Source organism: Lasioglossum baleicum, chromosome 8 (genome assembly GCF_051020765.1).
Source record: "Lasioglossum baleicum chromosome 8, iyLasBale1, whole genome shotgun sequence".
NCBI lineage: Eukaryota > Metazoa > Arthropoda > Insecta > Hymenoptera > Halictidae > Lasioglossum > Lasioglossum baleicum.
The window spans coordinates 3,103,248-3,204,402 of record NC_134936.1 but is presented as its reverse complement, the minus strand read 5'-3'; the positions used below and the strand labels follow the sequence as shown (position 1 = coordinate 3,204,402).

At 38.7% G+C, this 101,155-nt stretch overlaps 2 protein-coding genes across 3 annotated transcripts in view; one reads left to right on the top strand and one right to left on the bottom strand.

Moving 5' to 3' along the window:
- Window positions 1–1,179, bottom strand: part of LOC143211676 (uncharacterized) — a 16,845-nt gene extending 15,666 nt beyond the window's left edge. The window contains exon 1 of the mRNA XM_076429539.1: window positions 966–1,179. The gene's annotated coding sequence lies outside the window, so the exon portion shown is untranslated. The remainder of the gene's footprint in view (window positions 1–965) is intronic.
- A 23,615-nt stretch (window positions 1,180–24,794) lies between these two features.
- LOC143211679 (cytochrome P450 6A1-like) lies at window positions 24,795–100,425 on the top strand. Of its 2 annotated transcripts, XM_076429545.1 has the most exons (6): window positions 24,826–24,983; window positions 80,209–80,595; window positions 81,659–82,184; window positions 82,474–82,695; window positions 95,273–95,524; window positions 99,646–100,425. In XM_076429545.1, exons 2-6 carry the CDS (start codon window positions 80,263–80,265, stop codon window positions 99,813–99,815), a joined length of 1,503 nt encoding a protein of 500 aa, XP_076285660.1. In that variant the 5' UTR covers window positions 24,826–24,983; window positions 80,209–80,262; the 3' UTR covers window positions 99,816–100,425. The 2 variants fall into 2 exon arrangements, with proteins under 2 accessions (XP_076285661.1, XP_076285660.1); XM_076429546.1 differs by lacking the exon at window positions 95,273–95,524 and having other exon boundaries at window positions 24,795–24,983.
- The last annotated feature ends 730 nt before the right edge of the window (window positions 100,426–101,155 follow it).

Sequence of the window (101,155 nt, the reverse complement as noted above, 5' to 3'; positions counted from 1 at the left end):
ATCAACTTTTAACAAAATTATTTCTGATAAATAGCATAATTACTCCTACATTCCAATATTGTTCTTGATTTGATACTATTCTCAGAATAATCCGCTGACATTATGTATAATGTATATATGTAGCCTTATCAGTAGACTGCGGATGTTTATGCAAATGCATATTTATATAGAAAAATGATAAAGCAATGCGACTTGAACAGAAACATGTTTTGCGAATTATGTAATGCAAATGTTTTTCAAAGAGAAATATGCACAAAACATATTATTTTAATTAATTAAATATTCGGGCGCCGGAATATCAATTCATAACGCGATACTGCGGGCCCACGATGACCGGGATTTGCTCTGAATAGCGTACGAACGGATGCAGGGTTCTATATGGGAAAAACACGAGGCGTTCCCCGCGGCGCGGCGCGGCGGGAAGGTTTCTCGCGAGAAAAGCGTACTCAAGATATCGGCATTAACAATCGTTTGTTGAACGGACGGTGTGCGCCAGCAGCGTTAAAAAATTAAGCCGGCGCGTTACAAATTATTTTGCGACGGATGTTAGCTGCACGTGCTCTGTCTCAAGGACGTCTCTAACTACGCGTCGAATTTGACAAGAACAAGGTGTTCGCGTTTCCGTAGGCCAGCACGGCAAAACTACGCCCAAATTCCGATGGAATACGCGATCTCTAAATGGCTGCTGTCGTCTGAACTAGTCACGGAACGGAACGAGGCTGATGTGAAATAAACGACGGCACACGGGTCTTTCGCTAAATACAATCGCTAAATAATATTCTTCCACGTGTGCTCGCTGACCAACGGATTCGTACCCCTCGCGACTCTACGTTCTCGCGAGTGCCGGTACTCTCGAAGCCACGGTGATAATTTCCGCAACACCAACGCGGACCCGCTAAAGAGCTATCCGAGCCAACGTGAAACAATGCACTGCAATATTAAAGGGAGATCTGACTAGGGCTTACCAAAGGCAACAGGTGGTCGGCAGCGGATATCTTCTCGCTAGTAGGCCCTCTCGTCCGCCTACGTTCACAAAAGTGCTTGGGCCTTAAGCAAGTCAAAACGTCTAATCGCGACACAAGTCAACGAAGCAGTGGTCCAGTGATGCCAGAATAGAGGACTAGGGGCAGTGATGCTAGATGAGGGGAATCGTGGTTAGATTATATACCCTCTCTCTGATGACCAGTCTGCCACGGTTAAAGAGTCACGGATTTTTCTGAAACTTGCATAAAATTTTTCTTAATTTAGCGCGCACTTCTCAAGATTTTCCGAGAAAATTGTGTGCGTCTCGGAAAAAGTACCAGTGAGCGGTAGGTTGCTCATTTCGCATGCCGCTTTCAATATTTTTTTTTTCTTGAAATTGATAAATACCTGTATTATATCTTGTACGCTTTTTCTGTCCGTTACCTTGAATGACCTTGAGTAATTATAGTCACTGAATTCGTAATGAAAGGCACTATCATCATAGATGTTTCAAAAAGGATGGTTCCATTTCAAAAAATGAAGGTGACCTTCATATCTCTAAAAGAAATTGCATAACAACAAAAATTGTTTTGGTATCGTATGAACCCTATTTTACTATTCAACTTTGTCCTGAAGACGTTTAACGAAAGTTATCTTTTATTTGTACTTATTTTTCTGAAATACACATATTCGACATAGTTTATCTGTAGGATACTCTCCAGAAATTTCATTCGTCATCTGTAGGTTTATCGAAGCTCGAAGCACCGACGAGATATACAGAATAGACCTATAACACTGTCCAACAGCCAAAAAGTATTTCGATTCCCACTATGCGATTCTTGTAGAGTTTTCTGCGCTGATTCCGAATCTGGTTTCAATTTTTTTCCTATACGTCCAGTTTTTGAGAAAATTGAGTTTAAAAAAAAGACATATTTTTCAACTTTAAACAAATATTGCGATGTTATTATAAAAGATATTGAATTGTTCTTTACAGCAAAAGATTCCTTAGACTTTCCCGAATACAGTGATATGCAATATTAATACATTATGATTGTTTAAACATGTTTAAACAATGATTAAAGACGGAGATGCACCACTTTTGCACCAATTTTTGCGGATATTTTCGAATTTATCTCAAAAAATAAGGGTCCAGCGAAAAATTGAACTATACCACGCGAAAGAGCAGACTTTTATCTTGAGAAACCCCCCTGTGAAGTTTGCATGGTCGACGTTTTTTTCGAACCAGAAAGCAAAATATCTTCGCCCGACATGAGTTGCCGTCAGTGGTGCTCTTCCACTAGCGCGGTCGTTCGACGGGATACGGCGATGCATTCGCTTTAAGCGCGCAATTATGTCAGCTTATTTAAATGTTATATTTATTATTGTTATTTATTATTTTTTACTCTATTCCCATTCTATTAATATATTTATTCTTTATATATTATTTTATAGTAAAAATAGGAATGTACAAGACAGAAAACATACCTAAAATTTCGTTCTTTTTGACTGACGTTTGTGAGATGTTTCCGCTTCTTGCATTAAATTCCAACAATAGTCTGCAAGCATGGTTGTACTATCTTTTCCCAAGTATCTTGTTTCCATAACCAAAATGTCTTGATGGAACCTTTCACCGTGTTCATCACTCACATCACCAAGGTTGCACGGAAAAAAGTCTAAATGCGAATGTAAAAAGTGCATTTTGAGAGACATATTACATCCCAACTTATAGAAGGAATCTATTCGTTTTTTCACTATTTGAACGTAGTTTGGTGAGCGATTCTTTCCCAGAAAATTTTTGCAAACATTTTCAAAAGCTGTCCAGGCTCTTTTTTCAGACTCACTCATTGTGTTGAAGAATTCTTCATTGTCTAAGAGTGTTCTTATTTGTGGTCCTACGAAGATTCCTTCTTTTATTTTTGCTTCGGATATTTGTGGAAATTTTGTTTGTAAATATTTAAATGCCGGTGTATCATTATTTATGGATTTGACGAATGCTTTTATTAGACCTAATTTTATATGTAATGGAGGTAAGTATATTTTATTCGGATGGACTAAACGTTCGTACTTAATATTTTTCTGCCCTGGAATATGGGTCTTTCTTACTGGCCAAGTTTTGACTTTATAATGCTTCGTTCTAGCCCGGCTATCCCATTCACACAAGAAACAGCAATGTTTGGTATATCCAGCTTGCAGTCCCGTAACAATTGCAATCACTTTCAAATCTGCGCATACATACCAATTGTATTTATTATAATTAATTTTTTCAAATAACATTTTAAAAATATCATAGGTTTCTTTTAATTTGGCGCCGTATGCAATGGGAATTGATGGAGAAATATTTCCAATATGAAGCAATACTGCTTTTAAACTTCTTTTAGATGAGTCGATGAATAGCCTCCATTCTTCCGGTCGATGTATAAATTTTAATTCTCTGAATAATGCATCTGTATCTGGACAATAACACAGATTGTCATGTACTGAAAAATGTTTCTTTAATCCTTCACTTCGTTTCCGGAAATGTGAAATAGTCGTGCCATGTTCAAGGAGATTCCACTGTTGAAGTCTGGAACCTAAAACTTCTGCCTTCTCCTTGGTCAAATTCAAGTCTCGCACTAAATCATTCAATTCTGTTTGACTGATCAAATGAATTTCTGTGTTCACATTGTCATCTAAAACTGCGTCGTCCGATGATTTACTGCTATCAAATGTGTTTGAAGTTGTAGCAGGCACAGGCGATACATGCATTTCGTCTTCCCGAACAGGTCTTAAAGCTGATAAAACATTAGGATATGTCGTTTTCTTCCTATCTTTTCTTCTACGTCCAAAGATTTTCGTTAAGCAAAAGTAACAATCCGTTGAGTGATTGGTTGGCTCTCTCCATATCATCGGGACAGTGAAAGGTATCTTCTTTTTCCCACTGTTTACATATATCAGTAACGATGTCGCACAACTTGTGCAGCACACATGGGGGGCCCAATCCTTATCTTGATCACCAAGTTTGCATCCAAAATATTGTTCGTAAGCTATTTTTATTTTTTCCATTATATTTCGTCGCGTTTTCTCAGCAGTTATTTCACCACACACGTAACAAAACGAATTTGGATTGTTCAGGCAATTACGCGACATTGTAAGATATAGAAATTAAATTAACTGTACAATCCTAAAAATACTTTTAACTATATAATAATAAAACTATAAAACACGATTGAAGCGTCCGAAATGCGGGGTCGTAAATGCCGTTTCGTTTGCTCGCGACGATACTCGGGACTTTGACGAGCTTACAAGGTTCGACTGATTTTCCAGATCTGATATTCGGTGTCGCGTCTTTTCTTATTGGCTATCTTTAAAATACATGGGTTAACTAAATGATTTCTATTGGTGAGTGGGTGGTGCATTTTGGTCGTCGAAGTAGGGGCGTTGGGTAAAACTGTTGGGTAAGACTATGCAATCAATTGGGTGAGAAAGACATGGGAAAACGATAGGGAAACTAAAATATTTGCTTGTATAAGATCGCCCTGACAATGGGTTCGCACACGAGGAGGTCTCGAAGTGGTGTCCGATGACACCCAAATCATTCTGGGACCGTCGCGTCGTGTCGAGTGCCTCAACCTATTGCAGCCGACTGTGTCTAATATATATGTATATCTAAATCTCACGTTCGGTCTGCTTGAGGCTGAACAACGATTAAAATATTTACACTAAAGTACACACAAATTGACACGTTGCTGTTTCTTGTGTGAATGGGATAGCCGAGCTAGAACGAAGCATTATAAAGTCAAAACTTGGCCAGTAAGAAAGACCCATATTCCAGGGCAGAAAAATATTAAGTACGAACGTTTAGTCCATCCGAATAAAATATACTTACCTCCATTACATATAAAATTAGGTCTAATAAAAGCATTCGTCAAATCCATAAATAATGATACACCGGCATTTAAATATTTACAAACAAAATTTCCACAAATATCCGAAGCAAAAATAAAAGAAGGAATCTTCGTAGGACCACAAATAAGAACACTCTTAGACAATGAAGAATTCTTCAACACAATGAGTGAGTCTGAAAAAAGAGCCTGGACAGCTTTTGAAAATGTTTGCAAAAATTTTCTGGGAAAGAATCGCTCACCAAACTACGTTCAAATAGTGAAAAAACGAATAGATTCCTTCTATAAGTTGGGATGTAATATGTCTCTCAAAATGCACTTTTTACATTCGCATTTAGACTTTTTTCCGTGCAACCTTGGTGATGTGAGTGATGAACACGGTGAAAGGTTCCATCAAGACATTTTGGTTATGGAAACAAGATACTTGGGAAAAGATAGTACAACCATGCTTGCAGACTATTGTTGGAATTTAATGCAAGAAGCGGAAACATCTCACAAACGTCAGTCAAAAAGAACGAAATTTTAGGTATGTTTTCTATCTTGTACATTCCTATTTTTACTATAAAATAATATATAAAGAATAAATATATTAATAGAATGGGAATAGAGTAAAAAATAATAAATAACAATAATAAATATAACATTTAAATAAGCTGACATAATTGCGCGCTTAAAGCGAATGCATCGCCGTATCCCGTCGAACGACCGCGCTAGTGGAAGAGCACCACTGACGGCAACTCATGTCGGGCGAAGATATTTTGCTTTCTGGTTCGAAAAAAACGTCGACCATGCAAACTTCACAGGGGGGTTTCTCAAGATAAAAGTCTGCTCTTTCGCGTGGTATAGTTCAATTTTTCGCTGGACCCTTATTTTTTGAGATAAATTCGAAAATATCCGCAAAAATTGGTGCAAAAGTGGTGCATCTCCGTCTTTAATCATTGTTTAAACATGTTTAAACAATCATAATGTATTAATATTGCATATCACTGTATTCGGGAAAGTCTAAGGAATCTTTTGCTGTAAAGAACAATTCAATATCTTTTATAATAACATCGCAATATTTGTTTAAAGTTGAAAAATATGTCTTTTTTTAAACTCTATTTTCTCAAAAACTGGACGTATAGGAAAAAAATTAAAACCAGCTTCGGAATCAGCGCAGAAAACTCTACAAGAATCGCATAGTGGGAATCGAAATACTTTGAAAAAGTTGAAATTTGTTGGACAGTGTAATCTTATGGGACAGCATCTTATTGTGAAAAAGGACTCTTCAGCACAATTAGTGAACTTTGAGCGCGGATATCTCGGAAACTATGCGAGATATCGAAAAACTGAATGGAATCAATCTTATGGCACATTTTGTCATCTTTAATTTCGTATAGAATGGTCTTATCGCTAGGACACATAGTTTCCGAGATATAAGCGGAAAATCGAAAAAGGGGACCTTCTACGTGCCCCCCTGCACCCCGCTCATCTCCTAGGAGTAGGGACTTTTAGTATGTTTACCTCCTAACTAGTCCAAACAAAGACCCATAGTTAAAAATTGTGTTCCTTCCATTTCTCTCTACACCCTTCTTATGAGCATTCATTGACTAGACTACATGTTTAGAGTCACGTAGCGATCACGCGTAACCGTTGCGCGAGACCACGGTGTGTTTGTCAGCGCCCGTCACCGGTAAATCCCCACGATTCGAATCTCGAACAGTCGTCTCCCTGGATCATGCGATCGACCCGGAACCAATCGCGTACGACCCCGCCTGCCGTTCCCAAGAATATTTAAAGGCCCTCCCTCGGTGGAGCGGCTCTCTTCCGTACTCAGCTTTTCGACCACGATCAATCATTCTCACGTTCTACTTTTCTACATTGTTCTTTGTTCGCGACGATAATTTACGCTTTATTCGGTCAAGCTTATTCGACGTTCGTTTCGAGTCGCCGTCGATTTCTTATCCTTTCGCGTCGCGATCCGTGCGTCTCACAGTGGTCGGAAACAGGGACAAACGCTAAATTATGAAAGTCGTTATTTCAACCAATGCATCTTGCTATGAAAATGGATCTATGTTTTTCTCTTGCCTAACGGAGAGAAATTAGATCTAAAGTAGACCTCTCAGATTCTAGTTGGATTTGTACAGATTACTAACCACACGTTCGACGTTATTCTTTCATTTTTGGGGACATTTATACATATATGTATGCTATACAGGGTGAGGAGCCAGAAACAGGCCACCTAAATAACTCGGCTGCTATTGGTGTTAGGAAGGAATGCATCGGATGGAACTTGCTTGGTTTCGAGGGGTCATTAATCTGATGTTAGTAGCTTTTTGTAGGTGGACGCGTAAGGGACCTATGAAGCTCACCTTCATTTTTTAAAATGGAATAGTATGTTTTTTTATGTACTATCGTGTAGAGCCTTTTATGACGCGTACAATGACCTATAGGTCAAGGTCATTCGTGGTCTGGGTTAAGCCAATTGTGATGGAAAATAATTTATTTTGAGGGAATGATCGAACACTTCCTTGCCGCCTCTGGTTGTTGATATTACTTCATCTCTGTCTCGTAATCTCTTGTTATGGGTCGTTGAATGAAAATAAACATTCAATCACGCTGTATCCCAGATAGCACAGTCCGTCTTTAAGTCGTAGTTCTCTCGTCTTTTTTACGTCTTTACGTCTTACGTCCCATAAAAACGTTTTTTACGCGTCTAAAAAGATGTCTTTTTGCAGCCGTCGTTTTTACAGTCGAAGGAAGACGGCTATTTTGCGTCTCATTTATGCCGTGAAAAAGACGGCTTCAAAGTGGCCTCTTTTACAAATCTGTAAAGTCGTCTTTTCTATAGCTAATGGAAGTGTATATGGTTGTTTGAAGAGAAGGTGTTACTAACTTATGCGATAAGAAAATAAGGTATATATATGTAAATAAGGTATGTATATATTTATTTCAACACGAAAACGAAAATATACAAAAGGAAAAATTATAAAATGATAAAATGAACGCAATGGTGAAATGAACACATAAAAAGTGGATGGAAAAAATAATTCATATCTTAACGCACGCTTTTCATTTATATATTATTTATTATAAAAATAAGGACAAGAACAACAAGAACAAGATGATCTATGAATCAACTCGCACAATATATGGTTTATTAAAATCGCAAAAAACCTTTATAAAAAGGAAAATAAAAAGTGAGAAAATAACAATAAAAACTAAAAATTTCTAGTTTTTATATATTTTTTATATAATATATTATATATAATTTGTATATAATAATTATATAATTATTAGAAGAGATGAACTTCTGTTAAAATATTTTTTATGTAATAATATACAGGGTGTCCCAAGACCCCTTCGACTCCGGGAAATGGGAGGTTCCTTAGGTCATTTGAAGCAACATTTTCCTTTGCACCAATGTCAGCCGGGGCTTTGTTTAGGAGTTATTAACGAAAAACACGGACCAATCAGAGCGCGACCTAGACGCGCGATGGCACGTTCAGCCCGGCGCGCCGGGAGACGAGCGCGGTGTAACGCCGCGATGCCGCAACGAACAAGAGTTTCTTGAGATTATGTGAATCTTCCCCGATTTGGATGAGCTTTGGATATGTTGTCAAGACCATGATTCTGAACAACATTTCCCTTTACAGTTTTTGTCGGCCGGGTTTAGTTTACGCGATAAGTAACTTGTAATTGTAAATCGATCGATGTACTATCTGAACTATCTCCTCTCCGATTTCGATGAGCTTTGGATATGTTGTCAAGACCATGATTCTGAACAACATTACCCTTTACAGTTTTTGTCGGTCGGAAGAACTTTACTTGTCAATTCATATGGGTGGATCTCTTTACCCGACTTACGGCAACTTTACCCGAACGAGGGAAAAAGCAGAAACTGATTGTATTAAAACCTCACTTATTCAGCCGTAAATCCATTTGCTGCTTCGAAATGTGTGTCACTGGGTCACTCGGTGACGAACTGCACAGATGTCTTCAGGTATACGACAGTACCGAAAGCTAAGGGACGTACGGCCAGGTCGACGAACTGCACAGCCGGTGGTAAAAGGCCTAAGGGATGCGCGGTCAAGTCGACGATCCAGAATTTCACTTTCACTTTCGAATCGATAAATAATTCGTATGTTTATTTCACACAGATGCCTTGAAATTTTTCCACACTCACAATCACTGTTCACATTTGTCAACACATAGTTATGCACTAATAATAATTGCTTAAACTAATTAAACGATTATTTAATCTAATCACTAGACTGCGGATCTTTATGTAAAATGAAAGTTGGCTGCCGCTATTACAAGGGACAGGAGCCAGACAGATATTTGATTCTTACTGTGATCATTTTAAGAAGTTGAAAATAATACATTGGTGTTCTGACATTACTTTAATCTCTCTAGTGTCTTAAAATGCACCTACTCATGTTTGCTACAAATGCATGAAATCCGCAGTCTAGTGATTGCATTACCTGATTGTTGTGATTTGTGCAGCAGGACAAGGGATATGGCAATTATTATTAGTGCATAACTATGTGTTGACAAATGTGAACAGTGATTGTGAGTGTGGAAAAATTTCAAGGCATCTGTGTGAAATAAACATACGAATTATTTATCGATTCGAAAGTGAAAGTGAAATTCTGGATCGTCGACTTGACCGCGCATCCCTTAGGCCTTTTACCACCGGCTGTGCAGTTCGTCGACCTGGCCGTACGTCCCTTAGCTTTCGGTACTGTCGTATACCTGAAGACATCTGTGCAGTTCGTCACCGAGTGACCCAGTGACACACATTTCGAAGCAGCAAATGGATTTACGGCTGAATAAGTGAGGTTTTAATACAATCAGTTTCTGCTTTTTCCCTCGTTCGGGTAAAGTTGCCGTAAGTCGGGTAAAGAGATCCACCCATATGAATTGACAAGTAAAGTTCTTCCGACCGACAAAAACTGTAAAGGGTAATGTTGTTCAGAATCATGGTCTTGACAACATATCCAAAGCTCATCGAAATCGGAGAGGAGATAGTTCAGATAGTACATCGATCGATTTACAATTACAAGTTACTTATCGCGTAAACTAAAGCCGGCCGACAAAAACTGTAAAGGGAAATGTTGTTCAGAATCATGGTCTTGACAACATATCCAAAGCTCATCGAAATCGGAGAGGAGATAGTTCAGATAGTACATCGATCGATTTACAATTACAAGTTACTTATCGCGTAAACTAAAGCCGGCCGACAAAAACTGTAAAGGGAAATGTTGTTCAGAATCATGGTCTTGACAACATATCCAAAGCTCATCCAAATCGGGGAAGATTCACATAATCTCGAGAAACTCTTGTTCGTTGCGGCATCGCGGCGTTACACCGCGCTCGTCTCCCGGCGCGCCGGGCTGAACGTGCCATCGCGCGTCTAGGTCGCGCTCTGATTGGTCCGTGTTTTTCGTTAATAACTCCTAAACAAAGCCCCGGCTGACATTGGTGCAAAGGAAAATGTTGCTTCAAATGACCTAAGGAACCTCCCATTTCCCGGAGTCGAAGGGGTCTTGGGACACCCTGTATATGATTTGATATGGTTTCATTCCCCCAAGTGTGTGTTCTTAAACATCTACCTTATAGAATTGTAACACACCTCACAATCCTATTCAATAACGCGATAAACAATAGCTACTTCCCCAATCTTTGGAAAATAGCCAAAGTTCTCCCAATCGCTAAAAAAGGTAAAAATCTCTCAGACCCATCTAGTTACAGACCAATTAGCCTTACCCCCAGTCTGAGCAAAGTCTTTGAAGCCATCATAAACGAAAAAATAACACTCTTCTGTGCCAACCACAAAATTATCCCTGACTGCCAGTTTGGATTCAAGCATCGTCACTCCACAACCCACGCCATCCATAAATTTATATCAGACATCAATTCCAAAATCAGCAACAACCAACTAGTAGGCGCAGCCCTGCTAGACTTCGAAAAAGCTTTTGATTCAGTCTGGCTCAACGGCCTCCTATATAAACTTCACAAAAAAGAATTCCCAAAGTGGCTTCTTTTCATAATCTGGGATATGATTACGAACAAAAGCTTCGTCACCTGGAACGGCAAAACCTCCTCAACAATAGAATTTCATATAACCGAAGGACTCCAACACGGAACCGTGAACTCCCCCATCCTCTTCAATATTTACACCAGTGACGTTTGCATATGACACTGTTGCCTATATCTCAAGCAATAGAGTCAACATTATTCAATCAGAGCTCGAAACAACAGTTGAAAAAATTAACAATTATTACTGCACCTGGAACCTTAGATTAAATCCATCTAAATGCGAAACTATCCTTTTTCGAAAACCTGTTCGCTTCCTCTCCTCCAATATTAAAGCTGGTTACAACAAATTCCAAATTCAGACCACAGTCCCAGGCACCTCAATCAAGAAAGCTATACCACAAAAAAACTGTTAAATATCTTGGTGTACACATTGATTACCTCCTCCGAGGTAACTTCCATATTGTAGGATTTAAGTCGTCAATAGAATAGAAATATTTTAATACGTAATTTGAAATATAATGAATACAATTAATTAAATTATCCCGTCTGAATCTCCATCCGAGATCAAACACGTCTTTTCGTTTTTCGTACGTCGAACCAGAATGACAAAGAAATCGCATATTACAAATATGAATAACGAAATCGATAAACATAATAACAAATATCGAATCGTCGCGTCGCACAGTGTGTCGTCCAATGGAAAAAAGTCCGAAAATCAAAGTGTAAGATCGGCAAATTTATGTATCCTAAAATGTTCGTAACATTTTCTATGTTCTAAAACTGTCTTAAATTTTAACTGAATAAATCAATTTGTTATTAAAATTGAGGCTGAAACTTTACTGTCAAATTCCGTGCATTTTTTTAAACATGCGTCCCTCGCAAGCTATTTGGTTTTTTAATTTGGTTTTTACAGGGTGTGTTTAACATTATAAGACCTTCAATCTCCCAAAAATTTTTTTTTAAATAATCGCAATTTGTCCTAATTTTTTATGTTTAACATTTATCATCTTTGATTAGAGTTTTAAAAAAAGTACATCAAAGTACACCCGTGAATTTTTTTACAGTAATTGGTGGCATATTAAACTTTAATTTCGCGTTGGTTTAAATCTGCTCACATTTGCTCAAGCGAAGAAAATAATAAAAAACCATATTAAGACGCTCGCGCTCGGCGGCTTTCTGCGTAGTCTTTCGAAGAAATTTGTTGCAATTATTTTTAAACGCATGCCATTTGATAAGTACTTACATATGTGTGTGTTCAATTTTATTCTTATAAATTATATATTTAGTTTTAAAATTGTTTAAATATTTACAATCTTTCAATTGAGTATTAAAGAAAGTACCAATACGTTCCTTTGAGATTTTGTATTATATTAAGTTAAAGCACATTCGACTTGATATGACGGTCGACCTTAAGTGCATAAATATACACAAATGTTAAAAATAGTAGAAAATGTTGACGTTGAGACGCGTGCGTTCGCCGTCCACGCCTTTAACGTAGTCTATCGAGTTCCTACTGCTCCTACTGTTCCTACTTGAGTCCGCGCGAAACGATAAGACAATATGTTTACTCATTATGTTATTCTAAATATACAGTCCATTATTTTCAATTGTTTATACGATAGCCGTCGTGGTCAAAAGTATCGGACGTGAAACTGAAGCCGAACATAGTCAATCGCAAACGCGTCCAAGTTATTAATAATCTGTAAATTCATTTCTACAGTATTTATTTTTATTCTACATATTATATTTATAATATTCTGTAATAGTATTTTTGTTATTGTGTGTTGTATTGTATGTATATCATTTAGTTTATGCGTATTATTTATATAATATGTTCCGTCGTGGAACAATGACGACTTCAACAAGTCCATCGAAAATAACTCAATAAAAAAAACATAAAAAACAAACTTGTCGCATTTGAAAAAAAAAAATTTTTTTTTAAATAATTAGAAAAAATTTTTTTTATATACCAATCGATTCGTCTTTGCATGTTATTTCAAAAAGTATTAAGGTACCTTACTCGAAAATTGCATAGTTTAAGAGTTATGACTTTTTTCCCGAATTCCCATATACTCGACACACTGTGCGTCGTTACAGTTACTAACGTCGTGACATTCGACGGAATTCTCGCCGCTCAGAGATGGCATCACGCTACAATATTAATAGTCAATTAACCAAAGCAGGAGCAGCCTTCAAAGCCAATAGTCGTCTCTTTCATAACAAATATCTTTCAAATAAAGCAAGAACAATCCTCTACATGTTATTAATCAGACCCATAATCACGTATGCAGTCCCCATCTGGTGGAACATCAACCACACCACAATGGAGAGAATTAGAATATTTGAACGGAAATATTTAAGAGCCTGCAATAGTTTATACAGATCTTTTACAATACTCTAGAATAGACCTTTTCACTATACGCTTAACCAGAGAATACTTCAGAAAACTACCACACATTGACAATCAAATAACCAGTAACCTAGTTCTACTCGACGAAGCGACTACATACGGAAAACTGACGAACGGCTACATCCCACCACAAGCCTTCACATTATGTGATAAAATAGGCCTTATACAAGACCACAACAACGTGCCTGTAATCTACCATTGGCGCAGGAACAAAGCGGATAAAAGAATAGCATATTTAAGCAGAGAACACTTAACTCACAGAGGTAGATTCAAATTCTCAACCACCATCCCGCACCGAGATTGGACCAATTTTGAACGCCTTAACTTCAAGAAATATTGGTGACTCTCTATCAACAGCACCCATATGATAGAACTCCATAACCGCAGAGCCTCTAGCAGAATATCATAACCATGTTCATCATACACATAATCTCATTAGAATTAAAACGTCTCCCAAGTTAGCCAATAAGATCGCACGGCCTAGACCCATTGTATATAGCCTTAAGTTTTAAGTATCATTTAAATTTGAGTCTAATTTATCCTAGTTTATAAGTTTATAAGACCGATTTTTGGGGTTTTACCATGTGTAGCACACTGTTTTTTCCCAAAATAAACTAAGTGTTCCTTAAACCAAAGTACTTACCAAAAATTTTTTTCACTACTATTACATTAAAACAGTATTGTAATGAGTATTGTAAACGTGCAATCAATTATGTATTAATCCCTACGATTCGTTGGTTATTTTTTGTTATGTTTACCCGTTGGTACCACTAATTTTAAGAGAATGTTATTATGTAAACCAATAAACATATTTTCAAAAAAAAGGAAGCCATCACGAAGTTGAACGGTAGTCTCGAGTTCGAATCCCGCCCAATTGCATAAAAATTTCTAAATTATAATAAGGTTTTTTCGAAGACAAAGTGGAATATTCTCTCAAGCAGTGCATGAAGGTAGTAATATAAAATAAAAAAAGGTAGTAAAATTTTTTTTTATTTTTTAAAGTTGTCTGAAAGACCCCTAAAAAGACGTATAAAAGATGCCGAAAAGAGGTCTTAAAGCTACATCTTTCAGACGACATTTTTAACAAACAAAAAGGCGTAAGTCGTAAAAAACAAAATCTGTAAGTCGCGTGAAAGTCGTATAAAAGCGGTATGTAAGACGTAACATTTGTAACAAAGACGTGTCAAAGACCAATTAAAGACGAGTGAAAGACGAGAAAACGTCTTTACATACGTCTTTAAGACAGACTTACAGCTTGCGGCAGGCGTATAAAAGACGTATGTCAGCCAGCTTTGTGCTATCTGGGACGCTTCACCTGTACATATGATTAGATGTACATATGAAAATCTCTGCCGAGCGAAGTACATCTTAAGTTTCCGAAATGCGTTATTCAATAACGAAGAAAGTAGATATGGTTTTTGTTTATGGGGAATGTCGCCAAATTGTAAGAAAAGCAGTCAGTTTGTATGCTGAACGGTTTCCCGAGCGTAGCAGACCCTCACGATCTGCCTTCACGAATGTTATTAAAAGTTTTCAAGAAACTGGAAGTGTAGGTAACAAAATACAAAGAAGATCCAAGACAGTAATTAATGATCGAAATACAGTGAACATTTTAGCAGCTATAACACACAATGCCCATGTTAGTACAAGGCAGCTAGCACGTGGAAGTGGCATCAGTCAACGAAGTGTTTTACGAATATTACATTTAAATAAATTGCATCCTTTTCATGTTTCACTTCACCAAGAATTACATGGGAGTGATTTTCAAAACCGTGTAAATTTTTGTGAATGGGGTCTGCGGAAATTACAGATTGATCAGGCGTTTTTGACTAGAGTTTTGTTTTCAGACGAAGCCACATTTACAAACTGTGGCCAAGTCAATCGTCATAATATGCATTATTGGTCAATAGAAAATCCGCGGTGGCTGCGAGAAGTGGATAAACAAAGACCTTGGTCTGTAAACGTTTGGTGCGGACTTCTTAATACTGAAATAATTGGCCCTTATTTTATCGATGGCACATTAAACACTTCGAGATATAAACACATTTTAACGGAAATTTTACCACAGCTGCTAGAAAATATTCCGCTTCGCATACGGCAAACTATGTGGTTCCAACAGGACGGATGCCCTGCTCATACTACACGGATAATTACTCAATTCCTCAACGTGAAATTCGGAGATCGTTGGATTGGTCGTGCAGGAAATCATAAATGGCCTGCGCGTTCTCCAGATATAACACCTCTGGACTTCTATTTCTGGGGAAAATTAAAACAGCAAGTGTATAATGAGATACCAACAACTAGGAAGACATGAAAGAGCGTATAAGAAGAGCTTGTGCCGCGATAAACCCAACTGAAATTCAACAGGCTGTATTATCCGTTAAGCAACGCTTAAGAGCATGCATCAATGTTCAAGGTCGCCAGTTTGAACACTTGTATTAGTCGTGTATTACTGTTAGATACTTAAATCAACGATGCTCGATCATTTCCTCAAAGCAAATTATTTTCCATTACAGTTGGCTTAACCCAGACCACGAATGACCTTGACCCATAGGTCATTGTACGCGTCATAAAAGGCTCTACCCGATAGTACATGAAAAAACATATCATTCCATTTAAAAAAATGAAGGTAAACTTCGTATGTCCTTTACGCGTCCACCTACAAAAAAGCTACCAACATCAGATTAATGACTCCTCGAAACCAAGCAAGTTCCATCTGATGCATTTCTTTCTCACACCAATAGCAGCCGAGTTAGGGTCGATTCATAGCTCACCGGTTTCTGCAGCCGGGCTGATATTCTTACCCAGGTTTAAGTGGCACAGTTCATATCTGTGCGATTCCGGCGAATCGGCTACGATTCTTTTCTTCGAGCCGATGAGGCCATATCTCTCGAGCGGGTTGACAGCTCCACAGCAGGGAGCAGGGCTCTTAGCTGTGCGTGGCACAAAAAAAAGGTTTTTATGGGCTCCACAACTCCTTAGGTAAACTATCGGTAGTTCTCCTTTACAACATCATGGGAATAGGAAACGTTTCTGCCACTTGGTGAATTCTTATTAATAAATAATGATTTAAAATAATTATTAGGAACAATATTAGACATATCTTTGTTCTGCAAACGTTTCCACCGGTTCAAGTGTGAAAAAATGTTTAAAAATATAGTTGTATTCTAAGATTCTTTCTCTTCGAAATTCCGTTTTTCACATTATTTGTAACAACTTGTTGCCATCTTTCAGGTAACCTGTCAGGTAATTCCCGTATCCCAATGACTAATTAGCATTGAAATGCGACAGAACTTTTCTTCGAACCTAATATACGATATCAAAAATTATTTCAGATACACCGGAAAATAATAAAATATTCATTTTAGGGAAACCAATAGTGTCATTTCGCCTACTATGTACGTACTCTGCAACTCTGTACACAGCACCTAAAAATTTCATACGGCACACATGAGACGTGAAACACTCCAGTAACTACAAACAGCTGTTAGGTTTGAATTGTTTGTGACTTCGAGCCCATAAACTTGCTGAATATTCTTTAGATATTCTGAAATAAGGGTCGACAGCGTTTGTCTTAAAATTACACCTTTCACGTAGTGAGAAAACATTTTCCATTTGTTTATGTCCAACGCGAGTAGTCGAATACATTGCCCCGTACGAGCGATAGGGGAACAGCGTTACCGCTCTCTACTACGCGATTGTAGGGGGTGGCAAGACGCCATCACGTATGGGTCCGAACTGGTGACATTGTATTGATGCGAGCCTGAGAAGAAGCCTGCCCAGGCAGGAGTACGGTGGCGTGTCTAGGTTCGAATGCGCGGCCGATTGGGTCAGAGTGGAGGAGGCAGGTCTCGTTCCATAAATATTGGCTACAGCGGCCACACATACTATGTAGCGTACAACGTCCAAGTCAAAACATTGGGACTACGAGCGCGGTTGTGGTGGGGATAGGGCGACTTTATGATAGGCGCGATCTGTTTAGGTGTCGTTCCCGGGGCTGTTCTCGATGGAGGAGATGTTTACGACAGGTCATTACTATTGAGCTGGAAGTCGACAGTTTCTCGGACAACACTTGTTGACTGTCAAGTAATTTGTAGGCACCCGACTTTTCCGGCGAAAGATAAATATAAAAATGCTACATATCTATATCCGAGAAATCTCAAAAACGTTCAGACCTCCGCTGTGTTTACCTGAGATGTTTGACGAATTGTTTCACTGTACAGTTTGTCAGATGATATTCTTTTTTTCGTTAGCATAGAAATAAATTGTTATTACGTTTAAATTCCTTAACAACGTATTCTCCACCTAATTAGCACGACATACTCTGAAAAGCTCTAGGTAATAGCTTTTTAAATAAATGTTATATTCTGCCTTCGTGCCGTCCGGTTTCTAGCACAGTATTCTTGAGAAGGAAGTCTTCCGGTTTGCCGGTGGGCATTGGCATAGGCATCTCCTGAGGTGTGGAGGGGAGTAAAGGGTACCAGGAACCCCTGGGGTTAGGGTAGCAAGTGACACGATTTTCGGCACTTGGCCTTCTCGGGTTACCGTAAAACCGGAACGGTAAGCTATGAACACGCAAAACCCGTCCGGTCGCCGGGCCGGTGAGCTATGAATCGACCCTTATTCAGGTGACCTGTTTTTAGCGCCTCACCCTGTATATGGGAATCACAGTGAGCGAAGAGAATAGAAAAAATGGGGATGGCAAGAGGAGGTATGTTAATGGGGGTGAAGAAAGAGATAGAGATAGAAAGAGGAGAAAGTGGAGTGAGAGAGGGATTGATGACGGTAAAGGTGAAGATAGAAGAAGAATGGTGGAAGGTGATAGGAGTATACGTGAATGGATCTATCTCAGGGAAAGAAGTCAGAGCAGTTAAGTGAATGGATGGAGGGATTAATTAATTAATTAATGTTTTTATTATGTGCAACAAAGTTATTGCACTAAAAATAATCGAGCTCTTACATCTTACGCAAAAATATCGGGAGAACTATTAATTTTGTTTGCTATGGTACCCTAATAATTTTTTACGGAGAATGAACAGAGGAATCCGTTATTGTAACAAAGAATATGAATTTCTATTTAAGGAAATGATGCAATTGTTAATTGCACACATGCATAGTTGCACCTTAAAAATCATTGATGACCTTCAAAAGACCTTAAAAACGACTACAATCGGAAAATTTTTTTATATCACCATATTTGCCACCTTTAACAATACAACTTTTCTCTCTAACATTTTCTTCTATCTCTAATCCTAACGTAGCTATTTAGGTGGCCTGTTTGTAGTGAACCACCCGGTATATGTATACATATGTATATACAGGGTGTCCCAAAACCCCTTCGACTCCGGGAAATGGGAGGTTCCTTAGGTCATTTGAAGCAACATTTTCCTTTGCACCAATGTCAGCCGGGGCTTTGTTTAGGAGTTATTAACGAAAAACACGGACCAATCAGAGCACGACCTAGACGCGCGATGGCACGTTCAGCCAGGCGCTCCGGGAGACGAGCGTGGTGTAACGCCGCGATGCCGCAACGAACAAGAGTTTCTCGAGATTATGTGAATCTTCCTCGATTTGGATGAGCTTTGGATATGTTGTCAAGACCATGATTCTGAACAACATTTCCCTTTACAGTTTTTGTCAGCCGGCTTTAGTTTACACGATAAATGTAAAAACTTGTAATTGTAAATCGATCGATTGTACTATCTTCTACCCGATTTGGATGAGCTTTGGATATGTTGTCAAGACCATGATTCTGAACAACATTTCCCTTTACAGTTTTTGTCGGCCGGCTTTAGTTTACGCGATAAATGCAAAAACTTGTAATTGTAAATCGATCGATTGTACTATCTTCTACCCGATTTGGATGAGCTTTGGATATGTTGTCAAGACCATGATTCTGAACAACATTTCCTTTAGACTTTTTGACGGTCGCGGAAGAACTTTACTTGTCAATTCATATGGGTGGATCTTTTTACCCGACTTACGGCAACGTTACCCGAACGAGAGAAGAAGCAGAAACTGATTGTATTGAAAACTCACTTATTCAGCCGTAAATCCATTTGCTGCTTCGAAATGTGTGTCACTGGGTCACTCGGTGACGAACTGTACAGATGTCTTCAGGTATACGACAGTACCGAAAGCTAAGGGACGTACGGCCAGGTCGACGAACTGCACAGCCGGTGGTAGAAGGCCTAAGGGATGCGCGGTCAAGTCGACGATCCAGAATTTCACTTTCACTTTCGATTCGATAAATAATTCGTATGTTTATTTCACACAGATGCCTTGAAATTTTTCCACACTCACAATCACTGTTCACATTTGTCAACACATAGTTATGCACTAATAATAATTGCCATATCCCTTGTCCTGCTGCACAAATTACAACAATCAGGTAATGCAATCACTAGACTGCGGATTTCATGCATTTGTAGCAAACATGAGTAGGTGCATTTTAAGACACTAGAGAGATTAAAATAATTTCAAAACACCAATGTATTATTTTCAACTTCTTAAAATGATCACAGTAAGAATCAAATATCTGTCTGGCTCCTGTCCCTTGTAATAGCGGCAGCCAACTTTCATTTTACATAAAGATCCGCAGTCTAGTGATTAGATTAAATAATCGTTTAATTAGTTTAAGCAATTATTATTAGTGCATAACTATGTGTTGACAAATGTGAACAGTGATTGTGAGTGTGGAAAAATTTCAAGGCATCTGTGTGAAATAAACATACGAATTATTTATCGATTCGAAAATGAAAGTGAAATTCTGGATCGTCGACTTGACCGCGCATCCTTTAGGCCTTCTACCACCGGCTGTGCACTTCGTCGACCCGGCCGTACGTCCCTTAGTTTTCGGTACTGTCGTATACCTGAAGACATCTGTGCAGTTCGTCACCGAGTGACCCAGCCACACACATTTCGAAGCAGCAAATGGATTTACGGCTGCATAAGTGAGTTTTTAATACAATCAGTTTCTGCTTCTTCCCTCGTTCGGGTAACGTTGCCGTAAGTCGGGTAAAGAGATCCACCCATATGAATTGACAAGTAGTTCTTCCGACCGACAAAAACTGTAAAGGGTAATGTTGTTCAGAATCATGGTCTTGACAACATATCCAAAGCTCATCCAAATCGGGTTAAAGATAGTACGTCGATCGATTTACAATTACAAGTTTTTACAATTATTTATGTCGTAAACTAAAGCTGGCCGACAAAAACTGTAAAGGGAAATGTTGTTCAGAATCATGGTCTTGACAACATATCCAAAGCTCATCCAAATCGGAGAGGAGATAGTTCAGATAGTACATCGATCGATTTACAATTACAAGTTACTTATCGCGTAAACTAAAGCCGGCCGACAAAAACTGTAAAGGGAAATGTTGTTCAGAATCATGGTCTTGACAACATATCCAAAGCTCATCCAAATCGGGGAGGATTCACATAATCTCGAGAAACTCTTGTTCGTTACGGCATCGCGGCGTTACACCACGCTCGTCTCCCGGCGCGCCGGGCTGAACGTGCCATCGCGCGTCTAGATCGCGCTCTGATTGGTCCGTGTTTTTCGTTAATAACTCCTAAACAAAGCCCCGGCTGACATTGGTGCAAAGGAAAATGTTGCTTCAAATGACCTAAGAAACCTCCCATTTCCCGGAGTCGAAGGGGTTTTGGGACACCCTGTATATATCATAGCAAAAAAATTAATAGTTCTCCCGATATTTTTGCGTAAGACGTAAGAGTTCGATTATTTTTAGTGCAATAACTTTGTTGCACATAATAAGAACATTAAGTAATTAATATATATATATATATATATATTAATTAATTAATGTAATATATATGTATACATATATTATAAGTACACATACATACCATACTTAAATCTATTGTAAAGTTTTATAATTGCTGCAATATAAGGGTAGGGAATTATTTCATATTATTGGGTGGGAGATAATCTCTTCGGACGAGGCTATTCATACATATAATTACGATCGAACTTCACGTACACGTAAGTTCGTTTGATCGTTTAATATTATATTATTACTTTGTTTAAATAATATATTAATAATCATTGATTTATTACATATTTTTTTTATATGTTCGTGAAAATTGCCTAACACAGACTACTATAGAAAACACCTATAATGTTTTATTAGAAACAAAAACCAAGTTTTCAATAAAACTGGAATCGTCAATAACAGTATCGGCGTGCTATTTCCGTTGATTTTTCGTTTATTGCTCGTTTAATCTCTAGACCTTAAATATCGTGATTAGCAGCAGCGTACATAGTGTAGATTTATATTGTTTTATGCTGGTTCTCGGCATGAGAAGGCACATCTTTATCATAACTCGTTACCATGTATTATTATCGTTTTATCAGAGTGACATTAATGTACGAAAGAGCTGACGAAAGAAGAGGGGAGCGGGACTTCAATTCGCTTACTCGTGACTTCTGTAACTATCAACATACATACATATGTACAGTAATGCTCACATCAAGCGCTATAGATATAGTATCGCAGTATACCCACAATTTCGTCTATTTCATGAATGATGGTGATCCTCCTTGCTACAGGAAATCCCAAAAATGTTGTACAGTAAAGTCGCCCTCTAGCTCCCTGAGGATCTCCACGACAACTGTCCCTATGCCTACCCCTTCCACTGTGGAGCATCCCCGCGAGGTGTTTACATGCTGTCCCTTTCTACGTTCGGTATCCTTTGTACTTTCGGCACGGTTGGGCCGGTCGCAGTGCCGGATTAAGCCAGCGCGGGGCCCGTAGCAAATGTTATCGCGAGGCCCTAGGTCCCCAGGCTTTGTATCAGGGCCGCTTGCGTGCAAATGTAGCGCATCTTTTTAAAGGTGACGGTCCGAATTTGACCTCGGTCGAGCAAGAGTGTGGTGGCGCCATTACACACCGCTAGATACATATCCCGTAAATTTCAAATCACGTTTCGGTAATGCACATTTGGGGCCCCTACGTAGTCACAATCGCTAGATAAAAGATCCACCAAGTGCGTTTGGTATCTAAGATGGCCTACTTTTGCGTTTCCGAGGCGTAATTTTCATTATTCGGCAGCATGTAGCATTGGGCGGCGCAACATTGCTGCCACTGTCAAGACACATACATTTTCTTAAATATCGAGAGATTTAGGGTTCTTATACATTGAAAAAGCATACACCAAGCACACTTGCAGGGACACATACAATGTCAATGCAACCTTTATTATGTTAAACTATACGTGTTTAAACACACAGTTACTAAGATGTTCTCTATAAATGATTTTTAATGATTGAAGTGTATTTATGACAACGTACAATGTCCTTCGTAATCCTTCTGTGTAGGATACAAACTTGTTTCACGTACCCATGACTGTGCAATCTTAATTTCTTGATAGGATGACTTGCACAATCAGAACCAATTACTGTAGTTATGGATAATGGAAGTATTATTTTAATGCAGTTTATCAAGAACACTGACAGACTGCTTTTAGAATTATATTTTCTTTGAAAACAAAAATTTTCTTTACAGTCAAAAATCGACTGATATATTTTTAAGCTTATCGATGGGTGGAAACAACGACAAATTTAAAGTTTGATATATTGCTTAAGTGTTAGGATGTTATCACTCCTACTCCCCCAGATAGCACAAAGATATCTCAGACATCTGAAAGACGTCTGCCGCAAGACGTCTCATAGACGTTTGTTACGTCTTTAACACGTCGTTTTCACGTCTTTAGCATGTCTTTAACACGTCCTTGTTACAAAACTGTGTGTCTTCAAGCCGCTCTCACATATCTTTTCGACGTCTTGAAGATGCCTTGTAAAGACGTCTAAAAAATTGCCTGAAAGACGAATCTTTAAGACGTCTTTTTGGCATCTTTTGGGCATCTTTTAGGCTTCTTTTTGAGGGCCTTTTAGGCTTCTTTTATGCATCTTTTACACGTCTTTTTACGCGTCTTTTGGGGCATCTTTGAAGCGTCTTTCCACGCATCTTTCCGGCATCTTTTAGACGTCTTTTTCAGACGCATAAAATTTTCAAATATAAGAAAAAGTTATACAAAAAATTAGAATCTATATGTATATATACAATATATGTATATATATCTACTTTCTAATATTCCAGTTTGTCTTCGAAAAGACCTTATTACAATTCAGAAATTTTCATGCAGTTGGCGGTATTCGAACTTGGGGACTACCGTTTAACTTCATGATGTGCTTCCTCGCTGAGTCATGCGAACCTATATTGTTACATTCTTTACTTTTCATTTTTAAAAGCTCAAATCATATAATTATTAGAAGAGATAAACTTCTGTTAAAATATTTTTAGGTAAAAATCAAACTACTTTTTTTTTAATGAGGCATGGTATTAGTATATTAACGACTAAGAGATATACATATTTTCGTAAGTACTTAAATCGTACGTAAGCATAAAAACACATACAATGTATTTGCAAAATAAACAAAAACATTTTATTGTGAAAAACATGTATTGTTATAATATACAGGGTGTTTCATGCAATTGTTTCAAGCCATAACTCCGTTATTAATCATTTACAAAAAGCATCATAAAAGAGAGATAAATGGTCCGGAGAGCGTTATATATATAAAACAAAATGATCGTATACTAATTGGAATTTGCATTTTTTTATCATAATTATAGTTATTACATGTTAGTGCTAACAATTTTTCTCGTTCCATAATTCTCGTGTATAACATTCGGTATTCAAAAGCTGGGCACACCGAGATTAGTGATCCTATTAACCTTGCAAACTCTCTAATCGAACAGTTTTTTATTTTAAGAAACTTTTTAGAAAAAAAAAACTTTGAGCGCGGATATCTCGGAAACTATGCGAGATAGCGAAAAACTGAATGGAATCAATCTTATGGCACATTTTGTCAGCTTGAATTTTGTATAGAATGGTCTTATCGCTAGGAATGATAGTTTCCGGAGTATAAGGGGATAACCAAAAAGGGGACCTTCTACGTGCCCCCCTGCACCCCGCTCACCTCCTAGGAGTAGGGACTTTTAGTATGTTTACCTCCTAACTAGTCCAAACAAAGACCCAAAGTTAAAAATTGTGTTCCTTCCATTTCCCTCTATACCCTCCTTATGAGCATTCGTTGACTGGACCACAGGGGTATTAGAGAGTGATGTGAAGCGTATCCTAATCGAATTGTTCTATTTTTTTATTCAATTGCATGGGTTCTATTGCATTATGTAATTGACCGATCGTTTGGCAGTCAGAGGAATGTGTTAGTCACTCTCGCATTATTAATTGTGTTGGAGTGACGTAAGAGTCACACATACTTCATGCGTTTGTGTGCCTGTGATCTGATGCGTGCGCAGCATAAGCGGATCTCTCCCCTGCGAGTTTCGATAATGTTCTATATTATGTGATCCTGTTATGTTTTACTTTCTTCTGATGGACCACTCGCCTTTTATCCGTGCAGTGTGCAACATCACGACTTTTATATTAAACTACACAATTTACGTGTGTCCTTTTTATTTTGAAGTAACCCACAGTCCTCAACAAGTTGTGGTCGAGCAGATTCAAGCAGCACGAGTGTTAAACGTCACTCACTCTCTTCTGCCGTGGTTATGAGTGGGGAGAACCAGTAAGGTACCTTCAGTGCGTTCCAGAGCGTTTCTATGCCAGTCTTGTGTTGTCTACGAGCGTAGCTTGCAGTTGTACCAGGTACAGTGTACCAGGTAAGTCAGCACATTAATATTGCTGTTTCTATTTTCCATTTAGAGCTGCTCATTTACAATATTTTTGATACAATTAGACTGCGGATGTTTATGCAATGTACCAAAATAAATAAGAACTTATTTATTACTCCAACATTGTTTGAAAATTTTTATAAGCCATAAATGCATAAAGATCCGCAGTCTAGATATAATTTAATCCGGGTACACACGCTTTAAGCATTCAGAATATCTGGTGAATTATTATAAATTCCGGTATGGTGACACACGAATAGGTAGTCGAATAATACTTAGGTAAACAAATCATGCGTTACTACGTCGAGAACCAGTGTGGTTTACACGATCCTGTTTTGTTTTAGTTATATCAAGTCTGGTTCTTCTTATTTCTTATTTAAACTTATCCAAGGTACTAACAATAAATGACAGTTGTACAGGCGTAAATACACTCCACGACAAAACGATAAGACACCTCTAGATTTCTAATGTTTCTCAATACCAATGATGTGTACAAAGATTTTATATATAGATCTGTATAGGGTATCCTCTGGTTATAGTAACATACGAAGTAACTGCTATTATTTATGTTGTGTCTTACAATTAGGAGTTATATCAGTTTACATGAAAAGCCTGCGCGCCAAAACGGTAAGACATGCTGAAGAAGAATAGTGATTTAATTACACTGTCCAACACCAAATTTGTTCCACAATTACTGTTCAGTGGTTCTTGTAGAGTTTTTTGCGCTGATTCCGAATCTGCCCTTAATTTTTCTGTTTAACATGTTTAAACAAGCATTAAAGACGGAGAGACACGATTTTGCACCAATTTTTGAGGATATTTTTCAATTTATCTCAAAAAATAATGGTCTAGCGGAAAATCGAACTATATGACGCGATAGAGCAGACTTTTATGTTGAGAAATCACCCTTTGAAGTTTGTAACTATGATGTTTTTTTCGAACCACAAAACAAAATATCTTCGCCCGGCATGAGTTGTCAATTTATGTTGAGACCGCGCTAGCGGCATGTGCGAAGATATTTTGCAATAGATAATTGATGCATGAACAGTTCATCTAAATCCGTAACAATTTTATTGCACTGCAAATGATATGAGCTGTTGTGCGAGTTTTCTCAGCGGCAGCTATTCTCTACACTCCTTACTATGTATTATCTTGCGCCCCACATTTTTCGTTTTAAATCTTACAACTATCTTCATAGCTATTAAAAATTCACAATCACAAATTTTCAGGGCTATCTGTATGGGGTTAGGAATCTGTATGTAGGGCTAGGAAAAATTATTTTTTACTTTCCAGTCCGTTTTAAAAAATTTATTTTTATTTAAATAATTATTTTTTGCATTTTAACACGCGACGACAATCAATAGTTGCAATTGTCTACGCACGTGAACTTATCCTGCTTTTGTTATATACACGGCAGTTTGCAGTGACAGCTCTTTAGAAACAATTACCGCAAGTATAGGTAATTATTGCAAACAGGTCTGCGTCCTCCGCTTTTGATGAAATTTTAATATGTTATATGGCAACACACATTTTGAACAACTTTTTCCTTTTCCAATATGGGGGGGGGGGGGTCGCTTTTAATTTTCGAGATATTTGCAAAAAACTATTGCTAATACTGTATTGAATTTTTCGTATTCTTGCACGCTCCGCGGCAACGTAAGCCTGTCCCGGCGCGGCGCACACTGGGCTAAACCAACGAAATCTGTGTCAAAATCAAAGAACTTTCGATAGAAATGAGATAGAGCGATGAAATTTTTTTTAAATGAAAGCTGAAACTTTGCAGAATATGGAATAATTATGGAGATTGTGGTACGAACGTTTTTTAAAGTTGAGAAAATTCGTTAAACTTTCACAATTTCAAGAAAATTGTGGTTTTTTCAATACCACGCGCGGAAATTTTTTTTTTATCACGCGACACATCATTTCTCGTAGATTTTTTCACGCTGATCTCCAATCTGGTTTCAAAATTTGTCTACGACCTCAGGATTTTGCAAGAAATCAATTTTTGTAAACACAACTTCTGAAATCATTTTTTCGTTGAAATGAATTGGTAATGCACTAGTTTGAAGGAATATTGTATTCTCATATATAAAACACATTAAAAATAATCATAATGAAGTATTTGAACGTTTACTTAACGTATATCACTTGACGAACGATCACTTGACGTATCGCTGCGATTGTCGCTGGCACTCCATATAGGCTATGCGTGAATGTAATGCATTACAGTCACGCTGTATGATTATTTTATGATTATTTTTAATGTGTTTTATATATGAGAATACAATACTCCTTCAAACTAGTGGGTTACCAATTCATTTCAACGAAAAAATGATTTCATAATGTAAGGAATAAGCCGTATTTATTTGTAAAACATGACACACGGATAACCATTCGTTGACAGACGTGTTTCTCGCGAAAGCTCGTTTTGATCTGATCTTCTTTTTACAATTCGTTAGCAATTACAATTTTAGAATTCTTCTGTTCTGATTCTCTATTTTATAAATTTAACTATACATAGGGTTATTTGTTAATACACACATGTACATACATATAATACACATACATCATTCGTACTTTAACCCTATAATAAGTTGTGTTCACAAAAATCGATTTCTTGCAAAATCCTGAGGTCGTAGACAAATTTTGAAACCAGATTCGAGATCAGCGTGAAAAAATCTACGGGAGATGATATGTCGAATGTTAAACAAAAATTTTTCCGCGCGTGGTATTGAAAAAACCACCATTTTCTTGACATTGTGCAAGTTTAATGAATTTTCTCAACGTTAAAAAACGTTCGTACCACAATCTCCATAATTATTCCATATTCTGCAAAGTTTCAGCTTTCATTTTAAAAAAATTTCATCGCTCTATCTCATTTCTATCGAAAGTTCTTTGATTTTGACACAGATTTCGTCGGTTTAGCCCAGTGTGCGGCGTTTGTTTACATTTTGCTTGTAAACACGCTGCAGAGATGAGAGAAAAAACAGGGTATCACTCTGACCATACGTACAGTGGCTCACGAAAGTATTCGAACGCCCTTTAAAACAGAATAACTTTTTTATAATTGTAACAAACGACCTGATTTTTTATAATCAATTAGAAGCACTGGTTTATGAAATGATATGCAAACAAGATTTTCCAAAAAATTATAATTTACAAAGTTACATGCAAAAATAAAAGTCATTTTTTTAACTTTTTTATTAGGGCCCTTAAATAAAAATTAAAATATATGTTTTGTAGATCTATGTTAGTTATACACATGCTGAAAATTTCGTCAAAATCGATTAACATACACACGAGCTACAAGCGATTAAAAATGTTGAAAATCGTAGTTTTACACGATTTTTGATCAGTTTCTGCTTAAAATCCACAAAATCGTACATCTTTCGTTGCGTGTCGTTTTTTCTTGCGTCAACCGATTTCGATTTTCATTTTTTGGATAATCTTTTTTGCATATCATTTCATAAACCAGTGCTTCTAATTGATTATAAAAAATCATGTCGTTTGTTACGATTATAAAAAAGTTATTCTGTTTTAAAGGGCGTTCGAATACTTCCGTGAGCCACTCTATGTATGTAGGGTGAGCTTTCAGTTTTGAAAGTCTACTCCTACATTTTCGTATGCGTGGTCCACCCCCCACCACCTAACCCTAACTAATTCTGATCGCATAATCTTTTCATCCTATATAGCCGTCATACAGAAGTTGAACTAGTAATGGAAAAATCATGAGATCAGAATTAGTTAGGGTTAGGCGGCGGGGGACGGAGAGGGCCGGCCGTCAGGCCTGCCCAAGCACGCATACGAAAATCCAGAAGTATTCTTGCAAAATTGGAAGCTCACCCTATATATGTATGACCAGAGTGAGACCCTGTTTTCTCTCTCACATCCACAGCGTCAAAATGTAAACAAACGCCGCACCGGGTCAGGCTTACGTTGCCACGGAGCGTGCAAGAATACGAAAAATGCAATACAGTATTAGCGACAGTTTTTTGCAAATATCTCGAAAACTAAAAGCGACCCCCCTATATTGGAAAAGGAAGAAGTTGTTCAAAATGTCGAAATCTATAACATATTTTTTCATCAAAATCGGAGGACGCAGACCTGTTCGCAATAATTACCAAAGTATACATTCTGTCAAAAAAGTACCGGGAATTGGTCAATGAAACAAAATTTGTATTATTCATCCAAATTTATTGTATCGCCTTCAAAGTAGGCCCCTTTCGAAATAATACACTTATGCCGACGAATAACCCAATCATCAAAACATTCTTTTAACGCATTTTTTGGAATCAACTTCAGTACTCGCCGCGAATTCTCTGTTATGTCATCTATCGACTGAAAACAGGTGCCTCGAAGTGGTAATTTGAGTTTTGGAAAAAGAAAAAAGTCGACCGGAGCCATATGAGGGGAATACGGTGACTGCTCGATAAGATTTGTTGAGTTTTTGGCCAGAAATTCGTTCACAATGATAGCCTTGTGAGATGGTGCGTAATCGTGGTGCAAAATCCATGAGTTTTCTTTCCACAAATCTGGTCTTTTTCGACGAATTTGCTCTCTCAAACGCCGCATAACGCTCAGATAATATTCTTTATTTACTGTCTCACCTTGTGGCAAGAATTCCGAGTGCACTACACACTAAACGAAAAAAACTATCAACATCACTTTTGATCACTTTTGATCGACTTTAACGTGCTTTTTTCGTTTTCGGCTCAATTGGAAGACGCCATTCCGAAGCTTGTTGACTGGTTTGCATGTGAAACTCGTAAACCCATGTCTCATCACCAGTTACAATGCGTTTTATGAATGTGGGGTCGGCATTGACTCGTTCTAATATGTCTTCAGCGACCTTAACGCGATTGAGCTTTTGCAGAAAATTCGCAAAAATCGCAAAACACACTTGAAATGAACTTACAAAATAGCGCACTGTAAACAAACTAAATGACAAGTGACGCTTAAACTCCGCGTGAGTATAGAGGACAGTTGTTCCAACTTAGCGACAAAAAGAATTTCAACAATCCCTTTAAGTGGGATTTTTAAATGATCGATTCCCGGTACTTTCTTGACAGAATGTATATGTATAGAGACAAAGTTGCTTCCTTTGCAAAGTTCACTGACTTTGGTTCAAGCTATTCGCATTAACACAAAGTGTACACGATCGGTCAAGTGTCCGGTTTCATGGTTTTATTCCAGGCCTGGCCAACACGCGGCCCGCCACGTTAAGTTGTGCGGCCTGGTCGGCGAATTTATATTTTTGTTGAAATTTTTGTTTCTCGTTGTATGTATACAAAAAATATTAAATAAATGAAGTGTCATTGTTCTAATGCGCAAGTGCGACTACGAACTCCATTTCTACATATATTTAATATCTTTGATATAATTGAGTTACAATGCAACAAAGAAATGAAACAAATTTTTGCGACCACATCAAAAATTAATTTTTACTATACTTATTATTACACACGGGAGACATTCCAACTTAAGATATTTTACACAACGAGTTGTAACTGCTTTTGGATCCACATATGTTTGTGAAACAGTTTTTCGAGATGAAATTTACGAAGAGTTCATCACGTGCTTCATTAACTGATGCCAATTTAGAGAACCAGCTAATAAAAGATGTGCAACGTCGAACATAAATATTGATTTACAAAAATTAAGTGGAAGAAAGGATAAACAAATATCTCATTAATTAAGACTCGATAGTTAATTACATTGAACTATAGTATAACAATAAAGTTTTATTCATTTGGTATTTGAATTACATTTTTTAAAATCATGTTTATCTAAAGTGCGACCCGCTGTAACGTTACCTGTCATCAAAGTGACCCGCCAAACCATTTCGGTTGGCCAGGCATGTTTTATTCCATAGTTATTGCAGTTATAAAATAAATTTTTTCATTCGAGCACATATTGTTAAAAATAGTGAAAAACTTAAATGAATTCAGTCTTGTATTTTTTATAAAACAATGTATACCGTTCCTCCAACAAACATAAACTGTTCGTTGCCGGACGAATGCAATGTGAACACTTTGATTATTTACATAAATTATGCAGTCGTGGACATTCATTTGTTTTGAGAAGGCCAATATTATGAAGAAAGTCGTGGACAAAAATACAAAATATAATATAAAATAATATGAAATAATCAAGACGAAGTGCATTAGACCCATTAATTCGTTATCTTTGTAGTTTAAGAATATGATCAAGAATATTTTTGTATTTTAAAGGAAGATAATATTTTCATAATATTTTCTACGGCCGCAAATTCTTCATTCAATACTAATGTCTAGACTATGGATCTCTGTGCAAAATAAAAATTGTTTGCATTGATTGCAAGACCCAGGAGCCAAATAAACAATTTCTATTCAGCTTAATTTTCTTATCAAGCAAAATAAATAAGTCCACAATTGTTTCTCTGATTTTGGACACTTTATTTTCTTTCGGTTACCTAAAGGCCCCAATAGTAAACAGATAGAGCGGAGAGACACTTGAAACCACCATACATAACACTAGGATTACGGAGAGAGAGAGAGAGAGCTCTAGAAATAACTATTTCACATTATTCTATAAACATAACAAGAATGTCTCTGTTTAAATTTCTGACCATTTTCCCAATAATATATAGTCGTAAGAAACAAATTTGGTAAATAATTCGTCAGGGAAGCATCTTCACAATCTTATAATTATTATTATCTTTTTATCCACAGTAATTGTTGTTGAATATTATCTGTATTATTAATTAACTTCCCGATTTTATAGGGAAGTTATTGTAATGACCCCGAAAATCGAAAATCGATTTTTTAGCAGATCTTCACGTTTCATGGTCATTGCAGTCATTCTAGACTATTTTAAGCAAAATGTTCGTGTGTGTGTGTGTGTGTGTGTGTGTGTGTGTGCGCGCGTGTGTGTGTGTGCGTATGCTGTTTCTATGGTATCAAATTTTTCGTTAACGTTTTCTGAAAAAGTAACAACGCGATCAGAATGATGAATGATGCAATCGATGTGCCCCGTCGTAACTTAGAGCTGATTAGATTTTGGTCCATATTGGTCAAGTAGTTTTTTAGATTTTTAGTTTTTTTCGAAAGGAGTTGATTCTACAATGCAATTTATACGAGAGAACGGGAAGTTTCCACCGAAAAAACAAACGTAATTATACCAAAAAATTTTTTTTTCATTTTTCTTAAATCTAAAAAAATTTTTTTAATTTAAAAAAAATATTTTTTTTGTACCTTACGCTAATGTTTCCGCTTACAATAATCGAAAATTATCCCAATGCAAGAGTGAGTTAATCATCTCTACTCCCGAGAATACATTTTCAAAGAATATCGATGAAAGTACAAAAAAAAATTTATATTACAATCTTTAAAAAAACAATCAGTTCAAAACGAATTATTAACTGAGATTAAATTGAAAATTAATATAAACAATATGATAATTATTAATAACATTAATGTTGAAAACGGATTGGTTAATGGAGCACACACACATGCGGAATATTAAAATTTATTACTTTTCAAGAAAATACTAAAATTCCGTCTATATTGTAGTTAGATTTTCAATTGGCCAGAGTAGGAGTGAAAGTAAGAACTCGTTATCGTGATTATATGAAAAATGCAAATATTCATCAAAATTTGACACCAATAATAAAAATATCGAATCTAGTAAATATGTCGAGTGAGGAAAAATATCAAATCACACGTAGTCAATTTCCAGTGGTTCCTGCTGAAGCGATTACGATTCATAAAAGTCAAGGACAAACATACGAGAAAAGTATGTTTGAATTTTAAAACATCAGAAAAACGAACTTTACACATGTTGTATGTAGCACTGAGCAGAGTTTCAAAATTGAGCAGTTTATATATTTTGGGACAATTTAAATTAACAGGATCGAAGAAATCCAAGATCAATACTGCAAACCCGAATAATGAGAAGTTGTATCGTTTGCGAAAAACTAATTAAGACAATTTATTTTGCAACATCAGTACGCTATAACAAGGAACCACGCGAGCAACGAGCCTACGATGTTCGTTTAATGCGACGCCATATAGCAAACATCTTGATAAGTAGAAAACTATTGAATTTCCCTGAAAACGTATAATCTTCTTAAAACGTACTAAAAAATAATGATAATAATATACTGCAACTAACGAATCGGGAAGTTCTTTGTGTGGCTCGTGGAGAGTCACGCACCAAATCAAAAAAACATTAATAGCTATAGGTACTACTAGCCATGCGTACCACTAACCCTTTCGCAAGAGCAGTCCTATCCGCGAGCTCGCGAAGCGAGCGAGCAAAAACAACCCTACTCGCGAGCGAGCGAAGCGAGCGAGCAACAACAACCGTCTAGTTATTACATTTATATGAGTGTATAAAAGAAATATTGTAGCAAGAGTTACATTAGGATGCCTTATTTTAAATATGTTAGGTGTGCAAATAAGTTGCAAATTTTACGTACATAAAATGTAATAAAATCTTGCCTGGTGTGTGTGTGACTCCCAATCTTTCTGCCAATTCTTCTTGCGTCTAGGTCGGATTTTTGTTGAGCAATTCCTCTAACTCACCGTCATCAAATTTTCTCGGTGCACCTGGACGATTGTCGTCTTCCAAATTAAAATTTCCGGCTTTAAATCTTTGGTATCACATTTTGCATGTTCTGTAAGATACAGCGTTCTCTCCCAGTGCCGCACAAACCAGTTCGGTAGCTTCAGCAGCTGATTTCCTAAGCTGGAATGCAAAGAGTAAGCAGTGACGCAAATGATGCTTCTCGCACGCCATATTGCTCGTAATATTGTTGCATAGGACTGTAAACTCTTAGAGCGCTCTCTCTCTCTCTCTCTCTCTCTCTCTCTCATCACGACTCTTCATAAAACTAAAGGAAGGCTCTTTCAGATGGCACCAAAATCGAGAAGTAATTCGAATACGGTCAGAAGTTATGATCGTAGTAAAAAAGGGAAAGGAACTTATTTGCACACCTAATATTTTGTATATTTTCGATAAACTGAAGGTGGTCAAATACTTATGGACGGTGGTGTATACAGTAGCGGACAAAAGTTTAAGGCTGCTCTATAGAAGACAATAACTTTTTTAATATTGTACTATACGATTTGAACTTTTTTGGGAAGCTAGAGCAATTAGTTTACTAAAGGATGTGAAAAGAAATTTTTTCAAAAATTGCAATTGATCGGAATTGTTGAAAAAATACTAAAAGTTGAATTTTTAACTTTTTTATGTGGGCCTATATTGAAAATTTAAAAAATACGTTTTGTAGATCTGTGTCAATTAAACATATTCTGAAAATTTCGTCAAAATTGGTCTACGTTGCAATGAGCTACAAACGTTTAAAGATGGTAAAAATTGCAACGTCGACCGATTTCGATGAAACTTTCACAGTGCATCTAATTGACAAAGATCCACAAAACGTATTTTATAAATTTTCAATATAGGCCCACATAAAAAAGTTAAAAATTCAACTTTTAGTATTTTTTCAACAATTCCGATCAATTGCAATTTTTGAATAAATTTCTTTTCGCATCCTTTAGTAAACTAATTGCTCTAGCTTCTCAAAAAAGTTCAAATCGTATAGTACAATATTAAAAAAGTTATCGTCTTCTTTAGAGCAGTCTTAAACTTTTGTCCGCTACTGTACATATTATAGAGCACCCTGTACATTACTGCGCAATTGATAGTGTTGGCCGATCTCGGCGAGTTGGTAAAAGGAGAATACAGATTGTTGTTGCAAAATGAACTTTCTTATATTGGGTCACACATTTTATTATTGATATTGTGGCTAACTTTAAGACATTATCTCTTCGTTAGTAACCAAAACCGTATGAGAGAAATAATAGTTCTGTCCAGTTTCATTAATATCTACAGTGACACAAATGAATATTTGTACAGGGTGTCAAGAAATAATATGTCGCGATTCTACTAACTGTAAGTTGACCTTGCCTTTGATAGCCAAGGTCAGAAAACAAAATATTTTTTGTTTAGATTGCAATTGGTAGGAGTAATAGAAAATTTTTAAAGTATGATGTTCCTTCAACTTTTTTATCTGAGCCTGTAACGATAATTTAAAAAGTGCGTGTTCTGTAGATTTCGGTAACTTATACGCGCACTGAAAGTTTTATCAAAATTGGTCAATATTTCGATGAGCTACACACATACGTTTAAAGATAGGAGCTCGAAATCGCAAGTTTTCCTTAAACGTTCATTGCAATGATCATTGCAACATTCACCGATTACGATGAGATTTTCAGTATGCATACGAGTTCCCGAAATCTATGGAAGGCATTTTCTAAATTATCGGTACAGGCTCGGATAAAAAAGTTGAAGAAAGATCATTTTTTAAACTTTATACGATTCCTACTAATTGCGATCTAAATAAATTTTTGTTTACTCATTCTCTAGCACACTAGCCGCTCTAACATCTTTAAAAACTTCAAGTCCTTTGGACCAATTTTTAAAAAATTATGCGATTTTTAGAGTGTTCACTTAATATTGTCTCCGACTGTATTAACAGTTTGCTGAGTTCCATGTTCATACTGATGACTCGACAAGTCTCATAAATTAAGAAGATATTTAGAAGATGTTCTTTAAGTATGCTATCAGCGCCTAATCGTTGCACCGTCATTGTTGACATTTCTTCTCGAGTTGTTTTCCTCGTGATAACTGACGGCTGTCCTCGCATATATACATTTGAAAAATGATTAATTCTTCAAGTAGGTGAGTCAACGGAAATCAACTGATATTATTGTATAATGTATATAAAGTTATCAATATAAATAAAAATCAAATGCTGTTCGTTGGTAAGCGCATCACTTGAGAACGGCTGGACCGATTTGGCTAATTTTTTTTTAAATGTTCGTAATAGTCCGAATAAGGTTTTAGGGAAAGACAAATTGGAAAAGTAGCCCGGAAAATGGAAAATTCGGGAAAAACTAATAGTGCTTTTTGAATTATATTTCGATACAACAAGAAAACACACGTCGCAACTTGTAATCAATATTTCAATAGGAATTTACATTATCGACGTGACTGTTCGCATTATCGACATTATCAACATCCGCCAGTTAGTTTATTTCTATTCCAATTTATGAATTTACATTATTGACGAATTAAACTATGTGTGTATAATTTTTTATCATATTGTCAAAAGTCGTGGCGTTATTAGTGCGCCCATTGTGCGCCTCCCGCCAGGGCATCTCGCCCGGAGGGCCTGGCTGCAAGGGTGTGCCGAAGGCACGCCACAAGCAGTTAGTAGATAATATAAAACAACGAATTACAGGGTGACAAGAAATAACGGAGTTAATCATTTCGTATTATAATTCTGTCAAATTGACGAATTTTGAAAAACCAAATAATAACAACCATAACATGGACCTTTAGTATTCATATATATAAGAAGTTTCGAAATGGCCACCCTTTGTGCCGATACAGAGGCTCAAACGTGTCTTGAAATTTTCGGCAATGGGCCGCAGCTCTTCTGATGTCATTCGGTCCCACTCCTGGTACAGAGATTTTTTCAATGACTCCAAATTTTTATGGGGCCGAGCACAGGCCCTGGCCTCCAAAATCGACCACACGCTGTAGTCCATCGGGTTGAGATTCGGTGAGTACGGCGGCCATTCCACAGATGTGATGAAACCTGGAAAATGGGCTTTGCACCACTCCTGAGACGTTTTCGCCCTGTGGGCCGCCGCGGAATCCTGCTGTAACGTCCATTCCGGATCGTCGAGGTGCTGTTGGGCCTACAGAAGTACGGCGGCTTCGAGAATGTCCCGTCGATACACTTTTTGGTTGATTTTGACCCCTTGATCCACGAAAACCGTAGCAAATCCCATTTTCCAGGTTTCATCACATCTACGGAATGGCCGCCGTACTCACCGGATCTCAGCTCTATGAACTCCAGCGTTTAGTCGATTTTGAAGGCCAGGGCCTGTGCTCAGCCCCATAAAAGTTTCGAGTCGCTGAAAAAATCTTTGCACTGGGTGTGGGACCGAATGACGCCAGAAGAGCTGCGGCCCATAGCCGAAAAATTAAAAACACATTTGAGCCTCTGAATCGGCTCAAAGGGTGGCCACTTCGAAAATTCTTAAATATATGAATACTAAAGGTCTATGTTATGGTTGTTATCATTTGGTTTTTTAAAATTCGTCGATTTGACAGAATTATAATAAGAAATGTTTAACTCCGTTATTTCATGTCACCCTGTATCACGATAAAGTAGTATCAACTCGTCAAGCACATAACTGTCTATACTGTGTTTCTCAGAAGAAAAATAAATAATCATGCGAATAATTGAACACCAGTTATTAGCATCCATTAAAAGAGTGAGAAATATTTTCTCTAATTTTTACTTGTCATGGTATGCAAAAGTTTCGAGAAGGTAAATCAAGTTACATGTTATTCATGTTAATTTTGTATGGTGTATTATATTAAATATTATATATTCGTTCTGGTTTATTTAAAAGTAGTTTAGCAGTAAATTATATTTTTTTAGTTTTACACTTTACTGCAGATATAAATACGATTATGTCCCTCACGTAAATAAAATTGTAATCTCAATATACAGGGTGTCTCAAAAATTTCGGAAAACCTTGGAAGAGATGGTTTCTGAACTCACTTGAAGTAACTTTTTCCTTGGCGACAACTTTTCCAAGCTATAATATTTTACAGCTTTATCGCAGTATCATAAATTGCACTGCAGCAGTAAATAGCTTCTCTCGACATTGTATGTATACACCGATAGCAAGTCATTCTTCCTGACAGAGATTTGTATGGTTCTGCCTAGTGCAGAGGTCTCCAAACTTTTTCGTCTCGTCGACCACGTGCCAATTTTTCTGTTTTGGGTAGACCCCCGCCTTTCTAATATTGAATTGTGACAAATTCATCAACTTCAAATGTGTTTTTGACAGCTGACACAGTGCTACTCACTTTGATAGGTTTAACTGTAGAGTGAAAAAGTAAAAAAAAACACATGTTAAGTTTTATACATTCATTAATTAAAACGACACAAAATGCAAATCTATTGTAGTAAAATTATAACATACAATAACTGCACAGAATAAAAAAATATATATAAAATCTTTTTAAAAACCACGCTTATATTAAAGTACACTAAAAAGGAGAAAATAATTTTTTTAGACATCAGCGACAATAAATAAAAGCGTGGAACGCTAAACTATATCGACGCAATCTTCGTGGGCGCTCCACGCTTTTATTTATTGTCGCTAATGTCTAAAAAAAATTATTTTGTCCTTTTTAGTGCACTTTAATATAAACGTGATATTTTTGAAAAGTTTTTATATATATATATTTTTTTCTAACCAAAGCAAATACATCCACCTTAATCAGTTGCCTGAAGCAAGCTTATGATAGGTCGATTTGGTGTGTATGGTATGTTCACATCAAGGTCGGATGTTTTCAACAACGATATGTTTTTGCTACTACCAATATCATCTATGTGGCAGTCTACGAACTTTCTGAATGACCTAGTACAGTGATGACGAACCATTCTGAAGTCAATTATTTTTATTTCATTTTTAAATACTAGCCCGTAGGTCATAAGTCAGTAGCTTCAATTAGAAGGCGGGTGAGGGGGAGTGTGCCACTTATTTGGAAACATCAAACATTTTATTAAAAGATAAAGTTGACAGTTCAATCTTTTCCGTTCTCACTTTTGAAATAATCAAGAAAAAGTTTTAGTTTCTTTTTTTGTAATTATTTACTTTCAGGGCTTCCTCACCGATTTTGATGAAAAATATGTTATAGATTTCTACATTTTGAACAACTTTTTCCTATACATGTTAGCGCCGCTCGATTTTAGTTTTCGAGATATTTGCGAAAAACTATCGGTAATACTGTATTGAATTTTCCGTATTCCTGCACGCTCTGCGGCAACGTAAGCCTTTCCCGGCCCACCATTTGTTTACATTTTGCTTGTAAACACGCTGCGGAGATGAGAGAGAAAACAGGATCTCACTTTGACCATACATATACATATAGGGTGAAGTGCCCTAAGTCTGGACAGTCCAAAAATAATACCTAAATCTGGACACTTGAATTTTCATAGTAAAATCAGTAATTAAGAGATTAAATAATTGTATTATATTAGGTGAAGTAAAAAAGAAGTTCTTTATAAATAAAGCGAAAAACGCTCAGAACTTTTTACTTCACCTAATATATTCTGAGGCCTTAGCTACAAGTAGGTGTGAATATTATTTCATTATGACATCAATTGAAATTTAAAAATAAATTCAGTTCATCTGAAAACAGTATACAAAGGTGAAGTAAAATGAAAAAATCATTGTTTAGGTTAATATCTTAATTGTATTAACAAGAATAATTCAAACCTGGGGTGGTAGTTGGACATATTAAATTCAATCTAAGCTAGTACCTGGACAGAAGTAAACCCTACACTGGGACAAATTGAATTTACATATAATCTGCAACAGAGAGACACTACATATAATGCTCCAAGCACTATGGCCGCTACGGGGAGCGAGACGCGCGACCGGGAGGACTGGGGTTATTCCTTGAGAATGCCTCCGATCGAGCAAAAATTTGCCCATGCCTATAACATCGAACTTTATTAAATCTTTAATGATGCACATATGAATATATTATTATTGTATATTACATTCTGCCCTTAATTTGTTGTGTAATTACCTTTTTTCTTTCGTGTAAATTATTATTGATTTCTTGTTCCTGTTCTTTTTTAATTTTGTATCTCTCTCTTTCCTGCTTTTTTGACAAATGTTCTTCTGCTATAATTTTTTTTCTTGCTCCTTTTTTCAAGATCTTTCTTCTGTCTTCGACAGTACAGTTGGTGGTCCTTTGTTAGCATCCACCGAACTTAAAATTTTCATTCTAGAATGTGTGCTTTTTGGAATCTTAAACTGGCTTACTGTATTGAGAGCTTGTACTTGTACGATGGATTCAACAGAATGAGATTCTTGATTTCTCTTCAATTTTTTATTTTTATTCAGTCTTCTATCCTTATCCTTATAAATATCCTTAGATTTTATGTATACTTTTGGCTTTCTCTTACTTTAATCTGTTTTTTTATGATACTTATTAATTACTTTTTTCAACTTGAATCAAAAGTTTTGTTTCTAATGATGGCCATTATCAAATTTAATTTTTAAAGCAAGTTTACAATCTGAGAAAAACATTTTTTAAGAACTATATCGACATGAATAATTAATTTTTGAGGTTAGGTATTAATACTGATAGATTTATGACATCAAAATTAAGTATTATTAACGTCACAGCCGGAACACATTTTCTACATTCGTTATACAAGCTAATAGAAGACTACTACGTACTTATACGTACATTTAGTTAAATAATTTGCAAACAATGCGTTGATTTTATTCACAAACGCGTGTCCGGCTTCAGGCGTAAGCACATTGCGTATGAGCTTAGAGTGGAACAGCTACTGTCATCGCGTCCCAGTATGGAGTACTTATATTTGAAAACAATCCTAATCTTCGACATCTAATATTTGGATTAATAATTATTATTTACGTTCAGTTTGATTGCCAATTTATTTTAAAATATCAATTATTTTTTGTCTGAGGGCTTAAATTATATCTTTTTTTCTAACAAAAGTTCGAACTATAAATGCACATGATTCGCATGTAAATGGACTATTTTGTATACTGTCTTCAGATGAACTGAATTTATTTTTAAATTTCAATTGATGTCATAATGAAATAATATTCACACCTACTTGTAGCTAAGGCCTCAGAATATATAAAACAATGATTTAATATCTTAATTACTGATTTTAATGGTCTTCCATGATGTTATAAAGGAGACCTACCGATAGTTTACCTAAGGAGTTGTAGAGCACATAAAAACCTTTTTTTTGTGCCACGCACAGCAGGCAGCCGCGACCCTCGTCGAGAGTTTATGACCTGACGGCTGCGGCCCGACGCGAGAAAAAATTTCGGAGAGAAATCGGACCGGTACCTCTGATGTCCGTCGCCCTATCCTTAAGCATTGGTGTCGGCCGGAGGCTGTGGTAAACTAAAGAGTCCTTAAGGGAAACAGACGTATATCTCGGAAATGCAGCATTTTAGAGAAAAATGTTTCAGATAAAAGTTGTATGGTTTCAAGGGGGACATAAAATGGTGTCATTGATTTGATCTTGAAAAGTCGTTCAAGAATCACGTGAAGGTCATCTTCAATTTCTTAAATAGAACTCTCTATTTTTTATCTAGAGACGCGGTAGCGTCTCGACGCCAAGTACATGAAAAATTACCAAACACCCTGTACCGATGTCGACTGTCGCTACCGTGTATCTTTACTCGTAAACCGGGCATTCTAACCTAACCTGAAACTTCTTTAGTTAATATCTCATCACGCCTGCAATATTTTCTAAATTGAAAGGCAGTTTGCTCATGTAAATCGCATATAAGCTTTCGAATAAGACCATATTCAATAAAATCGGTCCTCGTATGACAGAGATATCGTAATATCATGTCATGGATGGGTCAAAATTTTAGGATTTTTCTTCTTCGTCTTCGTCAGGAAATTTTCGTCAACACAATACGTATACGCGTTACACGCACACATTCAGCCAAATGGACTTTTTTTTTTTGTTCCTATTATTTTACGTATAGGGAGTTTAATCTTTATGACGTGCCCCGGGACCATCACAACCCCGGGGTGTGAGGGGACTCCCTCAGCGATGCCCCTGAAATTAATCAGGTGGCATGTGCAATGCTCAAAGATGCGCCTGTGTGTGGTGGTGCAATACACAGGTCGCACGAGGGCTACCCCACTAAAACTCTCCCTACACGCCAATCCTTGACCCTGGCGGGAATGGCTAAACCGGGACTGTCCGGGGACTTTACTTCGGTTAGTCATTGTTTTCCCTGCTGCTGTCGTTGAAGCTGGAAACTTGTTCTGCATCTTTCCCTCCGGGTAGGTTTCTTTGGATGTTGTCGTTTCCTGTTTGTGTTTTTTCCTCTTTTCTTTTCCTTCTCCTTTTTGTCTCTTCTTTTCCGTCGCTTTGTTTTTTGTATCTCTTCTCTGTTTCCTCTTTTCTATATTCCGTATTGTTTGTTTGGTGTGTCCATTTGGATCGTGGTTGTTAGGGTGGTCCCATTTGGCGTGGGGTGGCTGTAGGTCGTGTAGTTTCTATGAGGTTAGGTTGTGTGTCTTCTATGTTTTGCTTGGTTCATGCTTCATGGTTCTTTCCTTGTTGGTTTGTGAACTTGACTATACTATTTCGTCCGCCATCTTGATGGCGTCGCTTAGCCAAATGGACTACCACACGTGTTTCGTTCGTCGACTCTCGGGATCATTCGGCAGGGCTCGGGCTCGAGCTCGGGCTCGGTTTCGTCGACGGCGTCACCTACCGCGGTCACCGCCAGATGGACAACGCGACGTAGCGTTTCTCGCAAGTAAAGTGTTGCGCGGGCGGTATTAATATATGCGTAGCGAACGCGGATATTCACCAATATCGGCACATATTGATGATATTTCATGCGCGGAGAAAGAAAGAAAAACAGGCATACAGACTGAGATAGAGATAGACAGAGTTATATAAACACAAGTATTATATAATTCGTCATGTCTGTAATTAATAGTATTACTATCCTACCGCTCAGTTTTAATAATATGCAAATTATCATTAAAGATGAATGACTAAAAGATAATCATATTGAATATTTTCATACATTATTAAAAGTTAACTCTAATTATAGACCACGCGAAACATGGAGGGTTCAATGCCCTAATACAATTCAACCAGTTCCTGAAAATCAGGATCACATACAGATTTTGCACAAATGCGATAATTTTGAAACCAATGCAGGGGGACACTGGATTTGTAACTTTTATAAATATACACAAATTACTATACATATAAAGGTCGGCAATGCGGTGGACATGGTTTCTTTTCGTAGTTGTTAAACTTACGTAGAATTTATCCTTAATTCTGTCCCGTCATAAGATTGATCATGGCTGTTGATGATAAACCTTTGTAATTTATAATTCTTGTAAAAAGAAGTGAGATCCCAATCAAAACTTCAAAAAAGTAAAAAAATTACGCCAAGTACATGAAAGTGGAAAATGGAAAAAAGATAGAAGATAATAAACAAGAACAATATAAAAAATATGTGAAATCGAAATGAGCTGCAAGTACATAAAGGTGCTTTCCAGTAATGTGCAAAGGCGACACTGTGTAACACAATGTAAGATTCGGTGAAGATAAAATGTAACATTTAGACATTTGCCTAGATGTCCGCGGCCTGGAAGTCAAATACTTGGCGTGGCCAGGCAAGGTCAAGGTGTCGAAGTGTCGATGAATAACAATTATTTGAAAACCGCAAACTAATGAAAGTATACGCAATGTGTCAAAGCTTTATTTAAATTGATGAATTATCTGAAATCCTGCGAAAGGCAAGGTATTGAGATGTCGACAAATGATCTTAGAATTATTTAAAAACGCAAAACTGTACTCCTATTGTCAGTTTTAATTAAATGGACAAATTATTTTGACCTTGCCTGGCCACGCCAAGTATTTGACTTCCAGGCCGCGGACATCTAGGCAAATGTCTAAATGTTACATTTTATCTTCACCGAATCTTACATTGTGTTACACAGTGTCGCCTTTGCACATTACTGGAAAGCACCTTTATGTACTTGCAGCTCATTTCGATTTCACATATTTTTTATATTGTTTTTGTTTATTATCTTCAATCTTTTTTCCTTTTTCCACTTTCATGTACTTGGCGTAATTTTTTTACTTTTTTGAAGTTTTGATTGGTTGCATATTCTTGCAACTTGTTTCGAGATCTTTAAAAAACACTAGAATAAAATATTTTTTCCATAAATATTTGGTAATTGTGCATAAAAGGTCCCACCTCACCGATTTCGATGATTTTTTAATATGTTGTCAGGGTGAAGATTCTGAACAACTTTTTCCTATACATGTAACCGCCACTCAGCCTTAGTTTTTGAGAGATTTGTGAAAAACTGCAGCTACTACTACATTTAATTTTGCCTATACGTGCACGCCCCTGCTGTGCGTATGCTTCAGCATGATGCGACCGCTCGTCAACTGTTTCTACAGATATATCACTACGATCGTCGGACGATCCGATATACCGCGTGAACTTTTTAAATCATATGATGATGAAGAATGAGTACATATTATATTACGACGACACCACACACACCCACCCAGTGCTTAACACGCACCCACTGTTTCTAAATTATACTCCAGATTCTTACGTATTTTCACGTGCTGATTACGAATATGATATTGAAAATTTGCACAAATGTTAATTTCTTAACGGAAACCTTCTTTTTAGAAACATTGGGTGCGTGTTAAGCACTGGGTGGGTGTGTGTGGTGTTGTCGCTTCTCATCTCCACAATGTCTTTACAAACACAAAATAAACAGATGCAAGTACTTTTCTATATAATTACCCTGTGATCATACATACATAGACTGAGCTTTCAATTTTCAAAGACATCTCCTGGATTCTTGGGTTCCATCTGTTTATTTTGTGTTTGTAAAGACATTGTGGAGATGAGAAGCGACAACACCACACACACCCACCCAGTGCTTAACACGCACCCAATGTTTCTAAAAAGAAGGTTTCCGTTAAGAAATTAACATTTGTGCAAATTTTCAATATCATATTCGTAATCAGCACGTGAAAATACGTAAGAATCTAGAGTATAATTTAGAAACAGTGGGTGCGTGTTAAGCACTGGGTGGGTGTGTGTGGTGTCGTCGTAATATAATATGTACTCATTCTTCATCATCATATGATTTAAAAAGTTCACGCGGTATATCGGATCGTCCGACGATCGTAGTGATATATCTGTAGAAACAGTTGACGAGCGGTCGCATCATGCTGAAGCATACGCACAGCAGGGGCGTGCACGTATAGGCAAAATTAAATGTAGTAGTAGCTGCAGTTTTTCACAAATCTCTCAAAAACTAAGGCTGAGTGGCGGTTACATGTATAGGAAAAAGTTGTTCAGAATGTTGAGTTTTACAACATATTCAAATTTTATCAAAATCGGTGAGGTGGGACCTTTTATGCACAATTACCAAATATTTTTTCAGTTATAACGCTTGAAAGTGACAGTTAAAATATTCCACTATCGCCACACTTTTTCATGGGTTCTCGACAATCCGACGAAAAAATGTTTCGAACAAAAGAGGAATAGTATTCAGACGTCCACAAATTTGAATATATGACAGTTGGAAAAAATTTTTTTACGAAACATTGAGGCGAATTTGATGTTTTAAATGCCAAAATGTGTTTTGGATTTCATAATGTTGTAGCTGATCTTAAGACGAATCCAACGATATATAATATTATAACATTGGGCCTATAAATAACGCTAAAATAGTTTTTTCCACTTTTTCTGGCCAAATAGACGTTAAGTCTTGTCTGACCACTCTATCTTTCCCTTCTACGGCGCTATTCCCCCATGTTTCCGGTAGGTCCCGATCACGTGACTATACAGGGTGTTCCAAAATTCCTTCAACAGCCGGAAATGGGAGGTTCCTGAGATCATTTGAAGCAACATTTTCCTTTGTAAAAATGTTATCCGCGGCTTCGTTTAGGAGTTATTAACGAAAAACACGGATCAATTAGAGCGCGACTTACGCCTGGCGCGCCAACTGTCTATTGGCCGACTGTGCCAACTCACGTCTAAGGGTACGCGCACAGTGGACCCGTTTTCGCCCGACGACCGACTTTTGCCCACACAGACGAGCGTTCGGGAAGCATGTGTTGGTGTCTTTTCGACCGATTTCGACCGAAAGGTGCTCACAGTGGAGCCGACATCGGGAAAAATGGTCAAGTTCAGCGGGGAGCCGAACCTTTTCGAGACCTTCGAGAAGGGTAACAATGGACAAACCCCATGGGGTCCCGACGCCGGTGGAGAATCAAATCATTTCGTTTTTCGCCCTACGTCGGACGGTGCAGCGTTCACTTTAAATAATTTTCATGTCGCCAATTTTCAAGTATCAGTATTTTTAAAAACGGGTCAGCACAGAGGACACTTGGGGCTATATTATCATTATTTTTATTTTTCCAATTTCCGGGCGGTATAATAGCAATGCGCCTGTTTAAAAAAACAATTGCAAAATAAACTATGAAAATAAATATTTTTTCAACTGAAATAATTTTTATTAAACACTCTTATGGTTTCACTATGCGCACCCAAAACTAAAATTGTCATTGTTTTGTTAGTTTGGCCGTTATAATTTAATGAAAAAGTTGTGACACCTCATATTCCACGTCCGCGTAGAACCATCAATTTTCAAGATTTAAAAGAATTCTCTTTGAGATACGTTCATGACTTTTTCGGATTATAACGTTCATATTAACGTCCAGTTCTAAACGAAAAAAATTAATAATTAGTTTTGTATTTTTTATAATTTAGAGTAATGCACTCACCGCACTGAATAATATCTACACTATAAATGTTTAGAAAATCAAGGAGTGCATATACATTATAACAACAAAGAAAGTAGAAAAAATTTTTTCCTTCAAATGGATGTCGCAGTTGTTTCCAATGTCAGCGTTTGTGCTTAGGCTCTATCTCTTATAATCTACATATGATCGATGTATTAATATTTTAATGTATTTCACTACATATAGATTTTTGAAAATGACGTTACCATAGTAAACGAATTATTGCCACGTCTTGGGGATTTTGCACCACTGTGAGACGTACGATAGCGTAGCGGCTATCGGCACGTGCAATAAAACATTTGGCGCGTCCAATTCATAATTCTTTACTGTAAAGAAATTTTTTAATTACTTTACAACTGAGTTAAGTAAAGTACAACTCGTGTTGTCCGAGGAAGTGCCGACTTCCAGCTCAATAGTAATGATCTGTCATAAACCTCTTCATTGAGAACAGCCCCGGGAACGGCACATAAACAAATCGAGCCTATCATCTGTAGGTCTGCCTATCCCCACCACAGCCGCGGTCCCAATGTTTTGACTTCGACGCTGTACGCTAGATAGTATGTGTGGCCGCCGTAGCCAATATTTCGACAACAGCCAAACATGCGTGTGAAACGAGACCTGCCTCCTCCACTCTAATCCAATCGGGCGCGCATCGTACCTAGAGACACGTCACACAGTGGTCCGGATCGAAGAAGTTGGTGCCATTTAGCTAAAAAGTCAACTTTCTCATATCGATTTCTAACAAATTTGTATTGCTTCCCAAATGTCTATCAACCTTGAAAATGAAAATATTAATTCGGTTTACCAAGAATTGTAATTAGGACGAATACTTAAAGCGTAGACATTTAGAGACAGTACTTTTCACTAAGAAAATTGCTTCTCTTCTTCGAGGTGCCCTGTTCACATCACTTAATATTTCTTATTTTTTTTTTGTTTACGATGAAGAGCACTCTTTTGTGATACAAAATTAACATCGACACTAAAAGTTATTGTTCACAATATGTTAAAAGTTAATACTCAATGAAATAAAAAAATTGGCCTCATTTTTTACATTTGACAAGGAATATCTACAGGGTCATAAAAAGTCACGGTTTATAACAAATTGGATCATTTTCAGTATTCTTTCCCGTATATAATCGTGCAAAAATCTTGTCCTACCTCGTCCTACCTTGCAAGTTATCAACGTTCAAAGCTGTCAATGTTACTTCGCGACGCGTTTCGCTTGCGTAAAACAGGCTCGTATGACTGATCAAATGTTCCAAATATGAACGTTTCTGCAATAACACATTATAAGAGATAAATAGAGTATATATATACATATACAGGGTGTCCCACCCGATTTCGACATATTGATTTTCTCGCTATTGTTACTCGTAGCAAAAAATGTTTCAGCAGAGACTCGAACGGTATCGAGTGGAGCATATTTTGATGTTATGAGTTTTTTCGTGAGTGGACGCGTGAAGGTCATATAAAGGTCAACTTTGTTTTTTTTAATGGAATGAGCTATTTTTTAATACATCAATCGATGCAGCTGGACATTCGTTATTAAAAAAGTACTAACTATCAGGAGACTAAATATCAGGAGATATTTCAATTTAAATAACTCTAAAATAGCATTACTGTCGTACTAACAAGAAGACGTTAGTGTTTACTTACTTGTGTAACGTCTTATTGTTAGTACGACAGTAATGGTATTTTAGAGTTATTTAAATTGAAATATCTCCTGAACTACTAACTTTTCGACATACATAGGTTAGTACTTTTTTATAACGAATGTCCAGCTGCATCGATTGATGTATTAAAAAATATCTCATTCCATTTAAAAAAACAAAGTTGACCTTTCTATGATCTTTAGGCGTCCACTCACGGAAAAACTCATAGCGTCAAAATATGCTCCACTCGATACCGTTCGAGCCTCTGCTGAAACATTTTTTGCTACGGGTAACAATAGCGAGAAAATCAAGATGTCGAAATCGGGTGGGACACCCTGTATAAATTGACTTCGACAGTCACTTCTATTTAGATTGAAATTATTGTTAACATCTGACCCGTACATGTCACAATTAAGAATAACATGTAAAAGAAATCCTAAAATACTGAATCCTGAGGCAGTAGAATTAATTAACTAATTCAATCGATCATCATACATCATCACGAAAGACAAATTATGGTATGTTTATTTTATTAGCTTACTTTTTTATTTGTGGTAATATTGACTGAATATAATGTTAGTACTATTTTAGTCGCAATATGTATTTAAAATATTTCTTTTTTTTACACAGGAAATCATTCTTTTATGTGTTAAAGATTAAGACCAACACTAAAAATTATTGTTCATAACAAGTAAAAAAAGGTTGAAAAACTATATTTGAACAATTCATTTTTTAATAAAAAATATCAATGAAAAGTTATTAAAAATTATTGTTTAACAAATGCAAAAAATATTTAATTATCTCTAGGTAAGAATTACTATTTTTTAAATATTTTTGGTGAAAATTTCATTACGATATCTCTAATAGTTCAAAAGTTATAACAAAATGACACCAACTTCTTCGATCCGGACCACTGTGCGTCACCGTGGTCCTGCCTGGGAACCTTCTTCTCACGCTCGCAGCAATACAATGTCGCAAAGTCAGACCCATACGAGATGGCGCCTAGCCACCCCCTACAATCGTGTAGTAGTAGGCGGTAACGGTTTAATATCTTAACCCACTCAGAGTTGTGCTAATTCAATTACACTATTAAATTACATTATATTTCAATTATATAGTAATTCAACTACGTCATCACTGAATTACATATTACATGAAAATACAGCTCTCCAAATTATAGTCCAGAACTTTGAAGAAGTGCGGATATATTTTTATGTTTTTCTTTCATATGCTTGTTGGCTGTATATGCGGCGTAGTTTCTATTCCTCGTCCTCTATCCATTTCGTCTGCAAATGGTCGAGCCATTATAGAGCGATGGACAGCGAAGCTGTTTTTAAGAAAGCTGTTTATAGCTCGTCCAATGAATATTGTTGGGAAAAGTATGTTCCGTCCTGAGTTTTCTGCTGTAACTGTAAATCCTGGTACATATCATAAACCCCGAGTTTCCAAAAGGCTTCGCTGAACGTGGTTCGGCGGCCTACACAACTTTTCCGCGAGGGAAACACATCTGTTTCATTTATGATGTCAAGAAGCAAAGGTCTTGATTTATATGTCAAAATTGCGGGCCGGTTCCGAAATCTTTTTAACTGCTTTATGCCCACCGTAGCTTGACAACTGCATTCCAAAACGTCCTATAACCCGGACCTGCAATAGACCAGTGAACGACGACCGGCCATTAATCACGACATCGTCAACACGTGCGAATACGAAAAGTTTTTTTTGACATTTTCCCACTGGCGGAAACTCATGTCGTGCGAAGATATTTTGCTTTCTGGTTCGAAAAAAACGTCGATGTCGCAAACTTCAAACGGGGGTTTTTCAAGATAAAAGTCTGCTCTTTCGCGTGGTATAGTTCAATTTTTCGCTGGACCCTTATTTTTTGAGATAAATTCGAAAATATCCGCAAAAATTGGTGCAAAAGTGGTGCATCTCCGTCTTTAATCATTGTTTAAACATGTTTAAACACTCATAATGTATTAATATTGGATATCACTGTATTCGGGAAAGTCTACAGAATCTTTTGCTGTAAAGAACAATTCAATATCTTTTATAATAACATCACAATATTTGTTTAAAGTTGAAAAATATGTCTTTTTTTTAAACTCCATTTTCTCAAAAACTGGACGTATAGAAAAAAAATGAAAAACAGATTCGGAATCAGCGCGGAAAACTCTATAAGAATCGCATAGTGGGAATCGAAATACTTTTAAAAAGTTGAAATTTGTTGGACAGTGTTATTATCTTGTTCAAAGAGACAAATTCTTCACTACTTCGTCTATGTGTTTTCATTTAGTATATTAATATACCTATCCGCATTTATAATTCCGCCAATTTGTATGTGGTAGCAAATATTGCCCCGTTCCCGGGGCTGTTCTCAATGAAGAGGTTTATGACAGATCATTACTATTGAGCTGGAAGTCGGCACTTTCTCGGACAACACGTGTTGTACTTTACTTAACTCAGTTGTAAAGTAATTTAAAAATTTCTTTACAGTAAAGAATTATGAATTGGACGCGCCAAATGTTTGATTGCACGTGCCGATAGCCGCTACGCTATCGTACGTCTCACAGTGGTGCAAAATCCCCAAGACGTGGCAATAATTCGTTTACTATGGTAACGTCATTTTCAAAAATCTATATGTAGTGAAATACATTAAAATATTAATACATCGATCATATGTAGATTATAAGAGATAGAGCCTAAGCACAAACGCTGACATTGGAAACAACTGCGACATCCATTTGAAGAAAAAAATTTTTTCTACTTTCTTTGTTGTTATAATGTATATGCACTCCTTGATTTTCTAAACATTTATAGTGTAGATATTATTCAGTGCGGTGAGTGCATTACTCTAAATTATAAAAAATACAAAACTGATTATTAATTTTTTTCGTTTAGAACTGGACGTTAATATGAACGTTATAATCCGAAAAAGTCATGAACGTATCTCAAAGAGAATTCTTTTAAATCTTGAAAATTGATGGTTCTACGCGGACGTGGAATATGAGGTGTCACAACTTTTTCATTAAATTATAACGGCCAAACTAACAAAACAATGACAATTTTAGTTTTGGGTGCGCATAGTGACACCATAAGAGTGTTTAATAAAAATTATTTCAGTTGAAAAAATATTTATTTTCATAGTTTATTTTGCAATTGTTTTTTAAACAGGCGCATTGCTATCATACCGCCAGGAAATTGGAAAAATAAAAATAATGATAATATAGCCCCAAGTGTCCTCTTTGCGGACCCGTTCTTAAAAATACTGATACTTGAAAATTGGCTACATGAAAATTATTTAAAGTGAACGCTGCACCGAAATACAAGCGCGCGGCGGGGGTCCTGCCGGTCGACGTCGGTCGAAGCTAGAAAGGTCTCGCAGACGAGCCTACCCACACATTTGAAAGGTCGGGCCCGATGCCTCTTACGTCATAGTTCCGACCGATGTCGGCTCCACTGTGCCCGTACCCCAGAGTTGGGCAGGAATTAATTACATGGGTAATTAATTACATCTTCAATTACAATTACATGTAACTGTAATTGTATTTCTGCAATTCCAAATTACAGTAATTGGCAAGTAATTGTAACTGTAATTGAAATTACATTTTGCCCAACTCTGCCGTACCCTAAGGGTACGATCACAGTGGGTCCTACATCAGACAGACTTGGTGACGTCAGAGTCGTCTGGCAGACACTTCAAATGTGTGGGTAGGCCCAGGTAGACCCGTCTGTGAGACCCTTCTAGTTTCGTCCTGCATCGACCGACAGGACGGCCCTCGTTTTGGAAACTCGGAGTTTATTGTACCAGCATTTGCTGGCCGTTCCCGGGGTTGTTCTCTATGGAGAGGTTTATGACAGGTCATTCCTATTGAGCTGGAAGTCGACACTTTCTCGGACAACGCGTGTTGACATAGTAAAAAATTATGAATTGAACGCGCTAAAAACAGCTTTCTGAAAAATAGCTTCGCCGTCGATCGCCCAATAATGACCCGTCCATTTGCATGCCCAATGTTTTATTGCACGTGGCGATAGCCGCTACGCTATCGTACGTCGCACAGTGGTGCAAAATCCCCAAGACGTGGCAATAATTCGTTTATTATGGCAATGTCATTTTGAAAAATCTATGTGTATTGAAATACATTGCAGTATTAATACGTTACAGTATTAATGCAACGATTGTAGATTATAATACAACCTAAGCACAAACACTGACATTGGAAACAACTGCGACATATACCTACTATTGAAGAAAAAAAATTTGTCTCATTTCTTTGTTGTCTTTGTGTACATGCACTCCTTGATTTTTAAAAGTTTCATAGTGTAAATATTATTCAGTGCGGTGAGTACATTACCGCCGGACCTCGTTCAGCGAAGCCTTTTAGAAACTCAGAGTTTATTGCACCAGCATTTGCTGGTGTAGCAAAGTTTTTATTTTTTACAATGACCATTATCATAATGTTTTTAGCGCGTCCAATTCATAATGTTGGACAAAGCATGCTCCGTTCTTTACAATAGTTTGTTTTCGGCTGTACCAGCAAATGCTGGTACAATAAACTCCGAGTTTCCAAAAGGCTACGCTGAACGAGGTCCGGCGGGCTGCAACAGCTGTCTTGCCAGGAAAAACCATTTGCATCTTGTATGATTCATCTTGAATCAAAGTAACAAAAATCAGATTGAAGCACTATACATATGCCCCCTAGGAACCATGCAACATTTGTTTGAACATTTTTTTCGCACGAGAAATAGCTTGCGAATTATTTGAGATCGTCGTGTTGTCAGGCTCACCCTGCAAACTACAAACAGCTGTTAGATTTGAATTGTTTGTTATTTTGAGTCCATAAAATTGCTGAATATTCTCTAGGCATGCTGAAATAAGGGTCTACAGCGTTTGTCCTAAAATTACACCTTTCACGTAGTGAAAAATCATTTTTAATCGGTTTATGTTCAACAAGTAGTCGAATACACTGCCCCGTACGAGCGATTATACCGTTACCGCCCACTACTACGCGACTGCAGGGGGTGGCAAGGCGCCATCTCGTATGGGTCCGAACTAGTGTCATTGTATTGATGCGAGCCTGAGAAGAAGCTGTTCAGGGCAGGAGTACGGTGACGTGTCTAGGTTTGAATGCGCGGCCGATTGGGTCAGAGTGGAGGAGGCAGGTCTCGTTTCACACGCATTTGCGGCTGTGTCGTCGAAGCATTGGCTACAGCGACCACACATACCATGTAGCGTGCAACGTGGAAGTCAAAACATTGGGACTACGGGCGCGGCTGTGGTGGGGATAGGCAGACCTAGCAATGATAGGCTCGATTTGTTTATGTGCCGTTCCCGGGGCTGTTCTCTATGGAGAGGTTTATGACAGGTCATTTGTTCGGCGTCGACCGAAGGTCAGAAGCGCCTGAGGCCGGGACCGCTCAGCAATGAGCGCGCGAGGAACGGCGAGGATGAGGTAGTGTGACTGAGTGAGAGATATTGAGTCCAGATGGGTTAACCCTGCACTTTATTCAAGCTTGTTGATATAGAGAATAGCCGAAGTCTCGAGATGCGGATATCTTGCTCGTGCGAGATTCTGCCTTATCCGTTGCTCGACGGAAATCTTGTGCGTCCCTTGACGAGGGCCGCCGCGAACGGAGATCTTCCACGCGCCGTCGGAAACCTTGACGCGGGCAGATGCACTGATCGCGACGCGGAAGAATGATGGTCGGTGGCAATTCGAAAGAAACTTCGAATTGGAATTGCGAGGAATAACGCGCAGTGATTTCGCGAACAACTAACAGATCAGAGCGTGCTAAATGAATAATCTGGTGGTCTCGAATGACTGAACTGAAAGAGAGCTCGTTAACAGTCTACAGCGAAAAAGCGGCCGCTCCGCCAAGGGAGGGCCTTTAAATCTTCTTCGAAACGGCAGGCGGGGTCGCACGCGATTGGTGCCGGATCGATCGCATGATCCGGGAAGACGCAACGTTCGAGATTCAAATTATGGGATTTACCGGTGATGGGCGCGTAAACACTTCGCGGCCGCACGCAACGGTAACGAGCGATCGCTACGCGACTCTAAACACTGTGAAAAAGGCCAGAGCAAGTGTCGCTCGACGGTTGGCGTAACGGCCGGCGAATCCCACAATTCGAATCCCGAACATACCGCCCGCCTCGAAACACTAGTTTCGAAACGCATCGAAACCGCAAGAAATACATGGGAATGACGGGTGGCATCGCGACGACGAGACTTAAACGATAAAGGGAATGCGTGTTACAATACCCGCGCACGCTAGACCCAAAAAAAAGCAATTTGAAAACCGCCCGCCGTGGAAACCGTACATAGAAATAGAGACGTGAATTTAATGTATTTACAGGAACGCAAAGGAATGTTGCGAGGGCCGCCCGCCCTGTCGGAGTGCGGGGGCGACGTTTACATTTGTACGCAGGCGCGATAGTGCGAGAACGAAGGCGCGAGCGCGCGAGAGCACGAGAGTGCGAGTGCGTAGGCGCAATCGAATGCGCGAGAGCGGAGGCGCAGACGCGCGAAATCGCAGAATGAATATTGATAGACTATATTTACAGAATGTTACACTACATGTCAATACAATGATTATACAACACTAGGACTATAGACGCTAGGGTACCGGAGAGTTGTCTAGATCTCGGAGTTGCACGTGACTGGCAAGGGGCACACTTTTACGATCGGTCGCTTGAAACATGCCGTGGCCGTTTTTATGGTGACTACGCGAGTATGATTATCGTCGCCAGGATGCAAATGTACGACTCGTCCGAGTTCCCACTTGCACGGAGGCAGAGTTGAATTTCGTACAAGAACTAACTGGCCAACAGCTATTGGGGGGCACGGGCTCCGCCATTTTCCGCGTTGTTGAAGCGTGTTGAGGTAATCGTGCTGCCACAATTTCCAAAAGCGCTCTGCCATGTGGCGGACGAGCTGCCATCTTGAGAGGCGATTTTCGGCGATATCAAGAAACGAAGGTTGCGGAGCGGTTGTGAGGGCGGACCCGATAAGAAAATGACCCGGCGTAAGCGGCTCGTAGTCGTCGATAGTGTCGCGAAGTGGAGCTATGGGTCGGGAGTTGAGACAGGCCTCGATCTTGCATAGGAGCGTCGTAAATTCTTCAAATGTGAGCGTTCGATCGCCTAGGACGCGACGGAGATGGTGCTTGACGCTCTTTACTCCGGCTTCCCACAATCCGCCGAAATGCGGCGCAGACGGAGGAATAAAGTGCCATGACACTCCGTCGATGGCGGTTTGATTCTGAAAGTCAGGGTCACGAAGCGCGGCGCGATAAGACGAGGTCAACTCCCGATCGGCTCCAACGAACGTTGTTCCGTTATCGGAGTACATATTTCCTGGCAAGCCTCGACGAGAACAGAAACGAACATACGCGTTTAAAAAGGCTTGGGTGGAATAATCCACTACTAATTCCAAATGCACGGCTTTGATAGCCAAACAAACGAAAAGTGCTATGTACGCTTTGCGGGAAGTTATCCCGCGACCAGCTGAAGCTCGAATCTGAATGGGTCCGGCATAATCTACACCGCAGTGCGAAAATGGTTTTGAAGGGGATACTCTCGGTGAAGGGAGGTTTCCCATGAGTTGAGCCGGGACCGAGGCTCGTTCTCGCACGCATCGGACACAAGCATGTATGACCGATTTAACTTGACTACGACCTCGGAGCAGCCAGTAATCTTGGCGAATAGTGTGGAGGGTAAGCTGTAAGCCGGCGTGCAAGGCTCGAACGTGGGCTTGCTCAATGATCAGGCGGACCAAGGGATGAGTGGTCAGCAAAATGGGATACTTTGAATTGAGAGGAATCGAAGCGTTCCGTAGCCGACCTCCAACTCGAAGAAGACCGTCCTCGTCGAGAAACGGGTTGAGCGACTCTAATGGATCGTTTGGCGATAGCGACTTCCTTGTGGCAAGAGAGGCAATTGTGGTAGGAAACTGATTCCCTTGTATGCGTCGCAACCAGAATAGTTTGGCGTTTTTGCACTCAGTCGCTGATAAGGCGCGTCCTGGAGACCGAATTTTATCTCGGGAATTACGCACGAAACGTTGCACATAGGCCGTGACTCGAAGTAATTTGGGCCAACTAGAAAAGCGGGATTCTAAATCCCAGGTAGGGACTGGAATCGTGCTATGAAACACGACTTTTACTTCGGATGAATCTTCCGTTGCGAGGTTTCGAGGTTGATTTGGCCATTCCGGAGGGCTTTTGAGGAGCCAAGATGGTCCTTGCCACCACAGATTGGTATTGAGAAATTCATCGCTCCGAAGTCCTCGCGAAGCGCAGTCCGCGGGATTTTCAGCGGTCGGCACATGTCGCCACATGGCTGTAGGTAGACTAGTTTGAATATTGGCAACACGATTGGCGACGAACGTTTTCCATTTTGATGGATGAGAGTGCAACCATGCAAGTGCCACTGTCGCGTCAGTCCAGCAATAGCATGGAAATTCGCGAAGGTTAAGGGAGGACGCAACGAAATTCATTAACCGTGTTAAAAGAACCGCAGCTTGCAGTTCAAGGCGTGGAATCGTCACAGGAGTCAAGGGAGCAACCTTTGACTTGCCCGCAAGCAGAGAGATGGTAACGCGTCCGGTGATCGAGGTACAACGAGCGAAAACGACGGCGGCGTATGCGACCGACGACGCATCTGCGAAGCCATGAAGTTCAATCCGCGACGCGTTCGGAATTGACCCGATCCATCGAGTGATTTGGAGTCCGTTCAATAGTGGAAATCGTGAGTAAATGGCCTTCCATTTCTCGAGGAAGTGTTGCGGGATGGGGTCGTCCCATCCGATTCGGAGGCGCCACAAGTCTTGGATTAGAATCTTAGCGCTGATTATTGCAGGTGTGACCCATCCAAGGGGATCGTATAACCTGGCGATCGACGATAGAATGGCGCGTTTGGTGGACGGGAGCGGTTCGGATATCTTGACGTGGAATTGAAAGGAATCACGGGAGGGATTCCAACTGATCCCAAGGATTTTTACTCGATCATCGGGAGCGAGATCTTTGGAACAGGCTAATCCATGATCTTCTGGGTCAATTTCCGAAAGGAAGTCGACTGAGTTGCTAGCCCATTTTCGCAACTTCATATGCCCGCATTGAAGTAGGTGTATGAGCTGGTCACGGGACTGGCGAATTTCCGAGAGGTCATTTCCGCCGAAGAGGACATCATCAACATAAATGTGCGACCGAAGTATTGGTTCCGCGAGAGGGTACCGTTTTCCTTCGTCGTCGATGAGTCTTTGAAGTACTCGAAGGGCCAAAAAAGGAGCGCATGTCATGCCATATGTAACTGTTAGTAATTGAAACGCTTGAGTTTCCTCAGAGGGAGAGCGTTTCCAGAGGATACGCTGATAATCCACGTCGCGTTCGTCGACTAGAATCTGGCGGTACATTTTTGCAATGTCTGCTGTATAGACGAAGCGAAAAGTTCGCCACCGAAGAATTACAGCGGACAGATCAAGCTGCAGTTTTGGACCCGGGAGAAGGTGGTCATTGAGAGTTGACCCATTTGAGGTGACACTGGAGGCGTTAAAAACAACTCGAAGATGTGTGGTGACGCTATCTGCGCGTAACACTGGATGATGCGGAATGTACACGAACTGAGAAGATGACGACGTAACAGGTGCGCGACGCATGTGTCCAAGATCTTCATATTCTCGTAGAAATTCCTTATATTCAACGGCTAAGGAAGGTTGCAGGAGAAATTTGCGATGAATGGAGTGCAGGACCTTGTCAGCTGACGATCGCGACTGGCCGATGTCAATCGGAGGGTCAGTTCGAAACGGAAGCCGGACCTTGTACCGTCCGTCGGAAGTTCGCGATGTGTGAGTGCGAAAGTGCTGCTCACATTGCTCTTCCTCCTTCGTGAGGGGGGAATTCGACGGAATTTCCTCAATTTCCCAGAATTTTCGCAGTTCAAGTGATAAAGAATCATCTTGGACACAGTGATGCATGGATATGGTTGAACCCGAATGAGGAAGGGGACTGGATTCTCGTATATTGAATGAGTGCGACGAAGTGGGGCCAGAGATGACCCAACCGAAAATTGTATTCTGGGCCATGGGTTGGCCAGCAGAGCCTTTCCGCAGACCGTCCAGTATGATACTAGGATACACATCGGCGCCGAGAAGGAGATGAATCTCCGCTGAACTTGAAGGGTCATCATCGGCCCAGCTCAAGTGAGATAAATGTTCGAGAGCTCGAGAGTTTGAAATGCGCTTCGGCATGTACGTCGATAGAGATTTGATAACGAGCGCGGTGGTCACGACCGAGGGAGCTGCGGAATTTCGAGGAGCGACGTGGAGGCGCACAGTGTGGCGCAAAGTGCCGACGTGGATTCCGCCGACTGCGGATATGGATGTCGCGACTCGAGTACGAGTTGCACGCAGGAGGTTCACCATGGCTTCGGTGACGAAGCTGGCTTCGGAACCTTGATCGATCAAGGCTCGGACAATGACGCAGCGACCCGACGGAACGCTGATTTGGACCCACGCGGTGGCCAGGAGGATCCCTGAAGTAGAGACTGCGAGAGTGGACGCGAGGTGCGAGCTGACCTCGGTAGACGGTGACGCTGAAGCAGTCGCGAACTCCGGAGTCGGCGTCGGTGGAGAAAGGGCATCGTCATGTAGGAGCGAATGGTGCCGCTTGTGACACACGCGGCACGAATATTTGCTTGGACAGTCTCGGAGGGCGTGACTGTGGCTCAGGCAATTGAAACAACGAGAAAATCGTTGGACGAGCTCGCGACGGCCGCTGGGATTTTTCGCCTTGAATTTCGGACAAGAATTAAGATAATGAGGAGCCCGACACAAGGGGCATGGTGTACTCGAATTCGAAGCGGACGTCGAGGCGATTGTAGCGTGAACGCGGGAGGAATTGGATGCGCTTCGAGACGTTGCGATAGTACTGGCGGAGGACGTGTCATCGGAATCATTAAGAAATTCCTCCAAACCGCGAGCGCGAGAATCTATAAACTTCGACAGAGTATCGAACGAGGGTGGAGTTACGTCGTCGCTTATTTTCATTTTCCACGCCTTTCGCGTTTTAGGGTCCAGCTTTTTTGAGACGATCACGACGAGAATGTCGTTCCAAAGGTCTTCAGGTTTTCGCCCGAGCTTCTTTAAAGAGTCGATGGTGCAGCACACCCGGTCACGAAGATTTTGAAGTTCGGATTCCGATTCATGAGAGAGCGCGGGAAGTTTTTGCAATGCCGACAGATGAGCTGTGATTATACGCCTCGGATTGTTGTACCGCGACGTTAGAGTATCCCACGCGATTTGGAAATTACCCGCGGTTATCGGAAGATTCCCTATACTATCGAGAGCGGGACCTTGCAAAACGGAAACGAGATGATGCATTCGCGTTACATCGTGAAGCTTTTGATTCTGAATAATTAGCGCGGAGAATTTATCGCGGAAAGCTTCCCATTTTTCATATCGACCGTCAAATTGAGGTATATTGATCCGTGGAAGTTGCGTATCGGGGACCGAAATATCCGTTGCTTCGGCGGTCGGCGCACGGGGCTGACTTACTTTTTCGCTGGTTAGAGAGTTGAGTTGCGTCTGCATGAATGAGATTGCGTCCAGGTAGGTCTCCTGTGTAGCATCGAAATGGTCACCCTGGAAGTAAGGCAGGGTTGCTCGTTCCTCCCGTGGGATGATCGAGTAGAGTAGTGTGTTTCCCGCGAAGAATTTTTCCCACTGGAGCTTGAGATGATCAATCCGAGTCTGCAGCAGGGTCGGTGTCCAATTATTCTTCCCCAGCTTCTTAAGGTTAGCGACAGCACGTTCGATAGAATGCTGCTGCTGCAGCTGATTCTCGAGTTTGTCCGCCATCAGGATCGGATCTCGAGCACCTCCTCACCTGCCGATTCACTGCACGATCCGGCTCGAAGGACCAAAATGTTCGGCGTCGACCGAAGGTCAGAAGCGCCTGAGGCCGGGACCGCTCAGCAATGAGCGCGCGAGGAACGGCGAGGATGAGGTAGTGTGACTGAGTGAGAGATATTGAGTCCAGATGGGTTAACCCTGCACTTTATTCAAGCTTGTTGATATAGAGAATAGCCGAAGTCTCGAGATGCGGATATCTTGCTCGTGCGAGATTCTGCCTTATCCGTTGCTCGACGGAAATCTTGCGCGTCCCTTGACGAGGGCCGCCGCGAACGGAGATCTTCCACGCGCTGTCGGAAATCTTGACGCGGGCAGATGCACTGATCGCGACGCGGAAGAATGATGGTCGGTGGCAATTCGAAAGAAACTTCGAATTGGAATTGCGAGGAATAACGCGCAGTGATTTCGCGAACAACTAACAGATCAGAGCGTGCTAAATGAATAATCTGGTGGTCTCGAATGACTGAACTGAAAGAGAGCTCGTTAACAGTCTACAGCGAAAAAGCGGCCGCTCCGCCAAGGGAGGGCCTTTAAATCTTCTTCGAAACGGCAGGCGGGGTCGCACGCGATTGGTGCCGGATCGATCGCATGATCCGGGAAGACGCAACGTTCGAGATTCAAATTATGGGATTTACCGGTGATGGGCGCGTAAACACTTCGCGGCCGCACGCAACGGTAACGAGCGATCGCTACGCGACTCTAAACACTGTGAAAAAGGCCAGAGCAAGTGTCGCTCGACGGTTGGCGTAACGGCCGGCGAATCCCACAATTCGAATCCCGAACATCATTACTATTGAGCTGGAAGTCGGCACTTTCTCGGACAACACGAGTTGTACTTTACTTAACTCAGTTTGCGACATTTTTAACTTTCCGATAAATAAGGTCACTATCGTTTTGAAAACAGCGAGATAAACGATTTTCTTGAATCCATATTTATTAAGCTTAACATTTTTAAAACTAAGAAAATGAAAACACCATCCGGATGTGGCGTGTTTCAGTTTTTTTAAAAAATCAGACGATCAATGGAATGATAATTAAAATAAACAACAATTAAAGATAATAATTCTGCTTACGATTGATCTAAAAATCGCAGTATCTCATAATTGTTTTAGTTTTTAATTATTCTCGAGTATCCATACTTCCGTGAACGTTGATCTACATACAATTAATGCACATGTATCATTCCATGCAAAATAGGACTCCTGTTTCGAATTTTGTTCAAATTTGGATATGTTGCAGTCTTTAGTAAGATATGAACGTATCTCAAAGAGAATTCTTTGAAATCTTGAAAATTGATGGTTCTCCGCGGACGTGGAATATGAGGTGTCACAACTTCTTCATTAAATTATAACGGCCAAACTAACAAAACAATGACAATTTTAGTTTTGGGTGCACATACTGAAACCATAAGAGTATTTAATAAAAATTATTTCAGTTGAAAAAATATTTATTTTCATAGTTTATTTTGCAATTGTTTTTTAAACAGGCGCATTGCTATCATACCGTCAGGAAATTGGAAAAATAAAAATAATGATAATATAGCCCCAAGTGTCCTCTTTATGGACCCGTTTTTAAAAATACGGATACTTGAAAATTGGCGACATGAAAATTATTTGAAGTGAACGCTGTTCGTCCTACATCAGACGAAAATCAAAATCATTTTAACTTCCTCCTACATCGTCCAGCGTCGAGGCCCCATGGGGTTTGTCCATTGTTACCCTCCTCGAAGTACCTGAAAAAGGTTCGGCTCCCCGTGATTTTGACCATTTCGTCCGGTTTCTGGCCCACTGTGAGCAGCTTGCTGGACGAAAACGGACGAAAAGACACCAACACATCCCTTCCGAACGCTCGTCTGTGTGGGCTGATGTCTGATGTAGGACGAAAACGGGTCCACTGTGATCGTACCATAAGGGTCTTTGCCCACTAGACGCCTCCTCTGCCTACCTGCGCCATCGCTCCGTCCCCGTTTTGGGTTTCGTCTGTGTATTTCAATGGGACTGCGCCTGCTATACCTGCAATGGCGCCATTTACCTGCAGGCGCAGGTATAGTAGGCGCAGTCCCATTGAAATACACAGAAGAAACCCAAAACGGGGACGGAGCGATGGCGCAGGTAGTCAGAGGAGGCGTCTAGTGGGCAAAGACCCTAAGGGTACGCGCACAGTGGAGCCGACATCGGTCGGAACTGTGACGTCAGAGGCATCGGGCCCGACCTTTCAAATGTGTGGGTAGGCTCGTCTGTGAGACCCTTCTAGTTTCGACCGACGTCGACCGACAGGACCCCCGCCGCGCCGCACGCTTGTATTTCGGTGCAGCGTTCACTTTAAATAATTTTCATGTCGCCAATTTTCAAGTATCCGTATTTTTAAAAACGGGTTCACAAAGAGGACACTACTATACCTGCGCCTGCAGGTAAATGGCGCCATTGCAGGTATAGCAGGCGCAGTCCCATTGAAATACACAGACGAAACCCAAAACGGGGACGGAGCGATGGCGCAGGTAGTCAGAGGAGGCGTCTAGTGGGCAAAGACCCTAAGGGTACGCGCACAGTGGAGCCGACATCGGTCGGAACTGTGACGTCAGAGGCATCGGGCTCGACCTTTCAAATGTGTGGGTAGGCTCGTCTGTGAGACCCTTCTAGTTTCGACCGACGTCGACCGACAGGACCCCCGCCGCGCCGCACGCTTGTATTTCGGTGCAGCGTTCACTTTAAATAATTTTCATGTCGCCAATTTTCAAGTATCCGTATTTTTAAAAACGGGTTCACAAAGAGGACACTACTATACCTGCGCCTGCAGGTAAATGGCGCCATTGCAGGTATAGCAGGCGCAGTCCCATTGAAATACACAGACGAAACCCAAAACGGGGACGGAGCGATGGCGCAGGTAGGCAGAGGAGGCGTCTAGTGGGCAAAGACCCTTATGGTACGATCACAGTGGACCCGTTTTCGTCCTACATCAGACATCAGCCCACACAGACGAGCGTTCGGAAGGGATGTGTTGGTGTCTTTTCGTCCGTTTTCGTCCAGCAAGCTGCTCACAGTGGGCCAGAAACCGGACGAAATGGTCAAAATCACGGGGAGCCGAACCTTTTTCAGGTACTTCGAGGAGGGTAACAATGGACAAACCCCATGGGGCCTCGACGCTGGACGATGTAGGAGGAAGTTAAAATGATTTTGATTTTCGTCTGATGTAGGACGAACAGCGTTCACTTCAAATAATTTTCATGTCGCCAATTTTCAAGTATCCGTATTTTTAAAAACGGGTCCATAAAGAGGACACTTGGGGCTATATTATCATTATTTTTATTTTTCCAATTTCCTGGCGGTATGATAGCAATGCGCCTGTTTAAAAAACAATTGCAAAATAAACTATGAAAATAAATATTTTTTCAACTGAAATAATTTTTATTAAATACTCTTATGGTTTCACTATGTGCACCCAAAACTAAAATTGTCATTGTTTTGTTAGTTTGGCCGTTATAATTTAATGAAAAAGTTGTGACACCTCATATTCCACGTCCGCGTAGAACCATCAATTTTCAAGATTTCAAAGAATTCTCTTTGAGATACGTTCATATCTTACTAAAGACTGCAACATACCCAAATTTGAACAAAATTCGAAACCGGAGTCCTATTTTGCATGGAATGATACATGTGCATTAATTGTATGTAGATCAACGTTCACGGAAGTATGGATACTCGAGAATAATTAAAAACTAAAACAATTATATAAGATACTGCGATTTTTAGATCAATCGTAAGCAGAATTATTATCTTTAATTGTTGTATATTTTAATTATTATTTCATTGATCGTCTGATTTTTGAAAAAAACTGAAACACGCCACATCCGGATAGTGTTTTAATTTTCTTAGTTTTAAAGATGATAAGCTTAATAAATATGGATTCAAGAAAATCGTTTATCTCGCTGTTTTCAAAACGATAGTGACCTTATTTATCGGAAAGTTAAAAATGTCGCAAACTGAGTTAAGTAATGTACAACTCGTGTTGTCCGAGAAAGTGCCGACTTCCAGCTCAATAGTAATGAACCGTCATAAACCTCTTCATAGAGAACAGCCCCGGGAACGGCACATAAACAAATCGAGCCTATCATCGGTAGGTCTGCCTATCCCCGCCACAGCCGCGCCCGTAGTCCCAATGTTTTGACTTCGACGCTGTACGCTAGATAGTATGTGTGGCAGCCGTAGCCAATATTTCGACAACAGCCGAAAATGCGTGTGGACTAGTGTGGAGCGAGGCCTGCCTCCTCCACTCTGATCCAATCGGGCGCGCATCGTACCTAGAGACAAGTCGCCGTAGTCCTGCCTGGGAACCTTCTTCTCACGCTCGCAGCAATACAATGTCGCAAAGTCAGACCCATACGAGATGGCGCCTAGCCACCCCCTACAATCGTGTAGTAGTAGGCGGTAACGGTTTAATATCTTAACCCACTCAGAGTTGTGCTAATTCAATTACACTATTAAATTACATTATATTTCAATTATATAGTAATTCAACTACGTTATCACTGAATTACATATTACATGAAAATACAGCTCTCCAAATTATAGTCCAGAACTTTGAAGAATTGCGGATATATTTTTATGTTTTTCTTTCATATGCTTGTTTGCTGTCTATGCGGCGTAGTTTCTATTCCTCGTCCTCCTTCATAATACGTACCGCTATTTTGTAATTGTACTCCAATTGCAATTACGAATTACATTGTACTTTAATTGAATGGAGATATGAATTATAATTTACAATATGACTGAATTACGATGTAATTCAATTGTTTTGTATTAGGTCGGAGAGAAAGTCCTTACGGTTTTTGTTATTTTGATTTTAGTTAAAAACCGCAAGAACTTTCGATTCGGCCTAATAATTTTGATTCCTGGAGTAATTCAATTGTAATTCTGCACAACTCTGAACCCACTGCTGTTCCGCTTCGTACGGGGCAGTGTATTGGACTACTTGTTGGACATAAACAAATTGAAAATGTTTTTTCACTACATGAAAGGTGTCCCATCTCAACTTGGCCACAAGTGTCTTCCACGTGGAAGACAGATAAAAGAGTCGCTGCACACGGTGTTGGGGTTGACGGGAAACCCCAAAAAATGAATAGCTGCAGCTCACAACTGACCGTGAAAGCCTGCAAGGTTTATAACACATAATTGCTATTGAGGCATAGGAAGATGTCAGAGTCTTCCTTCGTGGCTCCGACAATAGAGTAATAAAGAACTAAATGTATTTAAGAGAGGCTTTCTCTAAAAAATTTGCAATATATTCCGATACGTTGTCGAACTTTCGATGCCGTGGGTGTGGTCACGTCGATAAAAACGACATTGTTATTAGAAAAAAAGATAAATTAGAAAAAATTTTTTCTCATTTCTTTGTTGTTTTTATGTATATGCACTCCATGTGAGTACATTACTTTAAATTATAAAAAATACAAAACTAATTATTAATTTTTTTCGTTTATTATTGAGATCCTTTGAGTACCACCGATTTTTTTTTGTTTAGAACTAGACGTTGATATGAACGTTATAATACAAAAAAGTTTGCGACATTTTTAACTTTCCGATAAATAAGGTCACTATCGTTTTGAAAACAGCGAGATAAACGATTTTTTCGAATCCATATTTATTAAGCTTGACATTTTTAAAACTAACAATAAGAAAATGAAAACATTATCCGGATGGCGTCTTTCAGTTTTTTTCAAAAATCAGACGATCAATGAAATGATAATTAAAATAAACAACAATTAAAGATAATAATTCTGCTTACGATTGATCTAAAAATCGTAGTATCTTATAATTGTTTTAGTTTTTAATTATTCTCTAGTATCCATACTTCCGTGAACGTTGATCTACATACAATTAATGCACATGTATCATTCCATGCAAGATAGGACTCCTGTTTCGAATTTTGTTCAAAAACGATTTTTGAGGTCCTATATCTCGGAACCTACTAATGTTGGAAGATTAATGTTTTGTCAATATTGAGACATGATAGCATTTAACAACTGTACGAAATTACATCTCTCCATCTGCCTCCAGTGCCGAGTTATAAGCCTCTAAAAAACGGCTAAATTGTTTCGTGTAAAAGGTGGTAGTGCAAGAACTTGGCTAGTGCACTACCGTGCATCTAGAACAATGGTTCTCGAAACAGTATTCATTTCTGTATCATGACGTCACATATAGACACCCGAAGATATGGTTCCCCGAATGTATATGTACAAGGTGTGCAGTTCTAGGAACAGATAAACGACGTCATACAGGGTGTCCCAAAACTCGTGAAAATCCCGAAAGGGGGTGGTTCCTGAGACCATTCTAAGAGACATTGTCCTTTGCACCAATGTCAACTGCGGCTTTGTTTAGGAGTTATTAACGAAAAACACGGACCAATCAGAGCGCGCCCTGGCCCGGCGCGCCACGCCGCGCCGGCAAGCGAGTGTCGGTGGTACGCCGCGACATCGCAACGAACAAGAGTTTCTCGATAATGTGAACCCTCTCCGATTTCGATGAGCTTTGGATATGTTGTCAAGACCATGATTCTGAATAACATTTCTCTTTAGACTTTTTGGCGATCGGCTTTAGTTTACGAGATAAGTAACTTGTAATTGTAAATCGATCGATGTACTATCTGAACTATCACCTCTCCGATTTCGATGAGCTTTGGATACGTTGTCAAGACCATGATTCTGAACAACATTTCTCTTTAGACTTTTTGGCGATCGGCTTTAGTTTACGAGATAATCGTAAAAAAAGAGAAGAAGCAGAAACTGATTGAATTAAAAACTCACGTATTCAGCCGTAAATCCATTTGCTGCTTCGAAATGTGTGTCACTGGGTCACTCGGTGACGAACTACACAGATGTCTTCAGGTATACGGCAGTACCGAAAGTCAAGGGACGTACGGCCAGGTCGACGAACTGCACAGCCGGTGGTATGAGGCCTAAGGGATGCGCGGTCAAGTCGACGATCCAGAAATTCACTTTCACTTTCGAATCGATAAATAATTCGTATGTTTATTTCACACAGATGCCTTGAAATTTTTCCACACTCACAATCACTGTTCACATTTGTCAACACATAGTTATGCACTAATAATAATTGCCATATTCCTTGTACTGCTGCACAAATCACAACAATCAGGTAATGCAATCACTAGACTGCGGATTTCATGTATTTGCAGCAAACATGAGTAGGTGCATTTTAAGGCAGTAGAGAGATTAAAATAATTTCAAAACACCATAGTATTATTTTCAACTTCTTAAAATGATCACAGTGAGAATCAAATATCAGTCTGGCTCCTGTCCCTGTAATAGCGGCAGCCAACATTCATTTTGCATAAAGATCCGTAGTCTAGTGATTAGTTTAAATATTACTATCAAAAACACAGCTAATAGCAACCGTTAGCTTTGAATTGACAAGTCTTTGGAGATGTACTCTCTACCGCGGCTCGAACGACACTGATTTTCCGCAAGATTTTTCTAAAGAATTTAGGAAGGGCATTTAGAGTGTCGAAATTCGAAATGCACGCTGTAGCACGTTTACGAAAACGAAGGGACGGTTAGACGAAAAATAGGATACGAGAAGGACCGCTTAAAGATTTATGGCAATCACATGTTCAGTTTTTCCTGCAGATTGGTACGCAGAGTCAATGGGTAACCGTTCGAAAACGTCGTCTGTCCTTCTTTTAGAAAGTTTCTTAAGGAAGGTATAGGACAATAGGGATGCTCTCTCTCTCTCTCTACGCTGACCTGACATTTTTACCGCCTGCTGGGTAAAAGGACGGATGATTTTTCTGTTTTCGAACAGTTACCCATCGACTCTGCGTACCAATCTGCAGGAAAAACTATACATGTGGTTGCCATAAATCTTAAAGCGGTCCTTCGATCTCGTATCCTGTTTTTGTTCTAACCGTCCCGTCGTTTTCGTGCTGCAGCGTGCATTTCGAATTTCGACACTCTAAATGCCCTTCCTAAATTCTTTAGAAAAATCTTGCGGAAAATCAGTGTCGTTCGAGCCGCGGTAGAGAGAACATCTCCAAAGACTTGTCAATTCAAAGCTAACGGTTGCTATTAGCTGTGTTTTTGATAGTAATATTTAAACTAATCACTAGACTACGGATCTTTATGCAAAATGAATGTTGGCTGCCGCTATTACAAGGGACAGGAGCCAGACAGATATTTGATTCTCACTGTGATCATTTTAAGAAGTTGAAAATAATACTATGGTGTTTTGAAATTATTTTAATCTCTCTACTGTATTAAAATGCACCTACTCATGTTTGCTACAAATGCATGAAATCCGCAGTCTAGTGATTGCATTACCTGATTGTTGTGATTTGTGCAGCAGTACAAGGGATATGGCAATTATTATTAGTGCATAACTATGTGTTGACAAATGTGAACAGTGATTGTGAGTGTGGAAAAATTTCAAGGCACCTGTGTGAAATAAACATACGAATTATTTATCGATTCGAAAGTGAAAGTGAATTTCTGGATCGTCGACTTGACCGCGCATCCCTTAGGCCTCATACCACCGGCTGTGCAGTTCGTCGACCTGGCCGTACGTCCCTTGACTTTCGGTACTGCCGTATACCTGAAGACATCTGTGTAGTTCGTCACCGAGTGACCCAGTGACACACATTTCGAAGCAGCAAATGGATTTACGGCTGAATACGTGAGTTTTTAATTCAATCAGTTTCTGCTTCTTCTCTTTTTTTACGATTATCTCGTAAACTAAAGCCGATCGCCAAAAAGTCTAAAGAGAAATGTTGTTCAGAATCATGGTCTTGACAACGTATCCAAAGCTCATCGAAATCGGAGAGGTGATAGTTCAGATAGTACATCGATCGATTTACAATTACAAGTTACTTATCTCGTAAACTAAAGCCGATCGCCAAAAAGTCTAAAGAGAAATGTTATTCAGAATCATGGTCTTGACAACATATCCAAAGCTCATCGAAATCGGAGAGGGTTCACATTATCGAGAAACTCTTGTTCGTTGCGATGTCGCGGCGTACCACCGACACTCGCTTGCCGGCGCGGCGTGGCGCGCCGGGCCAGGGCGCGCTCTGATTGGTCCGTGTTTTTCGTTAATAACTCCTAAACAAAGCCGCAGTTGACATTGGTGCAAAGGAAAACAGAGATGGGCAGATTCGTATTCGTAAATTCGAATCCGAATTTGATTCACAGCACCTTAACGTGTCAATCCGAATACGAATACATTCGTATTCAAAAGTGTGAATTCGAATAGATTCATATTTGCAAGTGTGAATCCGAATACGAAATTTGGATTCACACCTATGAATCCGAATCCGAATAGATTCGGATTCGCACCTATGAATCCAAATAATTTCGGATTCACATCTATGAATACGAATCCATTTGGATTCACACTTGGATTCACTGAAAAATTCAATTCAAAAGGCCAATTTTGGGTGTTAGCGAATTTTCGGATGTATATTTATTGGTGTCAAACTAAGTAATTGACCCGAAAATGAATTTCCTACTATTTGGAGCCCCAAGTCGAATGCGACTGGTCCCAGGTTTGAGGAGTCCATAAATAGTTAAAAATCGTGATTTTATGGTCATAAACACTAAAAATATCTGCTAAGTTTTCGTAACAAATTTGTATTATGAACAAGTTTACCAACCTTTCAACCAAGTTAGCGTTTTTATTATTTACTAGTGAGTTTACTAACCAAATGTTTCACGAAAAACAGAAAAAGCGGAAAGGAAAGCTAGATGTCACAAAATTTTGCGTTGCTTTTTATTTTGTGTTTGTTTTTTTTATTTATTTTTTTTTTATTTTTACTTGAATTTCTTTGAATTGAATTATTTGAATTTGAATTTTATAATAAACTTATTCAACAGATACAGACTTATGATCTCATTTAGACCCTACGAAAGCCTCTATATTAAATTAAATGACCATCTTATTCAACTTCCAACCTTTGAACGTTCGCCGAATTACAAAAACGTATAAATATTACCGTTGTTACGAGCCAGGGCCGCGAGCAGCACGAGTGGCCGGCGAAGGGTTATTACCCTAGGAATATGATATAAATTTGTTAGTTAAGGAACGCGGACGAACCCAATGCGAAATTGGGGAGCCGCTAGGATAATTGACAGCGAGGACGAACCTGACGCGAAGTCAGGGAGCCTCTAGGAATGGAGTCAAACGCAGACGAACCCGATGCAAAACCGGGGAGCTGCTAGGAGGTTGTATAATAGCACAGACGAACCTGATGCGAAATCAGGGAGCTGTTAGGATGCGGACGAACCCAATGCGAAACTGGGGAGTCGCTAGGTTGGATAAATCTCTGTTCGGACAATTGGAATGTCGCGAAAGAACCTGATGGTTAATCAGGGAATTGCTAGGATAATTAGTAAGCTTCGTAACTAGTATAATTTAATTGATACAATCCGAGCGGTAAGATTGTATCATGTGGGGACGTTCAATTACTTGGTTAGGATATTGGACGATAATTATGGGTTTAATGAATTTGAGTTAATTATCAAAGAAGACAAATATATTCTTACTATAGAGTTTCGTTCTACAAGTGTATTTGTGTCGCGAATGAACTGAATTTAGAATAGGAAAGAAATTGAAAGGTGATATTACCTAAGCTAAGACGCACGGTGTTGACGCACTGGCAATGCGGGGGACTCGGAGCAACCTTGTCACTGCCTAACAGATTTTAGACCGAACTCGCGGAATCTGTACGGTTAAACTTTGATTCAAAAGGAACGAACGTCCGATCTCACTGGTAGTTGACTTCCGAGATGCAGCACGACGCGACACTATTCGTGATTACGATAGTACTAGCCCACGAGAGTAGAAATGTAAGGGCTTATATAGCCCTGCAATGACGGGTGGTACTTGTCAGTACCCTTCAAGTGAACATTCGTATTTTGTCAACGACCAGTTGGTCGTGCGTACGTTTGGGCGCTAAACTAACCTAAACAGTTATGTATGTTTATCTGGAGAAAAACTCTATTCGTTTATCTAGGACGGTTCCTGCCAGAGATGATATTGAACACCTGTTTGTCATCCGTAACACCGTATAAATCATACGGTAAAATAAAAAAAAAATAAATAAAAAAAAACAAACACAAAATAAAAAGCAACGCAAAATTTTGTGACATCTAGCTTTCCTTTCCGCATTTTCTGTTTTTCGTGAAACATTTGGTTAGTAAACTCACTAGTAAATAATAAAAACGCTAACTTGGTTGAAAGGTTGGTAAACTTGTTCATAATACAAATTTGTTACGAAAACTTAGCAGATATTTTTAGCGTTTATGACCATAAAATCACGATTTTTAACTATTTATGGACTCCTCAAACCTGGGACCAGTCGCATTCGACTTGGGGCTCCAAATAGTAGGAAATTCATTTTCGGGTCAATTACTTAGTTTGACACCAATAAATATACATCCGAAAATTCGCTAACACCCAAAATTGGCCTTTTGAATTGAATTTTTCAGTGAATCCAAGTGTGAATCCAAATGGATTCGTATTCATAGATGTGAATCCGAAATTATTTGGATTCATAGGTGTGAATCCAAATTTCGTATTCGGATTCACACTTGCAAATATGAATCTATTCGAATTCACACTTTTGAATACGAATGTATTCGTATTCGGATTGACACGTTAAGGTGCTGTGAATCAAATTCGGATTCGAATTTACGAATACGAATCTGCCCATCTCTGAAGGAAAATGTCTCTTAGAATGGTCTCAGGAACCACCCCCTTTCGGGATTTTCACGAGTTTTGGGACACCCTGTATATCAATGCATAAGAGACACCAAGAATTCAATCAATCATATTTACGCCGCTAATAACTACAATAATGATGTTCAAGAATATTATTCTTTCATTAGCAATATTTATATCAACACAGAATTTGGTTCGTTTCTTACATATGTAGAAAATCCCAATATATTAATTGAAAATTTAATTAAAGAAGAAAAATCCTAGGCTCTGTACACTGACGGCAGTAAGTCTAAAAATTCAGTTTCTGTAGGAACTGCATGTGTCTGTAATGACTTAGATATAACAGTTGTAAGAAGTTTAACCAAAAACGCGTCAATTTTCACTGCAGAATCTATAGTCCTGAACGACGCTGTAAAAATAGCTTTGAATCATCCCAATCAGAATTTTCTCATTTTTACGGATTCTCTCAACGCTCTACTCTCCTTACAACAACTTATTATAAACACAAAAACGAATCCCTATATTCTCGAAATAAGAAAAAATGTTTTCAAATTCGCCTCCGAGACCTCAAACGACAGTAAAATTAAATTTTACTGGGTACCGGCTCACACGGGGATTCTGGGCAACGAGACTGCTGACGCATTAGCGAAATCGGCGGCTAACACGATAGCAGGATCCTCCATCAAAATTCCCTTCACGGATCTAAGGGAATCGGCTAAATCAGTAGCAATACAAAATACATATAATACCATAGAGAAAGAAGGTTTATTCAAAGGTGTAAACTACTTCACACACTTCCACAACCGAAAGTCAAAACCGTAGTTCAGTCACATAAATCTCCAACGTGAGATTATTACTACGGTAAACAGATGTAGATCAGGACACTACAATCTTGCCAGTTCTCTCTTTCGTATAGGTTTCATAAATGATCCAAAATGTCATTGCGGTTATGAAACTCAGGATATTGACCATGTGTTATGGCAATGTCCCACGTTTGATGAACAGAGGTTGATATTTATCAAACAATTACAGAAACTGCATTTTTTTCTTCCGCTTTCATGCAATGTTCTATTCTCCAGACCTACGGTGGAAATATGCAAAATAAGTTACTCGTTTTTGAAGGCCTGTGATCTAAAAGTTTAAGATAACGGTACATCTTTAAAACTACTTGAGTATTGACCGACGTTCATTTATATTTATATTTTGTATTGTATTATAAAAAGTATCACAATGTATTGAAAAATTATGCATTGCAAAATAATGTCTACCTAGAGATTCAAATTGCATTGAATAAAAAAAAAAAAAAATATGAACGCGTCTCAAAGAGAATTCTTTGAAATCTTGAAAATTGATGGCTCTACGGACGTGGACTATGAGGTGTCACAACTTTTCCATTAAATTATAACGGCCAAACTAACAAAACAATGACAATTTTAGTTTTGGGTGCACATAGTGAAACCATAAGAGTATTTAATAAAAATTATTTCAGTTGAAAAAATATTTATTTTCATAGTTTATTTTGCAATTGTTTTTTAAACAGGCGCATTGCTATCATACCGCCAGGAAATTGGAAAAATAAAAATAATGATAATATAGCCCCAAGTGTCCTCTTTGTGGACCCGTTCTTAAAAATGCGGATACTTGAAAATTCTCGACATGAAAATTATTTAAAGTGAACGCTGCACCGAAATACAAGCGCGCGGCGCGGCGGGGGTCCTGTCGGTCGACGTCGGTCGAAGCTAGAAGGGTCTCACAGACGAGCCTACCCACACATTTGAAAGGTCGGGCCCGATGCCTCTGACGTCACAGTTCCGACCGATGTCGGCTCCACTGTGCGCGTACCAGGGACTGAAACGGTTCTGGAAATAACAGTTTCAAACTGTTTGTATACATAGAATCGAACCTTGATAACTCGAACCTCTTTAACTCGAAAACCTCTATAAGACGAAAATTTTGTTCATTCCCTTCCGCTGCACTTTAAAACTAAACCTACCGACCGTAAAATGTGACTAATGGGTATGGTACTATAAAAATAACAGGATCAAATTTATATATGTACAGGGTGAGTCCAAAGAAACAAAACACCTAAATATCTCCGTTACTTTTCGTTGTACAAAAAAACTTCTTCGCACAAAGTTACGCTGTTTAAAGGACCATATGTAACGGCGTAAGGGAAAAAATTTTCGAGGTCATTATTTTATGAGATTTCATGGTCATCGATATTTTTTTAAATGGAATGAGCTATTTTTTAATACATCAATCGATGCAGCTGGACATTCGTTATAAAAAAGTACTAACCCATGTATGTCGAAAAGTTAGTAGTTCAGGAGATATTTCAATTTACATAACCCTAAAACTGTGAGGTTGTTTTTATTGATAGAACAGAGTGTTAGGTTATATCGATCTATAAATCGATCGAAAGATATTTGAGGTTGGTAGCGACGCAGTGTGTTATGCGTGAGACGATTGGTACGCTTGGAAGCGTCGTCCCGAGCAGAGTGTGGCGGATTAGATACATATGCATTCAGAGAGTGTTCCATGTTTCATTATTAGTTAATAAATATTAAGTTGTGTTTCATCGGGAGTTGATTCTTTGTCTTCATCCATTCCTCGTGTCTCCACAAAAACACCATTACTGTCGTACTAATTGTAAGACGTTACACAAGTAAACGCTAACATCAACTTCAATTTCAACATCAACCCTTCAACTTCATTTTCAACTTCAATTTTTCAATTCCAACTTTAATTTCAACTTCAATTTCAACTCTTCCATTTCAACTTCAATTTCTATTCTTCCACTTGAACTTTAATTTTTCAATTTCATTTCGTTAATATCAACTTCAATTTCAATATCAACCATTCAAATTCAATTTCAATTCGTTAATTTCAACTCTTCAATTTCAATTTCAATTTCAACATCAATTTTTCCATTTCAACTTCAACTTCAACATCAACTCTTCAACTTCATTTTCAATTTCAGTTTTTCCATTTCAACTTTAATTTCAACTTCAATTTTAACTCTTCCATTTCAACTTCAATTTCTACTCTTCCATTTCAACTTCAACTTCAACTTTAATTTCAACTTCAATTTCAACTTTAATTTCAACTTCAATTTCAACTTTAATTTCAACTTCAATTTCAACTCTTCTATTTCAACTTCAATTCCTATTCTTCCACTTGAACTTCAATTTTTCAATTTCATTTCGTTAATATCAACTTAAATTTCAATATCAACCATTCAACTTCAATTTCAATTCGTTAATTTTGCTATGTATGCAGACGCTACTGTTGGTGACTCTTGACCCTTCCGGAGATATGTGTCGAAACAAAAGACCTATTTAAGAACAAAGGGCTCACTCAAAATCGGACCATAGAGGAGCTTCTTGCAAGCGATATAACTTCTAAGAATTCATTTCTAATCTCAGAAGTAGCACGTGGCCCCCACCATCGCTAGGTCCGATTTTGGGTACTATATAAGGGCATGGATACCTCCTATTAGTTGGGATGATTCAAGTGAACACGCGCAGTACGTATCGTTCCACGTCAAAAGTCACGTCAAGCAAGATCGGGTGCTAAAGTCTTTGTCGAGCACTCTGTGGTAGATCGCCCCCGCATTTCTCGGTGCATGAAAACTGAGAGCGTTTAGTCCGCGAGTCCGCGACACTTCACACTGAACATTTGTATCCTCAATTATTATCAACAATATATTACTTGTATTAATCTATTCGAAGTTCATTTCCATTAGGCATATTCCTTTTCGATCTTCCAGTAGCCAGTATTCTATGACGATACACCTTTGAAATTGAAGAGTTGAAATTAACGAATTGAAATTGAATTTGAATGGTTGATATTGAAATTGAAGTTGATATTAACGAAATGAAATTGAAAAATTGAAGTTCAAGTGGAAGAATAGAAATTGAAGTTGAAATGGAACAGTTGAAATTGAAGTTGAAATTAAAGTTGAAATTGAAAAATTGAAGTTGAAAATGAAGTTGAAGGGTTGATGTTGAAATTGAAATTGATGTTAGCGTTTACTTGTGTAACGTCTTACAATTAGTACGACAGTAATGGTGTTTTAGGGTTATGTAAATTGAAATATCTCCTGAACTACTAACTTTTCGACATACATGGGTTAGTACTTTTTTATAACGAATGTCCAGCTGCATCGGTTGATGTATTAAAAAATAGCTCATTCCATTTAAAAAAATATCGATGACCATGAAATCTCATAAAATAATGACCTCGAAAATTTTTTCCCTTACACCGTTACATGTGGTCCTTTAAACAGCGTAACTTTGTGCGAAGAAGTTTTTTTGTACCACGAAAAGTAATGGAGATATTTAGGTGTTCTGTATCTTCGGACTTATCCTGTATGTATACATTGTATGTATAAAAAAATATATAAAAAATACTTTTTAAAAACCACGCTTATATTAAAGTGCACTAAAAAGGAGAAAATAATTTTTTTAGACATCAGCGACAATAAATAAAAGCGTGGAGCGCCCACGAAGATTGCGTCAATATATTTTAGCGCTCCACGCTTTTATTTATTGTCGCTGATGTCTAAAAAAATTATTTTCTCCTGTTTAGTGCACTTTAATATAAGCGTGGCTTTTAAAAAGTTTTTTTATTTTCTACTTTTTAGTCTTTATATATCTTGTAATCGATTTTAATTAACTATTCTATCTAATCCCACTTCAACCTGTAAATTCAACCATCTTTTGTAAAAGGAAAAATATTGTGTCATGGCGGCTGCAAATCGAAGTTTCCATTCTGTAGGATCAATCGTTCAGGAGCTATTGCAGTGTTTTTAGTGCAGAATCGCCGTTCCTTGTTGCCCTCCGCCCCGACCGAATCCTAAGCAACTCAGTAAGTAAACTGACCTCCTACCAGCAGTGATGTGATCAGACCCACCGTAACTCGCGCATGCGCGGCCAAGACAGTAGCGTATCTACAATGACGCAGCCGAGCGGCCAGGGCCCTGACGCCTTGAGGCAGTTATTCTGGCGGGAATGTACCAGTGTTATTGGCGGGACGACTGATGGACGAGAGACGATTATGTATTCTTTTGCGTAGTTATTGCAGTGCTCTTTCCCTATCCCAGCCTCAAAATAAAGAATAAGTTTCAATTATAAAAGTCTGCGGGGTGCTCATGCTACACGATTTCATCGAAATAGTTACGCTACTGAGGCTGGAATTGCCGCGCATGCGCGAGTTACGGTGGGTCTGATCACATCACTGCCTACCAGTGATGCCAGAATCGAGGACGCGATGACGCTTCCCCTCCGACACAGGACCCCCCACTCTGACGGACCGTGGACGTACCGTCCTCGCCGTTGCTTCTGCTGCGCACGCGCTACACACGAATGTACTGCTACTCTGCCCGTGTGAGTGCCTGCTCGATTGCACGCGCGCTACACAACAAGCGTACCTCTATCATGTCCGTGTGACTACCTGCTCGACCGAACGACGCCGACACGTTCCTTCGATTTTCACCAATTTTCACGTTGCCGAAGTTTCGGAAGTGGAAAAGTCGGCATCTGGAGACAGCGCGCATTTGAATCCCTGGACGGCGCGGCGCGGTGTACATTTTGCTATAACTTTTGATCTAAAAAAGATATCGAAGCCAAATTTGGACTAAATTTTTTTTTTTTAAAACCGGGTTTAATGGTTCATCCTAAAATATGTTTTGTATTTCTTAAATAATTTTTTTCGTTGATTTTTAAAGTTAAGATGGTCCAGAGGGCCCCCAACACAAATTGATTTTTAGTCGAACCATGCTCAATAAACAATTACGAAAAAATTAATAAATATTCTACCTAATAGCACACATGACCGAGACTTTTTTCAGATTTTTCAGATCATGCAAACATGTTTTAAAAAATTGAAAATCTTCAAACATTCGAAGAAAATGCATACATATTTCGTATTGAAATTTTCGAGATACCAGTTTTATAAAAGTTCAGTGGTCAGATATTATTGAAACAATTGTCCTTAATTTTTTTCAGAATTTTTTATAAATTGTATCGGTGTTAAAAAAATCCAATTCAATTTTTTCGATACTTCTTTACTTTTTTGTAGATGTATTATGTATTATTGAATATTTTTATATTCAGAAAAATAATGTACAGACTTAATAATGCAATACAAAACATTTTATTTACATTATATTTCAATATATATGCATAGCTTCCAACACTTCCGGTTGGGGTAGGCGGCAAAGTCTTCGGCTGCGAACTTTTTGGCATAATTCTTTTTTTCTTTTAAACAATTTTTTTTGTTCTTTGTTTACATTAAATTATTGTAGCAACATTTCAAATATATTTTCATTGTTTTAAAAATGTTTTATGCAATAGTATCTCTGACTACGAAAATCCATCATGATGGCTCACAATTAGTTGCAATGTCTTTGACATTATGTACTACTTTCATTTGTTGATTCTGCTGAATGTCAAATGATATACAACTTCATATTTTACTATTGCCGTATATATGTTAGTTAGTTTCTTTTCATTTATCATTAGAAGAACTCTTAATTTTCAAATATTAGAAATTTGGTGTTATGTTATCTTTGCAATGGCAACTGATGTATCATAAGCCCACAAAGTTTGATGTCCTACGATTTCGAACCATTTATAACTGTTGTAACACTCAAGAAACGGCAAAGTACCAACGGAGAAATAGATGGTCATGTATATGGTATTTATGTGTAAAGTGAGGTCTTTGAATTTGATGAACAACGAAGTCAATGGGAAATTAAATGATTCCGACTCAAGTTCCAATCATTCATCTCAGATAGTAGAAAGTGGAAGTGAAGTAAAACAATCTCAGATAATTACAATGATGTTAAAAAGAACACAAAACATAAGGATGTTCAGACTACCGATAGCGATATGATAAAAATATGGAGAGATCCATTAATATTGAACGATCCCACAGAATCGGATTCAATTGAATCGCAAGATGCACGCGTTCAAGAGAAAATATCGCAAATATATAAAATGTACACCGCGCCGCGCCGTCCAGGGATCAAATGCGCGCTGTCTCCAGATGCCGACTTTCCGACTCATGCTTCCGAAACTTCGGCAACGTGAAAATTGGTGAAAATCGAAGGAACGCGTCGGCGTCGTTCAGTCGAGCAGGTAGTCACACGGACATGGTAGAGGTACGCTTGTTTGTGTAGCGCGCGTGCAATCGAGCATGTACTCACACGGGCAGAGTAGAAGTACGTTCGTGTGTAGCGCGTGCGCACCAGAAGCAACGGCGAGGACGGTACGTCCACGGTCCGTCAGAGTGGGTGGTCCTGTGCCGGAGGGGAAACGTCCTCGCGTCCTCGATTCTGGCATCACTGAGTCCTACGCCTACGATGCGAAGTGAGCCAGTGGAGTGGGGGTGAGTCGGAGTGGGAACACGTAGTGCAGTAGGTAAGCGCAGGCGCGCGGAGTGGGGATCGCTGTCCGCGATGACGTACTACCGAGCGTCGCGCGGGGAGGTGTAATGGTTAAATTTTTAATAGTTTATATCTCCTAAACGCATAGTTTTTTAAAAAAATTTGTTTTTTAATATTGCATTGTCACCCAGTTCTGAGCTATGTTTAAAGTTTCAAGTCTCTAGGTCATCGGGAAGTGGTTTAAAATTCGATTACAAGATTTGACGCATACTACGACACGGCAAGTTAATATAAGCGTGGTAATAATAATAATAAAAAGAAAGTCCTGACTCACTGACTCATCAGCGACGAAGCTAAACCCTTGGACCTAGAAAGCTGAAATTTTACACAGAGGTTTCCTGCATGACCTGTACAAGGAATAAGAAAGGATGTTTCCAAATTCAAACCGTAAGGGGAAGGGAAGGGGTTGCAACGTTTGTATGAGGAATGTTTTATTTGTGGTCGGATTTGCTTGAAACTTAGTCTTAATGCTCTTTGATATAATTAATCAAACACCCATCTCGGCATTTTAAAAAATTCAGCTCCTAAGGGGGTGAAAAGGGGTTGCATCATCGACATTATCAACATCCGCCAGTTAGTTTATTCCTATTCCAATTTATGAATTCACGTTATCGACGAATGAAACTATGTGTGTACAATTTTTATCATAATGTCAAAAGTTGTGACGTCATTAGTGTGCCCATTGTGCGCCTCCCGCGCGGAGGGCCTTTCTTTTTTTTTTATCGTGTGGAAATGCCTTACGCATGCCTCGGCCCTCCTGGGGATAGAGCCGAGCTAACAAAGCTCGCCGATCCCCTCCCCCAGAGTACCCACTAAACCATACGCCCTCCTAAGCTATTGAGGAGGTGCCCGGATCTCGTCAGAGGTGGGGGTAGGCGGAGCTATCTGGAGACCCCACTTGTCTCTGTGCCCCCCGGAGACCTTCTTGTCAGCTCTCAGCAATACATAATATTTACTTTCCATACCACGAAAATCTATTACGTCCTACATATGTATATTCGTCCTTTTTTCTGTTACAGCTGGTAATTAACTATGATTTCTGTGATGACAAGTTGAAAAAAAATTAGTTAAAAATGACTGGCATCGAAATCTTTTGTGGCATCGTCGCAGCGCTTCTGCTGTTCTACTACTATTCAGTTGCAAATTACAACTTATGGAAGAGACAAGGTCTTCCTGGGCCTAAACCAATTCCACTTTTTGGTAATGTTGCACCAGTAATGTTCTCGAAGATGTCCGTGGGTGATTGGACGCAAAGCGTTTACAAAAAATATAAAGCTGAACCTATGGTTGGCATATTTGTAAGGAGAAGTCCAGGATTACTTATAAATGACCCCGAACTAATCAAGACAATACTTATCAAGGATTTTGCGAAATTTGCGAATCGTGGAGTAAGCGTCAATGAGGTGGTAAGTGTACTTTATCATATAACAATTTAGTTATTCAGGTTTTTAAACAATTACTTCACATTATCGAAAATCTTGTTATGTAAGAAAAAAAGGATTTATTGTTTTATGTATCTGTAAAACTACAACAGAATTTGTACAATAGAATTAGTCTAATACATACATACGTTTCTACGTTTCTATTATTTTATAAAAATATAAATTCACTTAATACATATATCTGTTTATTTCGTTTATACCTAACATTTGGATAATTTTGTATATACTTATTGTTAGTGTCAATATTTTACACTTTATTAGAGTACATCGCGTTTAATACAATGTTGTAATTAGACTGCGGATCTTTATGCAAAATAAAAAGGATCCCGCACTAAACCACATGAAATGGGTCCTCGGCGAAAATGGCTGAATTTGAAATATGTTGTACCTTTTGGATCACTGAACAAATTTATGTCAGGCAAAATGTCAAAAAATGGACAGTTTCGTTGTTTCAACCCTTCAAAGGCCTGAGGTCAGGCCAGCAAAGATATCACATTCGGATCAATGCGGTTACTATTATAAGGGAACAATATGCATTTTTAGTGAACAAAATAGTTAAAGAATAATTTTTTGACAGTATTGTTTAAACAATTTGAAAATGTCATTATTTGCAAGAACTGATTGATGATTTAAAGTGATTTAAAATAAATAAATAAACAATAAATAATGATAATAATAATATTAGAGTAGAGCACGCGTGCACAACTCGCAGCTCTAACAATAAGAGCGGCTCAGGAGCTGACAAGCGGTTCCCGTGCCGTTCACTAGCCGAGACCTAGCTCGGACGTATGGAAGGGGAACCCACTGATTGTGAGCGTGACTTGTAAGTGCGCGAGTGTCACCAGCCGAGTCGAGAGCTCCCGCTCCCAAATCGTTCGGTTGTGCTTGCCTGGTGTAAGGTATAGGATAGAGAATCATCCGATGTAAATTTTATTTCAATTGCGATGATAGAAGCAGTTTAAAAATTAAATGCTCAATTATGTCATTATCTTATTATTTCTCTTAATGTTCGATTTTCTCAACGCAGGCGGAACCACTTTCGCAACATTTGTTCGCTCTGGAGCCGAAAAGATGGCGGCCGTTAAGAACTAAATTCACGCCAGTATTTACAACCGGCAGGTTGAAGGAAATGTTCGGTATGATCGTCGAATGCGCTAACACCCTTGAGAAACATTTGGAAACAGTGGTAGCAAAAGGAGAACCCATCGATTGCCGTGAATTGGCAGCCAAATACACTACGGACGTCATTGGCTATTGTGCCTTTGGAGTCAACATGAATTGTATCTCGGATGAAGAATCGAAATTTCGTCAAGTGGGGAAAGAGTTCTTCTCCACCTCGTTTCTGCGCCTACTAAGAACCAGGCTTAGAGATTCTATACCAAAGTTATACACCTTACTTGGTTACGTGATACCGTACTCCTACGGCACCGAGTTCTTTATGAACACTGTTTTGAGCGTGATGGAACACAGGAAGAAAAATAATATCGTTAGGAACGATTTCATCAACACGTTGTTAGAAACTCAGGCTCATCCTGAGAAACTAGGTGATATCGGTATGTATGTAACATTAATAATATTGATAACCGTATGTATCTGTTTGTTTGTGTCCGTATCGTGTTTTCACTTGTTGATATTATCGCACTAGCCAAGTGGTTTTCAAACTCATCACGCCCTCCTTTTAAAAAAATCTTTTTACAATACGTTCCTCGTTTCACGTTAACAATCCAGAAATTTTTAACATTTTTTATATAATCCTATATAAGATTATAATAGTAAAATTGTGTTTTCCTGATGAAATAGTTACAAAGAAGCTAATGCAGAACTTTGATTTATTTTTTCTAGAATTGACAGATTCTCTGCTGGCATCGCAAGCATTTGTCTTTTTCCTTGCTGGTTTTGAAACTTCATCAACAACAATCAGTAATGCACTTTACGAATTGGCCTTGAATCAGGACATACAGGATAAATTGCGAGAGGAGATAAACGAACATTGCGAGATTAATAATGAAGAATGGCACTACGAGAACGTAAAACAGATGCCAGTTTTAGATGCCGTATTTAAAGGTCCGTATCGCACCAGAATACTTTAATCCAAGAAAATTAGAACAGTTCCCTGGGATAAGCTTTTCTTAACCAAAAATTTTTGTCATTCTCCTATAAATTTTTACCTTTTCCCTGTGTTATCCAACAGATTTGGACGAGAAGATGCGACAAATCTAAGTTTCGATCCTCCAGGATCAATGTTTCAAATGTTATAAACGTTTAAAGTTGAGCAATTTCCATTGTTTTTGACAGATTAGCGCCGCCATGTTGTGTGTAGTCACGGTCGCGCACCGCTTACCGAGCGTAGCCGCTAGGTAGCATCACAAGCACGCGCTGATGTTGATCCGGAAGATCCCCAAGCCGGCCCTCCTCTAGTAGTAGTAGTAACAGTTACTGCCGGGGAGGGGCGACCGAGCCGCCCCTCGCTTCCTCAAGGCACACCGGATCTTTCATCACCAGTATCACAATTGGCGCTGCCGGCAATCGGCCCTTTAGCGAGTTGCAGTTATCCACGTTTTTCAGCCGTCCCCTCTGTTTTATTCGGCCCGGGCCATTTTCAGAGTCGTCGACTTACTAGACGGGTCGGTCATCATTGATGAGACGGGCCTTGCTACCTAATTTGTCAGTTTTTGAGCTGTTTTACGGCTCGGTATGAACGTCGGGTCCACTCACCTTCAGACCTGCAAGGTGTTTCGCCTGCCCTTTCAGACTCCCCCCACTTCACCATATTTTCATGTCGAATGTGTCAAGTTTTGAAGCCCGTCCCTACTCTGTTTTCGGATAGTCCAGAAACCTGCCCACACCCTCCCCTAGGCTAATCCCTCTGGCTGTGCTATCAGTCTATTGGGAGTACAAATGCAGAGGACCGCGTATTATTTGACCATTGGGAAGAAGTTACTGCTACTTCGGATCCAATCCGACTTCATCGAAATCACGGCTGGGCCGAGATATCAATTCCATTCGGTCTTCACCTCCCGAATCTACTTCGCGATGGGGTTGAGAAGGAAGGATTCACCAACTTCACCGAAATCTGTCTCCTGAGAGATTTTGATATCAGGTTCATCGAGATCTTCCTTCTTGGTGGGCTTGACACATCCTAGAAAATATGGCTGATTGTTTGGATGTGACCATCATCCTCGGTTCTGGTCGGTGTTCAGCTATTAGCTCCATCCTCCCGGCCTTTCCCTTAAAGGTTTCTTAATTCCGTTTGCGTTTTTTGATTCCGTTTTTAGTTAGGGTCCGTGCCCAGTTTCCACAATGGCACCATTTGTTCGCTTGACCACCCCCTTTCCTTACTCTATCCTCCAAATAGGGGAGATAGAGCAGCGGCGGGTACCCTTATGAGGCGGGATGGCCAACTTGGGCTTCCAACAGTTCACCGATTCCCTGGATAAAGGGGAAATTGTTGCCATTGGTTGCACTATGACCCCGGCAGTAGATACCGAGCCCGTAGCAGGAGAAAAAACCGCCTTGGAAATTTATGCCACACCCGGGAATCGAACCCTGGCCTTCCTGCCACGAATCAGACACTCTACCACCTGAGCCACTGACCCGCCTCGGCCCTCTTCTAACCTATCAGATACAGAAACACTGGAAATCGCTCAACTTTAAACATTTATAACTTCTGAAACATTGATCCTGCAGGATCGAAACTTGGATTACTCATTAGAGATCGCGGTTTTGGACGTGTACTAAAATACACGTGGCACGCGAACCGTCTAGTACGAATTTAAGGATCCGTGAATGCAGATCCGGGGGAAGTTTCCGTTTATGTCCGTGCTCAGAATTGGATGAAATTTTGGGAATAGGTTCTTTTTTTACTAAAACGGCGATTGTCAGAAGGTATTTTGGCGACTCGAAAAAATTTTTCTACCATTTCAATGTCACTGCCTACCTTACCGACCTGTATTTTCGTATGCGTGGACGCACCGACGAGATACTATTAATAGTATCTCGTCGGTGCCCGGGCGTGAGCACTCTCATATACTCTCTGCCAATAAGTGGGCGCAAGTGGGCGCGGGGATAACGTGAAAGTTACAGTGATCTGATATACCACATCGCTAAAAGTTCTAAATAGTGCCAAAATAGTGCCAAAACATCGTCTGAAATGTGGCGGAGAATGTAACATTTAATAATAATCGATATGGTTTCGTGATAATTCGCATTCTCACCGATACATCGCGACGAGAATCTCCTCAGTGGTCTTCTTTACCGACAAAATGCCGTCGATGGCCTTCTGCACCGACGAGATACTGTTAAAGACTGCCAGCCTTACGGGAGTTGGCGGGACTCGAATTTTTCGGTGTTCTCTTACGCCCTCTAGGATATATTCTGACTGGAGTGAGAAACAGGAGGCCAACGACGGCATTTCGTCGGTGCAGAAGACACTGTATTGGTATCGTGTTAGCAACGCGCCCGCGCGCTACACTCTCCAGCGTACCTTTACTATATCCGTGTGCGCTGCTTGTGCGAGCCACAATCTATTTTTAGAACTTGCCATGTTGCCATGCTTTACGGCTTACGGAAACGAAACTGAAATTCGACTGTCGAGCCGTCGAGCGTATGAATCGCAATCTGGAGCTAGCCTTCGGGTCCCCGTGCAGCGAGGATTTTTTTTTTATTTTTATTTTTCATTACTTTTTTAATTACATTTTTTAACCTTCCAAAAAATTAAAAATGTTAAAACTATGTTCAAAATATGTATTCATTTTAAATAGAAACGTTTTGTTACTGTCATAATTGCATTAATAAAAATTGGTATATGATCGAGAATAGGTTGATGGTATTTATTTGGACTGATTGGAGAATACGAAAATGCAGGAAGTATTTTTTAGTTTATGAAACAATTTGTAGATTTATTAGTTGTCAAACAAATAATAAAATAAATTGTATAATATATATAAATTGATTTTATACTAGCATACACAAGTTTATTTGATCTTCTGTCTTCCTATAATAAAAAAACACAGTCATAACTATAATTATAATAGAATTTCATAAAATATTGAGGTTATTGCAAACTCATCTTTTTTCGCGATGATGCTCTAATTTTATTGCTTCTCTCGAATGTCCATTTCCTTCCGAGACAGTGCGTTTCTAAGTGTAAATAAAAAATGTTGATATAAAATGTATCATAATTAAACTACAATTATTCTAATAACGTAGAATGTAGTACATATTAAGTTTTAATTACCAGGATTTTCTTCTTCGACGTTAAGCACCCTTTACTGCTTCTCGTAATTTACGTATATGGACATTAGGGTGGACCTTATTTTTCGACCATGAAATTTTTTTGTCCCGTAAACCAGAATTGTAACAAATGTTGAGAAAATGATCTGGAAAAATTTTGGGGCCGATTGGATCATGGGAAAATGAGGCGCAGCAAATTTGAAAATTTTGAATTTTTTAAATCTTTACATAAATAGACGTTATGATATATCGTTGAATTTGTCTTTTTTCTCTTTAAGAATCCGTATGTAGCATAAACAGTTGTTGATAGAAAAAACATCCGTGACTTTGAAAACTTGAAATAATTACTTTGAAAAAAAATTTTTTCTCTGATACTATATCCACCTCCTTATATACTACAACTTTTGTTTGAAGAGTTTTTTTATATATACATAACTGACAGAGATATTAAGGGGCGTAATTTGCATTATTCGGAAGCATACAACTGCGCATATGTATAGCTATTTTCATAGCTACATGCTGCCGAATAATGCAAATTACGCCTCGTAAACAAAAAAATAGGACTTTTGAGGCAGATAGCGCCCTAGATCGATGTTTTATCTAGCGTTTTTGACTAGTGAAAAACCCCGTGTTTGTATTATCGAGAAATGAGTAAATGAATATTTTGCAATCCTGGAAGTCTCTCTACTCCCTTATAAATAAATTCATTAATATGCTCCAATCTACAAAAGAAAAACAGTTATAATATCGGAAAAAGAAGTTATTATGAATAATAAGTAGTCTGACTGAAACATAGACTGAAGGTGGTCAATGATACCGCTGAACGGGGCGTTAAACTAATGGAGGATCATAATAAAATTTTATATAGAAACAAAGAGGAGAAATAATATATACTATACAAACTGTGATGGAATATCGACAGCAGTATCCTGACGCCACAAAACAGATTTGTCAAAGGATTTTTAAATATTTTTTAATATAGAGAGAAACACCTGATCAATCCCTACATGCGATTAATTGCATTTTTAAGAGGTATTGAAGACAGCTTATTAACTGAGAGTTATTAAATTTTTCATTTTCCTCAGAGTCAGTAAGTTCTTTATTTTTCTCGGAGTCATTAAGTTTTCCATTTTTCTTGAAGTTATTCTATTTTTCATTTTCCTCAGTGTCGTCAAGTTTTTTCATATAGTCCAGTCGGCAGGTCGAAAAAGGCGTCTACCTGGAAAGTATTCCGAACTTAATGAAATTTTGACACGTCATTTAGGGGTACTCTGGGGTGTCGAATCTCAGTTTTCGACCTCGAGGACCCTGTGCTAACTTGGGGAGGGGGAAAAAACCACTACTTTTATTACCTTGTTTTGGTTTTTCGCCTATCGGGCTCGAGTCGGGTACGCGATACATCAGACACATCGGGAAGCTTATGACTAGACTGCGGATTTTATGCATGTATGACAAAAATGTACACGTTCAATTTAAAGCAGTGGACATGTTAAAAATATTTAAGGACATCAACGTATTAGTTTCAGCTTAATAGGATAATTAAAAGAAGAATACAATTTATATTTGGCTCATGTGCCGTGCAATCAATGCAAACATTTTTTATTTTGCATAAAGATCCGCAGTGTACTCATGACTCACCTTTGTCGGGCGGCTTCTAAAACAATAGAACAAGATCGCGCGAACGAGTTATCGCGATACCCGAGAATCAACTGTGCGTTCTTATGAAATAGATAATAATAATAATGGTACGTATTTCTTTCATAACTTGTCCATAATGTGATTTTTATATAAGTACATTAGGTATATTCGGCAGACATGTGCATGATCGTTATTTGTATTAAAATTTGAAATAATGCACGTTTCACGTGAAAAAATTATAAGAAAATATTTACAACGTGGTATGTAATAAGTTATGATAACTTTTCAGTGGGTGATGTTTTTATTAACTGTTAAGTAACCTACTTAACTATCATTAATCTTACACAAATTCTTAAAAGATAATATATAGTATACAATATAAAATAAAATAGAAATTAACTTAAAATAAAATCATATAAAATAAAAAACTAGAGGGTTATTGTTGCTCGCTCGCTTCGCTCGCTCGCGAGTAGGGTTGTTTTTGCTCGCTCGCTTTGCTCGCTCGCGGATAGGACTGCTCTTGCGAAAGGGTTAGTGGTACGCATGGCTAGTAGTACCTATAGCTATTAATGTTTTTTTTTTATTTGGTGTGTGACTCTCCACGAGCCACACAAAGAACTTCCCGATTCGTTAGTTGCAGTATATTATTATCATTATTAAGTGTACGTTTTAAGAAGATTATACGTTTTCAGGGAAATTCAATAGTTTTCTACTTATCAAAATGTTTGCTATATGGCGTCACATTAAACCAACATCGTATGCTCGTTGCTCGCTTGGTTCCTTGTTATAGCATACTAATGTTGCAAAATAAATTGTCTTAATTAGTTTTTCGCAAACGATACAACTCCTCATTATCCGGGTTTGCAGTAGTGATCTTGGTTTTCTTCGATACTGTTAATTTAAATTGTCCCAAAATATATAAACTGCGCTCAATTTTGAAACTCTGCTCAGTGCTACATACAATATTTGTAAAGTTCGCCTTTCTGATTTTTTAAAATCCAAACATACTTTCTCGTATGTTTGTCCCTGACTTTTATGAATCGTAATCGCTTCAGCAGGAACCACTGGAAATTGACTACGTGTGATTTGATATTTTTCCTCACTCGACATATTTACTTGATTCGATATTTTTATTATTGGTGTAAAATTTTGATCAATATTTGCATTTTTCATATAATCACGATAACGAGTTCTTACTTTCACTCCTACTCTGGCCAATTGAAAATGTAACCACAATATAGACGGAATTTTAGTATTTTCTTGAAAAGTAATAAATTTTAATATTCCGCATGTGTGTGCTCCATTAACCAATCCGTTTTCAACATCAATGTTATTAATAATTATCATATAGTTTATATTAATTTTCAATTTAATCTCAGTTAATAATTCGTTTTGAACTGATTGTTTTTTTAAAGATTGTAATATAAATTTTTTTTTGTACTTTCATCGATATTCTTTGAAAATGTATTCTCGCGAGTAGAGATGATTAACTCACTCTTGCATTGGGATAATTTTCGATTATTGTAAGCGGAAACATCATCGTAAGGTACAAAAAAAAAATTAAAAAAAATTTTTTTTTTTAAATTTTAAGGAAATCGAAAAAAATTTTTTTGTGTAATTACGTTTGTTTCTTCGGTGGAAACTTTCCGTTCTCTCGTATAAATTGCATTGTTGAATGAACTTCTTTCGAAAAAACTAAAATAACTAAAAAACTACTTGACCAAAATGGACCAAAATCTAATCAGCTCTAAGTTACAGCGGGGCATATCGATTGCATCATTCATCATCCTGATCGCGTTGTTACTTTTTCTGAAAACGTTAACGAAAAATTTGATTACATAGAAACGGCCATACGCGCGCGCACGCACGCACGCACGCACCCACCCACACACACACACACACACACACGAACATTTTGCTGAAAATAGTCTAAAATGACTGCAATGACCATGAAACGTGAAGATCTGCTAAAAAATCGATTTTCGATTTTCGGGGTCATTACAATAACTTCCCTATAAAATCGGGAAGTTAATTATATAGAGCCTATAGATAATACAGAATAAAATATAAACACGAAATATAATACGTATAATGTTTATATTTATATTTCGTTTTTAATTATTGCCATACTTTACCATATTGTAATCTTCTAGGTATATTGTATAACTTCCGTAAAGACATTTTAATGATATTATCGATACATATCTAAGTTCATTCGGAGAAAATTCGTTAAAAAGCTAGAAATATTGTCTTTTAAGTTTTTCACGTGAAACGTGCATTATTCAAGCTTTAATACAAATAAAGAGCAGGCACGCGTTTGGCGAATATACCTAATGTAGTTATAAAAAAACCAAGTATATTAAAAATCACGTTATAAGTAAAGAAAGAAAACCATTATTACCATTATCTATGTCATAAGAACGCAGAGTATTTGAATCTCGGATAACGCAATAACTCGTCCGCCCGAACTTGTTCGATTCTTTTCGTACCCGCCCGACGAATTCGAAGTCGAATCGAAGGGCCGCCGCCGGACTTTCTGCGACCCGACCCGACTCGAACCCGAACATCGAGCGGCCCGCACATCCCTAAATTATTTATAATTATAAATATATTATATTAAATGACCTATATTATAATAACCTATATTAGGTAATTATTATCACACTTTAAATAAGTAAATATGGCTCAAATTATGCCGTATTTAGGCTCATTTTAATTAGAAGGATCTCACAAATACGTTGGTAATTCCGTAAAAAAGATTGAAAAATAAAAAACTTTCCTATATGCATTGATGTAATCGGTACGCAGCCTTTTGAACTGTGTCGGCTGCCTCGTACCTCAGTCCCTCTTTGTCGTTTACGAGCTGTCGTAAAAAAAGTTCTGGTACATATGTTGATAGTCTAAAAATATGATCAATGCTATTTTTCAATTTCTCTAAAAAACCTGCATTTGTCGAATTTTTGCGTGTTTTTCACTTTGTGTAATTAACATTTTGAACCAAAAAATCGGGAAAAAGTCTCAAATATCAATTTCAATTAAATGCAATTATATGATTAAATTAATGCAAGTAAATGGGGAAAATGGACCGAAAATTGAATGGCACAACGGCTGTTTAAATAACTCGAAGGACTATCTCGTCCGGCTAGGCCCTTCATTCCAAATTGTAATATTCCAATATTCCAATATCATTTTAAATATATTCAAGTACTATTTAAAACTATTAATGAGTTTTAACAACAAAATATTTTAAATAGAAAACTAAATTTTGACATATAAGATAAGATTATAGCAAGCTTGCTATAAATGTCGAAAACTCGAGTCTGGCCAGAGACATTCAATTTTCAGGAAACACTATTCTATGATGACGAACGGAGAAAAGGGAAGTGAAGCTCGGGGGCTTCGGTCGCCGTGGAGTGGAGTGAAACATTGTAACATGATACGGGTCGGGTCGGGTATATCGGTGTGAGACTACTAATCAAACAACAAAGCTTAATTATTTATCATTACTTTTTTATAGGATTTTCCTTAACATATTTGGTGAATTTTGTTTCTTTTTATGAAAATGGTACCAAAATTATATAATTCCGATGATATTTGCTTATGCAATGAGCGACGGTACGCAAGTTTCCGACACAAAGAAGGACAGCGTCGGGAAAAAAAGAGACGCGGAGAGTCCTTATTCTTTTAAGATTTCGACTTCGACTTCGTCTGCTAGCTCTTCGTCTCGTCGCACAATGTACTCATAAATGAATCATGTTTCAGGAAGTGGTTCAGTTCAGAATGAAATAAAATAATGTTACACGCACTTTTTAAATAGCGTCATATATGGTGCAAGAAATATTCGTATAGAGTCAAATAGAATTATTTTTTTAGATATCTTCGTACGAAATACTGCCTCTAAATAACATTGTATGGATAGGAGCCGTCGAAAATTAGTTTAATTAGTTAATACTTTTATCTTGTTACTACCTCTACTTTAATAATTGCAGTCAATAATGCTGTCGAGCATTACAAGTATGGGATAAATAAGTAAAAAAATTAATTTTCTGTTTCCTACTAAGGATCTTAATAAGAACGATTGAATTTTGTCATTACACAACATAACAAAATATTTTTTAAGAATCATTATTTTATATATAACGCAATAATGTTCAAATTATTTTTAAATTCCAATACATTTGTAGAATATTACGTAGTAATTACTTTCATTTTTCCTACATCTATAAACTATCGATTATATTGTAAACAATTATTACAATGGTGATAATAAGGAAAATAAGAATGCAATAAGAGAATTATATATAGTATTATAAGGCAATTACAGAATAGGTAATGTCAGCATTCTACTATATCATTCTTCTTCAACTTGACGAATATCTCGTCGATTGTGGAACTTTTACCGCTGTGGTATATCAGATCACTGTAACTTTCCCGTTATCCCCGCGCCCACTCGCGCCCACTTACCGGTCCCGCGGAATAACACAGGGGCTGGCAGTCTTTAATAGTATCTCGTCGGTGCCTTCTGTTTCTCTGGACACCGACGAGATATAAGGATAGACCTATCATCTTATGGGACTTCGTGTCCACGCTATGAATTACCGACTGTGCAAAAAAAACAGAGGTTTTCGTATGCCCTCTACAATTTAGAGTGGCGAGTTTAGGAATTACGTAGAATTTCAGATATCGACGGCGTAGTTGCCAAAACACATTCGAAAATATTCGTCGCATAGTTGCCAATTTACTGTTACTGCCGTGTAATGCACAGCGCGTATTTTTGCTATTTTCCACGTTACAGCACCGACGAGATATATATTATATTGCCAGAGCAATTAGTTTACTACAGGATGTCAAAAGAAATTTTTTCTAAAATTGCATTTGGCCGGAATTGTAGAGAAAATACTAAAAGTTGTAAGAAAGCTGTCAGCACAAACGAGATATAGGAATCCTATTCCTATATCCCATTTGTACTGTCAGCCTATTTTAGCTGTCAGCAGCCCCGACGAGATCCTGCCTGGGGCTCCAAAACTGAGTTGGTAATACAGGAAATGACAAGAAAAAGAGGCCATGTGGCCTCAGCAAAGATGGCTACAAAAATACATTTGGTGATAGGTCTATCCTTATATCTCGTCGGTGCTCTGGATGGAGCCAGAATGTATCCTAGAGGGAGTAAGAAATACCGACATATTCGGGCAACACGAACTCAATAAGGCTGGCAGTCTTTAATAGTATCTCGTCGGTGGTGGACGGGCCTGACGGCCACCCAACCCTAACTAATTCTGATCGCATAATCTTTCCATTGTAGCTATTCAATTAATTGGTTTAACAATTGAAATTTTGAAAATATTTTATATTAATTTCCAGAATATCCATATTTAACTTCCCGATTTTATAGGGAAGTTATTGTAATGGCCCCGAAAATCGAAAATCGATTTTTTAGCAGATCTTCACGTTTCATGGTTATTGCAGTCATTTTAGACTATTTTCAGCAAAATTTTCGTATGTGTGTGTGTGTGTGTGCGCGCGCGCGTATGTCCGTTTGTATGTTATCAAATTTTTCGTCAACGTTTCCAGAAAAAGTAACAACGCGATCAGGATGATGAATGATGCAATCGATGTGCCCCGCTGTAACTTAGAGCTGATTAGATTTTGGTCCATTTTGATCAAGTAGTTTTTTAGATTTTTAGTTTTTTTCGAAAGGAGTTGATTCTACAATGCAATTTATACGAGAGAATGGAAAGTTCCCACCGAAGAAACAAACGTAATTACACAAAAAATTTTTTTTCATTTTACAATAATCGCTTACAATAATCGAAAATTATCCCAATGCAAGAGTGAGTTAATCATCTCTACTCCCAAGAATACATTTTCAAAGAATATCGATGAAAGTACAAAAAAAAATTTATATTACAATCTTTAAAAAAAACAATCGTTTCCAAACGAATTATTAACTGAGATTAAATTGAAAATTAATATAAACTATATGATAATTATTAATAACATTGATGTTGAAAACGGATTGGTTAATGGAGCACACACACATGCGGAATATTAAAATTGATTACTTTTCAAGAATATACTATTATAAAATTCCGTCTATATTGTGGTTGGATTTTCAATTGGCCAGAGCAGGAGTGAAAGTAAGAACTCGTTATCGTGATTATATGAAAAATGCAAATATTCATCAAAATTTAACACCAATAATAAAAATCTCGAATCAAGTAACTATGTCGAGTGAGGGAAAATATCAAATCACACGTAGTCAATTTCCAGTGGTTCCTGCTGAAGCGATTACGATTCATAAAAGTCAGGGACAAACATACGAGAAAGTATGATTGGATTTTAAAAAATCAGAAAGGCGAACTTTACAAATGTTGTATGTAGCACTGAGCAGAGTTTCAAAATTGAGCAGTTTATATATTTTGGGATAATTTAAATTAACAGTATCGAAGAAATCCAAGATTAATACTGCAAACCCGGATAATGAGAAGTTGTATCGTTTGCGAAAAACTAATTAAGACAATTTATTTTGCAACATCAGTACGCTATAACAAGGAACCACGCGAGCAACGAGCCTACGATGTTCGTTTAATGCGACGCCATATAGCAATCATCTTGATAAGTAGAAAACTATTGAATTTCCCTGAAAACGTATAATCTTCTTAAAACGTACACTTAATAATGATAAGAATATACTGCAACTAACGAATCGGGAAGTTCTTTGTGTGGCTCGTGGAGAGTCACATTAATAGCTATAGGTACTACTAGCCATGCGTACCACTAAGCCTTTCGCAAGAGCAGTCCTATCCGCGAGCTCGTGAAGCGAGCGAGCAAAAACAACCCTACTTGCGAGCGAGCGAAGCGAGCGAGCAACAATAACCCTCTAGTTAATATATTTAATTAATTGCAAAAATGGATCATCATCAGCTTTGTTGACCTCATAGCACCATAAAACTTCACACATGTGATCTATAATTGGATCATTCTTAATGCCACCCCTACTTAGACTCTAGAGTGACATTAAAATATTGTAGTAAAAAAATTTGTCGGTATGGTAGGGACTGACATTGAAATGATACAAATTTTTTTTCGAATCGCCAAAAATCCTTCTGACAATCGTCATTTTAGTCAAAAAAGAACCCATTCCCAAAATTTCATCCAATTCTGAGCACGGACGTAAATGGAAACACAGCCCGGATCCGTGTACTTACAGGGATCCACGAACACGTGGCTACGGATCCGTTCGGCACGGCACATTCGAGTCCGACAATTGAGGTGTTATTGTTTTTCGATCGAATTCTCTTCAACTGTTGATGTTACAAGCGAGACAATAATAAAGTCGCGGTAAATTGTTCGACTTTAAATCATATTATATATTATGCTATATATTGCTATACTCCCTTAAAAATGACGTATCTCGGATTTTTGTAAATATCGTCCATGCATGCTTCCTTTTATACGATTGTATTCCGGAAGTTTGGATATGTCAATCGTAGAATTCAAACGCGCGGGCAGTGTCGCCAGATGATGACTTGTGTCCCCACTTTACTTTCCCCTTCTATGACACTGTTCCCCACTCTTCGGTCGCGTCCCGGTCACGTGCCGTGGTTCATCTCTGTCGCGCATGTATCACAATATCATGTGACTAATCCAAGTAGTGGCAGAGAGAGGGTACTTTTCCCCCTTAATTCATGTTCCCTTCCCTCATTTGGCGACTCTGCGCGTGGGCGCAACGCAATACTCCATTTCCTGATGATGTCTCTTATTATTGCAGAAACACTAAGAAAATATCCACCACTGACAGTTCTTAATAGGAAATCAGTCGAAAGCTACACTTTCGAAGAAATGAAAGTTTCGATTCCGAAAGATACATACATAATTATACCTGTGTACGGAATACATACTGATCCAGATATTTACCCAAACCCTGATGTTTTCGATATAGATCGATTTAAGGATGAAGCAGTATCGAAGAGACATCCAATGCACTATTTACCATTTGGCGATGGCCCCAGGAATTGTATTGGTACGTAAACGTCTATTCTTAACCAGGGGCGGATTAAGTCAAGTGGACAAAACTCTCATTAAGTCATAACCAAGAAAGAAAAGTAATAAAAAATTCCATACAGTGCAACTTAGAGGCCATACACGTAACATTTTGATTTCACATTTGTTCAATTATTTAACCAGGAGGCCCTACAATGAGTGTCCTTTCTTTTCCTTCTTTTTTAGCAAAAATATCTGTTAACGGTAGGCAGCGCTGTTGCACAATTTGACAAGCTAAACATTTTCTGCTCCAAGTGCGGGCCCTCCGATTAGGATAATTGCGGACCATCCGTAAATAATGTCGGGCTCAAGGGACACCCCTGTCGCACGCCTTCGCTAGTCCAGAACTTGTCTCCTCCTTTATCTTTACCACATTTTCCGTTACCTCGTAAATTTCTTTTACTCTTTCTATCAGACCTTTCTTAATTCCTCTTTCTTCCGTTTTCTTCCAGAGTTCTTTCCTATTAACCTTGTCGAATGCGGCCTTAAGGTCCACAAAGAACGCGAACACCTTACCTCCTTCTTTTCCAATCTCCCTTTCTACGACGTGTTGCAAAACATATACGTTATCTATCGTTCCTCTTTCCTTTCTAAACCCTGCTTGGGTCTCGGGTAAGATATCCTTGACGTCTATCTCCTCCTTGAGTCTTTTATTCAGAATACTCGCGTACAGCTTGCAAACCGAGTCCAGCAGGGAGATTCCTCTGTAGTTTCCTACTTTACCCATGTCCCCTTTTTTATGAATGGGAAAGATCACCGCCTTTCTCCAATCATTTGGGAATCCCTCCCCTCTCCAGACTTTCTTCAAAATTTCTTTCAGCCGTTCCCTCGACCTTCCCTCACTGAAAATCCACGCTTCTCCCGGAATACCATCCTCTCCCGCTGCTTTTCTCCTTTTTAATCCTTGAATCTGCTTTTCTATTTCTTGGTCAGTCAGCTCGTCTTCTTCCTCTCCTTCCGAAATGTCTTTGTCTCTCTTCTCCCCTACTGTCTTAACTTCAGAGCCGCCTAGCAAACTACTGAAGTGTTTTTCCCACTCCTTTTTGCTTATATTTTCGCATATATCGCTTCGTATTCTTCTGTCCTTATTTATGTAACCCCAGATTTCCTTCTCAGTTTTTGCGTTTCTTATCTCCTCAATTTCCTCTTCCTTTTTCTTTCTTTCTTTTCCCTCACATAATTTTCTGAAGCTTGCCTTCCCTTCCAAATACTCCTCTCTTTTGATTCCCCCACCTTTCCATTTTTTATATAACGCCTTAACCTTTCTCTTTTCCCTCCTACATTCCTTATCCCACCACACTCTGTATCCCGTCTGTCTTTCCTTTATTTTGATACTTTTCTTGACTATACTTTTGCTTATACCTTTTTTCAACTCCATCCAGCTCTCCTCTACTCCGCTTTCTACCAGCTCTAGCATCTCTATATTGCTTTGGTAACGCTCCACATTCTCTTTTCCCTAGCACATAATTTCCCTAACTTTGCTCTTCTCCGCTTGTCTATTCTTTCTGCGACTCTTCGGAATTCGGAAGGTTATACAAATAGGCATGTGGTCTGATTCTATTCTACTCTCGACTTCCAACCCTATAATTTGTTCTAGCCCTGCCGTATTGCTTATAGCGTAGTTATTAACCGTAGTTCCTCTGCATCCCACATAGGTGTACTCGCCTTCATTATCCCCTTGTATGTTTCCGTTAGCCATGTGCCATCCCCTATTCTCTATTAGCTGCAGAAGCAATTCTCCCTCCTCGTTACTCCCTGTGTCCTTCGACTTCCTTTTCGTCTGATCCTCCCTTCTCTCCCCCAGATACATATCTCCTTTGCTACCAGTTCTTGCGTTCATATCCCCTGCGACGATCGGATATTCCTCCTTCTCCACCTGAACCAATTCGTCAATCCGCTTTTCAGTTTTCCTCATTCCGTCTCTGTTATAGACTGTAAGTATCTTCCAATTCTTTCCCCCCACCTTCAGCTTTCTTTCTACTACATCTGTTACTTCCGTTTCTGCCTTTCCCGCAAGCCACTCATTCCTAACTCCTGTAATTATTCCTCCTCTTGCCCTGCCCTTCTTGTATTCCCTCTTTGCGAATTGGCATTACCACTCGAAATCTGACGGCAACTTATTCTTTATTCTTTCCCAACGTTTCTCTTCCAACCATGTCTCGGAAAGACCCACAAACTCGAAGTTCTGAATATAATTCCAGAAATCACTGTCTTTATTTGAGATTCCTGCAACGTTCCAGAAGATCATTTTACCTGTTCTTTCCCCTTCGTTTGCCCTTTCTTTATTAGTGTCCTGGCTGCTCCACCGATTTATTGAAAATCCTGATGTCCCCTATTGACCGGTCTCTCTTTTACCTTGTCATTCCATTCTATCCATCTTCCCTCTACCATTAACTTCTGGTAACCTACTTTCGCACTTCTTCCTTTTTTCCTTTCCTCCCTTGCAGCTACTAAAATTTTACCTTGTATTTCTCTCTCTGCTTTGGTCAGATCGTGGTTTATAAAAACTTTGCTGCCCCTCAGCTTACTTTTCCCCTTCATTACTTCCTGTTTTTCCTCCCAGCTCTTTAGACCTATTATTATAGCTTCCTTTCCTTTCGGACCTACTACTCTTGCCCACAGTACGTCCACACATGTCTGCAATTTCTCTCTAAAGAAATTCCCGACTTCTTCTTTTGCTCTCTCCTTGTTTATCATTAGTCCCTTCATTACCACATTATTCCTTCTGTCCCTTCATTATCCTGCCATTCCATCATTCTGCTCATTCTTCCTACCTCTGTGTTCCTGTCTTCTAACTCTTCTATTCTCTTTTCCATAGATATGTTATTGTTACAGTCCTCCCTCTCCCCAAAATGCCCCACCTTATCCTCGAGTTGCTTAATCCTTTCCCGCAACTCTTCCCTCTCCTTCTCCCATCTTATCTCCTTCTCTCTTATCATCTTTTTTAAATCCTTTACTTCTCGTTCTAATGTGCTATTGTTTTCTCTCATTTCACCCCTTAAACCCTGTACCTCCCCTACTAAGTTTGCTAGGGCAGCTAATATCTCCGATATGTCCCCTTTTTGTTGTTTATCTCCTTGAGCTTCCTTCTTGCCTTGCATCTCTGCCCCTCGCTCATTCTCCCCTGCCATATCCGCCGCTCGACTACTCTCCTCCCCCACTTTCTTCTCAATTTTATTCAAAAATTCCTCTATCGTCCCCTTATCCTTACCGTTACCATCCTTTACTACTTTATCTACGTTTGCGGGCCGACCTCTTTTCGACTTCCTTATTTCATTCTTTACCGGTGTCCTCGATACCAACGGGATCGGGTTTACCGGTATCCCTGTTTTATCGGCTGTGCTGTCGCTGCCGACGGACGGCTTTCCCCACCCTAGCGCGCCATCCTCCATGTTCCTATCTATTGCTGTTTTTCCTAACCTTTACGACCCTCACTCGCTTCCAATCCACCCTACGCTCTAGCCTTTAGACCCACGCCTATCCCTCTTCTACCTCCCGCTCCCTACCCTATACTCTTTCTAGCACAACTTTTCACCGCTTTACATCTACTCCTACCGCTAATTATTTCGCTTTTTATCACACCTCGCTCTCACACAACGCTTACACTTACACGCCCTCTAACCAAGTCCCAACTATCGCTTACTTACTAACTTATATCTATTTCTTATCGCTATATTTACATTATTTATTTACATTAATTTACATTTTTTTGAGATCGAGAGAGAGATCTTTACTCATACTGTACACCCCCATTCGTTTATCCACATTCTTCCATCCACTCCCCCTTCCTCTCCCCCTTCTCTATTTTTCGGACTTCCCTTTCCGGTTTTCTTTTCTAATCTAACTCCATTCTCTATCATCTTTATATTCATTCTCTCTTTCCTATCCTTTCTTTCTTTCCCTCCCCTCCATTTTTCCTTTCTCTCCACTCTTCTATTTTCCTCATCCATTCCTGCCCTCCCCCAATTAATTTTATTAATGAAAATGTTGAAAAATGTATGTGACATGCAATTTGAAAAATGCAATAAAATTTGGTGGTAAAACTTTTACCTCGCTATCATGTAAAATGAAAATATTTTAATCACATCTGTTTGTTTGCAGGTGCACGTTTCGCAGTCTTCCAATCGAAAATTGGGCTGATAAAGATAATTCGTGGTTATAAGGTTGACGTATGCGAACAAACTGCCATCCCATACAAACATAATCCAGGCGCCTTTTTCTTAGCTCCAGCCCATCCTATATCTTTGAAAGTAACGAAAATTCAATCTTAAGTGAACGATTCGTTATTTTAACATATTATAAGCACTTAAAACTTCCTTATTGTAAATATAAATAATGCAGTCGAAACTCGATTTTTTATTATTACTAGCACGTATGCAAATCAAAGTTTATTTATAAATTGTTATTATATAGGATGAACAGAATTCATAGCGTATTTGGTTTAAAATTGGTCGATGTACATATGTATATAATTAAATAGGACCATTTTTTCTATAATAACTAAACATCTTTTAATTTTCTAAATTCATGTTTAATCGTATGAATGTAAATAAAGTTATGTAAAACATCGCTTCGTCTTTTGGTATTGATGTTTTGTACATTAAACAGAATTTTGACATGTAATAAAAAATGCAATAGCTGCTACATACATATGTATATTGTTAATTAGTGAATGTGCTAAAAGTTATTTTGTATACGCACACGCTTTTATCATATTTGTCATAAGTATATGAATAAACATATTGGATGCTCTGCATTTAAACAGTCAAACAGTACCAATATATGTATTTTGTAACTATAGATAAATAGATAGAAAATTATATTACACACTGTTGTCAGAAAATGTCATATTTCAATATTAAACTGAAATCGTTATATTAATTGAAGTTATTTATATAATTAATTATACTTATTAACTTTATTTAACAAACGCATATCTACATACAGTGTATACTGTTTGACTCTCAAACAATACAATTACAGTAAACCCTTTATAAACGCAAAAAGGCCGTACGCAATAAACGCAAACACATATCCTCTTCACTGCAGTAATCTGATCTGGGTTCGGGTATATCGGTGTGAACCACTACTAATCCAGTTACAAAACTTTATTTTTTACGAGACTATACCAACTTCTTCCTAGTATTTTTCTGATTAAAATAACAGCAAACATGATATCATTTCAACTGTATTTAGTGGTTTAATCGATGATGAAAGTTTCGGGCGCAAGGAAGGGCAGCCCGGGATTCCACTTCTGATTTCTCGATAATGCAAAGACGGGGTTTTTCAGTAGTCAAAACCTCGAGATGAAAGATCAATCTAGGGCGCTGCTTGCCTCAAAAGTCCTTCTTTTACGTTTCCGAGCAATAGTTTTGCAATATTTGGTTGCACGTTGTCCGTCGCATGTTGCCGGTGTACAAGCCTCTCCGACGGGCAACATGCAGCCGAATATTGCAAAACCATTGCTCGGAAACGTAAAAGAAGGACTTTTGAGGCAAACAACGCCCCAGATTGACCTTTCATCTAGCGGTTTTGACTACTAAAAAATACCGTCTTTGCATTATCGAGAAGTCAGAAGTGGAATCCCGGAACCTTGCAATCCTCGCGTACG

Bases quoted from the DNA above. Each gene is read 5' to 3' on its own strand.
- LOC143211679 (XM_076429545.1), top strand. From the start codon at position 80,263: ATGACTGGCATCGAAATCTTTTGTGGCATCGTCGCAGCGCTTCTGCTG. The intron at 80,596-81,658 runs GTAAGTGTACTT...TTCTCAACGCAG, and splicing joins GAGTAAGCGTCAATGAGGTG to GCGGAACCACTTTCGCAACA. The intron at 82,185-82,473 runs GTATGTATGTAA...TATTTTTTCTAG, and splicing joins TGAGAAACTAGGTGATATCG to AATTGACAGATTCTCTGCTG.